The sequence below is a fragment of the Arachis hypogaea genome, chromosome 8, assembly GCF_003086295.3.
Source record: "Arachis hypogaea cultivar Tifrunner chromosome 8, arahy.Tifrunner.gnm2.J5K5, whole genome shotgun sequence".
NCBI classification, from domain to species: domain Eukaryota; kingdom Viridiplantae; phylum Streptophyta; class Magnoliopsida; order Fabales; family Fabaceae; genus Arachis; species Arachis hypogaea.
The window spans coordinates 46,291,121-46,402,097 of record NC_092043.1 but is presented as its reverse complement, the minus strand read 5'-3'; the positions used below and the strand labels follow the sequence as shown (position 1 = coordinate 46,402,097).

Sequence of the window (110,977 nt, the reverse complement as noted above, 5' to 3'; positions counted from 1 at the left end):
ATTAGTATTTATATTTAGTTAATGTTGGAATGCTTTATTTCTTTGTTGGGAAATAAGATCACATGTATTGGCTCTTCAGTTTAATATTTTTTTTTTTTTGAGTCATAGTGATTTAATATTAATTTCCATTTGATACTATTCTAATAAATTAATATACTTCTATGGACCTTTTATATAATATAATAATAATATAATATTAATTACCATTTCTGTTCATACATTTTAGCAATAGATACAACTTGGATGTATATATGAACTGTATTAGGTCAGTAACAATTCATACTTCAAATGCTCTTGAAGTCTAGCAATGAAGAGGGCTATGATCCACTCCTCACTCAGTCCAGTCAAATGGTTAATTGGTTGTTGAGCTCTTCAAACTAACATTGGTATTCTTCCACAAATTCTTCTAGGGCAATGCGGTGATTAGAGAAGACGTTTTTAGCAAAATAAGAATTTAGGACGTCAAGAAAAATCTGTTATTGTTGACTCTTCAACGGTACCATCCATACGCGGCTCCGACAAAATGGAAGGAAAGTACACAGATTCTCTGCTCAACGAAAATGTCAAAAGTTTTAAGATACTCATGAGCTCTGAAGATCCAGTCTTCTACCCCCTGTCCATCAAACATAGGTAAGTTGGCCACCTTCAACTTGCGTGGCCAATCCCCATGAGGGCTTGGTGATCCTGAACCAGAATCAATCATTGATTCCTCCCTTGGCTGAATCTGATCATCTCTCTTAGTCTTTAACTTCATATTCTCGCGGAGAATGTTTTCGATGGTGGTAAGTTGGTATTATGTCTCTACAATGCGCTCATTAGCCTTAACAAGCCTCCGACTCAACATCTCAACTTTGTTTTTGTTAGAGAAAGTGAGTTCCTCCAACCGATTTAGGTGAGTTCCTTCCGCCGTCGTGACCTCTCAACAAAAGCACCAATTGGTACTCCACTTGGTACTCCTTGGCAACGAACCAATAAAATAATTTTAGAATCAACAATTAACACAGAGAATCACAATAACAGGCAATAACCTCAAATAAAAATAATTAACAAAAATATGTGAGAATTACATGGACGATGAAGATAAGATAATAATTCTCTTTTTGAATAAGAGAGACTCCTCAAGGATATATGATATTTTCTATATGTTTTTTATGACTCCATTTCGTGCTGTATATGACTCTATCCACTAGGTTCTCCAGCATTATTCTCCTTCTGTGCATTCCTTTACGCTTTGTAGTCCTTCATCCAAACTGGTTACTTCCTTTTTCTTTTGTTTTTCTGCTCTGGACTTGACTTTCTCGGTCCAATCACCCCTTCATCATCTATAGTTTTCTCTATGGGTCATGATTGGTACTTGGGCTCATATCAAGCCTCTTCTCCAACTGGACTGTTACCCAATTCTAATAAATTAGACTAGATTAAAACTCTCTTGTACAAGTGTGATTTGGATTATAAGTTTTGATTTGGAAGCATTCTCTTACACTATTCCAAATGCAATAAATTAGCCATAGACATTCATTTTGTGAATTTTCTGCTTTGTTGGTTGTTATAGGAATTTAAGGTTGAAGTCCTACAGTTCTAGCCCCAACATGCTCCATGTTACTAGTAGCTAACTATCATGAGGTCTTCCTGTGTTCCGGTCTCAACTACTATTCCCAGTGCTCCAATTTTAGTGACGGCTCCCTGTGTTCCTTCATCACTTTTTGGTGAAACTCCATTAATATTATATTGTCCAACCTCTTTAGCATTAGTCTCACTCTCCCTCTTAATTTTATACTTTGTCTTAATTACTTCTATGTGATTGTCTATGTTGTAGTAAATAGTGAGACTAAGAAAAGCTGAAAAAAGTTTTCGGAGCTATTTTAAAAAATAACTTAGGTGATTGTGCTATTGAATGGTCAAATTTTATCTCTGATAAGCAAAAAGTAGATATTCTAATTTAAATTTTTTTTATATTTGTGATAGCATAATTTTTTTAATAATAAATATTTTTTGAGATTGATTTATCTTATAATAAATAATTTTGAGGACTAGCTAATTTATCTGACAATAATATTTTGAAGGATCAAACGTGTGGCATTTAATATCTGATACGACAACTACCTAAGACAGTTGTGTGAGGAGTTGACGAATAAAGTGGACCAAAAATTAATATGACCTACAGAGTTAAATATTAAAGACTAACAAGTTAATTAATTTTAGTTAGTTAAAAGCTAAAGTATCTAGTTTGAAATATTTTTAGAACCAAAATAAATAAATACTTTATATTAAAAAAAAATTCTCTTACAATTTTGTTTAGGCATATATAAAAGGTTTCATATCCTTCCTTATATTATTGATTGGCACCGGATCAACAAGCAAAGCTTCAATGCATTTCTTCATTTTTCCTTCAGCATGAGTGTAGCAATCTTCATCTTTGTACATCACATCTATAAATCGTGACATGTTGAGAATATTCATTAGAAACTGCCTTGGAACTTCTGTTGGCTTGAGGCATTCTTCATTTATATCCTTCCAAGCATCTGTAACTCCCTTTTGCAATTCTTGAATGGCTTCTTCTTTAGATACACCATAATCTCTCATATAGCATTCTATTATTGAGGTAACATGTTCTCTTTCCTGTTCAAACTGTTCAATGTGATTTAGCTACTAAAATAACTTTCACATGACTAAATATAATAAGGAAAAAATTCCAAAAAAAAATTATACATTAAAATTCAATTATAATATAAATTGAACTTTAAAAAATAATACAATATGCACACAAAAGTCAACACTATATATTTTTGTATAACGAAAATATTTGAAAGACAACAAAAATCAATTTAAAATAGTTCAAAGTTTTTTTTATTATTTTATATTTCTTAATTATTATTAAAATAAATGGGTAATTTTAAATATAATAAGTATGTAATTATAAATACATATATAAAATTTTAGATGTTAAATTAAATAAAATAATTTTAAATTATTATTTTTTTAGTATTATTTTTTATATAAATATATATATATTTTTAAATTTATTTTTCATATATATTTTATACGAATAACTAATTATTATATATACCTAATATGATAGTTAAACTTTTATGTTGTGTTTGTATATTGCACATAAAATATACCTCATTAGAGACAATGTCATCCATGAACCTGCAAATAATTGTGGAAGCTGTAACAATTTTGGGTTTACTTGTTACCCATTTGAAGATGTCTTCTATGGCCATATCTCCCATGCCAATGTAAGAACTTGTCACGAGGAATGGATAAGCAGATGATAATGTTGAGATTTGTATGTACTCTGCTATTGTTGGTATATACTTTTTATTCAACCATTTGGCCTCAGTCATAAAGGCCTGGGTTGTCTTCTGAAGCTGGCATGCCACACATATTATATAACAAAATTATTATTGCTAATTTTTTACAGTATTTTTTAACTCAACAAATTTAGAACAAGTGAATTAATTATTTAATTAAAACAAAATTTAAACTTTTAATATTTATTTATGCAGACGAATAAATTAACTATTTAATTAATTCAAATTGATTATGAATTTAATGCTCAAGCATTTAATGCTCATAATGGGTTATTTCAAAATCCTACGTGCAAAGACTATTTTGCCCTTTGTCTTTTGCGCTTCTTGAGTCAATTTCTTAATCCCCCAATCAGTTTTCCATTTTGCTTTCACTTCATTCCCTTGTTCTTCCCATTTCTGTCTTCTTCTCTCCGAATTTTCTACTACCATTCATGTGTCCTTGCACGTTCGCCCCTTATTGCTTCCTTCCAAATCTCTGCAACTATCTTGGTAAGCACTCATCTTCCACTTTTTGCTCCATATTTGTTTTACCTTCACTGTCTGTGTTCTGTGTGCATGTTGTTTTTCTGATTTTACTCATATGTTAAGTGACGTTAGTGTTAGATAGGTGCATTAGGGGGTTACCATTCCAGGGCTTTAGTTTTAGGCTTTACTTAGGATTTGCTTCGGCCATGCTTGGTTTCAGTTGTTGAATAGGCTAAACGTAGTTCTGGGCCTTTTTCGAACTCTCGACCGCATAGACTAACCGAGTGGTGCCCCCACTGTAGGTATGCCTCGTATCGTCTCACGAGCTTCCACCTTAGGCGTGGGTTACGACCGGTACGCTTGGGTGATCTCTGACGTGAAGGATTTTCCAAATCAGATGGGTGAGGAGGAGTTGACTAAGTTCCGTCAAGTCGAGTACTTGTGCAGCGGGACTGACGAGGAGTCCAATTATGATATTTTCATTCCCGCTCCCAACGAACGGTTATACGAACTCAACCTTCGCTCCTCCCGAGTTGCCGACCGGATCTGGTTCTACAAGGCAATATTTATCCAACTGGGGGTTCGAATTCCTTTCTCTTCTTTTCAAATGGCGCTCCTTAACCGGATCTCCGTGGTGCCATCGCAGTTGCATCCGAACAGTTGGACTTCCATCCGCTGTTTCGAGATGGTGTGTGAATACTTAGAGCTGCCGATATCCGTCGACGTTTTCCTTTATCTATTCAACCTCACGAATCCTTCCAATGAAGGAAAAGCGAGGAAAGGGTTCATGTCCTTCTGATCTACCCAGGGTCGGAAGATTTTTTACTTGTTCGAAGACTCTTACCATGGGTTCAAGGATAAGTACTTCAAAGTGCACCCAGTCAAAGGTCGCCACCCCTTCTGGCTGTCGTTAGAAGGGCAACGCCTCATCCCAACATATTGGAGTTTTGGGGCGGGGTCCAACACTTTTATTAAGGTGACCTACAAGGGGATGTCTGCTGTAGACAAAAAGATTGTCGACGTGTTGTTGGCCATCTTTGGAAAAAACCAAGTGAATCCCACCTTCTTATGGGTGAGAGATTAGACTTTACTCTTTAAAGTGAAATTCAAACTTTAGAGGATCTAAATCCGTGTGTAAAAGTTAGGTTTTAGTGGGGCAGAGAGTAGTGCAGTAGTGCGGGTTAGACATGTTTAGCGGGTGTAGATGAAAAAATTACTAAAAATAATGGGATTTTGGGTTTATTTTTTATTTGAAGTACTAAAAAGTGCGCTTATAAGCGTTTTCAATTTTTGAAATTAAATATTTTTTAAATTAATATAACATATTTTATTTTTTGTTTTTAATTTTTTATTTCATTTTTAAAAAAGAATTTACGTTTTAAATTTTTTTATTAAATAGATAAATTTTTCAAATAAATACAAAAAATTTATGTAAATATCAATGATGTTATATTAAAATAAATAAATTAAAATAATTTGTATTATTTTTTAATTTTAAAATATTTTTATATTTTATAATTTATATTTTCACAACTAAAATCTGACAAATAAATTTAATGTAAATATAAGTTATTATTAGATACTTTGTATATAATAAAATTTATTTAAAGTATAATTTATATAACTATATATATCATATAAATAAATAATAAATAAGTATTTGGCATTTAAATTTTATTTTGTGTATATAATAATTTATTGATTAGTAATAAACTGTTAAATAGAATTCTAATAATCACTTGTCAGGTTAGGAAATGCCATGAAAAACTAAAAATAATAAGGATATATATATGAGATATATTATTTTGTCAATAAAAATGCGTTTGTATATATGATAAATAAACTACCATTTTAAAATATTTTATAGCTTTTTAGTTTAATCTTAATCATCCATATAAACTATTTAATAGGTCATATATATCTAATTTGTATATTCTAATATATTTGTTAGTATTATTTATTAAATTTAATTATAAATATATATATATATATATATATATATTCTTGAAATTTATTCATATATATCCATAGGTACTTATTACTTCTTGTATCAATATAGTTTAGTTATTGAAAATCCTTTATTTATGGGCTTTAATTTTCTAGCTATTTCGAATAATTTATTGTCAGAGTCTAACCCAGTAAATTTTTTTATTAAATATTGGAAAAAAAACTCCATTTTTTTGGGATGAGCAATTTAAAATAAATATTAGCAAAAAAAAAATCTTTAAATTAGTCGTGTTACATTTTTTAGAGAGCTAATCGAATTTCAGGTCGAATCTACAAAAAAAAAATATACTAACTTATTTTGGAAAAAAAAGATGCATCCGTTTGACCCGAGAATTGACCAACTTAATTCGCTATTTTTTCTGATTAATCGAGCTAAGTCATTTAGGCTCTCTTTTCTTATGAGTTTGATTTTAGAGTGAAATACCCATCTATTTAAGTCAGATAAATGAGCTAATCTGACGAATTTAATCTATTTTAGCGATTCTAATTAATTCAAGAGTTATCTCAGTTTAATCTTTATTGAACGAATTCCTAAATGATTCTAATTAATAATTAATAAAACTTGTATGATCATATGAAAATAAATTCTCATTTTACAATATTTTAATTATCTTTTCTATTATATATTTTTTTAGTATATTTTGAAATAAAAAATTATCATTATGCTCTCATTTCTTAAAAATATTTTTTAAATTATATTAATTTTAAACTTCAATTCAAATTAACAGAAAACTTTTCATCAAAAATAACAACAAATTTGTAATTTAATTACGACAAAAATATTTAAAAATTTTTTTGATTTGAGTTGTTTGTGAGATTTTTTAGAATCGACATCTTGCTAGATTATTACACTTCTAATCGATTGTGTTATACTTTCAATCGATTGAATTATCAATAATTACGATTTTTTCTTAGTTTTTACAGATGTAACAGATCAATATATAAAAAATTATTAATTCGTATATTGTCAAAACATTTATGGAGATGACGATTAATAGAAGACCTATTTTATTATTGTTTTATTTTTAATTGTTAATAAATATGATAGATAAATAATAAAATAATAATTTATAAAAAAGAGAATAAATTTTATAATAAATAATCAATAAAGGTTTATTTTATAATTAAAATCAAATAAAGATTATTTAATAATTATTAGAAACTTAAAAACATATTTTATTATCGGAACCATTTAATAGTGCAAAAATGATGAGACCGTCCAATTTTTTGCCTAGCTTCATAATGCTTTTATTTTTTAAAGTTATAATATTTATGTTTGATAAATTAAATTAAAAATAATTTTTAATAAGTACAATTAATAATAAATATATTTAATAAAATATTTTTAAAATTTAAAAATATTATAATAAATATTAATATAAAAATTAAATTTAGATATTAATTAATATATGAAATTATATTAAACTTTTTTATTTTGATAAATAACATGCATGTTATTTTAAAAAAATCTATTTTAGATATTTTTAAAAGTATTTTTATCTTTTAAAAGTACAACCATATAGTATTTTCGATTTACCAAATGCTAAATGAGAGTTTGCATTTTTTAAAACCTCTTGAAATTTTTTTTATCAAATTAGGATAAAAAAATTCAGTTATTAATAAATTTTATTCACTAAAGATTTTCAAAAATTATTAAACTAGTCTTTTTTTTTTCATTTTCAATCAAATTTTGAGTATAAATAAATAAAAATTTTAACAAATTTTGTTATAAGACAATTAAATTTTTAAAAAAATTATTATGAAACAAATTAATCCATTCAAAATAACAAAGAGACCGATCTATTTCATGATAATAATTATTAAGAACATATAAAAGAAATCAAAATTCGTTACGACCAACATGTCTAATCTTAAATTTATTAGATATTGCTCTTTCTATGTTTTATTTACAAAGTAGCGACTAGTGAGGTAGAGGATCTTGGTCTATAGAGTGACTAGTGAGGCAAAGGATCTTGGTCTATAGATAACAGACCAATTACACAATAACGAAGAACGTTATATGATAACCAGAATTTATTATTATTTTTTATTAATTAATTATTAATATTTAAAAATATAGATTAAAATACATATTATTAGATTAGTAAATTAAAAAAAATTAAAATAATAATTAAAAATAATAACCAAAAATATAAATTTTAATGACTCTCTAGTATTTTTTCACAATAATTAAGTATTATATTATAGCATTTTATAAGCAGCAAAGGTTGCAAATTCTATTATTGCAATCTCTAAGTGTAAATAGTTAGATAATTCAATAGTTAGATAATTCAAAAGATAATATATTAACAATCCTGCTAAGTAAACAATGAGAGATACAAATAATGTGAATAACTGGTCGTATTTTAGATCTACTAATCATATTATATTTAATTAATTTAAATTTTTTTTAACCTATTATTTGCATTGATAAAAAAAAAACATTATTCCTCTTTACTTTCTCATATGTTAAATAAGAAAATTCTCCTCTAACTTTATTAGATTATATTTTGCTTAGGCATAAGAGGTTTCCTATCCTTCCTTCTCATATTATTGGCACCGAATTAACAAGCAAAGCTTGAATGCATTTCTTCATTTTGCCTTCAGCATGAGTGTAACAATCTTCATCTTTGTACATCACATCCATAAATCGTGCCAGATTGACAACACGCATTAGAAACAACATTGGAACTTTAGTTGGCTTGAGGCATTCCTCATTTTATATCCTTCCAAGCATCTGTAACTCCCTTTTTCAATTCTTGAATGGCTTCTTCTTTGGATATATCATATTCTCTCATATAGCATTCTATTATTGAGGTAACATGTTCTCTTTTCTGTTCAAGCTGTAAAATATTATGAGATTTAGTTTTTAAAATAATTTTTACATAACTAAAGAATAAGGAAAAACATTCAAAAAATAAATTACTCATTAAAATTTAATTATAAAATTTTAAATGTTAAATTAAATAAAATAATTTTGATTATTGTCTTTCTAGTATTGTTTAATTTAGTGGCTAATTTTTGTATATATATTTAGTATGGTAGTTAAACTTTTATGTTGTGTTTGTATATTGGACATAAATATACCTCATTAGAGACAATGTCATCCATGAACCTGCAAATAATTGTGGAAGCTCTAACAATTTTGGGTTTACTTGTTACCCATTTGAAGATGTCTTCTATGGCCATATCTCCCATGCCAATGTAAGAAACTGTTATTAACAACGGATAACCAGATGATATTGTTGATGTTTGGATGTACTCTGCCATTGTTGGTATATACTTGTTATTCAACCATTTGATCTCCGTCATGTAGGCCTGAATTGTCTTCTGAAGCTGCCATTCAACGCATATTATATAACAAAATCATTATTGATAATAGTGTATTTGGAATATTGTTATTCATACCCTAGTCTAAAACTAGAAGTTAGGTCCAAAAGTAAGATAAAACCCAATTCTACAATTGCTATGCATTTGACTTCTTCGAATCAACTTCAGCACAAAATCTAAACTACACCTACAAATAAGTTCATATATTTAAATATGGAGTCATAGCAATCTCTAGATAAAAGGAGAAATAACTACCTACCTGCTGAATAAAGAGGGGAGGTTACAGGAATGACCACTATATATTTATATGAATGTCTCTTTTGTTTCAGGTATTTTTTAACTCTAATATACTAAAAAATTATCTAAAATTCTTGCTAATTTAAGTGTTAGAGTTCCTTATAGTATCACCTCATATCTCTTCACAAAAAAATCGAATTTTTTACTTAAAAATATCTTAGATCTCACATTCAAATCTAAATTACTGTAGTTCTAGATAAGTCTAGAAACAATTGTGATATGATGAATTCAATTATTTTTATTAAGAATATACATGCTAACAAAAAAAACAAAAGAACTTCATGAAGTATTTAGACTAATTTACCATTAATTTACACGTTGGATGCACTCTATTTTCAAATTGAATAAGTTAAAGAATAAAACAAGTAATATATTATCTAAATCAATTTAGATTAGTTTATTGCTCAACTCAATCGTTTATTTAAGCAAGTGGTGTATATTCAAATTTTATATTGTAAACAACCAAAATAAAAAATAACATATTGTAAAATGGTCAAAAGAGAGTCTTACTTCTTTTATGGCATATTTAATGCAATATACTCTTCCTTGCTTTTCAAGTTCTCGTTCGGCTTCTTCAAAAATCTTGAGGAGAGACACATAAATTAATTTCATGTATTTTGGAAGATCATTCAAACAGCCAATATCCCACCTGGAATGAAACAACTTAAAAAGTTTAATTTGGTACCAATAATATCACAAATCTCCTGACCATTAATTCCAAATTAAATTTCAAATCTTAAAACTAAGAAAGGCATGATATTTTCCTTAAGAATTTCAGATATGAAGAAATAAAGGTTTTGGTTGTTGACTATGTTGGATGTTTTTTTACTTTAGCTCTTTAAAAGAAAAAATTAGAAAAATTTTGGAAAAATGCACAAATGGTTGGAAACTGAAATTGATGGAGTTGCAACCTCAATAGATTTTTTAAGAATTTTGAAATTAATAAAAAGAAAAAAATCCAAAATTGATTTAAATTGATAATAAACTAATGAAATTAATAAATTGCATTAACTCTGTTAATAAATGAAAGAGTTATGAAAGAGAGAAAAAAACTAAAAAAAGAGTGAGAATCTAAAGAAAATAGAAAAATTGATATCATAATTAATTTTATTTAAAGTTAGAGTATAAAATATTAGGTTGGCTTCCTAGCATAACAAAAAATATTGTCTATTTATAATTTCTTTCCCAACCTTTCAATTGCCTCAGTGAAAAGTTTTAGTTCATCTATAGTTCCATAAGCATCGTATGTATCATCAATAATTGACGTAAGAGCCAATAATTTTGTCAATAATTTTCTAGCTTGAGAATATTGGGGCTCAAAATAAACTGCCAGAACCCAATTAAAACATTCCACAATTCTGTCTCGAGCATACGGAAAATTTGTAGCAACATCAAGCTTCTTCCACCACCTAAAATTAAAGAACAACAACACAATAACAATGACAATAAGAACAAGAAGCATTCTTGGAAAACAATATAATAACAAGGTTATAAATTATAATATGGTGTGTTTAGTTAAATAAATAAATTTAGTGATTAATTCGGTTAAGTAGACTACTTAAGAGAGAATAAAAAATATTTATTTAATAATTAGCAAAAATTTGCACCTCCAAAATTCAAACATTATGAAATTAAAAATCAAAATGAAATTATCTAATTAATTATATTATATGTATATTAAAATTAAACATCAAATTAGTCACATATATAAAATATATATTAAAAATAAATTATATAATAATATATATTTAAAACGAAAATATAATGACTAATTTGTTAGCTAATTTTTGTTGTGCACATCAGATTTTTGTTATCTAAAATATGTATTAAGTTATTGTTGACTGTTTTAATTTAATTTTGTTGTTTTCCCACATTTATGTTATTGATGCAAAACTATTGAGGAAAAGAAATCTTTTTACAAAATATATGATTTTTTGTTTGGATTTATTTCAATAATTTTTTCTTATTTTTATCTTGTAATAACTTTTTGTTTTCCTTTGTTTTGTTAATTTCATTAAACATGACAATATATATTAGTACAGAAATTAAAACACAGCTCACATAACTAATAAAATATGAGAAATGTTACAGTATTATCAAAATTGATTATTATTTTTTATTATTATTTTTATTTATTAATCTAATTTTTTTAGTTTAGTAATTAATAATATACTTTACTCTATATTTTTAAATATTAATAACTAACTAAAAAATAATAAAAATAATAAATTCTGACATCATAAATTTTATCAACAATTGACTAAATTGCTATAACATAAACATTTTAAAAAATAAACTAACAGTCTAACTACATTTCAAGCTTTTGTGGAACAATATAAACATTTAACCAAAATGATGGATTTGAAACTTATTTAACCGATGATGATTTTGTGGTAATTAAAAATTAAAGAGCTTACTTGCAAATGTTGCCAACTTCTTTCCGATGCAAGTTTTGTAGGAAATTAAAATCTAATTTTGCAAGAGTGAGGAGAGTATGATTATGGGTTGGATCTTCTTCATATATTGAAATAAAACGCCGTGCCTCCAATCTCGGCAAACCTTGGTGTAAAGATTGACCTAAACTATAGTTGACTTGTGCTGCAAGAGAAGCCTTCAATTGGGTTGCAATGGATTTAAGTTGAGTGGAAGTGAATGCATAAGCTTCATCTAATATCTCTTCTCCATGAATTCTGACATGACATGCTTCATACAATTCTAGCAATCCTTCCACATCCTTCACAAGTTTTTCACTAAAGTTTCCATTCTCGTCCTTGTATTTGTTGAACACATCTGAATATTGTTCCATACAACAATCAAAATATTTAAGAAAAAGTTTAAGAAGTCATCGATATTAATTCAGCCAACTAATTTAAAATCAACCAATAATTAGAAAGAAATGAACATTAAGAAGAAACAAGTTAAACTAAAATAATAAAAACATCTAAAACTTTAAAAAAGAAATATTTGAAAGTGAAATAAAATAAAACTAATTCAGGATAAAAAAATTTAAAATTTAGAATTTAACGTTTAAAAATTAGAATTTAAAATTTAGGATTTATAGTTTAGAATTTAGAGTTAGTGGGGTCGGTGCCAATAACAACCGGTGATTATTGTTAGTGAAATTGTAGTGCTTGAAAGAAGAAGAAATAAGTAAAGAAAAATGAAAAAGTAATTTAAAAAAAATAGTGAGTGAGTGAATTTACAGAGAATCAATTTTTAGTCAACTAATATTAGTCAATTTTAGTGTTTAGATTTATAATTTATAATTTAAGATTTGAAGTTAAAGCTAATTTAGTGTTTTAATTAATATTGCTAACTATAAATAAACAAAAAAATAAAAAAAAGAGAGATAGACAAAATCAAAAAGCAAAAAGTTTAATAATGACTAAAATCAAAATACCCTAATATTATGTATTATAGCATACAAAAATTATATTAAGGTTATTTTAAGCCAAAATATAAAAGTAACCTAAAAAGAATAGGAATAAGGTATATACTTGGTGAAACGTGATATCCTTGTTGCCTTAATAACCTAAAAAGCAAAGCAAGTAAGCGAAGGTTATCTTCAACAATTATTATTTCTCCATTTTTGGTATAATTCTTGTGAATTTGTTGTAGCACTTCATCAATCTCGCTTTCAAAGTGATAATGAATGCCCAAATGACATATTAAATCAATCAAGTTAACTATTTCTTCAATGGGCTTAGAGACATCAATAAGCATCTTGGCAACTTGTTTCTTCAGTTTTTCAATTTGTGCCTTCGTTTCATCATCAAATTCCTGCATTATATCCATATGTTGAAAGTCTTAATAAAGAAACAAAATAATAAAATAAAAGATACATATACCTAAATGCTTATATGTGTATAAATATATGTAAATTTTAAAATACCATAATCACTATAGCTACCAATAACATAGATATATATATTAGAATATATACATATATACCATGGATTCTGAAGCATATTGAAGGAAATGATCCTTCCAAATACTAGGATGATAATTTGCGGTGTTCCGATCACGCGTGTTGAATTTTGCATCAGGTTTGAAGCAATGAAGTACTGAACTGTTAGTATTAGACATCCTTGATTTTTTTTTTTTTTATGTGGATTGGATTCTATGTTATAACTTCTATAATAGATACCCTTAATATATATAAAGATGGAACAAGTTTTAAAATTCCGTGCCATACAGGGTATAAAATTATAAAAGGAATGATAAAGGGTAATCAAAATTTATTATTTTTATTCATTAATTAGTTATTAATATTTAAAAATATAGAATAAAATATATTAATAAATTATTAAACTAAAAAAAATTATTTTGTGTATGTAATAATTTATTGATTAATAATAAATCATTAAATGTATTTCAGTACCGTAGTGGATTAGTCTTTGTCTTGTTGAACAGGAAGATATCCTAAAAAAAAAAAATAAATTACTAGACTAAAAGAACTATACTAAAGGAATTGAGTTAATAGCTAAGCTAAGTAATGATTAAAAATAAGAAATTCTAATACTCTTTTATATCATATTTCTCTAATTATAATTTATAATAGATAAAATAAATTAATATGCATTTTATATAAAGAGTTTGTTTAGGTGCAATTAAGTTGATAAAAATTATTTTTTTATTTTATTTTTAAGTATGTTTGATAAATTTTTAATGATAAAAATAAAAATACTAAAAAAATAATTTTTTTATAAGTTATAATCTACATTTTTTTAAAAATATCTTTATATTTAAAAAATAGATATTTTTACATAATAAATAAATAAAAATATATTTTAATATTATTGTATTTAAACATAATTAATAGATAAAATAATCTATTTATATAAAATTTTTAAATATAAAATTATTTTTATTTTTTAAAAAATATTTAAAAAAATAACTCAAAAAAAATATTTTTTAAAAACTCAACCAGAGAAGTTTAAATTATAACTACATAGGTTTTAAAAATCTAATGAGCATTTTTAATAGAAAACGAAAAATATGATATATGGTTGTTGGAAACAATAATTAAAGTAGAACTTGTTATAATTTTGTTGGTATATGTACAAAAAATATATATTAACTTACATCACTACAAAAAATTACTGGAAGAGCGACCAATTTTAATGGTCACTAAAACTTTGGTCATAAATTTAAAAATAGTAATAAATTTTGGTTGTTAGTGACCGATTTTCAATCATTGCTACCAAATTAGTACTAAACGATATTGGTGACTAAATCGGTCGCTAATAAAATTGATCGCTAAATAGCGACCACTTTTTTTATCGCTAAATTGGTCGCTGAGAGAATTGGTTGCTAAATAGCGACCAACTTTTCGGTCGCTAAATTGGTTGCTGATAAAATCGGTTATTAAATCGGTCGCTGATGTCTAATTTAAAAATCTAAAACTGGTAATTAAATAAGTAACTGAATGTAATTTAGCAATCGATTTAACGACCAAAATTTTTTTTGTCTTAGAAATTCTATATCAGTTACTAAATCAGTCGCTATTAACAACTAATTTTTTCAGTCACTAAAATCGGTTGCTATTCTAATAATTTTTTGTAGTAGATAAATTAATTTTAATTTATTAATTGAAAAATCAAACAAATAAAAATTAAAAAATTTTGATAAGAAATAGAAATCATTAATGATAATAAATTACAATTATTTTTTTATTATTTCTATCAGTGATGATCTACGTTAGTATGCCATATCATTACATCTTTAATGAAAAATACTAAAAAAATTAATTTAAATAACCGATGTTGACTAAATTAACTACTAAACTAAAACTTTAAAAACAGTTTAAAGCACGAATAATTTCAAACACCAATATGAATATTTACTGTAAGGAGATTTAATCATAATTCACGCACATGTTTTTTACTTAAATATTGAAGACATGCCTGCCATTTAATTTTGAGTACCACTTGTTGTTTCGTATAAGAAATTTTCTATAGCACTAACGTGTCTATCATTTAATGTTCATCCTGGATTTATGATAGAAATGTAGTCATCAATTTCACAGACATTATACCATAGCCATCTTAAACGTCATCTCTTTTATTATATTTAATTATTTATAACCTAACAATGTTTTTTTCCCTTTTTCATCATTTCACCCCAAAAATCCTATTGGTAAAAAATTAAAGAATAAATTACTAAAAATGTATTTGAATTTTTTTATCGACGAAAATATTTTCAAATAATTTAAAAACGTGTTAAAAATATTCAATGATAAATATGTATTTTAAAAATATTTTAGAGATTGAATTTTAATGCAATTATTTACAAGTATGATTAAAAAATTGACATATTTTTATTTTTAAAATTTAATATTTTTTTAAGTATATTTCTTTGGTGACTTTTTGTTAATAATTAATAATACTTTTAAAAAATGAAAAAATATTTAGATAAATTTTTTATCCACGTTTTTGTGTATATTTTTTAAATAATTACTTAAATATTCCTATAAAATTTTAGATCAAATGTATACGTCATTTGTCAAATACAAAAGTCATTTTCTATTTATAAAAAAATATTTTTTTGGACATTTTTGTCTGAGTTTTTAAATTATTTGAAGACATTTCTGTCGAAAAAGAATTCAAATACATTTTTGTCCGTAACAAAATTATTTGAGTACATTTTTAGTAGTTAATGTTGGCAAGTTTAGATTTAGGATTAACTTTTAAAATAGTATCTAAAATTTGCATCGCTGAAAAAATAACCTAAAATAATGAAAACGATAAATAAATTTTAAAAATTAAAAAGCGCAATAAAAATAACTAAATATTCATAAAAATAACTAGATATTCATATATATATATATATATATATATATATATATATATATATAAAAGACTTTAGATATTAGATTTTGATGTAATTTTTTTTAAATATTATTAGAAAAATAATTTTTTTTATCTTTAAAATTAGTACTTTTATATCAAGTGAATTTTTTTGAAAAATTATTGTAAATGACTAAATTTTTATTGGAAAAAATAGAGATAAAATTTTGCTTCAATTTTTTGTATATTTTTAAATAATTTTTCAAATGTTGTCACAAAAATTCAAATAAATGGATAAGTTGTTTGTTAAATACAAAAAAATTTGTCGTTTATAAAAATATAGTATTTATTAGTTATTTTTATCACATTTTTAAATTATTTAAAAATTTATTTATTGTTTATATTTTTAAAGATGATTTTTATTAAAAGTATAAATTTTTAAATACTATTTTAATAGCTTTTGGTTAGATTTAACAAAAACAATGAAGTTATATTATGATCTATAATAGAAGTAATATTTAGGAGACTACTGAAAGAATTGAAAATTTTGTGTAATTTAATTAAAGTATTTTATGTAATGAATAGAAAATTGTAAATTTCAGCTCAGCTGGTTTAATTTATGATTGACAATAATTTAATATTAAAAAAATTTATAATATATAAGTATGTTATTTTAATTAAAAAATTTAATTAATTAAATCATATATTTTTTATTTTTGTGTAAAAAATACATTTATTTAATATGTTATTATTTTAATATTATGTGAAAATGAATAAATATTAAAATCATTTAACTTTTATATATATATATATATATATATTTATTATTCAATTAGGATTTATTATAAAAATTAAACCCTTTTTCATATGATAATAGATGCATGTAAGAATTAAGGGGAAAAAAATAAAAGAAACAATAAAAAAATCGTTGAATAAAATGGTTAGAAGAAAAGTTAAAAAATAGAAGAAATAATAAAGATAAGGTTTACTGAACAAAATAATTGTTCCATAAAAATTTACCAATCAATAAGTCAATTATTAAATTCGAGACACGTATAATATACACTAAGTTTCAAATTTTTTGGGGGCCATGGCTCCCACTCACTCGCCCTTGAAATTTGTACGTGTTCATTCTTAGCTTCACATTTTGTATATGCTAAAATTAAAATCATAAGGTGTCTAACTCATCAATTTTTGCTTCCTGAGGTACCAGACATAAAAATTTTATGTCCTCCTACTTATTTGTATTATGTATGGAGAAATTATCTCAAATTATTTCGGTGACAGTAAATCATAAACTTTAGAAACACTATTTCACATTTACTTTGCATATGATAAATTATTGTTTAAAAAAATGTTCTTATATCAGGTTGAGATAGTGAAAGATATTTTAGACACATTTTACTAAAGTTTAAATTAGAAGATACATTATAAAAAATCAAGTATCTTTTTTTCTGACAATGTATGTTTCACGAAAAAACTGGAACTGAATAGAACTTTGGGGAAAAGGCTGATGTCCAATTTGGACAAATATTTGAGAGTCTCCTTACTGTATAATCATAAAAAAAAAAAAGATTTTCAGTTCATTCTTGATAGAATGGCATCTCGACTTAGTATTTGGAAGGTCCAAAACTTCTCTCTTGCGAAGAGGGTCACTTTGGCTTAATCAGCCTTGGCAACTATCCCTATCTCATGCAAACAATGAGGCTGCCACTTAGTGTGTGTGACAAGATTGATCAAGTCTATATAATTTCGTGTGGGGCGGTAACAGGGCAGGTAGCAAGGTTCATTTGGTTAGTTGGAAAAAACTATGTTTGCCAAAAAAGTTCAGCGGCTTAATGTTCAGACTGGCCAGAGTAGTAAATAATGCTTTTTCCAGAAAGAAATACTTTTTACTGAAAAAAACCATGTCCATCATTAAGAAGTTTCAATTTTGTTCAAATGCTTGGAAGGATATCATTCAAGTATGGCCCAAATTTGAAAGGAATTTGGTATGACGGACCAATGATGGTGATAGCCCTCGGTTTTGGAAAGATCATTAGATCTCGGGCATGAATAAATTTAAAGACTTTGCTCAATTAGATATATTGGAGGATATGCTGAACGACATGGTTAGTGATTATGCAATGAACGACAATTGGGATTTGGGTCATATTGAGGCAGTTTTAGGAGAGGATTGAGTCCCTGTTTTCTCATCCTTGAAGAAGCAAACTTAGGAGACGATCAGGTAACATGGCTTCTTAATTCTAATGGTAAATTTAGTATTAAGTCAGTATGCTCCCTCTATTTAAATGTCCAAGAGGACTCTAAGGTCGATTTATTTTTGAGAATTCAGAAAGTTGAACCTCCCTAAATACTACACACCTTTCTTTGGCTAGTCGCTAATTAAGTCCTTTTGACAAATGAGGTTCAAACTTACAGGCACATGACCTAAGAGGATACTTGCCAATTTGTGGTTCTTCTTCAAAGTCTTTGCTCCATGTCCTTCGCGACTATATAGCCACAAAAAATACGTGGAAGAACATTGACGTTTCATTGAGTTTTGGTATATTCTTTATTCAACTTCTCTTTCTTTGGTTGTTAAAGAACTTATCAACTCAATCCTATTACCAAGGTTTTTCTTGGCCCTTGTTGTTTACTTGCACCCTATACTTTCTTTCGTCGTAACAAGCATATTTTTAAGAGGAACAATGCAAGTAAACGAAGATAAGATCCATGATTTGGATGTGCACATAACCAAAGAGTATAACTCAGTGCATGAAGAGATAGCATGAGTAAAGAAAAGGGTCAGTTGCTTTGCTAAAAAACAAATCCGTTGGATCCCTCCAAACTTTTCCTTCATTAAGCTAAATTCTGATGGCTCTGTTGTAAAGAAAGGTCAGGCGGATTGCGGAGGTCTTTTAAGAAACCATAAAGATAAGTTTTTGGCTTGTTATAATACGAATCAAGGTAGTTATCTGGTGATTTTAGCAGAGTTCTGGGATATTCTGTTGAGTTTGAACTTGGCTCTAAATCTTGGGTACATGAATGTTTGTATGCAAATGAAATTTAAAATAGTAAGTCTATGCCTACAAGAAACTGTCGACTTACACTCTACAAGAGCGTTAATTTTGGCTACTAAAAAATGTTGCAGTAGGCTAAGTAATTGGAACATTCATCATGAGTTCCAAGGAGTCAATGCTTGTTCAGATAGATTGGCATGGCAAGAAAATGAACTTTAGCTAGAATAATGTCATTTTTTTTTTCTATTCTCTCTTGTATTTCTTTAAATTTTCATGAAGACTTTATTGGAATTGCATTTTCTAGAATAATTTCTATCTAATTTCTTTTTTTTGGGCTTTATGCCTCGTTGTCTATAAAAAAAATATTATAGCATTTCATAAGTAGCAAAGGTTTAGACATTTTATTATTACAATCTCTAAGTGTAAAAACTAAATAATCCAAAGGATAATATATTAAAGAGTATATATCTATTTTGGTCTCCAAAAAATTTTAGACCAAATTTTTTAGTTTCTAACTAAAATTAATTAACTTGTTAGTTCTCAATATTTAATTTCATAATCCGTATTAGTCTCTGACCCACTTTGTTCTATCATTTTTTAACGAAGTTTTCCTACACGTCACGTTAAGATACTGCATCAAATGTTAAGGGTCACGTGTACAAAAGAGACAAATTGATCCTTAGACAAATTATAGTAAATTTGGTCTTTAAAGTACTAATTATCAGATAAATCAATCTCCAAAATTATTTATTATAGAACAAATCAATCCCAAAAATATTATTAAAAAAATTATAAGCCTTCTCATTACGAATATATCTCTCCCTTGCTAGTTTAAGAGTTTTGTAAATCATTTTGTCATTACAGATTAGATTAAATTCAATCTTTATGTAGTCAAATACCTCTCCATGTGTCAGGTGGGGCTGAATAAGTAGCAGTGGTACTCCACTTGGTATTATTTGGCAATGAACCAATAAAATAATTCTAGAATCAACAATTAACATAGAGAATCACAGTAATAAACACCAACATCAAATAAGAAGAATTAACAGAAATATGTGTGAATTATATGGACGGTGAAGATAAGATAATAATTCTCTTTTTAAGTAAGGAGACTCCTCAAGGATATATGATATTTTCTGCATGCTTTTTGTGACTCCATTTTCTGTTATATATGACTCTATTCACTATGTGGTTACATAACTATCTTTTGCTATTGTCTCGAGCATTATTTTTCTGCTACGCATTCTTTCGGGCTTCGTAGTCCTTCATCCAAATTGGCTGCCTCCATTTTCTTTTGTTCTTCTGTTGCAGACTTGACACTCGGCCCAATCACCCCTTCATCATCCATAGTTTTTTCTATTGGGTCATGATTGGTACTTGGGCTCATATCAAGCCTCTCTTCTCCAACTGGACTGTTACCCAATTCTGATAAACTAAACTAGATTAGAACTCTCTTGTACAAGTGTGATTTGGATTATAAATTTTGATTTGAAAGCAGTCTCTTATACTATTCTAGACGCAATAAATAAGCCATAGACTTTCATTTTGTGAATTTCCTGCTTTGTTGGTTGTTATAGGAATTTGAGATTGAGGTCCTCCAGTTCTAGCCCCAACATGCTCAATGTTACTAGTAGCTAACTGTCATGAGCTCTTCCCGTGTTCCGGTCTCAACTACTACTTCCTGTGCTCCAATTTTAGTGACGGCTCCTGTGTTCCTTCATCATTTTTTGGTGAAACTCCATTAAAATTATATTGTCCAACCTCTTTATCATTAGCCTCACTCTCTCTCTTAATCTTGTACTTTGTCTTAATCACTTCTACGTGATTGTCTATGTTATAGTAAATAGTGAGACTAAGAAAAGCTGGAAAAGGTTTTCGGAGCTATTGTAAAAAATGACTTAGGTAATTGTGCTATTGAAGAGACAAATTTGATCTCTAATGAGCAAAAATTAGATATTCTAGCTTAAAATATTTTTTATATTTGTGATAGCATAATTTTTCTAATAATAAATATTTTTTGAGATTGATTTATCTTATAATAAATAATTTTGGAGACTGATTTATCTTGACAATAATATTTTGAAGGATCAAATTGACTATAATTTTTTTAGAGACTAATTTATTCTTTTTTGTACATATGACATTTAATATCTGGTGCGACAACTACGCAAGACAGTTCTGTTAGGAGTTGATGGAACAAAGTGGACCAAAAACTAATATGACCTATAGAGTTAAATATTAAAGACTAACGAGTTAATTTTATTTAAAAATTAAAGTATTTAGTCCAAAATTTTTTGAAAAAATAAATAAATACTCTGTATTAAAAAAGAAAATTCTCTTACAATTTTGTTAGATTTTGTTTAGGCATATATAGAAGGTTTCATATCCTTCCTCATATTATTGATTGGGACCGGATCAACAAGCAAAGCTTGAATGCATTTCTTCATTTTGCCTTCAGCATGAGTGTAACAATCTTCATCTTTGTACATTACATCAATAAATCGTGCCAGGTTGACAATACGCATTAGAAACAACATTGGAACTTTAGTTGGCTTCAGACATTCCTCATTTATATCCTTCCAAGCATCTGTAATTCCTTTTTGCAATTCTTGAATGGCTTCTTCTTTAGATATATCACATTCTCTCATATAGCATTCCAAGTATGAGACAATATGTTCTCTTTTCTGTTCAAACTGTTCAATATTATGAGATTTAGTTTTTAAAATAATTTTTACATAACTAATGAATAAGGAAAAACATTCAAAAAATAAATTATTCATTAAAATTTAATTATAATGTGAATTGAACTTTCAAAAATGCGATGTGCCCACAAAAATGAGCACTATGTATTTTTGCGTAACAAAAATATTTGAAAGATAATAAAAATTAGTTTAAAATAGTCAAAAATTTTTTTATTATTTTGCATTCTTTAATTATTGTTGAAATAAACGGATAATTTTAAATGTAATAAACATATAACTATAAATGTTACATGCATATATAAAATTTTAATTAAATGTTAAATTAAATAAAATAATTTTGATTAATATCTTTCTAGTACTATTTTATTTAGTGGCTAATTTTTTATATAGTTAATATGGTAGTTAAACTTTTGTGTTGAATTTATATATTGGACATAAATATACCTCATTAGAGACAATGTCATCCATGAACCTGAAAATAATTGTGGAAGCTGTAACAATTTTGGGTTTACTTGTTACCATTTGAAGATGTCTTCTGTGGCCATATCTTTCATGCCAATGTAAGAAGCTGTTATTAGCATCGGATAAGCAGATGTTATTGTTGATGTTTGGATGTACTCCGCCACTGTTGGTATATATTTGTTATTCAACCATTTGACCTCACTCATGTAGGCCTGGATTGTATTCTGAAACTGCCATTCAACACATATTACATAACAAAATCATTATTGATAATAGTGTATTTCAAATGTTGTTCATATCTTAAGCTAAAACTGGAAGCTAAGTCCAAAAGTAAGATAAGACCCAATTCTACAATGGCTATGCATCCGACCCTTTCGAATTGACAGAGTAATCACTATATGTTTATTATATAAATATCTTTTCTGTCTCAAATATTTTTCAACTCTAATCTACTAAAAATTTGTCTAAAATTTTTACTAATTTAAGCATAAGAATTCTTTACAGTACCTCAAAACTCAGACCAAGATATCGAATCTTTTACCTGAAAACATTTGAATTTCACATTTAAACTCGAATTACAATAGTTTTTGATAAGTTTTGGAATAGTTGTAATGTGATGAATTCAATTATTTTTAAATACACGCCAACCACAGGAACAAAAGAATTTCATGAAGTATTTAGACTAATTTACCGTGTGAAATGTGTCAATTTATAATTGTGTGATTTGTATCATATAAAAGCTATATGAAATTTTAGGTTCAAATCTTATTTTAAATATATATATATATATATATATATATATATATATATATATATATATATATATATATATATATATATATTATCAATGTATCCAAGAAAAATTAAAGAACCGAATTTCAATTCTTGAATTCAGTGTTGCATCTAATTTCAAATGATTATTCATTCGAGTTTGGCTATAAAAGACCTCAAACGAAATAAACTTGATCGGCCATATAGTATCTATTTCATAAATTTAGCAAAACATGATGTTATCAAATTTAAAATGACCACATGTCATTAATTTACATGTTGGATGGGCTCTGTTTTCAAATTGAATAAGTTTAACAACAAAACAAGTAATATTTTATCAAAATCAACTTGGGTTAGATTTATTGATCAACTCACTGGTTCGTTTAAATAAGTATTGTAGATTCGAATTCCTTCTTATACGAAAGATATCGTAAACAACCAAAATTAAAAAAAAAAAACAACATATTGTGAAAAGGTCAAAAGAGAGTCTTACTTCTTTGATGACATATTTAATGCAATGTGCTCTTCCTTGCTTTTCAAGTTCTCTTTCTGCTTCTTCAAAAATATTGAAGAGAGACTCATAAATTAATTTCATGTATTCTGGAAGATCATTCAAACAGCCAATATCCCACCTGGAATGAAACGACTTAGAAAGTTTGGTACCAATAATATCACAAATCTCTTGTCCATTAATTCTAAATTAAATTTCAAATTTTAAAACTAAAAAAGGGATGATATTTTCCTTTAGAATTTCAGGTATGAAGAAATAAAGGTTTTGGTTGTTGAGTATGATGGATGGTTTTTTACTTTAACTATTTAAAAGAAAAAATTAGAAAAAATTTGGAAAAATGTACAAATGGTTGGAAACTGAAATTGATTGAGTTGCAACCTCAATAGATTTTTTAAGAATTTTGAAATTAATAAAAAGAAGAAAATCCAAAATCAATTTAAATTTATAATAAACTAATGAAATTAATTAATTTTGTTAATAAATGAAAGAGATAAAAATAACAAAAATTATGTGTTCTGAGAGAGAGAAAAAACTCAAAAATGAATGAGAATCTAATGAAAATAGAAAAATTGATAATATAATTAATTTTATTTAAAATTAAAGTATAAAATATTAGGTTGGCTATCTATGATAACAAAAACTATTATCTATTTATAATTTCTTACTAACCTTTCAATTGCCTCAGTGAAAAGTTTTAATTCATCTATAGTTCCATAAGCATCGTATGTATCATCAATAATTGACGTAAAAGCTAACAATTTTGTCAATATTTTTCTAGCTTGAAAATATTGAGGCTCAAAATAAACCGCTAGAACCCAGTTACAGCATTCCACAATTCTATCTCGAGCATATGGAAAATTTGCAGCAACATCAAGCTTCTTCCACCACCTAAAATTAAAGAACAACAACACAATAACAATGACAAGAACAAGAAGCATTCTTGGAAAAAAATATAATAACAAAGTTATAAATTATAATATGGTGTGTTTAGTTAAATAAATAAATTTAGTGATTGATGTGATTAATTCGGTCAAGACTTAAGAGAGGTTAAAAATTAGTTATTTAATAATTAGCAAAAAAATCACCTCCAAAATTCATGCATTATGAATTTAAAATTCAAAATATAATTATCAAATTAATTATGTTATGTTTATATTAAAAATTAAACATCAAATTAGTCATATAGATAGAATATATATTAAAATATAAAATATATATTAAAAATAAATTATATAATAATATATATATATTTATATATAAAAATATAATAACTAATTTGTTAACTAATTATTTTGTGTACATCAGACTTTTGTTATCTAAAGTATGTATTAACTTATTGTTGACTGTTTTAATTTTATTGTTTTCTCACATTTATCTTATTGGTGCAATTTGCACAAGGTATGGTTAATCATAAAAAAACTAACGGTCTAATTCTCAATATATATCGAAACTAAACATTTTAAACTTTTGTGGAACAATATAAACATTTAACCAAAATGATGGATTTGAAACTTATTTAACCGATGATGATTTTGTGGTAATTAAAAATTAAAGAGCTTACTCGCAAATGTTGCCAACTTCTTTTCGATGCAAGTTTTGTAGGAAATTAAAGTCTAATTTTGCAAGAGTGAGGAGAGTGTGATTATGGGTTGGATCTTGTTCATATATTGAAATAAAACGGCGTGCCTCCAATCTCGGCAAACCTCGGTGTAAAGATTGCTTTAAACTATAATTGACTTGTGCTGCAAGAGAATGCTTCAATTGGGTGGCAATGGATTCAAGTTGAGTGGAAGTGAATGCATAAGCTTCATCTAATATCTCTTCTCCATGAATTCTAAGATGACATGCTTCATACAACTGTAGCAATCCTTCCACATCCTTCACAAGTTTTTCACTAAACTTTCCATTCTCATCCTTGTATTTGTTGAACACATCTAGATATTATACAAAAATTAAACTAAGGTTATTTTAAGGCAAAATATAAAATTAACCTAAAAAATATAGAATAAGGTATATACTTGGTGAAACGTGATATCCTTGTTGCCTTAATAACCTAAAAAGCAAAGCAAGTAAGCGAAGGTTATCTTCAACAATTATTATTTCTCCATTTTTGGTATAATTCTTGTGAATTTGTTGCAGCACTTCTTCAATCTCGCTTTCAAAGTGATAATGAATCCCCAAACGACAGATTAAATCAATCAAGTTAACTATTTCTGCAATGGGCTTTGAGGCATCAACAAGCATTTTGACAACTTGTTTCTTCAGTTTTTCAATTTGTGCCTTCGTTTCATCATCATCAAATTCCTGCATTACATCCATATAAAAGATATATCAGTTGATCATTATTGCATTTGCATGCTTGATGAACAATATAGAGAGATAGATATATACCATGGATTGTGAAGCATATTGAAGGAAATAATCCTTCCAAATACTAGGATGATAATTTGCAGTGTTTCGATCAATCATGTTGAATTTTGCATCAGGTTTGAAGCAATCAAGTACTGAAGTGTTAGTACTAGACATCCTTTATTTCTTGATCAATATTGGATTCTATGTTATAACTTTTATCATGCCTACTCATATATATATATAGGAAAAGTTTGTGGTAGAGAGAAAAAGGATATATACATGTGTGAATAGCTGCCTTTGCTTATAAGATGATGAATAGTACTATGAGAAATACATCCTCTCAATTTTTTTTAATAATTGATGGAGTAAAGTGTGATCTCTCACTATTAATTTTATAAGTGGGACCAAAAATAAATATGAGAGAGAGCAATGAAGGGCTAGAGACATGGTTCTGAAAACTGAACCAAATCGGCCGATTCAACCAGATTAACCAAAAACCAGTCAACTAGCCGATTCGGGTAAACTTAAAAACCGTCAGACAAAAAACCGATAAAAAAACCAGTAGAATCGGCGGTTAATCGGTGAACTGAAAACCGGTTGGTTTTTTACGGTTTTCAAAGGTTTAAAAAAAAACCCCATATAAAAGCCCAGCTACCCCCTTTCTCTCAGAAGAAAACCCTATTTCCCCTTTCTCTCTCCCTCTGAGTTCCACGCCGCCACCACCAACAGTAGCGTCACCTTCTCAACTTCTCTGTCCTCGTGGTGTCGCCAAGTTTGCCTCTGTCCTCGTCGTCGTTGGCCGCCCCTTTTTTCCTCCTGGATCCATTATCGTATTGCCAGATCTACTGGGAGCTGTTGTTTTCGTCGCTGTTTCTGTCCTCGTCGTGTCGTCAAGCCATTTCAGTCATTGTCATCGTCGGCCTTCCTGAACTCGTCTCTGTCCTCGGCGTTTTTGCCTGTCTTTGCCCTTTCTCTGTCGAGCTCACAGTGCAGTTCGAGCATTACTTTCTGCCGCCGTGGACTCTTCGCCGTTTCAATCTGCGGCCATAGAAAATTACACAGTTCGATTATGTTGCTCTCCCTCTTTCTTGAGTTATTCGATCAGTAGTTTAATTTGTTTTTTTATTTTATTAATTATAATGATTATGATTTGCTGTTTTTATATTCTGAATTCTGATGGTTGGATAGATTAAATTCTGATTGTTGTAATTGCAAAAAATATTTCAATTGGATTACCTATGTAACTCTGTTGATTAACTGAAGAAAATATGGTTGCTGCTTCATTTGATTTTCATCTTTTTTTTTTGTTACTTCTGGAATATTTTTGTTAATGGTTGTTGGTACCTTGTTGAAGTTTTTAGAGTAATTCCGTTGATTTTAAAAAATTAAATTATACATTGATGCCAATAACTACAACAAGCTTTTTTTGTTTGAGATAATGTACTTCATAAGAATTTTTAAAGAATTTAAAGGTATATTTTTTATGACTGAAGTTTTATTTTGTTATATGTAATTTATACTGAGTTTATTTAGTTGAAAATGGAAGTGAGGGGCATTGAATGGAGAAGAGAAGAGAAGAGAATGAGAAGAGAAGAGGGTTATGTTACTATTTATCTCCTCCTTTATTTGCCTATAACTTGAGCTACAATGCTCCGATTTGCATGTCGTTTGCGGCTACGCGAATCTTTCGTCGAGCCCGTCATTCTTAACTAAGCTTTGCTAGTAAGAACTCGTGTTTCATGCTCCAGTTTTCTGTCCTAACATATTTCGCGTTTTAGGTTTGGTTTTTAGTAGATTTTGTGATTTTGATTGTTTATGGGTGATTTAGTATTGGAATATTGGTGGATTTTGTCCCTAATACATTGGGTAGGATAAGAATGCCCTAAATCCATATGGATTATTGATTCTTATGAATCCTAGGATTGAGTTTTCAGTAATTTGTATGGTTATAGCTTGAATTAGTGTTGATTAGAGCTGAATTGAAGAATTGTAGCTCTTGGAATTAATGTTTTGGGGCTGAAGTTTTGTGGAACTTACTTGGAATCAATTTGGTGAAATTTTACTTGTGTAGAAATCGGTCAATGTATGATTTCGATTTTCTTTAGCTAATATGTAATGTTGTGGACAATTTAGGCTAGTGGCCTTTGAGATAGCAGGATTGAATGGGATAATGTTTAATTGAATGTAAATTGTTATGTTTGATGATGATATGAAGTTTTGGATATGTGTGATTAATTGAAAGGAGATTTGATATGTATGTAAATGAAATGTGGTGTACAATGATGATGTTTGAGATTGAAATTGATTGTTGATGTTGATGTGGAGTTAAAATGATTATTGATATTGATGACAATTAAGGAGGATTTATAAGTTTTGATGATGATGAATAGATGAATAATGAATGTGATGGATATGGATAATGGTGGATAGTGTTGTTGATGATTTTGTTGGTATTGGAATTGATGAGGATTGATAAGAGTTGTGGATGTTAAGATTTGATTGAATGAGTGGAAAAGTATATGCATGTATAAGCCACCTTTGGCTTTCTTTCCTTTTGTTTTCTTATGGCATTTGGCCAAGAGAAGGAATCAAGGTAAATATTATTAAATAATGATGCTAATTGAAGGATATTTGTTGAGGTAAATAATATACATAAGATTGAAATAATATATACATGAGGTAAATAATATAAATATATATATATATATATATATATATATATATATATATATATATATATAATAGATGACTGAACAACTAAGAAAGCTTTGAAGTGAAATTTCTCGCCCTCTTCATCTTATCTTGATAAGGCATCAGCTGGCTTATTGAATTTTCCTGGTCAAAATTCAATCTCAAAATTATACCCAAGCAACTTAGAAAGGTAGTGCTGCTGCTTTAGGGTTAGGATCACTTGTGTCAAGAGTTCCTGAAGTCCCTGGTGGTCAGTCTTAATAGTAAATTTTTGTCCTAAAAGGTAGTGCCACCACTTGACTACTGCCTGAGTCATTGCATATAATTCCCTTACATAAGCTGAGGCATGTGCTAACCGAAACCCAAGCTTCTTACTAAAATAAGCCACAAGATGACTCTCTTGCGAAAAATTGCTCCGACACCCGTGCTGGACACGTCCGTCTCAATCACAAATGGCTTTGAAAATTCGACAGTGTAAGAACCGGTGTGTGGGTCATAAATTTCTTTAATTGGACAAAGTCTTGGTGTGCTTCCAATGTCCAATTAAAAGCATTCTTCTTCAACAACTCGATCAAGGAAAAAGCCAACCGAGCATAATTCGCCACAAATTTTCGGTAGTAACCGATTAACTCGCGAAATTCTCGAAATTGTATTACTGTTTTGGGAACCGGCCACGCAAGAATTGATTCTATATTTGTGGGGTCAACTTAAACTCCAGCCCTTGTTATAACATGCCCCAAGTACTCAACTTGTTGTTGGAAGAATGAGCACTTGGATCTTTTTGCAAAAAATTTATTATCACACAAAACTTGCAATGCTTGACTCAAGTGTGCCATGTGCTCTTCCTTCGATCTGCTATATACCAGGATATTATCAAAATATACCGCAATAAAGCACCTGAAGTAAAGCTGAAAAATTTGATTCATCGTCGTTTGGAAGGTCTGCATTCGTGAGCCCAAACAACATCACGACGAATTCATAGTGACCAATGTGTCTGAAAAGTTGTATTCTCTATGTCTTCCTCCCGCATTCTAATCTAATTGTAGCCACTCCTCAGGTCTATTTTAGAAAAATAAATAGTCCTATGCAATTCATCCAATATTTCATCTATGGTTGGTATTGGACATTTATCTTTTAGCATTATAGCATTCAAAACCCGGTAGTCAACGCAGAATTTCCAGCCTCCGTCCTTCTTTTTCACAAGCAAGACCGGACTTGAGAAGGCACTTTGGCTATCCCTGATGACCCCTACCTATAGCATCTCATCAACAAGTCTTTCCATCTCTGCTTTCTAAAAGTGGGATATCCATACGGTCTAATACTCACCGGCGCATTCCCATGTACTAAATGAATAAAGTGATCCACCATCCTCGACGGTGGTAACTGTATTGGCTCCTCAAAGACCCCTACGAAGTTCTTGAGTATTTGCTGAACTTCATCATCATCAGTCGTAAGCTCCTCTTTATTGTTTCCAGAATCAACAGCCTCTAAGTGGAATAGTGACGCAATAGCTTTGTTCTCCTGTAATTTTCTTAGTTCTCTACAGTTGAGGCTAGCTTCCTTTAACAACCTCTTACCTTTGAAAATCACCCAATTGCCAGAGGCCTTAAACTTCATAAACAATTCCATGTAATTTATCCGAATGGTTCCAAGCCTCATCATCTAGTATACACCTAAAACCACATCTGCTCCGTTCAAATCCAAGACATATGCATCCACTGTAAAGTCATACCCCTACACTGAGAGAGCTAACCCCACGCATTTTACCCTACAATGGATGGAATCCCCATCATCCACCATCACTTGCAAGGTCAGAGTTGGTGTGAGAGGAACATTCAACTTTCAAGCCACCAAACACTTCACAAAGTTATGAGTGCTGCCCTCATCAATCAAAATCAGCGGAGGATGATACCCATGAGTGCCTCGGATGCGGAGGGTTTTAGGGTGAAACTCCCCTTCCAGGGAATTGAGACTTATTCTCGGAGTCGAACGCTCATCATTATTCCCTTCATCTTCGAAATCAAAACCAGAGTCACCGAACTCTTCCTCCGCCTTCTCTTGTAACAACTCGCAGACTTCATCTTCACCCACCAAGAGTTAGTAAGCAGCTTTACAACGGTGGCCTGACGCATATTTTTCGTCACAATAGTAGCACAACCCTTTTTCTCTTCTCTCGCGGATATCAGCAACAATAAGTTTCTTGAATGGAATGAGGGTTATCTTGGGTGAAGGAGAAGAAGCTTGCGATACGATTGATGTAGAAGTTGCATGAGTGGAATTCTGTGTTACAGTTCTTGGGTTGGGGCTAACCGAGTTTAGGGTCTTGTTGAGGGCAAATCGAGTCGAAGCAATGGCTGACGGATTGTACTGGATTACATTGCTCTTGGATAGGTCCAGAGTCACTGCATGTTTTTGTTCATGCATTTTAGTAATGGATACAACTTGGATGTATGAACTGGGGTAGGCCAGTAACAATTCACACTTCAAATGCTCTTGAAGTCTAGCAATGAAGAGGGCTATGATCCACTCCTCACTCAGCCCAGTCAAATGGTTGCTGAGCCCCTCAAACTGACATTGGTATTCTTCCACAAATCCTTCTTGCTTCAGCTAATTGAGGGTGATGCGGTAGTCATAGAAGACGCTCTAAGCAAAACAAGAATTTAAGGTGTCAAGAAAGGTCTCCTAGGTGTAAGCAATGTTATTGTTGACTCTCCAATGATACCATCCGTATGCGGCTCCGACGAGATGGAAGGAAAGTACATGGATTCTCTACTCAACGGGAATGTCAAAAGTTTCAAGATACTGATAAGCTCTGAAGACCCAGTCTTCTACCCCCTGTCTATTAAACATAGGCAAGTCGGCCACCTTCAGCTTGTGTGACCAGCGCGGTTCCCCGCGCGGGCTTGGTGATCCCAAAATAAAACCAATCACTGATTCCTCCCTTGGCTAAATCTAATCATCTCTCTTGGTCTTTAACTTCAGATTCTCGCGGAGAAGTTTCTCGATGATAGTAAGTTGGGATTGTGTCTCCACAATGCGCTCATTAGCCTCAACAAGCCTCCGACTCAACGTCGCAACTTCGTTCTTGTTAGAGAGAGCGAGCTCCTCCAACCGATTTAGGTAAGTTCCTTCCGCCGTTGTTGGCCTCTCAACGAAAGCACCAGTTGGTACTCCACTTGGTACTCCTTGGCAATGAACCAATAAAATAATTCTAGAATCAACAATTAACACAGAGAATCACAATAATAAGCAATAACATCAAATAAGAAGAAGTAACAGAAATATATGTGAATTATATGGATGGTGAAGATAAAACAACAATTTCCTTTTTGAGTACGGGAGACCAAGGTTTTGAAAACCGAACCGGTCATCGAACTGCTCTAGGCACTGGTTCACTGGTTCATAGGTTCAACCGGTTTGACCGTGGTTGAACCGTAAAAACCGTTTTATATAAAATAATAATTAAAATATAAATAAGCACATGAAAATATAATTATAGTCTAATCTAAACTTTAAAATATCATTCAAATTAAAAGTACTACATAAACCAAATGTTATAATCTCATTCAGATACAAATTCAAAGTTCAAAAGTCAACAAACAACCAATCAAACATAACATAGCAGCATCAAAATGATCCAAGTTTGTCATCAATCATCAAAATCCTCCATAATTTGCTGCAGATTTGCCTTATTGATTTCATCACCTTCATTTCCACTACTTGGACCAGAAAAAGCAAGTGGTGCAGCATAAAATGTACTAGTACTACCACTACCACCACATTGATCTAAATCAGCATCAATCTCATCTAAATATTACCAGGTAGGTCTTGGTTGATACTTTCTTCCATACCTAAATATTACCAGCAATCCAACCCAATAATCTCAACTCTCAAGTTCACAATAAATGAACAAACAACATCCAAATTTCAAAATCAGAGTATACAAACAACTGAACAAGTACAACATCTCAGGTTCAAAAAATTCTTATAAAAGAAATGTCACAAGTGCACATTACTTATTCTTACAAAATTCAAAACTAGTAGTACAATTTCTTATAAAAGAAATGTCACAAGTGCAAATAAATAAATGGAGATGCTCAACAACAACTGGCACACAATTAAAAAAGAAGACTCAATGAATTGAAGAATTGAACATAATATAATGTAGCCATTCCTATCTTTAATTTGTCGATCCAACCACAATTTTAATTTTCTCTTAGTCCTCACTCTGTTGTACACTGAGAAAATGAGAAGCATTATTTCAAAACTTGTTCTTATTATTTTTGTAAATGTAACACTTGATCATCATGTTGTGGAATGCCGCACTCTTAAGTCTTAACACTCTGAACAAGTACAACATCTCAGGTTCAAAAATTTCTTTGTTCACAAAAGCATCACAAAATCAGTTCATATTTCATCACAGTTTCATGACTTTCATCACAGTTCACAGAGTTCACAGTTTCATGACTTTCATCACAGTTCACAGTTCACAGTTCATCAAAATCAATGAAATCACAAAATCAGTTCATAACAGTTTCAGTTTTCAGAGAGTAGAGACTCAGAGTTCAGTTCATCAGAGCACAGTTTCATCAGAATCGGATTGCATCACAAAATCATGTTCATAACTAAATTAAAAATTACCTGGAAATGAGGAAATCTGTTGCTTTCTCTCAGAGCTCGAAGGACAATGCTTCAACGCTTTTCTACTGCTTTCTCAGAGGCAGAGCTCGACGGAGGTGACATGCGAAGTGGCTGAGTGCGCGACGGAGCTGAGCGCGCGGTGGAGCTGACGGCGGGAAGGTGCTGACTGCGCGAGGTATCGGAAGGCGCGACGGACCCAACGACGCCAGGGAGCTGACGGCGCGACGCTGGTGACGGCGTCACCGTGCTGAAGGCGCGACGGAGGTGAGTGCGTTGAGGTGAGTGCGACGACGGTGAGTGCGTTGAGGGCCTCCTGGAGTCGTGGGTAACTGGGTGGTGTTCTGTTCTGTGGGAGGCTGAAGTTGAGAACTGAGAAGATGGAGGAACGAGGAAGTGGAGGCTGCGAAGGAGAAAACTTAGAAAAGGGAATTAGGGTTCCCTCAGCACAAAACGGCAGTGTATTGAGGCAATGTTAAACCGGCCGGGTCCCGATTCGGTTCGACCAACCGGTAATCGGCCGATTTGTCGGTTCAAGTCCAGTTTTCAAATCCTGCGGTTTTTCTTATTATCCGAACCGCTACAGCGACCGGTTCACGGTTCGACCGGTACGACCGGCCAGTTCGAACCGATTTTCAGAACATTGCGAGAGACTCTCAAAGATATATGATATTTTTGCCATGCTTTTTGTGACTCCATTTCCTGCTATATATAACTCTCTCCACTAGGTGGTTACATAACTAACTTTTGCTATTGTCTTAAGCATTATTCTCCTGCTACGCATTCCTTCACGCTTCGTAGTCCTTCATCCAAATCGACTGCCTCCTTTTCCTTTTGTTCTTCTGCTACGAACTTGAATTACTCGGCCCAATCACCCCTTCATCATCCATAATTTTCTCCATTGGACCAGGATTGGTACTTGGGCTCGTATTAAGCCTCTTCTCCAATTTAATTGTTACCCAATTCTGATACACCAGACTAGATCAAAACTCTCTTGTACAAGTGTAATTTGGATTATAAGTTTTGATTTGGAAGCAGTCTCTTACACTATTCAAGATGCAATAAATAAGCCATAGACATTCACTTTGTGGATTTCATGCTTTGTTGGTTGTTATTGGAATTTGAGGTTGAGGTCCTTAAGTTCTATCCCCAACATGCTTCATGTTACTAGTAGTTAACTGTCATGAGCTCCTCCTGTGTTCCGGTCTCAACTATTACTCCCTGTGCTCTAATTTTAATGACGGCTCCATGTGTTCTTTCATCACTTTTTGGTGAAACTCCATTAATATTATCTTGTAAAATCTCTTTAGCATTTGCCTCACTCTCCCTCTTAATCTTCTTGTAGCTTGTCTTAATCACTTCTATGTGATTGCCAATCATTACAAGAAATTACCAGAAAAGCAACCGATTTAGCGGCCGATTTTTCTTGAAAATCAATCGCTAAACCCTTAACGACCGATTTAGCCAATTCTGCTGGTCGCTAAAACCTTGGTCACTAATTTCAACCAATGCTACCAAACTAGTACCAAACGATATTGGTCGCTAATAAAACTAGTCGCTAAATGACGACCACTTTTTTTTCGCTAAATCGGTTACTAATAAAATCGATCACTGATGTCTAATCTGAAAATCTAAAATCAACAGCTAAATCGTTCACTGTTACTAATTTTCTAATTATAGATTTTTACTAATTTCACATATACCACTATTAAAACTTGATTTTTATAAATAATTATATTTCAACAAAATATAAAAAGAATCAAACATAGATCAATTTTTCAAATAAATATAAAAAATATTCTTAATATCTATATCGAAATAGAAAATATTTTACAATATGTTAATTTTTTTGTTACAATTACAATCTTAATTGTGTTCTGATGGGGATGAACCGAAATAGAATGAGGTTTACAACATTGACATTTTTAGCATCACAACATTCAATTCATATAATAATTAGTAATTATTGTATTGACTTATAAAACACAACACTAAAACAAGAGAAATTAAAGACAATAACAATTAATTTAAGGATGAAAGAGGTTCCACAAGTCTCCACTAACATTAAGTCCCTCTTTAGCTTCAGCATCTTCAGAATCCAATTTTAATCTTGGATATGGTTTCCTTGCCTCATTGACTATACACATGATTTCTTTAACACTCTGGCTTGGTCGCTGCTCCTCCTCCTTCACACTTTCTTGGGCAAAACACCCAATTAAGCCAAGAAAAGCAAAATATTACGTGAATCAGCCAAGTGAAAAATTGCTTCATCAATCAACCAAACATCTCTATGTAATTCGAATGAGCTAAATTCGAAATACATTTGTATATAATTCGAATCTACTCAATTTGAATTATACATGAACACAAATACACACTAATTCGAATCTATATTATTCGAATTACAAACAAGCATAATTCAAACTAGGTTAGTTCGAATTACACATGTGCACGCTTCCCCAAGTAATTCGAACCTAGTTGATTCGAATTACTCCCAGTTTGCATCTAGTAGTAATTCGAATAGGGCTCATTCGAATTACCTTGAATCTGGTTATATAAGGAGTTCGAATCCCCCTCATTCGAATCACTTTTCCATTCTTATCCCCACCAAATCTCAGAGAAAACGACCCTGATTCGCTCCGACAAAGACTCGATCAGAATACTCAGCCGATGGGGGACAATTCGGAAAGGCTATATATCGGTTGGATGGAATTGTTCATATAGCCGGTATCATCAACGACGAGGTTAGTAGAAAGAAAATTTTGTGCTAGTGGTTTATTTAAGTTAGTGGTTTTGTAGGCGGTTTATGTTAGTGGTTTATGCTGGTGGTATTGCAAGCGGTTTATTTTAGAGGTTTTGCATGCGATTTTGTAAGCGATTTATGTTAGTGGTTCATGTTAGTGGTTTTTGTTAGTAGTTTTGTATGCGATTTTGTTGATGACTTATGTTCGTTGTTTATGTTAGTGGTATTACATGTGATTTATTTTAGAGATTTTGTATGCGGTTTTGTTAGCAGTTTATGTTAGTGGTTCATGTTAGTCGTTTTTGTTAGTGGTTTTGTATGCGATTTTGTTGATGGTTTATGTTTGCGGTTTATGCTAGAGGGATTGCATGTGGTTTATTTTAGAGGTTTTGTATGCGGTTTTGTTGACGGTTTATGTTAGTGGTTTTGCATGCGATTTATGTTAGTGGTTTTGCATGTGGTTTTCGAAAGTGGATTTGCATGTAATTTATGTTAGCGATTTAAGCATGTGGTTTTGCTAGTGGTTATTATGTTAGTTTGGCATGTAGTATTTGTTAGTGATTTTGTAAGTGGTTCTAATTATGCGGTCCATATAATATGTAGCCCCAGCGATGCATCTCGAGCATGCGGCAGCAGCAGGGATGCGACTCGATGAGAAGTACGTTTCGTACTTGCATATGGCCGAATTATATCATCTTGCGAGACTGAACAATAGATGGTTCCGACGTTTCGTACTTGCATATGGCCGAATTATATCATCTTGCGAGACTGAACAATAGATGGTTCCGATTAGATGAGCCCCTTGTCAGTGCCTTTGTCGAGCGGTGGCGTCCGGAGACGCACACATTCCACATGCCGTTCGGAGAGTGCACGATCACACTTCAGGACGTGACGAACCAGTTGGGGTTGCCAGTGGACGGGCGTTATTTCAGTAGTTGCCTGACAGATTTTCATATATACATCTAGAGTGGCCGTCCGGCTTGGGTGTGGTTCCAGGAGTTGCTTGGCGTGTTACCTCCTGCGAACCAAATTTAGAAGTTCGCAGTGAACTGAACTTAGTTTCAAGAGACTTTTGGAGAGTGCCCCGCCGGAGCCGATGAGGAAACAGTGGGGCGCTTTGCTCGTGCCTATATCATGATGTTGTTGGGCACCCAGCTGTTTGCCGACAAGTCCGGCAATCGTATTCACATCAGATGGCTACCCTACATGGCTAGGCTTGAGGAGATGGGTGGCTACAGCTGGGATTCGGCAACACTAGCATGGTTGTATCGCTGCATGTGCCGAGTGGTTAACAGGCACGTGGTGAAGTTAGCTGGCCCTTTACAGTAAAGGATAGAAGATCCAGGATTGAAGTAACTGTAATGGGCCAGTTAACTTCACCACGTGTCTGTTGGCCACTCGACACATGCAGTGATACAACCAAGCTAGTGCTGCCGAACCCCAGCTGTAGCCACCCATCTCCTCAAGCCTAGCCAAGTAAGGTAGTCATCTAATGTGAATACGGTTGTCGGACTGGTCGGCAAACAATTAGGTGCCCAACAACATCATGATATAGGCACGAGCAAAGCGCCTCACTGTTTCCTCATCGGTTCCGGCGGGACACTCTCCAAAAGTCTCCTGGAACCAAGTGCAGTTCACTGCGAACTTCTGAATTTGGTTCGCAGGAGGTAACACGCCAAGCAACTCTTGGAAGCACACCCAAGCCGGACGACCACCCTAGATGTATATATGGAAATCTGTCAGACAACCACTGACGACATGTGGTACGTCACGTCCTGAAGTGTGATCGTGCACTGGCAACCCAACTGGTACGTCACGTCCTGAAGTGTGATCGTGCACTCTCCGAACGGCATGTGGAATGTGTGCATCTCCGGACGCCACCGCTCGACGAAGACACTAACAAGGGGCTCATCTAATCGAAACCATCTATCGTTCAGTCTCGCATCTCGCAAGATGGTATAATCCGACCATCTACAAATACGAAACGTACCTCTCATCGAGTCGCATTCCTGCTACCGCCGCATGCTCGAGATGCATCGCTGAGGCTACACATTACATGGACCGCATAATTAGAACCACTTACAAAATCACTAACCAACAAAGACACACAACAGAAACCACTTATGGAAACCACTAACAAATACTACATGCCAAACCAACATAATAAACCACTAACAAAACCACATGCTTAAATCGCTAACATAAACCACAATCAAATCCACTTACGAAAACCACATGCAAAACTACTAACATAAACCGCATGCAAAACCACTAACATAAACCGCTAACATGAACCACTAACATAAACCGCCAATAAAACCGCATACAAAACCTCTAAAATAAACCACATACAATCTCTCTAGCATAAACCGCTAACATAAACCATCAACAAAATCGCATACAAAATCACTAACAAAAACCACTAACAAAAACCACTAACATAAACCGCCAACAAAACCGCATACAAAACCTCTAAAATAAACCACATGCAATACCACTCGCATAAACCACGAACATAAGTCATCAACAAAACCGCATACAAAACTATTAACAAAAGCCACTAACATGAACCACTAACATAAACCGCTTACAAAACTACATGCAAAACCTCTAAAATAAACTTGCAATACCACTAGCATAAACCACTAACATAAACCACCTACAAAACCACTAACTCAAATAAACCACTAGCACAAAATTTTCTTTCTACTAACCTTGTCGTTGATGATCCCGATTATATGAGCAACTCCATCCAACCGATATAGCCTTTCCGGATCGTCCCCCATCGGCTGAGTATTCTGATCGAGTCTTTGTCGGAGCGAATCAGGATCGTTTTCTCTGAGATTTAGTGGGGATGAGAATGGAAAAGTGATTCAAGTGAGGAGGATTCGAACTCCTTATATAGCCGGATTCAAGATAATTCGAATAAACCCTATTCGAATTACTACTAGATACAAAATGGGAGTAATTTGAATCAACTAGGTTCGAATTATTTGGGGAAGCGTGCACATGTGTAATTCGAACTAACCTAGTTCGAATTATGCTTGTTTGTAATTCGAATCATATAGATTTGAATTAGTGTGTATTTATGTTCTTGTATAATTCGAATTGAGTAGATTCGAATTATATACAAATATAGTTCGAATTTAGCTCATTCAAATTACATAGAGATATTATTTGGTTGATTAATGAAGCAATTTTCCACTTCGAAAGCACTCACTGAGTTACTTAGATCCACCTTTGGGTATAGAGCGGAGCGGGAGCGGGACCTAAAATAATTCCCTCCAGACAGACTGAACGGCTAATTCACGTAATATTTTGCTTCCCTTGGTTTAATTGGGTGTTTTGCCCCCACTTTCTTCATTGATTCTTCTATCAGCCTCAATTATTTCTCTAGGGAAGTTCTTCAAGAATCATGTGTGCTGTTTTATCTCCGAAATAGTAATCCTCTTTAAAAACCATCACATATAATTTATTTAATGATTAGTATACAATACAATAGAATCTAACTCTAAGCATTCTATCACACATTTATAGAGTATAAAATCTCAAACTATAGTATCCAACATCTATAGACTAATATAATACTTGCCTTGGCTGGATTGGCAACAAAAATGCGAGTGAGAAGATGCCTACACTCTGAAGGAAGACGCACATAATCAGGTATAGAATACTGCACGCTCATTATTCTCTGCCAACAAAGCAAGACTTTAAACTTTACAACCACTTTGTGTTGTTAATCATCATGGAAGGAAAACTAGTAAGTTATGAATAAGACCTGAACCCAATAGTCTTTCTAAAGTCTTTAGGATCTTCTAGATCTTCAAATGGGTATGCTCCAACTAACATTACATACAAAGTCACCCCACATGACCAAACATCTGCAATCTGCACAATTACCAAATAGTTATCAAGACTAAAAATAATTTTAAAAGAATTGGCCGATGCTAAAAAAAAGTTAATTTCCTAATATTACTCTTTGCGAATTCCAACTAACTTTGAATACCTTTTCATCATACTCCTTTCGAGACAAAACCTCTGGAGCAGTATATGCTGGTGTTCCAACTGTTGACTTAGGCTGCGAATGTAGCAATGTAGACTGCGATTTTAAACATTGGTTAAGTAGAAATTTGCTACAAAACAACAGCAATAATGAAACAAATGGAAGCATATATACTTAACGGAAGCATATACAGCTAATTACCCCATATGCTCTTCAAAGAAACTCAGCTAATTACCAACCAAACTTTTGGACTCATGATTTTCTCCAGTCTTTGAACCATCCTTATTTGGTGAGTACACGATTTGTTTTAATTGATTTCATGCATATATTATATAACAATTATAAGATATTATATTTATTTAACTCTTCAAGAACTGAATTGACACATTCATGATATACATTATTTCAAAACCAAAATGATTATTATCCATTGAAGAAGCATAGCAGATAGCAGAACAAGGAAAGAAAAGGAAACTTGGAATTCAAGAATGAAATAAAAGCAATGATACAAATCTAAGTTACACTACCAATGACTCTCCACATATATATGACTATGTGCTGACTTATTCTCACGCTGCTGTATTAGCTAGTACAACTTAATTAACAAACACAACAGATTCATAGCACTTATAACTAAACTTCACAGCTGCATTATATATGATCCCATCATTCTTTATATCCTTTATAGTTACTTATAATAAATAATAATGCTCTGAATATGTAATAAATAGGATCTAAAATATGAGAACAGGGCCGCAATGCTACAAAAGGAAGTTAGTGGAATGATGAAGAATGTCATTAAACCAAGTAAACCTCCAACAGTTTTACTAATGATTCCACACAATGCACAGAATGCAAGGTTCATAGGTGTCCATGCTTAATTAAATGGCTTAGTTAAAAATAAAAAGAATTAGGCCGGATTTAGGTTCAGCTCAACTCTTCCCAACTAATCAGCCCATTTACACTAAAAATATCATAAAATGCTCAACCATTTCTAGTATAAAAGACCACTACCTAGTCATTAAAAAGAAGCCAAGATATTGATGGAAATAATTAAAATATAATAACCACAATGGTCTTTTTATTCTTGGAAATAATTAAAATATAAATCTCCTAAAAGCAAATCATTGGTGCAACCACATTGGCTAGCCCTAAATGATCATTATTCATAATCAAAACATAAGGCTAAATACATTAAAATTTAGGATGGCAGGGTGAAAATTGAAAATGAACCTACCCACAGGCACCACATGATATGGCTGGGAATGCTATATACTGAATGCTGTTCTCTTTTGCAACCTTCAAGCTATTTCTGAAACCAATTTCAGAATACAATGTCACTGAACCAAAACACAAAAAGGATGAAACTTACTCAAATTAAAAACTGAAACAAAATATTTGCACAGAGAATGGCTTTACAAAACCTATATGTACGCATTTGCCAGAGAGGCAGCTGGATTATTATCTGCATGGTAAATTGGTCCAACGGTATGAATAACATGAGTAGCTGGGAGCTTGAAACCTCTGTGAAGTGCACATGAACGAAGAAAAGAGTTTATAATAAATAACCAAAGGAAGTTATAGTATCACAATTCACAAGTATAACATAAGTGCTATTTTGTTATTACCATATATTCCCTTTAAAGCAAAAGCTGTTTTTACATACTTTTTATTGCCTAATTTTCACAAGTTTAAGCTTCATTTTAAACATGCTTTCTAAATGTAATAAGAACTGACGGCGTGATCCTTGCTTCCCCTGTTGGGCAGTGGATTCCAGGCCTGACTTCTGGAACCTTGAGGCAAGCTTGAAGAAGATCTGGGCCTGCAGCTCTATGTATAGCTGGAAGTCACATAAAATGGTGTCATTCGTAGCTAGTTCGCTAGATTAATTCTTACCAAAAAGTATGAAAAACTCATCGTTGAAACTTTAAGGATTCAATTTGAATGCAACTGAAAAAGTTTTGCATTATCGTCCAATCACAAACAACTGCATATGTAGTTGGCTTTTACCCAAGCTATTTGAATAGTCATGCAAACCTAAGTATTCAATTGGAAAATAGTTTTACACTGTCTATACATAAGTACTCAATTCTAGATGCTGAAGCAAAAATGAGGAATTTGCCATTCCATTCTTCTTCTTCAACATTTTCAAATTTCAGGGAGCATATTTGAGAACAATAACTTAGACGCGTTCAAAATCTTTCTAAGCTTCTAAAATTAAAAAAGAAAAAAATTCAGTTACCTCCATCAGCTCCACCACCTCCAAGCATTCTCTCATTGGCAGGATTCACCTTGCACGAAAAAAATTCGCAATAGAAAAAGAAAAATCATAGTAAAAATCAAACAATTATATATGCTTGTGGGACTAGAAATTCAGAACAAATACCTTCAACAGCATCATCTATACGATCCTGGCATTAACATTATGGTATTGTATCTATGAATTCGGACCAAATCTTCATGCATTAAATCATCCACTGCTTTCAGACACACATCACATTCTGTTTCTTCTACACCTTGAGAAATCAGAAAGAAACAAAGAATTACAGGATCAGTTGCGTCTAGAATTTGAAGCCGAGACTGCTCATTCGCGAGAAGGTGGACTATGTACTCGCGCTGATTAGAAACATTATCCTTCTACCAGCAACAAATGATCGTTATTTGAGGCTTCAGAATAACAAATAAATTAGTTTGAGAAGAAGTTACCGGAGAGACTGTTGTTGTTGTTGCCGGAGAAGAAGTTACCAGAGGAGGTGGCGGTGAGAAATGAACTGCGCGACAAGGAGCAACAGCCGATCTGGACGGCAAGGTGACGATCTGCAGCAGTGGAGTGAGCAGAGGAGGCGGCACGATCAGAGGAGGCGACGGTGAGGAAAGAACGGCATGACAATGAAAAAGTCAGATTTGGACGGCGATGAAACGATCTGCGAACTCAGACGACGCCAACGGTGACGAGACCTCACCTTAGGAGACGGTGCTGCGAAGAAGGAGACGGTGCTGTGTCAGTAATTGTTTGGAGAAGATGAATGGTGTGGGTGAATTGAGCTAGGGTTTGGAGGGTATTTCAATAACTATATTATTTAATTTGAATTAGTGACCCATTCAGTGATCATTGCATTAGCTACCGAATTAAGGATCAAATAATTTATAACTCGTTGCAAAATCTATTGCTAAATTAAAAAATAGTGATTGATTTCGTGACCAAGAATTCAAAAAAAGTTATCTCTTTTGTTTTGATTGTTAATTCGATTGCTAAATTAAAAAATAGTTACCGATTTAGCGACCGACTTTATTTTAGTTGTATAATAAATTTATTGGTTGCTAATTCGGTTGCTATTAGTGACCGATTATGTTGGTCGCTAAAATCGGTCGCTATCTTAACAATTAGCAACTGATTTAGTCACTATTGTCTTAGCGACCGAATTAGTGACCAAACAAATTTTCACCTTATTTCTCTATCGGTTGCAAAATCGGTCGCCAAATTAAAAAATAGCAACCGATTTTGTGACCAAAAATCCCAAAGTAGTTTCTTCTCTTGTTTTGGTTGTTAATTCGGTCACCAAATTTGAAAATAACGACCAATTTAGCGACAAGCTTTATTCTAGTTATATAATAAACTTATCGGTCGCTAATTCGATTGCTATTAGTGACCGATTTAGCGACCGATTTTTTTTCTGTTCCTAAAAATTCTATATCGGTCGCTATTCTGATTATTTCATGTAGTGTATGTTGTAAGATGACTTAAGTGACTATTGAAGAGTCAAATTTTATCTCTGATACAAAATAATAGATATTCTAACTTAAAATCTTTTTTATATTTGTGATAGAATAATTTTTCTAATAATGAATATTTTTTGAGATTGATTTGTCTTATAATAAATAATTTTGGGATTAATTTGCCTGACAATAATATTTTAAAGGACCAAATTTACTGTAATTTATCCATAAATTAATTTATCTTTTTCGTATATATGATACAACGTCTGACACGATAATTATGCAATATAGTTCTATTAGGAGTTGACGAAATAAAGTGAACCAAAAACTAATATGATCTACAAAATTAATAAATATTGAAGACTAACGAGTTAATTAATTTTAGTTAAAGATTAAAGTGTCTAATCCAAAAAAAAATTTAGAACTAAAATAAGCAAATATTCTATATTAAATAAGAAAATTCTCTTACAATTTTATTAGATTTTGTTTAGGCATATATAAAAGGATTCATATCCTTTTTTCTCATATTATCGATTGGCACCGGATCTACAAGCAAAGCTTCAATGCATTTCTTCATTTTTCCTTCAGCATGAGTGTAGCAATCTTCATCTTTGTACATCACATCCATAAATCGTGCCATGTTCACAACACGCGTTAGAAATAACATTGGAACTTTGGTTGGCTTCAGACATTCCTCATTTATATCCTTCCAAGCATCTGTAACTCCCTTTTGCAATTCTTGAATGGCTTCTTCTTTAGATACACCATAATCTCTCATATAGCATTCTATTATTGAGGTAACATGTTCTCTTTTCTGTTCAAACTGTTCAATGAAATTTAGCTTTTAAAATAACTTTCACATGACTAAATATAATAAGAAAAAAATTCAAAAAAATTATACATTAAAATTCAGTTATAATATAAATTGAACTTTCAAAAATACAATATGCACACAAAAGTCAGTACTATATATTTTTATATAACGAAAATATTTGAAAGACAATAAAAATCAATTCAAAATAGTTCAAAGTTTTTTTATTATTTTATATTTTTTAATTATTGTTAAAATAAATGAGTAATTTTAAATATAATAAATATGTAATTATAAATACATATATAAAATTTTAGATGTTAAATTAAATAAAATAATTTTAAATTATTATTTTTTAATATTATTTTTTGTATAAATATATATATATATTTTAAATTTATTTTTAATGTATATTTTATATTTTAATATATATTTTATGCGAATAATTAATTATTATATATACCTAATATGATAGTTAAACTTTTATGTTGTGTTTGTATATTGCACATAAATATACCTCATTAGAGACAATGTCATCCATGAACCTGCAAATAATTGCGGAAGCTCTAACAATTTTGGGTTTACTTGTTACCCATTTAAAGATGTCTTCTATGGCGATATCTCCCATGCCAATGTAAGAACTTGTGACGAGGAATGGATAAGCAGATGATAATGTTGATATCTGAATGTACTCTGCTATTGTTGGTATATATTTGTTATTCAACCATTTGGCCTCAGTCATATAGGCCTGGGTTGTCTTCTGAAGCTGCCATCCCACACGTATTATATTACAAAATCATTACTACTAATTTTTTAAGGTATTTTCTAATTCAATAAATTTAAAACAAGTGAATTAACCATTTAACTAAGACGGAATTTAAATTTTTAATATTTATTTATGCAGACGAATAAATTAATCATTCAATCAATCTAAAATCATATGAAAAATACTTTAATATTTTATAACAAATTCTAATTGAATAGTAAAAAAATATATACATAAAAATTAAATTATTTTAATATTTATTTATTTTTTATAATATTAAAATAAGCATTTTAAATAAATTATATATTAGTGTGAATATTTTATATATTTTATTCATTAATTTATTTTAAATACATGTATAAAAAATATCAGAATAAATCATTTATATTGTTCATGTTACATTCTTTATAATAATAAATGATAAAAATTAGAATTTTAGTTATATGATATTAAACATAAAATTATTATTTTTAGTAGAATTTTTTATTTTAATATAGCATTATTAATAATTTTTTATTAAAAATAATAATAAAAAATAATATTATAAATTATATAATACAATATTTAATTTTTGGCCTCCTCTTCTTAGATTCGCTCTGGAGTTTGGCTCTAAGAGATCTCAATGGAATAAATTTGATCGGTCGTCCTATGATATATATCTCATAAATTTTGCAAATGTTGTCAAAATTAAAATGAATAATACTTGTTATTTTACAGAGTTGGATGGATGCACTCCACAAAACAAATATAATATATTTTTAAGAGGTTAAAAAAAGGGGTCTTACTTCTTTAATGGAATATTTAATGCAATATGCTCTTCCTTGATTTTCAAGTTCTCGTTCTACTTCTTCAAAAAATTTGAGGAGAGACTCATAAATTAATTTCATGTATTCGGGAAGATCATCCAAGGAGCTAATATCCCACCTGTAATGTATCCCACCATGAAAAAACTTTACAAGTTAGAAAAGTTTGATAGTTCACCATCAATATCCACAAATTTCGTGACCATTAATTCCAAATTAACTTTCAAATTTTAAAATTAATAAAGGCATGATATTTTCATTAGAAGCTCAAATTTCGAACATTCTATTAAATTTTCATTCAATTCCTTCAATTTTATTTTCTCTTCCAATATTTCAGTTTTTACCATCACCACCAATTAGTTGGACTCTATGATGCATGAATACTGATATAGACATGGGACACAATATCATACAGAATATGTCGACACACAAATTTTAAAATCTTATAAGACACAGGGACATGCATACATATAAAATATAAAGTAATCTTTTAGATAAATTATAATAATATTTTAATATTTTATTGATATTAAAATATAAATTAATTTTTTAATTATTTTTAATGTCTTATTTTAATTATATATATAAAGTATTTAAAATATCTTTTTATTTTAATAAATAATAATATATACTATATCTAAATTTATTTCAAAAATATATGTTAAGAATAAGACTGGACACACTGATACGTGATGAATGGTATTAGGTGTGTTTAAGTGTCTCTGGAAAAGATTTTTTATTTTTTATTAAGACACGGTTGGACATAGCATACATGTGTGTCAGACGAGTGTCGATGAATGTTATGTCCAAAATGTATGTGACACATAAATATAATAACTCAGCAAAGTGTCTATAATTCATAGGTTGGACTCAAAATATCAGCTACCTAGCATAAAAAAATTAGTATCTATTTATAATTTTTAACCAACCTTTCAATTGCCTCGGTGAAAAGTTTTAGTTCATCTATAGTTCCATAAGCATCATATGTATCATCAATAATTGACATAAGAGCAAACAATTTTATCAGCATTTTTCTAGCTTGAGAATATTGAGGCTCAAAATAAACCGCCAAAATCCAGTTAAAACATTCTACAATTCTATCTCGAGCATATGGTAGTTTTACAGCAACATTAAGCTCCTTCCACCACCTAAAATTAAAGGACAAAAACACAATAACAATGTTATAATTATGGTGTGGTTAGTTAAATAAATAAGTTTAACTTCGATAATACTGGAGAAACAACAACTCAAAATTATTTTATTTAACTTAATATTTATAATTTTATACATATAACATCTATAATTACATAATTATTATATCAAATATTACTTAATTATTTTAGCAATAATTAAGGAACGCAAAAAAAAAAAAAAACAGTAATAGTTAATGTTAAAAAAATAAGAGAGAGCAGTAAAAAAATAATTTATGTATATTCAAGTTATATAGAATAATACAATATATAGAAAGGCATTAATAGATGATAAGAGAATCAAAATTATAAAGACGTAATATTCTACAATATATAAATATTTAAATATGTTAAATAATTCTAATCAATGTTAATTAATCTTAATATATTCTATCAGTTAAGAAATACAAAAGGAGATAACTTGAAATTTATTTTTTATTGTCTCCTAAATATTTTTATAAAATATATCAACAGTTAACTTATACTATAAACATTTAACAAAAATAAAATAAACTAACACTCGATATATATCTAAACTAAACATTTTGATTTTTGAACTTTTGTAGAAGAGTATAAACATTTAACCAAGATGACTATTTTGATAGGAATTTGAAAACTTATTTAACAAAGTAGGATGGTTTTGTGGTTAAATTAAAGAGCTTACTCGGTAATGTTGCCAACTTCTTTTCGATGCAAATTTTGTAGGAAATTAAAATCTAATTTTGCAAGAGTGAGGAGAGTGTGATTATGGGTTGGATCTTGTTCATATATTGAAATAAAACGGCGTGCCTCCAATCTCGGCAAACCTCGGTGTAAAGATTGCTTTAAACTATAGTTGACTTGTGCTGCAAGAGAAGGCTTCAATTGGGTTGCAATGGATTCAAGTTGAGTGGAAGTGAATTCATAAGCTTCATCTAATATCTCTTCTCCATGAATTCTAAGATGACATGCTTCATACAATTCTAGCAATCCCTCCACATCCTTCACAAGTTTTTCACTAAACTTTCCGTTCTCATCCTTGTATTTGTTGAACACATCTAGATATTGTTCCATACAGCAATCAAAATATTTAAGAAAAAGTTTAAAAAGTCAATATTAATTCAGGAACTAATTTAAAAATCAACCAACAACAATTAGAAAGAAATGAACATTAAGAAGAAACAAAGAGTTAAATCTCAAAGTGGTCTCTAAAATTGCACTCAAATTTTAAAGTGGTTCTTCAAGTTAATAGTTACTCAATTCTATCATCGAACTTGCACTCTAAGTGATTCTCCAAGTTAATAGTTACTAATCTCTAAGACGATTTCTGTTTATCAAAATCTTAAAAACGACGTTATTTTGTATTTATTTAAAAAAAAAAAACACGCTGAAGCCACAACCCTTTCCCGAGCCTTCCCTTTCACTTTCCCTTCCCCAATCTCAACCTGAGGCCTTTTTCTTTCTTTTTTTTCCTTCCCCTCTCCTTTCTCTTTCACTTTTATGTAATTGCCTATGTTATAGTAAATAGTGAGACCAAGAAGAACTGAAAAAGGTTTTTGGAACTATTACAAGATGATTTAAGTGACTGTGCTATTAAAAGTCAAACTTTATCTTTGATCAACAAAAAATAAATATTCTAACTTAATTTTTTTTATATTTGTGATAGCATAATTTTTCTAATAATTTTTCTGGAACTATTGTTCCATACAACAATCAAAATATTTAAGAAAATGTTTAGAAAGTTAACATTAATTTAGCCAACTAATTTAGAAATTAACCAACAATTAGAAAAAATAAGAAGAAATAAGTAAAACTAAAATAATAATTAAAAACATCTAAATAAACGTTAAAAAGAATATTTGAAAGTAAAATAAAGTAAAACTAATTTAGGTTATTTTAAGCCAAAATATAAAATTAACCTAAAAAATATAGAATAAGGTATATACTTGGTGAAACGTGATATCCTTGTTGCCTTAATAACCTAAAAAGCAAAGCAAGTAAGCGAAGGTTATCTTCAACAATTATTATTTCTCCATTTTTGGTATAATTCTTGTGAATTTGTTGCAGCACTTCTTCAATCTCGCTTTCAAAGTGATAATGAATCCCCAAACGACAGATTAAATCAATCAAGTTAACTATTTCTGCAATGGGCTTTGAGGCATCAACAAGCATTTTGACAACTTGTTTCTTCAGTTTTTCAATTTGTGCCTTCGTTTCATCATCATCAAATTCCTGCATTACATCCATATAAAAGATATATCAGTTGATCATTATTGCATTTGCATGCTTGATGAACAATATAGAGAGATAGATATATACCATGGATTGTGAAGCATATTGAAGGAAATAATCCTTCCAAATACTAGGATGATAATTTGCAGTGTTTCGATCAATCATGTTGAATTTTGCATCAGGTTTGAAGCAATCAAGTACTGAAGTGTTAGTACTAGACATCCTTTATTTCTTGATCAATATTGGATTCTATGTTATAACTTTTATCATGCCTACTCATATATATATATAGGAAAAGTTTGTGGTAGAGAGAAAAAGGATATATACATGTGTGAATAGCTGCCTTTGCTTATAAGATGATGAATAGTACTATGAGAAATACATCCTCTCAATTTTTTTTAATAATTGATGGAGTAAAGTGTGATCTCTCACTATTAATTTTATAAGTGGGACCAAAAATAAATATGAGAGAGAGCAATGAAGGGCTAGAGACATGGTTCTGAAAACTGAACCAAATCGGCCGATTCAACCAGATTAACCAAAAACCAGTCAACTAGCCGATTCGGGTAAACTTAAAAACCGTCAGACAAAAAACCGATAAAAAAACCAGTAGAATCGGCGGTTAATCGGTGAACTGAAAACCGGTTGGTTTTTTACGGTTTTCAAAGGTTTAAAAAAAAACCCCATATAAAAGCCCAGCTACCCCCTTTCTCTCAGAAGAAAACCCTATTTCCCCTTTCTCTCTCCCTCTGAGTTCCACGCCGCCACCACCAACAGTAGCGTCACCTTCTCAACTTCTCTGTCCTCGTGGTGTCGCCAAGTTTGCCTCTGTCCTCGTCGTCGTTGGCCGCCCCTTTTTTCCTCCTGGATCCATTATCGTATTGCCAGATCTACTGGGAGCTGTTGTTTTCGTCGCTGTTTCTGTCCTCGTCGTGTCGTCAAGCCATTTCAGTCATTGTCATCGTCGGCCTTCCTGAACTCGTCTCTGTCCTCGGCGTTTTTGCCTGTCTTTGCCCTTTCTCTGTCGAGCTCACAGTGCAGTTCGAGCATTACTTTCTGCCGCCGTGGACTCTTCGCCGTTTCAATCTGCGGCCATAGAAAATTACACAGTTCGATTATGTTGCTCTCCCTCTTTCTTGAGTTATTCGATCAGTAGTTTAATTTGTTTTTTTATTTTATTAATTATAATGATTATGATTTGCTGTTTTTATATTCTGAATTCTGATGGTTGGATAGATTAAATTCTGATTGTTGTAATTGCAAAAAATATTTCAATTGGATTACCTATGTAACTCTGTTGATTAACTGAAGAAAATATGGTTGCTGCTTCATTTGATTTTCATCTTTTTTTTTTGTTACTTCTGGAATATTTTTGTTAATGGTTGTTGGTACCTTGTTGAAGTTTTTAGAGTAATTCCGTTGATTTTAAAAAATTAAATTATACATTGATGCCAATAACTACAACAAGCTTTTTTTGTTTGAGATAATGTACTTCATAAGAATTTTTAAAGAATTTAAAGGTATATTTTTTATGACTGAAGTTTTATTTTGTTATATGTAATTTATACTGAGTTTATTTAGTTGAAAATTTATTGAATTTAAATATTAAAAATGATATATTAATTTTTTATAATTTTATTTTATATTTAATTAAACCGGTTGAACTTCGGTTGAACTACGGTTAGACCACTGAACCGCTGAACCGGTCATTCTATCGGTTCATTGACCGATTCAGTTTTCGCAACTTTGGTTAGAAATCACACTTTACACTTTCAATTTTTTTAACAATTGAGAGGATCCATTCCCGAATAAAACATAATATATTAAGACACAAAATTTAGTAGGGATGTTCATGGATCAGATTCGATTCGCATATCCGCGGTGTTTATCCAAATCTAATCAAAAAATTGCAGATATGGATCTGATCCGCAAGGCTGTCGGGTCGGGTTCGCACATAATCGAATCAAATTGCGGACTTTGTGTAGGTATCCGCATATCCGTGTATCCGCAAAAATAAAGAAATAAATAAGTAAATATTTTTTTATATTTTATTTTAACTAATAATTATCATATATGTTGTATTATTTTAATTTATTATTTAAAAAGAGTATGTTTAATATTATTTTAAGAGTAAACATATTTAAAAGTATAGAAAAAATGAATTTCATTGATATTTTTTAATAAAAATAAGCTTTTAAAGATATTTTTTGTATTTTACGGATATATCCGACATCCAATCCGATCTGATCCAATGATTTTAGTGCAGACCAGATCGAAATTTTGGCCATATCCGATTCGCGTTCACCCCTAAAATTTAGTGTTTTTATATTTTATTTTGTGATAAATTAGAACAAATTATAAAAGTTTAATTTATTTTTTCATATAAAAATTTAGAAAAAAATATAACGATGAAAACTATAATGAAAGAAAATGTAAAAAATAAACCGTGTCTCCTATTAACGTCTTTGTGTATTTTTGTCAAAAAAGACACAATATATACTAATTTATACTAATTTAATGTCTCTAGACACATTATTTCTATCTATCTATTTTATCTGTCAAACATAATTTATTTTTCTATGTTTCTATTTGGTGTCTATAAATAAATACAACCTTTCTCCTACACTATCTTTGAGCATGTTAAATGTGTGTAGTGTATAAATATTGCTAAAAAACATTGACATATATAATATTTTAAAATTTATTAAATTAAAATATTTTGTTATATAATTAAATTATAATAATTATTCAAAATAAAAAAATTAAATTATTTTATCAGTCTTTATAATTTTATTAAATTATTAATTAAATTTTATATTTTTTATTTTTAAATATGATATTACCATTGAAACACGAACACAAACATGTGATGCTTACATACATATTCACCAATCTCTGCACCTCTTCAAATGCTTCAATTGCTTCTCACCCATATATTCAGAATCCATTTTAGCCACCAAATCCGACATCATTACGTTCTATGAAACTACACGTTTATTGCAAGTTTTCTTGAACACCTCATAAGCCTTATCTAAACTACCACATCTAAAATACATACATAAATATGAAAGAGTTATATATAGTTCTAATTTTAAATGTTAAATATTTTTAATCTATATTGTAATTACAAATTTGAATATGGTTCTAATTTTAAAATGACATTAATTAATCAATTTTTGCAACAATATTGTATTAGCTGGAATTAATTGATCTATTATTTTTATTTGAAATAATATTATAAATTATTTAGGCCACACACTCAGAAACCATGAACATATCTATATTAACTTTTCTCACTGTTTTTTTTGTTTTAGTAAGGTAATCAATCATTAAAAAAATCAAACTTTTAAAATAAAATAATCAAATATATTTACAGCAAAATATCAAAATTTACAAGAATACAAATATCAATCACCACTATATTTTATACTTTAATTCATATTTCGATTATATTACTTACAAAGTTTAATTATATTATTTGTAAAGTTGGATTTTACCTGTAAATTTAGTTTAATTATATATCTAAAATTAAATTTATGCTGATGGAAAAATACGAATTAACATACACTGTTAAAAAAAATAAGCCACTACCTCACTGATTCTTAAAAAGTGTAGATTAATTGTATTTCCTAGTGTAATTTATAAGATAATTAATTTTTTAGTTATATCTAAATTTAAATTATATTGACAAAATTATCCTAACTAAAATTAGTGTTAAAATATTAATAATTGGTATCTAATTAAAAAGTTACACAAAATAACATCATATACTAATATATTAATAGAAATCAAATCCTAGGAAAAAGGACAATCATATGATCTTATGCATAATTATAGAAATAATTATTTTATATTATTGGAAATGTATGTATATATATTTAATAATAATTATATAATTACTTTTACATGACAACAACAATAAATTTTTTTATTTTTATATAAAAAATATGATGAGTTATATTTATGTTTAATACAAAAATTAAATATTCATAAGTAAATGTAAATGGGAGTCATAAGTCATAACATGTGGGTTAGTCCGATTTAAGCCATAGTGGTAAGAATCGAACTGGATCGGCTGGTTCGATTAGAAAATCAATGAATCGGACTTTTGATCGGTCTGGTTGATGAATATGATCGAACAATGAACAAAATCGTTGAGAATCAGTTTGAACCGGCCGATTTTGATAAAAATTGGAGAATCGATAGTTTTTGTTCAACCGGCCAGTTCGAAAGTTTTTTTTAAATTCACTTTCCAAAAAAGACGTCGTTTTGGTTAAAAAAAAAGAGACTCGAATAAACCCCCATTCCTGTTTTCCCAACCCTAATCCCTAACCAGTAACCACAACGGCTAACCCTCCACCTCACCTCCTCACCTCGCGACGTCACCTCACTCTGTCACTCACCGTGCCACTACCGTCCGCCGCCCGCCGCCCGCCGTCGTCTTCTTCGCCTCACTTTAGAAGACCTCATTGTGACACCCATTCTGAAGTCTCAAGGAACAGAACAGAACCGTGTCTCTGCTTCGTCTCACCTTTGTCCCTGTCTCTCATATTTGTCGTTGCCGCGTCGTTACCGTCGTCTTTGTCCTCTGCTCTGTCAAACAGGTTAGTTGAATATGTTATTCTCTTCTGTTCTGCTCTGTTCTTCTAATGCTTGTTGAATATGTTTGTTGAAAACTTAAAATTATGAAGCTATTATGAATAATGTTGTTATGTTGTTCTGTTCTGTTATGAAAACTTAGAATTTCTGGGATGAATAGGTGAAATTTCTGTTGTTGAAATAGCTACTTGTTGAAATAGGTGATGTTGAAGTAATTGTTTAGTATGAAACTATGAATCTGCTTGTTTTGTGAATTTAAGGCTGCTGTCTTGCTGAATAGGGAATAGGAAATAGAAAATTTAAGGTTGTTGTTGTTTTATACTATTGCTACTCCATATTGTTTTAGAATAGCTTTCACGAATACACCATCAGAAACACCATATTTGCAAGAACAAGGATCAACTCCTGATGCATCAATTGGAACCCAAAAAAACAATAATAGAGCAAAAATTGATTCTGCATGGGGTTATTGTAAACAAGTTGTGTAATCTGAAAAAACTATTCTGTTATGTATATATTGTGTCTAATTAAGATATTACTGTAGTAGTACTAACTAATTTCATGTCTATCTTTGTATTAATTATCTTTAGACTTTAAAACTTAATTATTTTTAAAATGTTGGTGAAGAACTGAAGATATGTATTTTGAATTTTTTAAGTTTATGACTATTTTTAATATTTTATATTTTTTATTTGCGTAAATTCAATTTTATTAATTCAACCAATAATTTATCGATTGAACTAATAAACTAGTAATCTAATCGGTTTGATCACCAATTCAGTTATCACAACTATAAATTTAACCCAACAATTGATAAAATAACATTAATCTTAGCACACTAAAACACTGGTCAATTTAACATGACCCGAATGCTTTTTGGATTAATTGGTTCATCTCATAAAATTTGTGGTTCATAAATAACTTTTGATGACGTTGGAGGGAACTAATTGTGGACCATGTGCTACTTTGTGGTTCTCTCCGCTTAGAGTCAAGGTGCTTTGAACGATAAAAACAAATCTCATAAAATTTGTAAATTGAGTGGTTTAAACTACTTCTTTTCACGCACATGTTTGGATTATTCACTCACGTTTTTTCTACTACTTAAATATTTAAGAGTTAAGACACTACTGCCCTTTAATTTTGAGTACCACGTGTTGTATTTATAAGGAGTTTTTTATACCACCAAAGATTCTATCATTTACTATGATGTATAGACAGTGATAACACGATAATCCAGACACATAAATTTTAAAAATCTTACATGATACAAAAATACATATATATATATATATAAAATATAAAGTATTTTTTAGATAAATTATAATAATATTTTAATATTTTATTGATATTAAAATATAAATTAAATTTTTTAATTATTCTTTATATTTTATTTTAATTTTATAAAATATTTAAAATATTTTTTATTTTAATAAATAAGAATATATACTATATCTAAATTTATTTTAAAAATATATGTTAAGAATAAGACTGGACACGTTGATAAGTGATAGTATTTAAGTGTGTCCAGACGTATCCGGAGAAAATTTTTTATTTTTTATTAAAACACAGTTGGACACAGCAGACACGCATATTGGACAAATGTTGGTGACTGTCGTGTTCGAAATGTGTCCAACACACGGACACGATAACTTAACGAAATATCTGTGCTTCATATATCATTTATGCTTTGTTTGGCGGTAGAAAAAGAATGAAAAGAAAAGCAAAGAAAAAGAGATTAGAGAGACGAGAAAATAAGAAGAAAAATATATCGCAGAGACAACAAGGATATTATTGTAGAGTCAATCGAAAATACTTTAATAATGTATTGATCCTTCTCATTTGATTTTACAATAGTCGTCATTATTATTTCCGAAAATATATACCAACAAAAAATATTAAAAAATATAATAAAATTTATTTTTTTAGTTTTATTTAATACATTCTACAATAATTAAATGTTAAATAAGATAAATTTTAATTGATTATTTTTGTCTCTTTTGTATTACTGTATTATTTCTATATGTGGAAGATGGTGAATTTCTTGTGAATATCATATATAATATCAATTTTCTTCTATTGAGTCTAAACAAAAATGAAATAGTCACTTTGCAACTATTTTTTTTATTTTTCGCTTACAGAAAAGAACATGAGAATTGCCTATAATATAAGATTAAAGAGATTATTTCAACAATTTATGTTAAATTCTTGCACAATAATGATCTGAAAGGATCAAAATTCTCTAGATATAAACAACCAAAGTTGCAAGTTGATAAATGTAAATTTCTACTTAAGAACCTTTTAATGACGAAAAGAGTAATGTTTTCAATAATTTTACTAGTTAGTAGACCCAAGTACATGATGAACAATTATAACGATGCATTTGTCATATGCAAATATGTAAATTATTATGACTATTTTATCATTATGAGCTACAATTCTAAATGAGATGCGATAAGGAAAAAAAATTACTCTCCTATTGGTTTAAAGGCCTGCCTTTATTTATTGTGTAGAGCTTTTAACATTAGGTTTGATGGTTTATTTGAGGATCTAAATGAGGAGAAAACATTCGAAAAGATATATGTTCAACTTGCAAACAAGATCAGAGGTAGAAAGAACTAATTCTGGTGGAGGCTTCATATAAACTTCTTCTAACAAATTGCCATGTAAAAAGGCAATATTAACATCAAGCTGGTGTACATGCTAATTTCTGGCTCCAGTAATGGATAAAACAATCCGAAGAGTGCTCATTTTAATCACTGGACTATAGATCTCAAAATAATCAATCCCAACAGTTTGGGTGAATCCTTACATGACCAACCGGGCTTTATACCTCTTAATACTCCCATATGGGTTTATCTTGAGCTTAAAAACTCATTTGCATCCAATTAATTTCTTCCCGTTAAGTAGTTTAGTTAATGTCCAGGCAAGGTAGAGAAAATCGAGATTTTACGTGAAATCGAAAAAGTAAATAAAAAACGTAAACGTAAAATCTTAACAAGATTTAAATCGTAAAATCGTCAGACTTAGTACAAATTTCGTAAAATCGATAAACTCATTTAAAATCGTAATATCGAAAGATTTTAAGAGTTAAATCGAGATTCTAGCTACTATGGTCCAGGTCTGATTTTTCTTCAAGGCTTTCAATTCAATCTTAATTGCCTCTTGCCAACATGGATCACTAATGGCCTCAACATAGCATTTTGACTCTTTTGGGTGAGTTAGGTACAAGGGTATTGATAGAATGTTGAGTATGTAAATAGTGCAATAAAGACTGACTCACAAAACAATATAGTGACTCTTAAAAATATCATGTAAAATATTAGGATAAAACGAAAAACAATAATGAGGTTTAGATAATACAGTCATGCAGTGAAAATCATCTAAATATGCTGGTCTTTTTTCTAGTTTGAGTTGAGTGCCTAGTTTGTAAATGTGGTGAAAGTGGTCAAGATGTGAAGATTTGTGTTCCTTGGTGCTCTATATTAATAAGGCATAGTTCACTATTGTTTTTGAGGCCCTGATGATGTATCAATGTCATGCTGGTATGCTGTGGTATTTTTCTAAGTGAGACGTGTTTTGAGTGATGCATGGAACTATGAGAAAGGGATTTTCAAAGCATAGAAAAGGATTAGAAGGATTAGTTAAAGATCTTGTCACAGATTTTTTTATTGGCTATAATTTCAGAATATACTGCAAAGGGGAATTCAGTTTCATAAAAATGAGTATTCCTTGATAAGAAAATATTTTTGGAAGTTAAATCATAGAGTAAATACCCCTTTATACCATTTTTGTGATATGAGATAACACATTTTTTGGCCCTTTTGTCCAATTTTGTTCTATGTGCATGCAAAGTTGAAGCGTATACTAAACAACCAAACACGTTTAAGTATGAGATACCTAAAATTTTGTCTTTCAAAATCAGATGTGGTGATGAATTTTTCAACAAAGAACTTAGAATTCTATTAATAAGATGCACTGCATGAGTAGCTGCAAATTTTCAGAATTTTTTGGACATAGATGAGTGAAACAGCAGGGTCTTGTTACTACAAAAAAATGTTGATATTTCTTCTCAACTATATCGTTTTGGCGAAGTGTTTCTACACAGGTTATTTGATGGACAATGCCTTTTAATGCATAGAAATTGTGTAACATGAATTATGGACCATTATTAGTCCTTACTTTCTTTATTCTGATATTAAACTGAGTATCTATCAAGTTTCATAAAGAACAGCCAGATGAATCTACTTTTATTCTCAATTATAGTTAAAAAATACCTATGACTAGAAATTGAGTTAAAAAATAGATTATATGATTAGATTTTGATATATTATAAAAGTGTTATTTTTATTTAAAGTGTGACTAAATAAATAAATAAATCACACGTTTAAACAAATCATCTTTATAAAAAGATGTTTTTGACATCTTCATTTGAGTTGGTACTTGTTTTTATCAAATTTTTTCGATGATTGTAGAAGAATAAGATTATTCGGAACGTTTGTTATGTAGTTTTCTGTGTCTATGACCCCATTTATGATTAGAAAACAAAAATAAAAAACACGAATGCATGAATAAAAAAATATAAGAGAAATTGTTTCAATCTTGTTGATCCAAAAATAAATAAATAAATAAATAAAGATAACATAGAGTCTTTCAGCTGGAGTGTTAGGCATGACAATTTATTCTGACAGAACAGATATCCACACGTATAATTATGAGAACCAAACCAGTAATTAAACCGATTAGACTATTAGATTATTAGGTCATTTGTTCAACTGATGGATCATCAATTGACTCAGTCATTATTAAATAATTATATAAATTTTATTTTTTTTAGTTTCATAATAAATATATTTTTCTTTAGTTTTATTTTGTATTAAATTAATTATTATTTTTAAATTTTAATAACTCATCAATTGATTTATATTTATTATACTCTCCAAGTATTTATAAATTTATATTTATCACACTCTTTAAGTATTTATAGAAAAAAAAATAACAATCATAGAAATAGAACATATATTAATTAATAAAATATTTTTTTCTTTAAATTTGTAAATATAATTTAATTTTATTTACATAATATATTTAACAAAAAAAGCATGTATAGAAATAATATTTTTGTAGTTTAAACGAGTTAATTTAAACTGATTTTGAACCAAATTTTATTTAATTTGATCAGATTAATTATTTGGCCGGTTTAAAGAATGACCCAACTTAAATTGATGACTGGATGACCGAATTTTCAGTCTGACCGATCAGGTCGGACCAAGTTTGATAAATATGTCGCGAAAATTACCTATTGGGGGACAAATTTAGAGGCTTTTTCACTATTCGTGGAAACGGGAACCATCCATAATCACCGTATAGTAAACACACATTAATTAGAGTATCTCCAATATTAGATACACACATATTAATTAGAGTATCTCCAATATTAGTTTTAATTTTATTTTATTTTGGATTCTATAAGAATATTTATGGGATCATATTTCATATATATGGGTAAATATCCTTTTCGACCCTGACCTTTTTTCTGTGAGACATAGTGTATCATAAACATCTTTAAACCTCAACTAAGCCCCCATCCATCAAGAAAAATAGACAAATCAACCCCTACTACTGGTCGACAAACAGTTGCAAGAAAGACGTGTCAGGTTGAAGCTAATGTGTGAACTCCAAATAGTTATAGAGACTAAAAACTCCCTCCTCGAAAAAAAAAAAACTCCTTCTTCTCTTCTCTTCTTCTTTCCCCTATCTTGTTCCTCTTCTTCTCTGTTTTCTTTGGCCAGTCACAATCATCTCCATCACCATCATTATCGAGCTTTACCTTCACCACCATCATTTGGGCACCACCATCATCGAACCAACCTCTATTTTCTTCTTTCTCTTCCTTTCCTTTTCCTACAACGTGCCCTGTTTCTTCCCCAGCCCCATATTGTTGTTGCTTTCGCCGATTCGAGGATGAGCCTTCACTGCTGCTTTCGTCTCTCTACACTGTAACAGTCTCTGCCGCGTGTGCTTTTGCCGTCATTTTTTTGCTCTCCATTCCCCTACGTCATAGCTGGCTTGCATTTGTTCTGTCTTGATCTACTGTGGTTGTCATTTTGACTCCACGGAACTAATACCACCGGAGTTGTCAATACCATTGCTGCTACCACAGTCCCTGCATCTTGCTTCCCTTGTCTATGTCGCAGTCTCTGAGCTGTCAAATCGCCACTGTCGCCATCTTATCACTGCTGCTATTGGTCGCTGAAGCTGCATCAGAGAAACTGCCAGCCACCATTACCCAACCTCACAATCTCCGCCAACTAATTACTTTGAAGTAGCAGATCTTTAGTGAAATTAAGTATTATTCTCTCAAATCTTAGGTTATGCGATTATGATGAAATTGGTGAACTTAATCATGTTTGTTGTGTTGATTATTCATTGTATGATTATCATAATCTTAAGTGAATGTGATTGGGATTTATGTTAATCACAAGGATATGGTGAGCTTGACTATATTTTAGGTTGGAATTTTGAAAAAAATGAAAGAAGATGAGGAGAATGGAAAAAAAAGAAAGATCACAGAAGGATTTTTAGTCTCTGCAATTATTTAGAATTGACACGTGGCATTACTACTTGACCCGTCAACACCAACCTTTTCTCATCCAATAACAGAAATCGATGTATCCATTTTTTTTAATTGATGGAGTCTGATTGAAGTTTAAGTATGATTAAAATGTATATCCTCCTTCAAGTAAAAAGTAAAAAAAAATTATTCCATAAATAATAATTTAAAACTAAAAAAAAAATTTATTCTTCTAATATTCAGTTTAATTAAAAATTTATATTATATCATTTTAAATTATTTTATCTACATAATTATATAAATAATAAAATTTTATTAGTTTTTTATCAAAATAATACCATATTTATAAGATGATACCAATTTTATTACCTAAATTAACTCCAATCAAGATTTTCTTAAAAGAATTAAAAGTGACGCTGATTGTAAATTCTCTTAGTTTCACCTAAACCCTAAATCCCCAAACTGTCGTCACTTCCTCATTCAGACCCTATTCAGTTCACAGATTCTCTCCCCCTCTCCTCTCACCGCCGTCCGCCACCCTCCTCCCCTCACCGCCGCGCTCCCCCTTCTCACTGCTTCCCCCTCTCACTCTGAAGGTCACCGCAGCACCGTCGTCGCACGCCTGAGAGACATGCCCGAGGAGAACGTTGTCGTCATGCGCCTGACCCAGCCAAGGAGAACGCCGTCGTCGCGCGCCTGACCCAGCCGAGGAGGAAGTCGTCGTCGCGTCAGAGGCAGAACCGTCGCCGTTCCTCCCTATTCGTTGCTCTGCCGGTAAGAAATCCTCCTCTGCTACTTCAGTTTCAATTGTTTTTTCATGAGTAAACTTTTATGATTGAGTTTCTGACTTCTGAGTTAAGGGCTTCAGTTCTTAGGTAATTTTCTTTTTTGAGTCAATTTTATGATTTTATTTTGTTGATTGTTGATGGTGCTTTGTTAATTTTGTTGATTGTTGATGTAAATGTAATTGAATGGAATATGGATTCTGAGTTTTATTGCTGATTGTTGATGTAAATGTAATTGTGTGGTACCTTGTTAATTTTATTGTTGATGTAAGTTTGTGTTCAATCGATGCTGATTGGTGATTAGAAATGATTAGAATTTAGAAATGGTTAGCTATTGAGGATTATCTTCTTTTTTTTCGATTTTTTTTTTTATTTTTAAAAAATCCGCGGAGACCTAGATCCCGGGCGGATACGGGGTCCCATACTCCCATTACCCGTCGCTACCCTGATCAGTGACACCCGACAAACCCTAAATCACCTTCTCATTCACCATTCAACCATCCACAGCGCCTCCAACCTCCATTATCCACTCTCATCACCCAGCACTCATCACTCATCACTTTTGTATTCTCCCACACTCAAGTCTCATACAACGTCCATCATTCAAAACGCCTCAAGCTCCTGTTCCTCCGTCTGCGATTAACTGTGTCTGAAGCTCCGCCGTCCGCGTTTCACCGCGCCTCAATCTCCTCCGTCTCGTGAGTTCTGCCACCGTCGAGTCTCTCCATCTCGAACATTGCTGCCTTCGTCTGCCCAGTGTCGCAGCCGACCTGCCATCCTCTTCTCTGAGCTCTGTGGTTTTGCCGTCATCTTCTCTAGCCCTCCCCTTTGTGGTACCATTTTCTGCTTCTATATTCTATGTTTTTCTTTGTCCCTGTAAGCTTTGATAATAGTTCTTCAGAGTGCTGAAATATACATGGAAGACAAAAAAGAAAGTAAAAAGAAAAACAGAAGTTAGTTTTTTGTAGAGAAGGAGTCCTTGCTATTTTCCCTTCTCTTTCCTTCTTCCTTGAACATTGCAGTTATTAAGACAATATAATAACACTATTAGAATTTAAAAATCTGGTTTAAGGAAATATTTTCGACCCTAATGGAAGGGGAAAAGGAAAATTGTGGATGCAATGTAAAAAAAGTAACTATTTGGATTTAAGGAGTACTTACCACGGATCTAGGAGTTGAAGCATGAATTAGTCCCCTGATTTTTTACAAAACTAAAGTCAGCATGTTAATTTTGTTATTGTAAAAAGTACATATACATACATGATTTATTTCAATAAATAAAAAATCTAAACACTAACCTTTATATCACGAAGAAATATCTCCATTGTTATGTTTGAACCTTACTTTTATTTAACCTTGACAGGAACGGTTGAACAACTCCTTCTTTCATGGAAAAAAAGAGTTCCTTCTTTTCTAAATTTGATTTTGGAAGGGAGCTATTTCCGCTGCCTATAATGTTAATTTGTAAGCACTGATGTAGGGTAAATATAAGATTGTACTCAAACACATTTGAAAATCCCTGCATACCTATTTGCAAAAAATCAAATAGACTAATAGCTTACATCTAATGGCCGTTCACTAACATGTACACAGGATAGACCAGTGAGCTTATGCCACAGTAAATGTTTAAACATACATGGCATGAATAATGCTGCACACATCCAGTTTTGTGACACTTGGATAGCCTCCCCTTTCAGACTTTCCAAGAATTCTATATTAACAGATTCTCAAAAATCTGAGCCATTACTGCATCAGAAAGTCACAAACCCTTGACCCAAAATAAAAAACGGAGTGAGAGAAGCCACAACCCACAAACCCTCCCCACTCTCCAGTCCCTCTCTCTCTCTCTCTCTCTCTCTCTCTCTCTCTCTCTCTCTCTCTCTCTCTCTCTCTCTCTCTCTGAAGATTTGACATTGGTCAGACGGCGCTGCTGGTTCGCCATTCTTTGTCGGTGGTCACTCTCTCTCTCTCTCTCTCTCTCTCTCTCTCTGAAGATTTGCCATTGGTCAGACGGCGCTGCTGGTTCGCCATTCTTTGTCGGTGGTCATTCATCACAGGTAGGTCTTCTCCATTTCTATGGATCAGTGTCTGTGCCTAATTGATTATGAGAATTGTTTGATTAAAAGTTTCCCAGTCCTGTAGTTCATTGAGTATTTTTGTTATGAATGTGATTTTTAACTTGATATGATATACTGGAATTATAACAGAAATGAATTTTTTTTATTTTTATTTTTACTATGTGTAGGTCATAAAGAGCTATTGAGGTGTATTGTATAGAAATAGTTAGAGAAGTCCGATGGAACGACAGGGTCATGATTATGCATCTGCTTCTGCTATGGCTTATGCTCAGCAACAGCAACAAGCTGCTAATATGCGGCAGCAACAACAGCAGCAGCAGTTTGGATTTCATCCCCAACATCAACAATTTCCCCCCTTTCTTCCCCCAGGTCCTGGTCCGGCACACCCCTCTTTGCAAAAGTTCCCTTATCATCATGCCATGCCTCAGCAGCAGCTGCAGCTTCAACAGTTACACCCACATGCCCCTCCCCCTCCTCATCTTATGCAACAGCAACACCAAGCACCACCACCTGCATTCCCATCTCCTTTCGCTCCTCTTGTTCCTTCACCTTATTATGATTCTGCTCCGCCTCCAGTCGCACCCCCTTCTGATCCCGAGCTCCACAAGCGAATTGACAAACTTGTTGAGTATGCTGTGAAAAATGGTCCTGACTTTGAAGCCATGATATGTGAAAAGCAGCGTGATAATCCTTCTTATAGCTTCCTCTTTGGTGGGGAGGGCCATGGTTATTACCGTTATAAGCTCTGGTTATCGACACGTCCCCCTGGTGGTCCTTTTAACCCGCCCTTTCCCTCGTCTTCCATGTCCATGATCCATCCTCCTCCAAATCCAATGATGAATCCATCCCCACCAAATGCTCCCCCGATGAATGCTGCAGGAATTGGTTCTTCGCCTTCTATGTTAGGTCCACCTTCTTTCCTGCATTTCTATGATCAGCAGCACCACCATCAACATCCTCAGCCTTTTGGGGTTCATGGCCGACCTGAGTATGATCAGTCATCCAAGCCATTCAAAGAACTTTCTGGGCCACTTCCATCTGATGTTGCAGTGGAGCTCACTAATGTTCTTAACAATCTAAATGGTACAAAAGAATCTATTAAAGGTGCAAAACTTTGGTTCATGCAGAGATCTCCATTTGCACCAGCTCTAGCAGAGGCTCTTAGAGAGAGGGTCTTCGCATTGGACGATGTTGAGAGGCAGCTACATATAATATACCTTGCAAATGACATTCTTTTTGACAGGTAGCAAATATTATCAATTGATTAATTAGCATTAGAACTTTGCTTCTAATCAGCAGAAATTGTGAATCACAATTTCACTGTGTTCCTTCATCTATCCATTGCTTTACCAACTATCAAAATGACCTTGGTTATTAGTGTATTTCTAGTTTTATTTTTTTTTATGCTGTTTTTGCTGATGGGTGGATTAGTTCCCTGATGGGAAATGGCATAAAATTTATGTTCACTAGGAGTTAAAAAGTTTTGATCAATCCCCACTGCACAAGTGCACATGGGGAACTACTTGTTTATCCTCAACTTAGTTGTTTTACTTTTCTCTTAAGTCTGCTACTTGCATCTTAAACTATTGGAATGTGGTCTGCTTATTATATTATGAATAGGCAAACACCACCATCAAAGCCCTGTACAAAGGCAAGCATATTTGGTATGCTTTTTATGTTTTGTTTTGTTTTGTTGTTTCTACTTTTTAGTTCAGAGGCTTGTGAATCACATCTAGCTGTTTCTCACATCTTAGACAAAATTTTTATGAATTAAATTTCATTGTACTTCCTTGCAAGTTTTTGGCTCAACAAGGTCTTCTCATCTTGCTTATTGGCTTAATCCCATTGCAGTTTTACTTTAGATAATCTGCCTGACATGTATGCTAATGTGGTGGTTCTGGTTTTCATCATCTTTGATCCTTGCATCATTCGTTTACAGCTTGAATCGGAGGACAAGCAGTCGTGATCTTGACAATGAAGCCCTTGCATTTAAGCCTGTTTTAGGCTCCATGCTTGCTAGAATTTATCACAATCCACAAAGCAATGAAGAATATAGGAAAAGGTTGCAGCAAATGGTGGAGTTCTGGGCTTCTAAAGAGGTATTCGATCAAGAGACTATATCTTTACTGAAGAGTGAGATGATTGGTGGCCCACATGCCAATTCTTTTCCTGGGGCTTCCAAGGATTTATCTGCTTCAGCAAATTCAGGTACTGGTAAGCTTCTCTTCTTTATCTAGAATTCTGTAAATGCCATTACAGTGTAGTTGGATAATGTTCATGATATAATAGAATTATTGGGGACCCCTTCGATGGGGAACTAAAGCCACAAAATGTTTCTCCCTTGCTCTTAGAAAATTTGTTTCTTTAATTGCTATTGCTGTGAAAGTGGTTTGCAGTTTGCTCGAGTTGGAACTTCTTTTTTTTCCTGTGGGTATTTTTTTGATGTTCTAAGTTATCTTTTTTTTTTCCTCCCTTATACATAATACATCGTTGCTCACATATACACTAGTGATAGCATATGATTGCACCACGTTTTTCCACCAAAGATTCTTTAGATAACTTTGTTATAGCTTTTAATCTTATCAAGAAAAAATTGATTTCTTGAGGTAAGATTAATTGGATTAAGAAATTATTGTTCCCTCCCAATTTCAGGAATATTGCAGACCCCAATCCAGCTGTGGCATGCTGATAGGCTGGGCTCTGGTTCAAGTATTGCAGAACAAGATCGCGTTGATAAACATGCAGTTCCAGGGCAAACCTTACCATCATCTATGGCAGCTCAACAATTTCTTCCAAATTCTGCTCCACCAAGTGCTTTTCCAGGGTCTATGGCTATACCTTCTTCGGTTCAATCAGCCAATCAACCTCCTGGTGGACATTTATTGCAGGCTCCGTCATCCAGCACCAGTGATCAATTGCCACCATATCCGTTGTTCCCTCCTGGCCTCATTCCTGGAATGGTTAGAAAGATGCAGATTGGTAGCGGAGTTCCATATTCTCCTTTGAGCCCTTTGGACATCCCAACAATGATACCTCCATCAACTGTGCCACCGTCAGAAATTCTTCAAAGGGTGTCGAAATTCTTTAAGGAAATTGGAGAAGCTAATCCTTCTGAGGGTCCTATGAATTCTGATTCAAGAGATGAAGATGATGAATATGAGAGAGAATATGAGAGAGAGCCTGCAGTAAGGAAGGGAGGCGCTTGCATTCCTCCACCACCAAATTTGCAGCAGGTGGATCCAGAGACTGGGACTTATGCCGACGGGAGCGTAGATCGGAAACCAGGATCAGTAAGCTCGGCTAGGTTGGGACTTGGGGCAACAGCAAACCCCAATGAAGTGAGTCAGTATGATGATGTATATACATCCTACAGGAAGCAGAGAAGTACCACTTACCATTCATCAATGAGTGCTAGAGCAGCTACAAGATGAATTCAACTAATTGTATCATCACAAGTTTTTCAATTGCTGGGTATCATTAGACTAGGTCTGTTGAGTGATTTGTTAAAATTTTTATCTGTGCCAGTGACTTAATTTTCTCTATCATTTTTATTTCCAGATGAATTTCATGTGTCCAACGAAACCCGCTAACCTTCAAAGCCAATGAAATAGTGGTATAAAAATACCAATGACAATCCCATGCTAGGACTGTATTTCCAAGTTTCAATTCGGTAATTATAAATTCAACATCAGAACCTAGCCGGAAAAAGAATGGGTTGTTCTAAGTACGTTTGTGGCTATGTGGTGTATTTTGATCGAAAGTTTAGGAAATTACCATTTCTTAATATTTCATTAAAATTTAAATATTGGATTAGTGTCATAAAATTATTCAAAATTTTTGATAAAATTATCCAACGAATAACTTATATTGGATGGTCTGGTTAGTTTTGTCCAATTATTTTAATTTTTGATGAGTATAGAATTAGTTTATATATTTTATCGTTAGTGTTCAATTTTGATGGTTAAAAAATATATATTCAGTTCAAAATTGATTTTATTTTCCTAAGTATTGATAAGCAATTTAAATTGTTATTGACTTTAAGCCATTTACCTTGCTATTTTCTTATTTTTTTAAAAAGAGAAGCTCAACACAACAAGTGGAGCATAGATGATAATAACGTAGGAACCAAACTAGAACACACATGTAAAACAATTTAGATATCCCTTATGTCATCTCTGGCATTGCCATCAACAACAGAAATGGTCTGCTCCTAACCACTCTTTGTAGTTCCGGAAGGACATGTTGATAATCTCCTCAACTCCTCTTCCTTTGTTTTGAAAAATCCTCCGATTTCGTTTCAACCATATGTTCCAAATGATGGCACAAAAACACACCATCCATCTCTTGCACTCCTCTTTTCTATTTGAGATCTCAATCCAACTTTGGAAATGCTCTTTTATCGCACCCAGACAAGTTCATTGCACACCAACATATGATAACCAAGCACACCATACCTTCTAAGAGAAACTACAACCAAAAAACAAGTGATGACAACGTTCAATACCATTATTACATAAAACACATAAATTATATTCTTGGTGAATGACCTGAAACCGACTCAGTCTCTCCTTCGTGTTGACCTTGCCACTTAGGACAAACCAGACAAACAACTCCACTCTAGGTGGGACAAGACCTTTCCAAATAATCCTAGTGAAGCTGTAGCTTGATATTCCCTCCGAGACCGTTTCCACCTGCAACACTTGCACAAATGAGTTAGTAGAGAAAATTCCTTGTTTATCATATTTTCAGACAACTCTATCATCTCTTCCAAATTCAATGTTCACCAGCCTCAAAGTGTGGTGAAGCTGGTTCACTAGATCCAACTCCCATTGGAATAATTCTCTCTTCCACTGGAAATTCCATATCCTTACTAACCCATCCCAAAACCTACAATCCCCTATCACCAATCCTATTTGGTTTGCAACTGAGAAGAGCCTTGGAAAACGATCTTTCAAAGAACCTCCATGAATCCAGACATCCTCCCAAAACCGAGTTCGTCTTCCGTCACCCACTTCCATGGACAGCCCAATAATCATCTTCTGCTTGATTTCCTGATTCTTGAACTGTATCTGACAAATGTCCTTCCACGGACCCCTCGAATAGGTAATTCCTGTGAAGACAGGAGCTCATTTGGATTAGGTTGTTACAGAAACAGACCACATTTTTTCACAACGGACACTCCTCTTTAGAGAACCGTCACCACAACGGACACTCTTGTTATTTTCTTATTATTTGGTAGTGTTATTTAGTTTATACTTTATAGACATAGTTTTTCATTGCTTTTTTCTTCCGTGGACAGTCTTAAGACCATCTTCAGTAGGGAACTCATCCCAGTTCCTGTTTATGGCCCACCTGTCATAAAAAGTAACTCTACATTAGCTTTTGCATCATAAATAGTAAATAGGAACTCAAAGCATCTCTCTCTTCTCCGTTAGAAGGAACTAACTTTAGTCCCTATTGTGGTCCCACTTAATTAATTAATTAAAATACTTGTAATTAATGTAATTAATTTTTTTAATAATGTAATTTAAATATTTAAATTTAAAAATAATTCACTATTAAAAGATATTAATATTAAATAAATTCATATATAACAATAATACACAATAGATAATTCATAGTTACACTAATTTGTAAAATTATTTAATACAAAGAAAAACATAATTAAACTCTAAAGTTAACGACAAACATTATAAAATTGCCATATGTGTTCAATCAAGTCCTCCTTCAATATTAGTTAAATAATTCACTAATTAATTATTATAATTATTAATAAATTAATTATAATTTAATTACTTAATTATTTATTAGTTAAATAATTAATATAAATTATTAATTAAATAAGTATATTAATATTTAATATAATTAATTATTATAATTATTATTAAATTAATTAACATTTTATACAATTATTTATTTTTTACTAACATGCCATTTGGCAAGTTTTGATTGAGCAATGGGAGTCTCCATTCAGAGGACTCCCTCTTCTTGAAAACAGTGAGGGAACTCACTTTAGCTCTACTCCAACGCTCTAATTCCTCCTTTTCTCTGACTATATAGTAACCGGACTCCCCATTGGAGATGCTCTAATGCTGTATTTGTTTGTGAGAACACGATAAGATAAGATACTAAGTATAAAATATAAAAGATAAAGACATAGAATTTAGTGTTTTTGTATTTTATTTGGTGATAAAGTATAACAAATTAAAAAAATTTAATTAATTCTCTTTTTTTTTCATTCAAAAAATTTGAGAAGAAAAATATAATAATAAAAAATATAATTATGAAAAATTAATAAGAACAATGAAAGAAAAAATAAAAAATAAGTTGTATCTTTTGTTAGTGTCTTTGTATTTTTTCTGTTAGGATAAATACAAAATACACTAATTCAGTATCTCTGGATACAATATTTTTATTTATGTCTCATCTATTAAATACGATTTTGTGTTTTTGTGTTTTTAATTCAGTGTCCTATTTCTATAAACAAACACCGTCTAAGATCTTTTGAAAATATATTGGAAATATGTCATTTGAAAAAACTAATTTCATTTGGCCATAATTTATGGTTATACTAATTATTTGTTGGATTTAGTTAATATATAATTTTAGGACAAAAGTTAAGATTACTATTAGTAGAAAATTTTAAATGTTTTATTTTAATAGATACACAATAATTGTATTGAAAATCAAACTTTGTATAACTTTTTATAATAATTTTTTATCAGTAATTTTAACATAGCTAAACCTTTATTTGTAAACCAAAATAAACTATAATTAAAATTCCAATTATATGTAAAACTAACTGCAAACTTAAATGTAATGATTATTTCAATAAAAACTGTTCTTATTAGTCATGTAAATTATATATTATTTTATGACAAATTTGTAAAATAATATTTCAATCACCACTAAAATGTCCCAATTTTTTTTGTCTTACATATGAAAATTATAAATTAATTACAATAAGATAAAGATAATTCTGAGAATATTTTTGACAAAAACTGTGTGTCATATTTTTGTCTAAAGAAAAAAAAAACTTTTTTTAGCGTATTTTTCTTATATTTAATATTTAGTTTAAGTGATGATGTGAGACATATTATGTGGAGGCTTTTATTATTGTAAATAATTTATAGGATTGCTCTGGGTTTATTGATCATTTAGTGTTAAAAATTTGAGATATCATGTCTTCGAAATGGCGTGTTGATCTTCAGTTGATCTTAAGAGATGTAAATACAGTAACAGACATCATGGCAAAGACTGCAACGAGGATCCTTTCTCCTCCAAGTGAAATTTCTGTTGTCTTAGAAGGAGTTTGAGAATAGTATTCAATAAGACTGTCTTTTTTAAACAATTTTTTATTTTTTTTGTTATTGTTTATTTTCTTTTAAGTCATGAAAAAAATTTAGATTTCAAACTACAAAAGAGGTCAAATATTAAAAAGAAGTCAAAATTCTAGCAAATACTACAAAGCCTTCACTTGATTCGATTTATGAGTTGCGCCAATATATTTTATTAGATATTACTTTTGCTTAGGCATATACAAGGTTTAGTGTATTTTCTTCATTTTGAGAAGGAAAGGTTTGGATGAGTTATTAAAAAAAATTCAAAAGTTTTTAAGAGAAAAATAATTTTATATTTAGATATGTTATATAAAAATATTTTTTTATTTAACAATTATATTTGAGTACAATATTAATATAAAAATATTTTTTATTTTTTTAATACTTTTACTTTAAATGTTAAAATTTTGTCAAATACACTAAAGAATTAATTTTTTTTCTCATTTCTAACAATTTAATGGTCCAAACAAACAATTAAGATGCTTCTTTCTCATATTATTGGCACTGGATCAACAAGCAAAGCTTCAATGCACTCCTTCATTTTTCCTTCTGGATGAGTATAGCAATCTTCATCTTTATACATCACATCCATAAATCGTGACATGTTGAGAATATTCATTAGAAACGGCCTTGGAACTTCTGTTGGCTTCAAGCATTCCTCATTTATATCCTTCCAAGCATCTGTAACTCTCTTTTGCAATTCTTGAATGGCTTCTTCTTTAGATACACCATAATCTCTCATATAGCATTCTATTATTGAGGCAACATGTTCTCTTTTCTGTTCAAACTGTTCAATGAGATTTAGCTTTTAAAATAACTTTCACATGACTAAATAATAAAAAAAATTCAATTATAATATCAACATAGAGAACTTTTGCACATGCGCTATACCTCATTAGAGACAATGTCATCCATGATCCTGCACATAGTTGCAGAAGCTCTAACAATTTTGGGTTTATTTGTCACCCATTTAAAGATGTCTTTTGTGGCCATATCTCCTATGCCAACATAAGAAATTGCTATGAGCAACGGATAACCAGATGATATTGCTGATGTTTGGATGTACTCTGCCATTGTTGGTATATACTTGTTATTCAACCATTTGACTTCAGTCATGTAGGCCTGGATTGTCTTTTGAAGCTACCATTCAACATTTATATAACAAAATCAGTGTTTGGAGAATTATGATGACATGAATTCAATGTTGCATTTTCAGGTAGCGTTTATTTTGAGGTATTGGGACGGAAACTGAGAGACTAAAATTCAGTATGATGTTTGTTAGTTCAGAGATTGGTATTAAAATTTCAGTATCTGTCTCCAATATTTCAGTATTTTAGTACCTCAGCTGACTAAAATTTTTGGAAGCAAATACTGAAACTTTAATAATATTTTATACCTAAAATATTCTCATTTCAATTAATTAATTTTAACTTTATCTTTTGTGTAAATTAAATTAGAGTTTCATTTCTTATTTTAATCTCTATCTCTCACTTCATACAAAATACAATACTAAAAGTTAATTCAGTTTTGGTTTTTTAATCTCTATCTTTTAGTCTGAGATACTAAAACTAAATTAAACATCTGTATTATATTTAGCATAAAGTATATAAAATCAAATTATGTCTAATTAAAATCCTATTTAATTCAAGATAAATATGAATAAAATAAGAATATTTATTAAAATATCTTTAATTATTAAAAAATATTGTTAAAATTTTAGTTTTCATTCTCAGAAATTTTATTTCTTTGTGACTCTATTTTATACCGAGTCATGATTTTCCAATTCCAACTCCAATCTCTAGAAATAAATACTACTTTAGTGTCAAAAGGATTATTAACTGATTTTGGCTTTAACAAATCTAAAACTAATAATAAACTTCTTCGCTCATGTAGCATCTATCTTATAAATTCTTATTTTAAGTTAGATATCTCCAAATTGAATAAGTTTAATAATGACAGAATAAAGAATATATTATCGAAAATTCAAATGACAATCTTACTTCTTTGATGACATATTTAATGCAATATGCTCTTCCTTGCTTTTCAAGCTCTCGTTCTGCTTCTTCATAAATCTTGAAGAGAGACTCATATATTAATTTCATGTATTCTGGAAGATCATTTATGCAACTAATATCCCACCTGTAATAACCGTGTAACCACATATAAAATTTTGGTAATTCCGAATTAAATTTCAAATTTAAAACTAAAAAACGCTACTAAAATTAGCGAGCTTATTCGTAAATCTTTTGAGCACGAGGAATAGGAGCTGTGAATACCGAGACTATGTGAAAACGTTATTTTTAATAAATTGTATTAAACTCTATTATATAAGTGTTGAGTTTTAAAAAAAACACTAAAAAGGCATGATATTTTCATTAAGAATGTTGGATACTAAGAAATAAACGTTTTAGATTGTTTTTAAATTTAACTCTTTGAATAAAAAAAATTAAGAAAAATATAGGAGATGCACAAATTATTGGAAGGTGAAAACCAGGCGTAGTTGACTTCAGGTAAAGTTGATAATTGAGAGTTGTTAGATGATTTAACTTATTTGACTAAATTTTCATCTAACGACTCTCAACTATCAACTTCACGTGAAGTCGACTACACCTGAGTTTTCACCTTGTTAGAATTGAACTGAAATTGATGTTGCAGGCTCAATAGATTCTTTTGAAGAATTTTAAAATTAATGAGAAAAAATATAGAATTGATTCAAATTGGTAATAAAATAATGAAATCAATTAATTAAATTGATTTTGTTAATAAAGGAAAGATAAAAATAAGAAAAAATATGAGAATCTAATAAAAATAGAAAAGTTAATTGTATAATTGTATATTTTTATTAAATTTTCAATTTTTTTTTATATAAAATATGTATAAAAAAGAAGTACTGTGACAGAAATGGTGAGTACTATGACAAAAATATGAGGGAAAAAATTGAGAATTTAATAAAAATATATAATTAATAAATTCTCATTTTTTATATAAAAAATTATACTTATTCCGAACCTTTCAATTGCCTGGGTGAAAAGTTCCAGTTCATCCATGGTTCCATACAAATCATATGTATCATCAACAATTGATATAAAAGCGATCAGTTTTGTCATTATTTTCCTAATTTGAGAATATTGGGGCTCAAAATAAACTGCCAAAATCCAGTTACAACATTCCACAATTCTGTCTCGAGTAAATGGCAGTTTTGCAGCAACATCGAGCTCTTTCCACCACCTAAATGAAACCACAAAAACACAATAACAAAATTTAAAGTTTAAATTTATTTTATTTAATATTTATGTATTGTAAGGTGCACTAAATAAAGTTCAAAATAATAAATTTTAACGATTTTTTGTTAATATTTTTTTACTATTAAATATTTTTTATTTAATTATTAGCAAAAGAAATGCACATCCAAAATTTATAAATTACAAATTCAAAATTCAAAATCTATTTATCTAAATTCCATATTTTTTAAATCTATTTATCTAAAATTCAAAAGCATCGTATGCTTAATAATTAGGTAAATGCTAATTTATTGCTCCTAATGGCAATAATGCCAAAGGAGGCAATTCACCAGCCATGAGGTCCCCTCCTTGCCGTATTTAAAGGTTGAAGAATAATAAAACAAACTATTGGAAAAAAATATTTTTATAAAATATATATGTTTTTGTTTGGATTTATTTCAAGAACTTTTGTCTCTATAATAACTTTTTTGTCTTCCTTTCTTTTGGTTATTTTCATTAATTTGATGCTATAATAACTAATACAATATATTAGCAATTAACTTATAACAAATATTTAACAAAAATAAAGTAAAACTCAATATATATCAAAACTAAACACTTTAAACTTAAAGAGCTTACTCGCAAATGTTGCCAACTTCTTTCCGATGCAAGTTTTGTAGGAAATTAAAGTCTAATTTTGCAAGAGTGAGTAGAATTTGATTATGGGTTGGATCTTGTTCATATATTGAAATAAAACGGCGTGCCTCCAATCTCGGTAAACCTCGGTGTAAAGATTGCTTTAAACTATAATTGACTTGTGATGCAAGAGAAGGCTTCAATTGGGTTGCAATGGATTTAAGTTGAGTGGAAGTGAATGCATAAGCTTCATCTAATATCTCTTCTCCATGAATTCTGACATGACATGCTTCATACAATTCTAGCAATCCTTCCACATCCTTCACAAGTTTTTCACTAAACTTTCCATTCTCATCCTTGTATTTGTTGAACACATCTGAATATTGTTCCATACAACAATCAAAAAATATATAAAAAAAAGGTTTAGGAAGTTAACAATAATTTAGCCAACTAATTTAAAAATTAACCAACAATTAGAAAAAAAACATTAAAAAAAAATCTAAAACACAGAGTAAAAAGAATATTTGGAAGTGCAAATAAGGTAAAATAATTTTACAATATAGAATTTAGAACTTAAAATTTAGGCCCACAACATCAGGTAGGGACTAATGATGTTGGGTAAAATTAGTGTTATAAAAAATAAGTGAAAGAATAAAAAGGTAAATTGAAAAAAAATAGTGAGTGAATAGCCTTTGTTTGATTATTGTAGCCTAATAAATATTTGTTGGTTGAAATTAGGTGTTTTTTCTTGGCTCTTTGGTAGATTTGAATATTTAAGTTGAATTAAAGAATGTAAATCAAAAGTATTAAATATGAGTTAATATTCAAATATGCACCCAAAAAATAAGGTTAATTTTATGGTGTTTATAAGTTGTCTAAATTTTATCTAATTTATTTGTTTTAATAAATTTTGATTTTTTTAAAATTATTTATTTTTATATTTTTAAATAAATATTAATTTTTAACTAAGTAGATGCCATCTTTTAGACACTATAGCATTCATTAAAATATTAACTTGCATGATAACATGACATGTTAATACTATGTGTAACTAATCATATTATAACCACATTAACTTATTATCTTATCATGTCATATGATACTTAACATGATACATCATCATCTACTAAATAAAAAGATTGATTTGACTTATAATTATAATTTTTAAGAATTAATGTGACTAACAAAATTTTTTAAGAATCAATTTAAAAGATAAATTACTTTTTAAGAGACGTATTTGAGTATTAACCATATATTAATATTAAATAATGATATCTATATTGACTTATGATACACGGATACTGATACGGACACGGGACACACGACACGGGATACGCCGACACGCAAATTTTAAAATCTTATAAGACACAGGAATACACATACATATAAAATATAAAGTATTTTTTACATAAATTATCGTAATGATATTTTGATATTTTATTGATATTAAAATATAAATTAATTTTTTAATTATTTTTAATGTCTTATTTTAATTATATCAAGTATTTAAAATATTTTTTGTTTTAATAAATAATAATATATACTATATCTAAATTTATTTCAAGAATATATGTTAAGAATAAGACTGTACATGCTGACACGTGAGGATATTTAGGTGTGTCCAAGCGTGTCCGAAAAAAAATTATTTTTTATTAAGACACGGTTGGACACATCAGACACACATGTCAAATAAATATTGATGAATATCGTGTCTAAAAAATGTGTCCAACACCCAAACACAGCAATTCAACGAAATGTCCGTGCTTCATAGATATAAACACAAACAAAACATCTATAGAAACATTTATAACAAGGAAAGCTAATGTTTCAATATTGCTAAGTATAAACAACCAAAAAAAGGTAAATAGATCAAATTAAAGCAAAATTTTTATAATAACTAAAATGAAAATAACCTGTGTATTATATTATGTAAAAATTAAACTAAGGTCATTTTAAGGCAAAATATAATGATATATACTTACTTGGTGAAACGCGATATCCTTGTTGCCTTAGTAACCTAAAAAGTAAAGCAAGAGAAGGAAGGTTGTCCTCAAAAATGATTATTTCTCCATTTTTGGTATAATTGTTGTGAATTTGTTGCAGCAATTCATCAATCTCACTCTCAAAGTGATAATGAATCCCCAAACGACAGATTAAATCAATCAAGTTAACTATTTCTTCAATGGGCTTTGAGACATCAATAAGCATTTTGACAACTTGTTTCTTCAGTTTTTCAATTTGTGCCTTCGTTTCATCATCAAATTCCTGCATTATTATATCCATATAAAAGATATATCAGTTGATTATTATTGCATTTGCATGCTTGATGAATAATAATATATATAGAGAGATATATACCATAGATTGTGAAGCATATTGAAGGAAATAATCCTTCCAAATACCAGGATGATAATTTGCAGTGTTTCGATGATCATGCATGTTGAATTTTGCATCAGGGTTGAAGCAATCAAAGTACCGAAGTGTTAGTACTAGACATCCTTGATTTCTTGATGAATAATATTGGACTCTATGTTATAACTTCTATCATGACTACCCTTAATTTATAGGAAAAGTCTATGGTATAGATACAAAAAAGATATATACATGTGTGAATTAGCAGTTTTTGATTGTGAGAATCAGACAAAAGAGGATATTAACAATAAGATACAAATTAAAGGACTAAAATATAAAATTTAATATTTTTGTATATTTGTTTGATAATAATAAACTAAACAAATTGTGAAAGTTTAATTTATTTTTTATATAAAAAATTTAAGAAAAAATATAATAACAAAAAATATAATTATAAAAATTTGATAAAAAATAAAATAATTTTTTATTAATATTTTTATATTTTTTTATTAAAAAATATAAAATATACTAATGCAATATATCTAAAAATTTAGTTTAATTATAAAATTGAGTGGGTTCAAAGTTCAAACTACTTTTATTCACGCAGATATTTGGATTATCACGCACATGTTTTTTTACTTAAATATTTAACACATTACTCATTTACTCTCCTTTAATTTTGAAATACCACGTGTTGTTCGTATAAGGAATTTTCTATACCACGGACGTTTCTATCATTTAATGTTCATCTCTGATTTGAGATAGACGATAGGATTTTTTTCGATAAATACTTTTATAAAAATTTTATAAATATATTTATTTAAAAATATTTTTTTATTCTTAGATGATAAATTATAAAATTAAATTTTGATATATTAAATAAAATATATTTATAAAAATATATTTTTAATATTTTTATTTTAGTAGATACCTTTTTATTTCATCAGTTCACTCAAAAAAATTTTACTGATTAAGAATCACAAAAAAAATTCTATATTATGATCTACAATAAAAATAGTATTTATGGTATCACTGACAGAATTGGTAAAATCTTATGTAATTTAATTAAGTATTTTATGTACAAAAATTAAGGATAGTAAATTTCAGCTGGTTAATTTATAGATTTGGGAGTTAATATCCAATTTAGCCTTTAAATTTAAATATAAATTTTAGTTTAATTTTTAAAATTTTAATTGTCTTTATTTAGTTTTTAAATTTTGTGTAAACATGATTTACATTAGTTTGACCTCTAAAATAATTTTTGATATATAAATATTAATAGAATGTTGACATAGATAATTAAATGCCATGATAAAATTTATAAAATGATGTAATTTTGATTTTAGCGCTCAAATAACTCAAAAAAAATATTATATCACTTGTTTTTGAAAAAAAAATTAATAATACCACTTACGAAGTCGAGTGTGATATCTGGCTATTTATGTTAGCGTTTCATTAATTTAATTTCTGTGAGTAGAAAATATTTTTAGAAACTAATATGAGTTACGTTTATAAAGTTTGGAGACTAAATAGAGACGATTAGAAAGGTAAGAAAGTGCACTAAAAAAATATTTGTGTGTATTTCAATTGTATAGAATGATACAATATAAAAGAATATTTATAAGTGTTAAGAGAATTAAGATAATAACGACGTAATATCGATCCTATAATAAATAGTCATATATACTAAATAATTCTAATGAAAGCTAATTGATTATAACATATTCTAACATCCTCCCTCAAACTCAAGCGACAAACTTATTTAAAACAACGAAATAAAAAAATTGCATAAATTAATGAAATGGGTGCAAACAAAATTGTCGGAAGAAAGTGTAGATATAACTGTCAGAAAGAAGCACAAACAGAACTGTCGCAAGAAAATGACTGCAGTGTTGACACCTAATTGAATGGTGATTTGCACATTCGAAGACAAACGAAATAAACATTTATAGTGAGAGCTCTGGATAGTAATGCAATCGAAGATTGCAGCGTCAAGATTAACAATAGAATCAACCAATACTAATGAAGAATTAAAAAAAAAACCATAAAAAACAGTTTTTAACCGTTTCAGTTTTTTTTTTCTTAATTTAGGAGTTTTTTTGTGTGAAGGGATGTGATAGAAAAAAAAAAAAAGAAAAAGCTTACCATGCTGTATTTATCTGTAAGAACCGGTCAAGATTCTCCACTATCATCACTACCATTAATTTCAGCCTGATTTGTTATAGGAGTAATTTCGAATTTCATAGCAAGAATTTTAAAAGTACAGGTTGAATTATAAAAGGTTGAAAAAGTAATTGAGATTGAGGGTATAGTAGTTTAAAAATTTTATTAAAAAATCAACAAAAAATTAGAATTTGAATACTTTTATTGCATGAAACTCATCTTCTATAAATATATCATTAATTTTTTTAATTTATATGTACTTTTATCAATATTCATAAATTTTATAGATACTTTTAAAAAAATTTTGCTTGATTTTACCATCAGAATTTAGAACATTAACACAAACATTACTGGGGAATTAATACAAACGTGTGATGCTTACATATTCACCAATCTCTGCATCTCTTCAAATGCTTCAATTGCTTCACTCCCATATCCACATCTAAAATACATAAATACGAAAGAGTTATATATATGTTTTGTTCGTTCTTTTTAATATAATATGTTTTGTTCTTTTTAATCTATATTGTTACAATTACAAATTTGAATATGATTCTAGTTTGAAATAAATGACATTAATTAGTCCATTTTTGCAACAATATTGTACTTTAAATCTTAGTATTTATTTTAATTTTTGAATACCCGTCTTATTAGCACAATAATTAGCTAGAATTAATTGATCTAGCTATTATTTTTGTTTGAAATAATATTATAAATTATTTAGACCACACACTCAGAAACCATAAACATATCTATATTTATATTAAAAAAATTAAACTTTTAAATTAAAATAATTAAATATATTTACAGCAAAATATCAAAATTTACAAGGATACAAATATTAATCACCACTGTATTTTATATTTTATATTTTAGTTCATATTTTGATCATATTATTTACAAAATTTAATTATATTATTTATAAAGTTGGATTTTACCTATAAATTTATTTTAATTATATTTCTAAAATTAAATCTATGCTGATGGAAAAATTCGAATTAGGATACATTATTAAACAAAAATAAGCCACCACTACCTCACTGATTCTTAAAATGTATAGTGTTGGGTCAACCGTGGGGAGCTCTCGACAATCGGGGAGATTTTGGAGAGGAATCAAGTGAGAGAACATAAGACGAGAAGACACCACATCCAACTCAAAACCTTAAGGTGTCAAGTTAATGGGTCTCTCATCTTATAAACTCCTCACTCTTCCATGCTTTTTTAGATGTGGGACTAACTTAAACACTCTTCACACTTGCAACACTAACATGTAGATTAGTTGTATTTCCTAGTGTAATTTATAAGATAATTAATTTTTTAGTTACATCTAATAAATTTAAATTATCCTGACAAAATTATCCTAACTAAAATTGGTTTTAAAATAATTCATAATTGGTATCTAATAAAAAGTTACATAAAATAACATAAGATACTAATATATTAATAGAAATCAAATCCTAGAGAAAAGGATAATCATTTGATCTTATGCATAATTATAGAAATAACTATTTTACATTATTGGAAATCTATATTTAATAATAATTATATAATAACTTTTACATGACAACAACAATAAAATTGTTTGTTTGAGATAAAAATTATTATGATTTATATTTAGGCAAAATCTTTGGTATAGACAGCAAGATAGTATCTACATGTGTAGACAATGGGTGACAAACTGTGGCTATGACATGTGGTACAAGGAAGGGACAAATTGATCATGCTTTCATAGAGGTTGCAGGAAAAGTTGATGAAAGCACGTGAGAGAAGGCATAATTAGGTTGGGTAATTAGGTGTTATAATTAGTAATCAGTTTTGGCTGATTAGGAGCCCAAGCCTTGTGGCCCGTTTTTTATTGTTGGACAAAAATATTTTGATGCTGTTTTTAATCTGTTAAAAAAAAAAGAAAGGGACCCAGGTCATTTCCAACCCTCCTCGTGACCCAACCCCCTGCCCCTGTTCCCTGAATCATTCATTCAAACACGTACAGGAGAACGCAGAATCAAATAAACCCTCACGGCCTTGCCCTCCGCCTAGCCCTGCATGGTCGCCGACTAACAGAGGTCCTCAGCGCCGACGCCGTCCCAAGTCCTCAGCACCGCAGCTTCTTCCTCCATCCTCACCGCCTAACCCAAATCCTCCATCGTCACCGCCTGACCCAGTAACTCGGCAGGTCCTCATCGGGTCTTCATCTTTGCTGGCTTCTCGGCACGGACCCAAGTTAGTGGCTTGTCGTCCTCATCTTCATTGAGGGTGTGGTCTTCTTCTTGAATTTTTTTTTCTTTTTTCTTCAAGTCTTCTTCGGTCTTGCCTTGCATTTTTGTTCTGAAGTTCGATTCTTAGATTCTTCTTCTTCGATCTTCGGTCTTGGTTTGAAGTTTGATTCCGTCTTGTATTTGCAAAATTAGTACTGTGGAAATTTGTATGTATGGTTGCTAATGGTGGAAATTTGTATTTTCATTTGTATGTATGGTTGCTAATGGTGGAAATTTTTTATACTACGTGTATGAATGAATATTTCAGGGAACAGGGGGAGGGGTTGGGTCACGAGGGAGGTTTGGGAATGACCTGGGTCCTTTTTTTTGTTAATAGATTAAAAAACAGTATCAAAACATTTTTGTCCAACAACGAAAAACGGGCCACAAAGATTGGGCCCCTAATCAGCCAAAACTGATTACTAATTATAACACCTAATTACCCAACCTAACTATGCCTTTTCTCACGTGCTTCCATCAACTTTTCCTATAACCTCTGTGAAAGCCTGATCAATTTGTCCCCTCCTTATACCACATGTCATAGCCACAGCTTGCCACTCATTGTCTACACATGTAGATACTATCTTGTTGTCTATACCAAAGACTTTGCCTTATATTTAATGTATAATATAAGTTTACGATTACGCTACTATGTTATGTGTACATACTAAAATCAGTCACTAAATTAAAATTAATCACTATTATAAAATATATATTAAAATATAAATATACATTGAAAATAAATTAAACCACATATATATTTATATACAAATATATTAATAGTTGATTTTAGTGACTAATTTATTTAATATACGAATAATATTTTTGATAAATTTAATACAAAAATTAAATATTCATAAGTAAATGTAAATGTGAGTCAAAACGTGTGGGTTAGTCTGATTTAACCCAACAATTGATTAAAAAAAAATATTTTTAGGTAAGGATGGATCCAAAAATATTATTATGAGAGTTAATAATATATATAATATTAAAATAATATTTATGCAAATAAATTACATAATATAAGATTCATTATAGAAATAGACTAATAGAAAATATATTTTGGAGTACAAAAAATATATGTGTATTTTTTTTAATGAAATGGTACATTTTGATTCTTCATATCATAAAATTTATCGATAATAAAATTTGTGTTAAATCTTTTAACAATTTTTTTTATGTAAATCAAAAGACAATGCAAAAAATTCATTTCTCATTTTGTTTTTAAGTCTATTCTTCACAACATTATTCATAGCTAAAAAAGATATTTCAATTATAGTCGTTGAAACAGAAAAAATTGATACTAAACAAATCCAACGATCAATAATACGTTAAAGATTTTTCTGTCTTTATTAACTCTTGACGTAATTCAAAAATTATGCACAAATTATTTAATTCAACATATTAATAACATCAAATTTATAATATTGAATTTACATTCTAATGTAAAATTTCTCTTTATCATTAAATTCATTTAAATAAAATCGTTCTATTATTTTATTTATTTTATAAATATTAAAAATAATTAATATTTGAATTGATATTTATTTATATTAGACTAAATATATTTTAAAATAAAAAATAATATTATATAATATATAATAATTTTATATACTTAATAATTTTTTTTAATCTGAAGAGCCAAAGCCTCCACTTCCCCTTAAGTCAATGCAAACACTATTCAATTTAGAATTGAACTAATATGCATTCTAAAAACATATGATAACACTATTATTAATAAAATATTTTAAATATTTTTATTTAATAAATAAAAAATAAATATATTAAAATTTTAATTTTTTTATATTTTTAAAAAATATTTTTTTAATTTATTATCTTAACATATAAAACACGAGTTAAATAAGTCCCTCAATCCAACATGAGCCGAATACTTTTTTGGATTAATTGGTTCATCTCATAATAAAATTTGTGGTTCATAATTAACCTTTGATGGCAACGTTGAAGCCTTGGAGGGAATATAATTGTGAACCATGTGCTGCGTAGTGGTTCTCTACTTCTCTCCGCTCACTCGTTTAGAGTAGAGCTGCTTTTGTAAATTGAGTGGGTTCAAACTACTATTGTTCACGCAGATGTTTGGATTATTCACGCACATGTTTTTTTACTTAAATATTTAACACATTACTCATTTACTCTCCTTTAATTTTGAATACCAAGTTTTGTTCGTATAAGGAATTTTCTATACCACGAACGTTTCTATCATTTAAAGTTCATCTCTGATTTGAGATAGAATTGTAGTCAATTGCGTTTGTTTAGAAAAAGAGTAGTATTATACATATAAGTCTTTTTAGTATATAAATTATATAAATTATTTATATAATATTTGTGTAAAATTATGTTATTCTTTTTGTATATTGTATTTTTTTTATGTTTTTTCTTTTTTTGTGTGTTTTATCTTTATCGTTATTTTTTTATTATTATTGTTGTTGCTATATTTTTTCTCTTCTCTTTCTATTGATTTTGTAACATTATGTATTTTTTATTTTTTATTTGATTTTTTTCTTCCAAAAAGAATTATGAAAATATGAAATAAGAAGATGAAGAAAAAGAAACAGTAGAAGATAAGGAGGAGAAAGAGAAAAAGTTTTGAATTATGCAGAACTTATCAGTCTACATACACCGAAAATTCTTAAACAATATACTTGAATATCTTCGTGTTACACCCAAATTTGTTACAAATACAGAAAAATGTTTCCTCTAATGCTGCATTTTTCTTCTTCTTCTTCTTTTCCTTCTTTCTTTCTTTCTTTCTTTTAGTTAAATGAATGTAAGTTCATTCTCTTTCAAGTAATTTTGCATCATTATTATGTGTTTCTTTTTTTGTTTGATTTTTTTATTTTTATTCTTGTTAAAAGAGTAAAACAAGAAAAAACTTGAGAAGGTAAAATAAAAAAGTAAAGATAAACAAGAAAAGAAAAAGAATAAGAAGATGGTGATGATGATGAAAAAAAGAAGAAGAAATAGCAGAAGATAAGGAGAAGGAAGAGGAAGAGTTTTGAATTATGCAGAACTTATCGGCACACATACATCGAAAATTCTTAAACAATACGCTCGAATATTTTCGTATTACACCCAAATTTGTTGCAAATACAGAAAATTTTTTTCTCTAATGCTGTATTTTTTTCTTCTTCTTTTTTTCCTTATTTCTTTCATTCTTTTAGTTGAATGAATATAAGTTTATCATCTTTCAAGTAATTTTACAGTATTATGTATTTCTTCTTCTTTGTTTGATTTTTTTTGTTTTTATTGTTGTTAAAAGAGTAAAATAAGAAGAAACTTGAGAAGATAAACAAGAAAAAAAAATGAATAAAAAAAAGACAATAATGATGATAAAAAAGAAGAAGAAGCAGCATAAGATATTTAAATTAGAATTTTGTCTAATTTTATAATTATTGAATTATTTTCTATATTTAAATTATAAAGTTGGTAGTTATAAAATAATAAGAATTTTATATGATTTGATTTTAGATAATTTATATTTATATCATTTAATACTTTAAGTTAAAGATAAAGAAAATTAATTATATTGCCATGTATTTTCAATTATAATAATTTATTAAGAATCAATTAGTATTTTTTATACCACAAATAATATTTTAAAGTAACTTTAAAGATTAAATTAGTTTTTCAAATATTAATACTTTTTCCTCTTATTTTATTAAAATTATTTTACTCAAATTAAACCAAAATCTCCAATTTCATATGCAAACCCTAACCAAATATGGAGGTTTGGGGATTAGAGATCCTTATTGTGTAAATATTGCTCTTCTTGGAAAGTTAGTTTGGACATTTTTCCAGCAGCCAAACAAGCTATGGGTCCAATTGTTGGATGCCAAGTACTGATCATCTCTATATGACTGTTTTAGTTATCCTAAGAACAAGGACTCTCCCATTTGGAGGTGTCTTTGCAATGCTTGAAAAGTGTTAAAGGATGGATTTGCTTTGTGTATTGGAGATTTGAACCAGAATTTTTGGTTTTCTAGCTGAAGGAGAGAAGGACGGTTATCTAATGAGATGGATTATGTTCACATTTCTGATTCGAATCTCTGGATACAGGATATTTGGTCGGTTGGTAGGTGGAATTTGGATACTCTTTATTCTCCTTTATCTCAAAATCTGAAAGGTAATATTCTCTCTTACAATCCAGATGAACAAGCAGGTCCGGAAGTGGGTTGGTATTGGAGTGGGTCTGCTGTCAAAGTCTATAACTCACGCAATGGTTACTTGTGGTTGTGTAAGCAACTGTTTGGTTGGGAGGAGCGGGAGAATTGGTTTTGGCTTTGGCGTCAGCTTGTTCCGGAAAAGCATAAGTTTTTGGCTTGGTTGTGTCTTAAGGAGGCTGTTCCTACTGCAAGTTTTCGCTTTAGAAGAGGGATGACGTCATCGGATAGGTGTCCAAGATGTCTTTCTAGCCAGGAATCGGTTTTACATTGTATTCGGGATTGTCCAAAAGCTCAGTTTGTCTGGCATAGGTTGGATATTTCTTGTCATCCTTTGGATTTGAAGAACTGGTTCTTGTATCATAGCAGAGAGCATCCGTTCAAGTTCTTTTCGGGACTTTGGTGGATGTGGCGAGCAAGGAATAATGACATATTTAATCCCCATGAAACTTGGCCTCCGGAAAAAGTGATTTGTCTGGCATTAACCTCAGAAAAAGAGCTTAGGAATATTTTTGAATTACAACGTATGTCCCTTCCCTCTACTCTAAATGGTTTTTGGAATCCCCCATCCATTGGTACTTTTAAGATTAATTGTGATGCTAGTTATTTTGGTTCGGGTGATAGTGTTGGTTTTGCTTGTGTTATTAGAGATTGTAATGGGAGCTGGCAAAGGGGGTGTTTGGGAATGATTGAGAGTAATAGTATTCTTCAAGGACAATTGTTTACTATTTGGAGAGGATATCTCTTAGCTTGGGATGTGGGTCAACGAGATGTTATTTGTGAGACGAATTGTGTGGAAGCATTTAATCTTGTTACTCATGGGTTTATTGATCCATTGGTGCTCAAAATAAGAGATATCATGCATTGGAATTGGCGTGTTGACTTTCGTTTGATTATGAGAGATGCAAACACGGTGGCAGATACTATGGCAAAGATGGCGATAAAGTTACAACTTTCGCATGTGGAGCTTCTTTCACATTGGGAGGAGTTTAAGAGTAGTCTTAAACAGGACTGCCCCTTTATTTAAGCAGTTCCTTGTTTTTTTTTTGTTTTGTTTTTCTTTGTTTAATTTATTTCAGTCACCAAAAAAAATATGCAAACCCTAACCCTAATTAAACCACTTTTCCTTTATCCTAATGAAACCCTAAGCCGCCTCCCCTCTCCATCAGCAAACAAAAAACAACACACACACCCCAACACACGTAGCTTCAGCTGAAACAAAAAGGGAAGAGAGGAGAGGAATCCGTGAGAAGAAGGGGAGGGGAGAGTGAGGGCGGCACCGGTAGGTGTCACTGCCGCCGCACCGTCATGTCACACAGAGAAGAGAGAAGGAGAGCCGAGGAAGGAGAAGAGAGAGAAGATTGTGCTGCCACCTCGCCGCCGCTTGCCGCACCATGTCGCGTCGCCATCCAACCGTGTCGAAGAATGAGAGGTGTCGCCGTTTTGAACCCGCGTCGCTCTACTGGGCCAACTGAGGGAGAGTGAGAGATGAACAAGAGAGCTCATGATGGAGAAAGGGGAGATGCCGCCACTATTCCAATCACCGTGGAGTTCGCCGAGCAGAAACCTATCGTCGTCATTCGCGCCTCTATTACCGTCCGAGAAGCTTCCATGGCAATTGCCGTCGAGCCCACAAGTGCGAGAAAGAGAGTTCGTAGGTGAGAGAGGAAGGTGTTGCACCGCCGTTTGTTGCTCCGCAGCCACCGCCACGCCTTGTCGTCGCAAAAGTTGCCACTGCCGCGTGCCACCGCCACATCTCACCGTCGAGGGGAAGCCTCGCCTATGATATTGCCGAAACCGGGCCAGATTTATCGGTAACTCTGCTTCTTGCTTTCTTGAAATATGTTTCACTTCTATTCTATTCCATTGTTCTGATTATTGTTGGTGTCTCTGCTGCCTTAATCACTCGGATTAATGCTACCGCCGCCATAACGGATTTTTTGGTCTGATTTCTGCTTATTGCGACTCCACCATTCTATTTTTCTGTAGCTGAAGTGAGTTTTTGATCTAGAACCCTTATCATTATTGTTGTCATATGCTTGTTCTGATTCGATTTTTGATATATGTCCTTGTCTTAGGTTTCTTGAAACTGTTTCAGTCACTGTAATTGCAATTTATATTAACACGGTTGTTATAAGAGGCGTCGGGGTTGTTGCTGTTCCCGCGGAGATTATTGTTGTCACTGTTCCCATGAATTAAAAGAAAAGGGAATTATCACGATAAGTTACGCGAACTCAGCTTACTGAGGTTGGGATTTTTCTTAAAATTTATTTTATAGTATAGGATTGTTATAAATAGATATTGAAGTGAGAAATACACTTTCGTAATTATGTTTGTCTTGTGGTTGTTTGCTGGATTGAATTACTGATTGTTTGAGTGGTGTGCAGTTATTGATAAGAAATTGGTTTGTAAGGTTATTGAGTTGATTATTATGAAAAAATGGTTTTTCTTAGTTACAAAATTAAATTGATAATGAAGTTAATTTGATAATGTAAATGTATTGGCTTTGGAAATGATTTGAGACATGAGAATGAATTTGATTTTGAAATTGGTTTAGTTTTGAATTAGTTTGATTTTATAAATGATTTAATATTGGAGCTTGTTTGATTTTGATAAAGATTTATTATTGGAATTGGTCCGATCTGAAAATAATTTGATATTAGAATTGATTGAATTTTGGAAAAAATAATTAAGATTTGGAAATGATTTGAAAATAATCTGATATTATAAAATTGGAAGTTTCGTTTGAAGTAATTATTTGAAAGGATTTAGTTTTAAACATTGTATGTTTTAAGATTGATTTATTTAGAAAATAAAGAATTATATTTTGAATTGGGATTGTTGATGAAAGGAATGGAAAGAAGGATGATGAGAATTGACTTTGAGATATGATTTTTTGAATGAATTTGGAAATGAGATATGTATTGACGAATGATGATGATATTGAGAATGATTTAGATATTAATGAATGTTGGATGAATTATTCATATGCCTTATGAATTTGAATTATCTGAGACACGAGTTTTCTTGGGTTGACGTAGTGGCTTGCCACCACTTGCTCTAGGTTGAGACTCGATACTCTGTTGACCCTACGATGCAAAGATGACCGGACACTTATAAATTCTCGGGAATGGTACTCCCATTGAGCAATTTGATATATATATATATATATATATATATATATATATATATATATATATATGAGAAAAAGCTATGCATAGACTCATGGGGATGCGCATCGGGGGACAGTTTAATGATTTAACAAACCGGATTTGTTGGATTGGCTATATAACCGACAGATGAGCTCATTAGCCATAGGACAGGCATGCATCATATGCATTGAAGAAAATCTCATGCCCTAAGCTGTTCAAGCTGTGATGTTTATGGTTTGATGAATCAGAAGGGATTAAGAGAGGGAGAGAGATAGGTTCTTCTCATTGTTGGAGAGAATGAAAAATTCCCCTTAGAAAATATTTGTTGAGTTATTACACCTTATATACTATGTACTTTTTTTTTATGTACTCTCACTAAAAAATAATTACAATGGTAAACCTATTATTGATAAAGAAATAATCTAGGTAACACCCTCCCGCAAGCTAGAATTGTGTAAATCTAACAATCCTAGCTTGGAAACATTGGCAAGAAAAGGACCCGGTGGCAGAGCTTTGGTAAGAAAATCAGCAAGTTGATCCTTGGAACGAACTGGCATAAGATGAATGAGACCAGACAAATGCTTTTCACGAACAATGTGGCAGTCCACTTCAATGTGTTTAGTTCTTTCATGAAAAATGGGATTATTGGCAATGTGAATGACTGACTGGTTGTCACAGAATAGAGTGATAGACTTTTGAAGCGGCAAGCCAATGAAATCCATTAAGAAAGATAACCAACTAGCTTCACAAGTGGCAACAGCAAGAGACCTATATTCAGCTTCTGCAGAGGACTTGGCAACTGTGGTTTTCTTTTTACTCTTCCAGCTAATGAGCGAGGTCCCAAGCATGAAGCAATAACCGGAAACGGAGCGACGAGTATCGGCACAGGTAGCCCAGTCAGCATCGGCAAATCCAGTGAGATGCAGATTAGAAGTAGAGGAGAAGAAGAGACCAGTTGCAGGTCGGCCTTTTAAATATCGGAGTACACGAAAAGCAGCCTGTAGGTGAGAAGTTGTTGCACAGTCCAAAAATTGGCTCAAACGTCCCACAGCATAAGAGATATCGGGTCTAGTATTTGTGAGGTAAAGGAGTCGGCCGATGAGCTGTCTGTAAACAGTGTTGTCTGTTAAAATGGTACCTGATTCCTTTGAAAGTTTCTGACTATAATCAAATGGAGTAGAGAGAGGCTTGCAATCTAGATAACCAAAATCTCTGAGAAGGTCCATGGTGTACTTCCGCTGATAAATGTGAATTCCAGAGTTAGAGCGTGCTACTTCCATTCCCAAGAAGTATTTGAGATCACCAAGATCCTTTATTTTGAATTTGTCATCCAAATCTTGCTTGATGGAATTGATTTCACCAATGTCATTCCCGGTTAAAACCAAGTCATCAACATATACTAGAATGGCAGTGAAGCTTTCAGATTGTTTCTTAATGAAGAGTGAATGATCATCAAAAAACTGCTTATAACCAGCATCCACAAGAGTCTGAGTGAGCTTAATGTTCCATTGCCTGCTTGCTTGCTTAAGCCCATATAAAGATTTTTGCAATTTACAAACCAAACCTGGTTGTGACACAGCCAAATCGGGTGGTATCTTCATATAAACTTCTTTATCCAAATCTCCATGAAGAAAGGCAGTGTTGACATCCAACTGTTTCAAATGCCATTTCTTTGCCGCTGCTAATGCTAACATTACTCGTAGGGTAGTCATTTTGACAACTGGACTAAAAGTATCACCATAATCTACTCCTTGCACTTGAGTGAATCCTTTTGCAACTAGCCTCGCTTTGTGCCTTTCTATGGTGCCATCGGGATTGAATTTTACCCGAAAAACCCATTTGCAACCCACAGCCTTCTTGTCTTTGGGGAGTTCAGTGAGACACCAAGTTCTGTTCTGATCTAGAGCTGTCAATTCATCTTGTATTGCCTTTCTCCAACATTCATGTGCAGCCGCTTCCTCATAAGTGCTAGGTTCTTGATTTGAGGTGATGGCTAGAGAAAGTGACTTATATTTCGGGGTTAGTTTATCATATGACAAGTGTTGTGAGATAGGATATAAAGAGTTAGAGTTGGAAACATTGCTAGAGTGAGCTGTGTGGGTTGTCATACAATGATAGTCCTTCAAATAAGCAGGCGATTTCTTGACTCTTTCAGACTTTCTAGTAATGTAGTCATGTGTGATGTCAGAGTGTTGTGATGCAGGTGCATTATTAGTGTGTGGTGTGGTAATGGGTGCAATGGTGTGTGAGGAAATTGGTGAGTGCATTGAGCTTGAGAAATGTTCATTTGAATCTATGAGTGTGGTATGTGTGGGTGATTGCAAATGAGGTGTGGATGGTGTATCATATTGAAAAAGATCAATGCATTGTGGAGTACGAATGGGCACTACAGAAATGTCAGTGCTAGTGGAATGTAAAAATGGAAAATGAGTTTCATAAAAAATTACATTTCTGGATATGAAAATTTCCTTTGATTTTAAATCAATAAGTCGAAAACCCTTTGTTCCTAATTTAAAACCAAGAAAAGCTGTTTTTCTGGCTCTTGGGTCTAATTTTGTTCTTGAATTTGTTAATGTGGAGGCATATGCAAGAGAACCAAATACTCTTAAATATGAAAGGTCAGGTAAGTTGCCATACAAAAGCTTATAAGGACTAGCATTATTCAGGTTAGTGCTGGGCAGCCTATTAATTAGGTGAATGGCGTGAGCAACTGCGTATTGCCAAAAACAATGTGGAATTCCTGATTGAAATAGCAGTGCTCTAGCAACACCTAAAATATGCTGGTGTTTTCTCTCTACAATCCCGTTTTGCTCTGGTGTTTCTACACAAGAAGTTTGGTGTAAAATTCCAGTTGATGCAAAAAAGGATTTTAGAGTAAATTCGGGCCCATTGTCGGTCCTTATACACTTAACTTGTTTTTCAAAATGTACTCTGACAAAATTCACAAAATTAATAACCAATTGTGATGCTTCAGATTTGGTTTTCATAAAAAAAATCCAAGTGAATTTGCTCTTACCATCCACCACAGTCAAAAAATACCTATGTCCTTCATTGGAAGGGACAGAAATAGGACCCCAGATATCCATATGAACTAAATCAAAACAATCTTTTATTTCAGTTGTACTAAGATTAAAAGATAATTTCTTTTGTTTTGCAAAATGACATGAATCACAAGGAAATTTTGAAGCAATACTATCTATAAAAGGATAATACTTCTTCAGAAAAATCAATTTATGCATGGGTATGTGTCCTAATCTAAGATGCCAAATGTTGTTGTGCTCACTGTGTGAAGGTGTGGTGGGATGAGTAGTAGTAGTAGTTACCGCCAATGAAGCTTGCTTTGTTGGAAGAGGGGGAAAATGAGAGAATTCTGGTTCTCTACTCATTGTATATAACCCTTCTATACACTCAGCAATGCCAATCATTTTTGATGTGGATCTATCTTGTATCTCACAACACTTATCATTGATTAACAATTGACAATGTAAGTTTGAGGTTAACTTTGACACAGATATCAATTTAAAATCAAAAGAAGGAATGTATAAAATATTTTTGAGAAAAAATTTTTTAGAGAATGTGATTGTGCCAATGATGGTGCTAACAGTTTTGGTTCCATTTGGCAATATCACATTGATTGGATCAATATTTTGAAAACTTGCAAAATCTTTTAAGTCAAAAGTCACATGATCTGTTGCACCGGAATCAATGACCCATAGTGCAGATTTTGGAGTGATAATGCTCATAATTCTCGCATTAAAATGTAATGCAATGGTTTTACCTGAAGTGGAAGTGTGAATGGAATTAGTCAAAATTTGATTTGCATTATGAGGTTGTTGCTGCACACTTTTGTCTTTGATCAACTCTAACAAGGCAAATCTTTGCTCTGGAGTGAATCCAGATCTTGATATTCCAATGTTCTCTTGGAGACAATTGAGCTGGAATTGTTTGTCACTGAGTATATCATCATGCCCCTCAGTGATCACGTGATTGATGGTGGTGTTATGTTGCTGCCATTGGTAGAAGTGGGAGGAGTACCCATGCTTCTTATAGCATACATCTTCTGTGTGGCCTTGCTTGTTGCAATGAGAGCAAGCCAATGTAGCTCCACGACCTCTACAATGGGAGGATCTGTTTGCTATGTTTGCCATTTTGAGAAATCAATGAATCACAGAGTAATAGGGATTCAGATCTTCTTCCTTCCAACTCGTTGATCGGAACAGCTATGTTCACAAAGAAAGAATCTTGCGAAATAGCCTCTCATCAAACTCTATTGGATGAGTTTGAAGGAAGAGGTAAGAATGGGGGAAAGAAAATGTCGAAAGAAAAATTAGGGATAGAAAGAGAATGACAAAATTGGATTGATCTCAATTCACAACTTTTTTTTTTGATTCACAGCTTGGTTGCTCTCCACGCTCACCGCACCATGAAGAAAATCTCATGCCCTAAGCTGTTCAAGCTGTGATGTTTATGGTTTGATGAATCAGAAGGGATTAAGAGAGGGAGAGAGATAGGTTCTTCTCATTGTTGGAGAGAATGAAAAATTCCCCTTAGAAAATATTTGTTGAGTTATTACACCTTATATACTATGTACTTTTTTTTTTATGTACTCTCACTAAAAAATAATTACAATGGTAAACCTATTATTGATAAAGAAATAATCTAGGTAACATGCATTTGTACGCTTTGCTTGGGTTTTGAATTTGTTTTGGTTTGCCTAATTGTTAAACTGTTATTAACTGCTATCTAAGCTATTTGCTGTAACTGCTACCTAAACATGTGCTTTTCTTATTTGTTTTGCCTGTGTTTGTCCTGGTGTGCTGCTTTTGAGAATGAGCTTTGGTGATGAATTGATGATTGTGTTGATTGATTGCGTTGTTGGTTTCTGATTAAGATTTTCTTATAAGAAAAGAAAAGGTTTTGGATTTCTGGATATTTAAATATTGATTTTCAAAAAGGGTTTTTGGATGACTAGCTATTGGTTTTTAACAGATTCAAAAGACGAACAATAATCATTAAGTTTAGAAATAGATTTCTCTTTAAATATCTTATTATGACAATTCTGAAACCCTGTGGTGAGATCGTGTGGTTAGGTTCTCACCCCCTACAACTTTACCTTTTCAGGATACGGGCGACGAAACTTTAGAATAGGTATATTCGCTTTCTATTTATTCGACATTAATTTGTATTACCTCAGTTTTTATTTTTTCCTCGCCTTTATTTCTAGCAATTTTTGTAAGAGGGATATGAGTTGTATGATTTGTATGTATATAATATGTATAAGTTACTTGAGTAAGAAGTTTTATACATGTATATGCTTGTTTTGTTTTATTTAAAAAGTATTTTTTCCGGTTTTCAAAAAGAACAGTGATACGATTTCGAGTCAAAGGCTCTTATTTTATTATTAAGTATATGAAGTCGTCTTAATACTTCTTACTATCAGGGTAGCGCAGCCGGAAGCGTGACATTCTGATAGTGAAGGTGTTACACAATTTTTTAATATTTTTATTTTTTTCTAAAATATTTTAAACTTATAAACATTTAAGTTGTATACACATCACTTTTTAAAGTATTATAATTTCACAAGTTGTAATATGTGATATTTGTTATTGTTATATATATATATATATATATGACTTATTTAGTGTTTATCTATTTATCTTCTATTAATATTATTATAAGAAGAATACATGTGATTTTATAAGAAAGATATAACCTAAATTTTGATTATCTGATAATTTATTGAGTAGCTGGATGATCATAAAAACAACCAAAACGAATATTTACGGAGATTACTCCCGTTTTAGGGCTAAATGGAATCCGTGAAATCTCCACGACCCGCCTACAGGAAATAGATGGGGACACAGATATAAGTACCTGCCTATAGAACCCATTAAATCCACGCAAATATAAAATTACTAATTTATCCTAATTTATATATACATAAATCAATTTCTTGAATTTAGTAACCTAATTCCTGCCTCCAATTTGAATCCTTCTTTTTTTTTTCATGTTCATTCTCGACCTTGACTCTCTCTCTCTCTTATTTTTTTTACCTCTTAAGTCCGTCACTACATCGCTCAGTATCATCCCAAAAAATTATATTATGTCATTATGTTGGAATATATATTTTTTCTTTTAAAATGTTATTTTTCATAATGAATGTTATGAATTGTGTTGAATTATATTAAATTAATTATTGTATGATTATTATATTATGCATTTTTGAGCTAATTTTTTGAAGAAATTTTAAAGAATATTCGTAGATATTCAAAGAGATATGCGTTTCCCAAGGAGATAATTAAACAGAGACTTGTAAAGACGGAAAAGGGATGAATGAATTTTTTTTAAATGGGAGTAAGGAATGAGAAGAAGGTCTGCCACGCTCCCTTGAGTACCCGTTACCATACCTAACTAACAACGAATATCCAATTTGAACCGATTTGAGAGAAGACATGTGGATTTTATCTGTATTAGGCCTTTAAGATAATGAATCTAAGTCAGATTTAGAACTCTAACAATAGGACTAGGTTGATCTTGTTTGCAGTGAGGTCTTATTACTAGGCCTAAGTATATTTGGATTAATATTTTGGGTCATTATTATAACAAATACTATAATATTTAATATTATAACATTTAGTATATGTAAAAGTTGGATATATTTATAAGAGATTTTTTAATTCAAATTAAAAAATTAATTTTTTTTAGTTTTAAATATTATTTACTAATGTAATGAAAAAGTGAGAATAACAATAATCACTCACATAATTAAAATAGATAATTCTAATATATACATGACACTACATATATCAAGAATTATTATATATAATAAATAACTTTTTTCTTTTTTGTAATGACTATTTATATAATTTATTGTATAATTTTTCTCATCTTAATATTTAATAAATTTAAGATACCAGATATTATTTTACATACAAAATAAGTAATTTAAATCATCATATAGGATAATAAATATGTAAATAGTATAAAGTGATATTTTTTTAGTATAAAATAATAATAAAGGTTATTAATTAAGTTAATTACATAATTAAAAAAGTATAAATAATTTTTAAATATTAATAGAAAATAAAATTATTATTTTTACATATTACAAAATTTATAAAAATACTGTTAGACAATAAATTAATTCTCAATAGATTATATATTGGCCCTGTTAAAAAATAAATAATTAATACATTAGATATGATTATTTATATACTAATATAATATTATTAAATACTGAATATTTCGTACCTAATCAATTTTATTTTTGTTATTGAAATTAAAAAAATGAGTTTTTGTTATTGAACTTAAAAAAAGATGTGTTGTTAATTCTAAATTTAAATTTAAATTTGAGTAAGCAAATAAAAATATTTTAAATTTTGTCTCACTAGAATTAATTTTAAGATACAAAATTACTTTGTATGTCATATTATAGAATAATGTGGTCATTTGTTATTTTTTAACTATAAATATTTTCAAATAAAATTGTGTAAGAAATAAAAAAATATTTACCAATTCAAGAAATACTAATTTTTTTTCAACAGAATAAATTATATATTAAATAACAAAGTTGTTATTAGTTTTTTTTCTCACACTAACTAATACTTAATGATGGTATTTTGGTACACCATATTACCGAAAAATATTAATCAATCTAATAACTTTGTAATAACATAAGTTTATAAATTTGAAAATTTTAAAATTATGTCTTAATGTGAAGTTTTAACAAGTAACAATATTAATTATATTGTTTTGACTTCAAGAATCAATATGATACCAACAAATAAAATTGTCCCACGTAAATTTTAACAAAAAATGAATATGAATATTAATGAAAAATTATTCTATTTTAAAGACAAATACAATTTTTTCTACGAATTTTCTAATTCGGTAGATTAAGAACCACATATTGATACTCTATTTACTAATTAAAGGTTTGCTATTAACTAATAAATTGTTACATACATACAAAACAAAATTCAAATTCTAAATATTGTTTAAGTAAATAAATGAGATAATTATTCAACTAACTTAAATTAATTAAGACAAATATTAATTATTTTTAATATTTTTAAATTATAAAATATTTATAATAATTATTGTATATATTTTTTGTTTAGTTTTTTAATAAAAAAACATTATATAATTTTATATATTATTCTATATTGAGCACAACATTAATTTGTTTTAATACATAAAAATATATTCTCATCATAAATTAAAATGTGTCCACCAAAAGAGTTGAAAGTAAAGAATTTCTATACACGGAAATAACATGTTACATATAATTATTGCGAAAATGTCTATCATAATAATAATAATAATAATTATAATTAATATTATATAATTAAATATTTAAAATTATAATATATTTGGTTTTGTGAATAGCATTATGGTTCATTATTTTTTCTCCCCTATTTCCTTTTATTTTTCATCACTTTCTTACGACATTATTGAACTTGAACATTTTTCCAATTATTGTGTTTTTTTGGTTCATTTTTAAACGCTCCTTGCTAAGTATGGAGTGCTGCACACCTTGTGAATTTATTAAATCTAAACTCTTCATTTATTATATTTTATTTGAATGGTCTGGATTTAAAAAGGTAACCTGTTAATCAGGTTAATAATTTTTTACAAGTTTTAGAATTTTTTTATAAGTCTCAGGCTGAAATTCAAAATAAAAAAATAGTATATAAATATTAAAAACAACATGTCTGTAAAAAAAATTATTGGACTTTAGAATTAAAATAAATAATACATAAAAAATAAGTTAAAAATTCATGTATTAAATCTAAAAAAAAATTTAAATAATATTAAAATTTAAATAAATTTTGTTTTGTGTGAAATAAAATTATAATATTGAATATAAACACAATGATAAAAAATTGTGTTATATATATATTTTATGTATATAATATTAAAATTTAAATAAATTTTGTTTTATGGTGAAATAAAATTATAATATTAAATATAAACACAATGATAAAATTTTTTGTGTTATTATATATATATATATATATATATATAATTTTATTTTGTGAAAAACAAAATTAAAACATTAAATATGAATAGAATAATAAAAGATTTTGTATTATATTAATTTAATTAAAAAAACCATATATATAACATAAAAAGCAAACAAACATATAATAATTTTATTTTGTGCGAAACAAAAATTCATATAATTTTTTATTAACAATTTTTTTATTGAAATATGTCATTTTACTATATTTATAATATATTATTTGGGATAATTATATTATTTTAGTTAATATATATTATTTAAAAAAATATTTAAAATTTATTATTTTGTATTAAGAATATTATTAAAAATATATTGTTAGTTTTTCTTAAAATAATACTTTCTTTTCTTTGGTTCAAATACTATGACAATAAAATTTTTTTACGTAACTGTGTCTACTCAATAAATATTATATTCATTTATTTCTATATAGTATGTAAAATAAATAATTAATGTTTAAAAAAGTTAATAAAAAAAGAAGTATTTTTTTTACCAACTTTTAGGTGAATATAGAGACTATGTCATTTGAATTATAACTCATTGGCAAAGAAAGAAATACTCTTAATTATATTTAAATAGAATAATTATTTATTAGGCTCATTTTTATACAAATAAATTTTTTTTAGTTTTATATCTGTAATATTTTATACCAATTAGCTTCAAAATTTAATTATTTTTTGAATAAATTAATAAAAATAATACAAATAATTGTTTAAATAAAATTATATTTTAATTTTTCATTCTATTACGTATAAGTTGAGGATAATTTGAAATAAAAGATAATGAACTTGTTATAACTGTCATGTATTTTGTGTGCTTTGACTGCGTCATCATCTGAGAATCATGGCGCTTTCATGGAAACCGGTTCTTCTACAGAATCAGTTTGGAGTTAGCCAACTAACAGCAGCGACAGACAGCGTCTTCCTTTTCTATGGCGGCAATTTTTTCGGCTTTGAAGGTCCATTTATGATAGAGGTGGAATGGAGTGGGTTCAAGAGCGTCAAAATCTATGGCTAGACAGAATAATAGTAAAAACACCTGCTAGTAAACAAAACAGTGAAAATGCTTGAAGACATCACATCAACAATAACAGAGTAACGGAGGAATTCGATGAAATTTTTCTGAGTATTTTTTTGGTGTAAAGATAGTCCTCTATTAAACGAGCGAATTAGTTTTTTTTGTTAGTGTCGGTTTGTTTGTTCACCCCATAACAAAATAATAATAATAATAATAATAAATAAATTTAATTTACCTGATCACTTTTAATAGTAGGTTAACTTTTAAATTAAATTTAAACTCTTCATTTGTTATATTTTATTTGAATGGTCTGGATTTAAAGAGGTAACCTGTTAATCAGGTTGCCATTGAGTAATAGCTCAAATGGCATAGTCTCCCCATACTCAATAAAGAGGTTGCGGGGCTGAAGTTCAAAATAAAAAAAATAGTATATAAATATTAAAAACATGTAAAAAAAAATTATTGGACTTTAGAATTAAAATAAATAATACATAAAAAATAAGTTAAAAATTCATGTACTAAATCTAGAAAAAAATTTAAATAATATTAAAAATTTAAATAAATTTTGTTTTGTGTGAAATAAAATTATAATATTGAATATAAACACAATGATAAAAAATTGGGTTATATATGTATTTTATGTATATAATATTAAAATTTAAATAAATTTTGTTTTATGTGAAATAAAATTATAATATTAAATATAAACACAATGATAAAAATTTTTGTGTTATATATATATATATATAATTTTATTTTGTGAGAAACAAAATTAAAACATTAAATATGAATAGAAAAATAAAAGATTTTGTATTATATTAATTTAATTAAAAAAATCATCTATATAACATAAAAACAAACAAACATATAATAATTTTATTTTGTGCGAAACAAAAATTCATATAATTTTTTATTAATAATTTTTTATTGAAATATGTCATTTTACTATATTTATAATATATTATTTGGGATAATTATATTATTTCAGTTAATATATATTATTTAAAAAATATTTAAAATTTATTATTTTGTATTAAGAATATTATTAAAAATATATTGTTAGTTTTTCTTAAAATAATACTTTCTTTTTTTTGGTTCAAATACTATGACAATAAAATTTTTTTACGCAACTGTGTCTACTCAATAAATATTATATTTATTTATTTCTATATAGTATGTAAAATAAATAATTAATGTTAGTTAATAAAAAAAGAAATATTCTTTTTTTTTACCAACTTTTAGGTGAATATAGAGACTATGCCATTTGAATTATAACTCATTGACAAAGAAAGAAATACTCTTAATTATATTTAAATAGAATAATTATTTATTAGACTCATTCTTATACAAATAAAAATATTTCTTAGTTTTATATCTGTAATATTTTATACCAATTAACTTCAAAATTTAATTATTTTTTGAATAAATTAATAAAAAATAATACAAATAATTGTTTAAATAAAATTATATTTTAATTTTTCATTCTATTACGTACAAGTTGAGGATAATTTGAAATAAAAGATAATGGACTTGTTATAACTATCATGTATTTTGTGCTTTAACTGCGTCATCATCTGAGAATCATGGCGCCTTCATGGAGACCAGTTCTTCTACAGAATCAGTTTGGAGTTAGCCAACTAGCAGCAGCGACAGACAGCATCTTCCTTTTCTATGCCAGCAATTTTTTCGGCTTTGAAGGTCCATTTATGGTAGAGGTGGAATGGAGTGGGTTCAAGAGTGTCAAAATCTATGGCTAGACAGAACAATAGTAAAAACACCTGCTAGTAAACAAAACAGTGAAAATGTTTGAAGACATCACATCAACAATAACAGAGTAACGGAGGAATTCGATTAAATTTTTTTGAATTTTTTTGGTGTAAAGATAGCCCTCTGTTAAACGAACGAATTAGTTTTTTTTGTTAGTGTCGGTTTGTTTGTTCACCCCATAACAAAAAAAATAATAACAATAATAAATAAATTTAATTTACCTAATCACTTTTGATAATAGGTTAACTTTTAAAGAGTGATGCATTCCCTACTTTACCTGGAGTGCACTAGCTTTCGCCCTTAAATAATTTTGACAAGTATTTTAATTTTAAAGGTTGAGTACTCTTTTAATTCTTAAAATTTATGCTTAAAATCAAAATTATTCTTAATTTTTTTTAAGTTATTCCTAATATTATAATTATTTTTAAAATAATTATTTTTTAGTCAAATCAAATTATCCTTCATAATCCAACATTCTCTTCACCATCAATATCATTCTCTCATAGTCTCATGTTCTCATTCACCCGCCACCACCTGTACTCGATCATCACTTTTGTTGCAAGCCACCGTTGTTGCAACTTATAACTGTTTTCCATTCTCCTTCTTCGCCATCGCGCCGATGGCGGAGAAACCCGGTCCTCTTCCACTCGTTCCTAAATATCAACATCGTTCAAGGATTAGTTCGTTTGAGAAATATCGGAGACCAACGCACCACTACAGTCAACTATGAAACTCACATATTCCGTCTAAGCATGTCTCCATGGAATTGGCGCATCCACTCAAAAGAACCTTTCTATACAATCAACACTACAATAAAATTGATCTATAATTACATTTTAAGTTAAGCGAAAAACGTAATCATAGATTTATAACCACAAATTTTTAATTATAGTCACATTTTTTGTCATAATTATAGTATTTTCTATGTAATACTTTAGTTTATAATTTTTAATTGTGATAATAGATTTAAAACTGTGACGATAAACCTTTTAAGTTACACTTCATAATTATAATTATAGATCTATAGTTACGCACTAAAATTATAACACAAACTAAGTCACCAGTCTATAAAGGAAAAGTATGAGGAGTAGTGGACTATTTGTATAATATGTACAATGGAGGTTTAAAGAGTATTAGAGATATAACCATTAGTGTTACCTTTTCTCATCAGTTAAAATTTTTGGGATGAGTGGTATCATGACATAGTATTAAAACTCTAGATTCAAAAGGTTAAGAGTTCGATCCATTGTGAACTTACACTATATAAATAGTCCATTGACTCCTAGCAGAACTCTCTAATAAAATCTCGATTTACTATAAAAAAAAATAAAATTTTAAATTTTAAAACGAAAGAAATTTAAAACAAAAAAAAAACTTTTGCAATATGTTCATTTACAAAAAAATATTTATAACAAAAAAATGAAACTATTACAATATAAAATAATATTTTGTAATAAATTTTTTTAATATAAAAACCAAAATTTATTACAAAAGTAATAATAATTATATATTTTTAAAATGTTTTTTCTAACATTATTTTTTATCATAAAATTTTGTTATAAAATATAATTTGATTTTATAATTTATTTTTTTTAGTTACAAAATGATAACATTTATTTTGTAACAATTTTTTAATACAAATTACATTTATAATTTACCAATTTATGTTTTTTAATTAATTGATATATTAATTAATTTACTAAGCAAGCTAACATTTATATAATATATGTAATAATATAGATAATTTGAACATGCTTCATTTAACTAAATTTATTTTAAAACAAAATAACATTAGTGTCTATATTGATTAGTTTCAAAAATTATATTTCTTCCACAAGTTCAACCAAAAGTTAAAAGTCTAACATAGATTAGTGTCTCTATGAATTAAAATATTCTTGAATCCTTTAAGTAGCATATTGTCATCATTTTAGCACTATAGAAAAAACCAAAACAAAAATTAAAAACAAGATATAACACCAATTACAATTTTTTCTATTTATTTTTATTAAAAAATTTTAAAATTTTTTTGACAAAATCTCTCCGAAAACTTGAATATTTTTACTATTTATAGTTCTATAAAAAACAACTAATTCATCACTTATTTCTCAATCATTATACAACTTGGATAACAAATTCCATTAAAAAACACACAAAAAAATAAAATAAGAGATACTGAAATTGAACAATTACATCAACCTGCAGCATAGAAAAAGAATTTATAATACTTTCATGATTTGAATTTAATTTTCTTTTTCCAAAGAAAAAAACACTTTCTATAACAACTCTAATTTTTGCATTAACGTGAGTTCTTTTATAAATAATATTTTAAAACGATTAGTTTTATTATGACGAGTCAATTTCGAACCCTGAAGTAAAATAGATAGTAATATGATTTTATTATTATCTTATTTATTTATTTTACATGTTCTAATTATAATGGAACTTAAATAATAATATTAATATTATTATCAAGTCCGATTTTTTTCGATAAAATTAATTATTGATATTTTTTGATAAACTTAAAATTGTTAATATTTTGTTAAATATTTTTTAATTTTTAAATTACTAATATCATTTATATTAATAATTTGTATATAATTATCTTTATATATATATAATTACTTGTGTAATAATATATTCAATTTTTGTAATTACACCAGAACTTGACACGTGCATGTCCCTTACCCTTACTTCACCTTCCACTAAATTGAAGAGCCGAACCACTCCCTGGAAAGAGGAAGGAATAGAAACGTGGAATCACATTAAGTAATGGTATCACATAAAACTTAATATCATCACTAATTATTATTAAATTTAATTATTTTGTTAATTTTTATAATTTTATAAAATTTTTAAAAATTTTTATTTTTTTTAATTAAATCTTTACATCTCAAATTTTATTTTTAATTAAATTCTTATATTTTTTTTAATTTAAGTCTTTATACTAATTTTTTAATTAAATTCGTATATAATTAAACTAATTACTGTTAAAAAATTTAATTAAAAAATTAATATAAAAATTCAATTAAAATAAAATATAAAAAATTAATTAAAAATTTCATAAAATTATAAAAACAACAAAATAATTAAATCTTATTATTATTCCTTTGATTTTATTCATCTTTTGCCAAAGCCAATTGAGGACCGTGGAGCATTATAAAACCCAAGACACCTCATTTAGTTTCATTAAAACACGTGTCAAGCAATGAAACATTCTTATCCTTTAATCTAATATGACCAAATCACTTTCGGAGAAAGAAGAAAGAGAGATTTTAACACTTAACCATTTGGTAATAAAGCCTCGACACATAAGCTTTTGATTTCCAATTCAAGTTTTCCGCTAAAAACCAAAAACACTTTCCTTAATCTTTCATTTGTTAAACATGTTGCATGAAGAAAAGAGAAATTGACCGAGAGCTTCCATCAAAGAAGTCGTGACCTCTACCATTTTCCTTCTTTGATTTTGTGTAATCCGTAATTCTAATAAAAAATTTAATCCAATAAATACAGCGATGTTTAGAATGGCAGACAACGATTTAACTATAGAAGTAATGTTGTGTATATGGTATGAGAAGATGACAAAATCTTATATTTGTGTAGTGGTTTCAAGGCACGATTAGATCGCTTTTTTTAGAGAGATATTTGTCCCCACACTTAGTTGCTATAGGGTTGATGACAATACTCTCACAGGATACAATGAAACCTAAGAATTTCTTAATTAGCAATAGTAAGAAATTCTCAACTCTCTTGAACAAAGAAAATCTCTTAATAGTAGTGTAAATTGTACGCTTAGTATTTTATGTCTGAAATAGTGGACAAGGACTTATTTATACATATTGCACGTAGCAATTATGATTAGTTACGTATACAAATGGTTGTGTCATTTCTATTGCCAATAGATACAATGTTTTGAACATATACAACTCTTAAAGAGTTGTGTCCCTTTAGCGAATAGACCCAATGTTTTGAACATACACAATCCTTAAAAGGTTGTGTCCCTTCAACCAAATGGTACAAAACGGTTAGTAACCGTTTATTAATATTAATAATATTAATAATAATATTAATAATATTAATTAATCAAATTTGTAAATACCCTTCAATCCCCCACTATTTACAAAATTTAAATGTCATACAAGTATATGCATAAAGAATGTGTCACTAAGATTAAACATTCTTTTAGTGTAAATTTTAAAGTTCTAACGAAGTAATAGGTGTCTAATCGATTAAACCTATACTCCATATGCTAGTACCAAAAATCACACACATTACTTATACCCTCCAAGTTCAAGAGTTTACAATTTTAAGCACTTATATGGCCTTGTGCTCATCCTGGTTTCATGAATATTTACGAGAATAAAACCTCTAAAATTCTCGATTAGAGCGGCACCACTCTTATATTCATATAGGTGGAATCTTTTGATAGATAATATTATCATTCCATTAAGAGTTTAAACTCACCCTCCTAATTTATTGTAAATAGCACTAAATCCTATACCTTAGTGCTCCAATTGCTAAATAACTTGTTATTACCCATTAAACCTTGAAACTAGTGGTCTACTAGAATAAGGTTGGGTTCCCATCATTTAGCAATAATAGGTTTTAATCCCATTTTAGCAGCAGTTTCTTTGATTTTATCCCTTGACAAACCTTTAGTCAAAGGGTCTGCTAAATTTTCTTGAGATCTTACATAAGTGATGGTAATTACACCATCATCTATTAGTTGCCTCACAAATTCATGTCTCAAACTTATATGTCTAGACTTTCCATTATAAACCTTATTATATGCTCGAGACATGGTTGATTCACTATCACAGAAGATTGAAATGGCTGTCGTTTGCTGTGGCCACAGCTTTATATCATATAACAAATTTCTTAACCATTCCGCTTCTTTACCTGCGGCTGATAAAGCTACAAACTCAGCCTCCATAGTAGAATGTGTAATACATGTTTGTTTCTTTGAGGCCCAACTTATTGCTCCACCACCTATGGTGAAAATCCATCCTGAAATGGATTTGTTATCACTAAGATTTGTAATCCAACTTGCGTCGGAATAACCTTCTAAAACTGCGGGATAATCACTATAATGTAATCCCAAGTTTATGGTTTTCTTGAGATAACCAAGAACTCTTGTTATAGCTTTCCAATGTTGATTGCTAGGCTTTCCTGTAAACCTTGATAGTTTGCACACAGCAAATGCTATATCAGGTCTAGTACAATGCATTGCATACATTAAACTTCCTATAGCACTAGCATATTCTAATTGTGTTATAGGTCTTCCCATGTTTCCTTCTAATTTAAGATTAGGATCATACGGCGTATTGGATTCTTTAATTGTGAGATGATCAAACTTTTCCAATACCTTTTTAATATAATGAGATTGACTTAAAGTAAAGCCAACTTCATTCTTATGCACCTTTATGCCTAATATTGTATCAACTTCATTCAAATCCTTCATCTTGAATTTAGAAGTTAGATACTCCTTCGTTATACGAATTCCTTCTAAATTTGTTCCGATGATTAACATATCATCAACATATAAACAAATGATTACTCCATAATCTTTAGTAAATTTTGAGTAAATACATTTATCCGCACTATTATGTGAGAAGCCATTTGATAACACCACTGAATCAAACTTCTCATGCCATTGTTTAGGCGCTTGTTTTAGCCCATACAAAGACTTAATTAATTTGCAAACTTTCTTTTCATTTCCGGGTAGAACATAGCCTTCCGGTTGCTCCATATAAATTTCTTCATTAAGGTCTCCATTTAGAAAAGCCGTTTTAACATCCATTTGATGTATATGAAGCTTATGTATGGATGCTAATGCTATAAGAGCCCTAATAGAAGTCATTCTTGCCACAGGTGCGTAGGTATCAAAATAGTCTAGACCTTCTTGTTGTCTAAACCCCTTGGCCACTAACCTTGCTTTAAAGGTTTGTAATGAACCATTAGTATTATACTTTTTTCTAAATACCCACTTACATCCTATAGGCTTTGATCCTGGAGGCAAATCAACCAAGACCCAAGTATTGTTAGATAATATTGAGTCCATTTCATCATTTATTGCTTCTTTCCAAAAAGCAGAATCCCTTGAAGCCATAGCCTCTTTGAATGTTTGAGGATCACCCTCTATGTTCATAACAATAGGAATCTTGTTTGTTACAGAATTCCTAGTTCCTTCTACCAAAAAGGTGATAGCCTGAGAAGAAATAAAATCTGGACCCAAGTCCTTTTCTTTTCTTACTCTCAAGCTCTTCCTTGGTTCAATAAACTCTTTGTCGCTTAGACGTTTATTATTTTGATTATTTATTTCTTGTGAAATATTAGTATCATTTTGGGGATACTCTGAATTAGAAGTTGAATCATTGATAAATTTATTTTCAATAAATTCTACTTCTCTTGATTCAACAACTACATTAGACACTAAGTCTAATATTCTATATGCTTTAGAATTTTGAGCATATCCTATAAAAGTGCCTTTTATGGCTCTTGGCCCCAATTTGGTTCTCTTTTGATCAGGAACTCGATAAAAGGCTAAACACCCCCATACTTTAAGATAATTTAAATTAGGTTTCCTTCTTTTCCAAATTTCATAAGGAGAAACCTTTCTATGTCTTGATGGTATCCTATTATGGATATGACATGATGTCAATAATGCTTCACCCCACAAATTGTAAGGCAATTTTGCATTTAGTAACATTGAATTAACCATATCCACTAAGGTACGGTTCTTTCTTTCCGCCAAACCATTTTGTTGCGGAGTATATGGAGCGGAAGATTCATGCACAATACCATGTAATTCACAAAAGTGATCAAATTCATTAGAAAAATATTCTCCACCTCGATCACTACGAAGAACTTTTATTTTCTTATCATGCATATTTTCTACTTCCATTTTATATTTCTTAAACATTTCAAAAGCTTCGTCTTTATTTCTAAGCAAATACACATAAGTAAATCTAGAACAATCATCAATGAAGGTTATAAAGTATCTTTTTCCTCCTCTAGTAATATTGCCATTTAGCTCACAAATATCACTATGAATCAATTCTAATAAATGTGTATTTCTTTCAACCTTAGGAAAAGGTTTCTTAGTAATTTTAGATTGTATGCAAATATCACATTTCTTACTAAAATCCTTGTTACTAAGATCAATATAGTTATTCTTTTGCATATATTCAATTGATTTGTAATTTAAGTGTGCTAATCTACTATGCCATAAATCACAAGAATCAACAATATACAAGGAAACATTCACTTTATTAATACTAAGTTTAAACATGCCTTCAGTACAATATCCTTTTCCTATGAATACATCATTCATAAGCAAGATCACTTTATCGGATTCCATCACAACTTTGAATCCTTTTTTACACAAGAGACTAACAGAAACTAAATTTTTTCTCAAATCTGGAACATGAAGTACATTTATTAAACTTAATTTCTTTCCAAATGTAAAATTTAATTCCACACTTCCTTGACCACAAACTTTGGCTGAGTTGTCATTGCCCATCAAGACTTCTCTATTGTTCACTTCTTCATATGTTTTGAATTGGTTGCGATCATTGCAAACGTGAACAGTAGCCCCAGAATCTAACCACCACTCAAGTGATTTTCCTTGTGTTGCTATGTTGACTTCGGTAACCATGCCAATATGCATGTTTTGTACTTTTTCTACAACCATAGCAATTAGATCCTTCTCTTCCACTAAGTTGGTCTTTGGTGCTTCCCTTTTCAGAAGTCTACATTCTTTGATATAGTGTCCTTTCTTGTGACAATGATAACACTCTCTTTGTCTCTTCTTATCTTGCTTTGAATCTTTAGAGAACTTTCTTTTCTTCTTATTGGTGTTGTTTTCACCAATGTGATTCACTTTAGAACTTTGAGAAAGATACACAGCATCACGTTTTCGAGTTTCCTCCTCTATACGTATATGCCTTAGTAATTTCTCAATTGTGAAGTCCTCACCAAGATGTAAAAGTTTCTTCCTATAACCATTCCAAGATGAAGGCAATTTTGAAATAATTGCTCCAACTTGTAATGATTCAGGGATCACCACTTGTAGATCACGAAGTCTACTTACAAGGATTTGTAATTCATGAATTTGATCCATGACAGGCATAGTATCATTCATAATAAATTCAAAATATTTCATCATAATAAACTTATATGTTCCTTGTCGTTCGGTATTGTACTTTTCTTCCAGAGATTTCCAAATCTCTAATGGTGATTGAATTGACATGTAGAGATCATAGAGTCGGTCGGATAAAGTATTGAGAATATGACCTCGACATGCAAAAGTATCTTCATCACGTTTCTTTTTCAATTGAACAATCTTTTCTTTCTCTTCCGGTGTGGAATTTTCAGCGGCATCGGCAATTGGTGTAGTCTTTGGGTCAATCACATATGCAAGATTGAGAACTGAAAGAAGAAACATCATCTTGTCTTTCCAACGGTTGAAGTTCGTTCCATCAAAGCGATCTAATTTGACAAACTCTTGATTCATGACCTTGAACGTAGTGTTTTGATCTTGTGCCATCTTCAAGAAATATCTCTCTAAAATTGTTGTGTATATGGTATGAGAAGATGACAAAATCTTATATTTGTGTAGTGGTTTCAAGGCACGATTAGATCGCTTTCTTTAGAGAGATATTTGTCCCCACACTTAGTTGCTATAGGGTTGATGACAATACTCTCCCAGGATACAATGAAACCTAAGAATTTCTTAATTAGCAATAGTAAGAAATTCTCAACTCTCTTGAACAAAGAAAATCTCTTAATAGTAGTGTAAATTGTACGCTTAGTACTTTATGTCTGAAATAGTGGACAAGGACTTATTTATACATATTGCACGTAGCAATTATGATTAGTTACGTATACAAATGGTTGTGTCATTTCTATTGCCAATAGATACAATGTTTTGAAAGAGTTGTGTCCCTTTAGCGAATAGACCCAATGTTTTGAACATACACAATCCTTAAAAGGTTGTGTCCCTTCAACCAAATGGTACAAAATGGTTAGTAACCGTTTATTAATATTAATAATATTAATAATAATATTAATAATATTAATTAATCAAATTTGTAAATACCCTTCAAGTAGAAGAGGTGATGATAACCTACAAACGATGAGAAAAAACATTGATGGTGAGGACGGTGACTAGGATTCTGCCTTCTGCAGTGAAACAATGACTTTAAGTATGAGACGTGGAGCTGTAGAAGCAATAAGAATGAATGAAAGCAGCAAACAATACAATAAAGAGTGAAAATAAGGGTTAAAATTAAAATTTTTATTTTTTATTTTTGTTTTTATTTTTAAGTTTTAACTAGTTTTAATTATGTTTAACAATTAAATTTTTTAATTTAAAAAATTAATTTTTATTCAACATTTAAGACTTAATTATTAGTAAAAATTATACATTAATTTTATAAAAAAATATAAAATAATATATATCATTTTTAAAAATTAATCATTTAATCTTTAATTTTTTATAAAAAATAATTAATTAATATAAATAATATTTTAAAAAATTATATTTTTGAAATAAAATAAAATTATCTTAAAGATTTTAACATTTTAAAATATTTTTTTAGTTACAAAAATTTTTGTATTTTGTAATAAACAAATAACTTGTTACAAATAATATTACATTTTGTGATAAATTAATTTTTTGTTACAAAATAATTAGAATTTTTGAAATAAATAGATATTTTGTTACAAAATATTTATAAAATTTTGAAACAAAATATGGTTTGTTACAAAAGCCAAAACATCTTGTAACAAATTGTATTGTTGTTATAAAACATTATTATTATGTAACAATCACTAATTTTTGTTACGAAAAAATAAATTTTTTTAACGACTTTAAATTTGTTACAAAGTTTTTGTTACAAATATTTTATTTTCTTGTAATGATTATAGACTTTTTAGATCACTCTTTAAAACAATGACCATATATTTCTTTAGGTCACACATCAAAACCTTGACTATAGACCCCTTTTAGGTCATCATTTTATAAAATTGTGACTATAGACCCTTTTAGATCACTCTTTAAATTGTGACCATAGATAATTCTAGGTCACGTATCAAAACTGTGACCATAGACCCGTTTTAGGTCACCGTTTTATAAAATTGTGACTATAGACTCTTTTAGATCACTCTTTAAAACTGTGACAATAAACTCTTCTAGATCACAATTTTTTAAAAAACCGTAGATCACAATTTTTTAAAAAATCGTAACCATAGGTGCTTTTTAGTCACT

The 110,977-nt window shown here is 30.1% G+C and overlaps 7 protein-coding genes across 15 annotated transcripts; 1 reads left to right on the top strand and 6 right to left on the bottom strand.

The window, feature by feature from the left end:
* Window positions 1-2,295: 2,295 nt before the first annotated feature.
* LOC112705429 ((-)-germacrene D synthase-like) lies at window positions 2,296-13,499 on the bottom strand. Its single transcript, XM_029288768.1, has 7 exons — window positions 13,365-13,499; window positions 12,911-13,193; window positions 11,831-12,203; window positions 10,604-10,822; window positions 9,924-10,062; window positions 3,123-3,371; window positions 2,296-2,628 (listed from the first exon to the last, which is right to left on the bottom strand). The coding sequence occupies exons 1-7, from the start codon at window positions 13,497-13,499 to the stop codon at window positions 2,296-2,298; spliced, it is 1,731 nt and encodes a 576-aa protein (XP_029144601.1).
* An 8,064-nt stretch (window positions 13,500-21,563) lies between these two features.
* On the bottom strand, window positions 21,564-22,573 carry LOC112705428 (alpha-copaene synthase). Its single transcript, XM_029288767.2, has 3 exons — window positions 22,425-22,573; window positions 22,350-22,377; window positions 21,564-21,896 (listed from the first exon to the last, which is right to left on the bottom strand). Exons 1-3 carry the CDS (start codon window positions 22,571-22,573, stop codon window positions 21,564-21,566), a joined length of 510 nt encoding a protein of 169 aa, XP_029144600.2.
* An 820-nt stretch (window positions 22,574-23,393) lies between these two features.
* Window positions 23,394-26,801, bottom strand: LOC114924331 ((-)-germacrene D synthase). The gene is made up of 5 exons (XM_029288639.2): window positions 26,041-26,801; window positions 25,668-25,953; window positions 25,211-25,583; window positions 24,319-24,537; window positions 23,394-23,770 (listed from the first exon to the last, which is right to left on the bottom strand). The coding sequence occupies exons 1-5, from the start codon at window positions 26,173-26,175 to the stop codon at window positions 23,482-23,484; spliced, it is 1,302 nt and encodes a 433-aa protein (XP_029144472.2). The 5' UTR covers window positions 26,176-26,801; the 3' UTR covers window positions 23,394-23,481.
* Window positions 26,802-39,038: 12,237 nt separating this feature from the next.
* LOC112707845 (uncharacterized) lies at window positions 39,039-43,195 on the bottom strand. 5 transcript variants are annotated; one of them, XM_025759843.3, is made up of 10 exons: window positions 42,783-43,195; window positions 42,463-42,592; window positions 42,319-42,367; window positions 41,814-41,916; window positions 41,501-41,600; window positions 41,314-41,388; window positions 40,080-40,172; window positions 39,852-39,961; window positions 39,666-39,764; window positions 39,039-39,522 (listed from the first exon to the last, which is right to left on the bottom strand). In XM_025759843.3, the coding sequence occupies exons 3-8, from the start codon at window positions 42,352-42,354 to the stop codon at window positions 39,934-39,936; spliced, it is 435 nt and encodes a 144-aa protein (XP_025615628.1). In that variant the 5' UTR covers window positions 42,355-42,367; window positions 42,463-42,592; window positions 42,783-43,195; the 3' UTR covers window positions 39,039-39,522; window positions 39,666-39,764; window positions 39,852-39,933. The 5 variants fall into 5 exon arrangements, with proteins under 5 accessions (XP_025615628.1, XP_025615630.1, XP_072057617.1 ...); XM_025759845.3 differs by lacking the exon at window positions 41,814-41,916; XM_072201516.1 differs by lacking the exon at window positions 41,814-41,916 and having other exon boundaries at window positions 40,080-40,151.
* A 1,015-nt stretch (window positions 43,196-44,210) lies between these two features.
* Window positions 44,211-50,422, bottom strand: LOC112707843 (probable terpene synthase 2). Its single transcript, XM_025759840.3, has 7 exons — window positions 49,662-50,422; window positions 49,289-49,574; window positions 48,028-48,400; window positions 47,103-47,321; window positions 46,156-46,294; window positions 45,122-45,370; window positions 44,211-44,616 (listed from the first exon to the last, which is right to left on the bottom strand). Exons 1-7 carry the CDS (start codon window positions 49,794-49,796, stop codon window positions 44,281-44,283), a joined length of 1,737 nt encoding a protein of 578 aa, XP_025615625.1. The 5' UTR covers window positions 49,797-50,422; the 3' UTR covers window positions 44,211-44,280.
* Window positions 50,423-61,115: 10,693 nt separating this feature from the next.
* Window positions 61,116-67,170, top strand: LOC112707842 (uncharacterized). 5 transcript variants are annotated; one of them, XM_072201511.1, is made up of 5 exons: window positions 61,179-61,518; window positions 62,893-63,586; window positions 63,775-64,850; window positions 65,547-65,821; window positions 66,260-67,170. In XM_072201511.1, the coding sequence occupies exons 3-5, from the start codon at window positions 63,826-63,828 to the stop codon at window positions 67,036-67,038; spliced, it is 2,079 nt and encodes a 692-aa protein (XP_072057612.1). In that variant the 5' UTR covers window positions 61,179-61,518; window positions 62,893-63,586; window positions 63,775-63,825; the 3' UTR covers window positions 67,039-67,170. The 5 variants fall into 5 exon arrangements, with proteins under 5 accessions (XP_025615624.1, XP_025615621.1, XP_072057612.1 ...); XM_072201512.1 differs by having other exon boundaries at window positions 61,189-61,518; window positions 63,123-63,586; XM_072201513.1 differs by having other exon boundaries at window positions 61,223-61,518; window positions 65,547-65,815.
* A 4,192-nt stretch (window positions 67,171-71,362) lies between these two features.
* On the bottom strand, window positions 71,363-77,329 carry LOC112707844 (probable terpene synthase 2). Its single transcript, XM_025759841.2, has 7 exons — window positions 77,163-77,329; window positions 76,787-77,069; window positions 74,808-75,180; window positions 73,957-74,175; window positions 72,948-73,086; window positions 71,839-72,087; window positions 71,363-71,734 (listed from the first exon to the last, which is right to left on the bottom strand). Exons 1-7 carry the CDS (start codon window positions 77,241-77,243, stop codon window positions 71,438-71,440), a joined length of 1,641 nt encoding a protein of 546 aa, XP_025615626.1. The 5' UTR covers window positions 77,244-77,329; the 3' UTR covers window positions 71,363-71,437.
* Window positions 77,330-110,977: the final 33,648 nt, after the last annotated feature.

Bases quoted from the DNA above. Each gene is read 5' to 3' on its own strand.
- LOC112705429 (XM_029288768.1), bottom strand. From the start codon at position 13,499: ATGTCTAATACTAACAGTTCAGTACTTCATTGCTTCAAACCTGATGCA. The intron at 12,204-12,910 runs GTATATACCTTA...AACAATATTCAG, and splicing joins AGGATATCACGTTTCACCAA to ATGTGTTCAACAAATACAAG. The intron at 3,372-9,923 runs GTAAGACTCTCT...GTGGCATGCCAG, and splicing joins TTAAATATGCCATAAAAGAA to CTTCAGAAGACAACCCAGGC.
- LOC112705428 (XM_029288767.2), bottom strand. From the start codon at position 22,573: ATGAGTGAGGTCAAATGGTTGAATAACAAATATATACCAACAGTGGCG. The intron at 22,378-22,424 runs GTAACAAGTAAA...AATTATTTTCAG, and splicing joins ACAGAAGACATCTTCAAATG to GTTCATGGATGACATTGTCT. The intron at 21,897-22,349 runs GTATATTTATGT...AATATTGAACAG, and splicing joins ATGACATTGTCTCTAATGAG to TTTGAACAGAAAAGAGAACA.
- LOC114924331 (XM_029288639.2), bottom strand. From the start codon at position 26,175: ATGTCTAGTACTAACACTTCAGTACTTGATTGCTTCAAACCTGATGCA. The intron at 25,584-25,667 runs GTATATACCTTA...TATAATATCTAG, and splicing joins AGGATATCACGTTTCACCAA to ATGTGTTCAACAAATACAAG. The intron at 23,771-24,318 runs GTTAGTAAGAAA...GTTTCATTCCAG, and splicing joins TTCACTGAGGCAATTGAAAG to GTGGGATATTGGCTGTTTGA.
- LOC112707845 (XM_025759843.3), bottom strand. From the start codon at position 42,354: ATGAGAGAATGCTTGGAGGTGGTGGAGCTGATGGAG. The intron at 41,917-42,318 runs GTAACTGAATTT...TGTGACTTCCAG, and splicing joins AGGTGGTGGAGCTGATGGAG to CTATACATAGAGCTGCAGGC. The intron at 41,601-41,813 runs GTCAGTTCTTAT...TGCACTTCACAG, and splicing joins GGGGAAGCAAGGATCACGCC to AGGTTTCAAGCTCCCAGCTA.
- LOC112707843 (XM_025759840.3), bottom strand. From the start codon at position 49,796: ATGTCTAGTACTAACACTTCAGTACTTGATTGCTTCAAACCTGATGCA. The intron at 46,295-47,102 runs GTTGGTTAAAAA...GATACATTACAG, and splicing joins TTCACCGAGGCAATTGAAAG to GTGGGATATTAGCTCCTTGG. The intron at 44,617-45,121 runs GTATATTTATGT...TTCATTGAACAG, and splicing joins ATGACATTGTCTCTAATGAG to TTTGAACAGAAAAGAGAACA.
- LOC112707842 (XM_025759836.3), top strand. From the start codon at position 63,826: ATGGAACGACAGGGTCATGATTATGCATCTGCTTCTGCTATGGCTTAT. The intron at 64,851-65,546 runs GTAGCAAATATT...ATTCGTTTACAG, and splicing joins AATGACATTCTTTTTGACAG to CTTGAATCGGAGGACAAGCA. The intron at 65,822-66,259 runs GTAAGCTTCTCT...TCCCAATTTCAG, and splicing joins TTCAGCAAATTCAGGTACTG to GAATATTGCAGACCCCAATC.
- LOC112707844 (XM_025759841.2), bottom strand. From the start codon at position 77,243: ATGCATGATCATCGAAACACTGCAAATTATCATCCTGGTATTTGGAAG. The intron at 74,176-74,807 runs GTAAGCTCTTTA...GGTTTCATTTAG, and splicing joins GAAGTTGGCAACATTTGCGA to GTGGTGGAAAGAGCTCGATG. The intron at 73,087-73,956 runs GTTCGGAATAAG...CGGTTATTACAG, and splicing joins TTCACCCAGGCAATTGAAAG to GTGGGATATTAGTTGCATAA.